Source organism: Cydia strobilella, chromosome 26 (assembly GCF_947568885.1).
Source record: "Cydia strobilella chromosome 26, ilCydStro3.1, whole genome shotgun sequence".
Lineage (NCBI taxonomy): Eukaryota > Metazoa > Arthropoda > Insecta > Lepidoptera > Tortricidae > Cydia > Cydia strobilella.
This window is the reverse complement of record NC_086066.1, coordinates 6,504,546-6,629,943: the sequence shown is the minus strand read 5'-3', so window position 1 is coordinate 6,629,943 and position 125,398 is coordinate 6,504,546. Positions and strand designations below refer to the sequence as shown.

At 37.5% G+C, this 125,398-nt stretch overlaps 4 protein-coding genes across 6 annotated transcripts in view; 2 read left to right on the top strand and 2 right to left on the bottom strand.

Annotated features, from left to right (window-relative positions):
* The first annotated feature begins 10,405 nt into the window (after positions 1 to 10,405).
* On the top strand, positions 10,406 to 30,206 carry LOC134753258 (uncharacterized). Its single transcript, XM_063689089.1, has 7 exons — positions 10,406 to 10,770; positions 12,372 to 12,510; positions 19,270 to 19,573; positions 20,004 to 20,503; positions 21,614 to 21,834; positions 23,908 to 24,089; positions 25,848 to 30,206. Exons 1-7 carry the CDS (start codon positions 10,563 to 10,565, stop codon positions 26,649 to 26,651), a joined length of 2,358 nt encoding a protein of 785 aa, XP_063545159.1. The 5' UTR covers positions 10,406 to 10,562; the 3' UTR covers positions 26,652 to 30,206.
* Positions 30,207 to 52,242: 22,036 nt separating this feature from the next.
* LOC134753219 (uncharacterized) lies at positions 52,243 to 61,957 on the top strand. Its single transcript, XM_063689020.1, has 5 exons — positions 52,243 to 53,002; positions 56,607 to 56,774; positions 57,578 to 57,705; positions 59,718 to 59,877; positions 60,200 to 61,957. The coding sequence occupies exons 1-5, from the start codon at positions 52,833 to 52,835 to the stop codon at positions 60,270 to 60,272; spliced, it is 699 nt and encodes a 232-aa protein (XP_063545090.1). The 5' UTR covers positions 52,243 to 52,832; the 3' UTR covers positions 60,273 to 61,957.
* Positions 61,958 to 69,718: 7,761 nt separating this feature from the next.
* Positions 69,719 to 112,442, bottom strand: LOC134753283 (cyclin G). 3 transcript variants are annotated; one of them, XR_010128806.1, is made up of 11 exons: positions 111,729 to 111,874; positions 83,023 to 83,129; positions 81,725 to 81,901; positions 77,570 to 77,685; positions 76,240 to 76,367; positions 75,766 to 75,929; positions 74,899 to 75,096; positions 74,617 to 74,742; positions 74,209 to 74,297; positions 70,557 to 72,950; positions 69,719 to 69,819 (listed from the first exon to the last, which is right to left on the bottom strand). XR_010128806.1 is itself a non-coding variant. In XM_063689129.1 (11 exons), exons 4-11 carry the CDS (start codon positions 81,863 to 81,865, stop codon positions 72,869 to 72,871), a joined length of 1,044 nt encoding a protein of 347 aa, XP_063545199.1. In that variant the 5' UTR covers positions 81,866 to 81,901; positions 83,023 to 83,129; positions 111,981 to 112,072; positions 112,227 to 112,442; the 3' UTR covers positions 71,020 to 72,868. The 3 variants fall into 3 exon arrangements, 1 of the variants encoding a protein (XP_063545199.1); XR_010128807.1 differs by having other exon boundaries at positions 69,719 to 69,836; positions 70,574 to 72,950; XM_063689129.1 differs by lacking the exons at positions 69,719 to 69,819; positions 111,729 to 111,874 and adding exons at positions 111,981 to 112,072; positions 112,227 to 112,442 and having other exon boundaries at positions 71,020 to 72,950.
* A 5,110-nt stretch (positions 112,443 to 117,552) lies between these two features.
* LOC134753402 (uncharacterized) overlaps positions 117,553 to 125,398 on the bottom strand; it is a 16,147-nt gene continuing 8,301 nt past the window's right edge. Inside the window, exons 7-13 of the mRNA XM_063689290.1 lie at positions 124,811 to 124,924; positions 123,790 to 123,953; positions 123,119 to 123,224; positions 122,527 to 122,582; positions 121,958 to 122,195; positions 120,050 to 120,167; positions 117,553 to 119,427 (exon numbers count right to left, since the gene is read on the bottom strand). Coding sequence (XP_063545360.1) covers positions 118,363 to 119,427; positions 120,050 to 120,167; positions 121,958 to 122,195; positions 122,527 to 122,582; positions 123,119 to 123,224; positions 123,790 to 123,953; positions 124,811 to 124,924 — 1,861 coding nt within the window. The 3' untranslated portion in view covers positions 117,553 to 118,362. The remainder of the gene's footprint in view (positions 119,428 to 120,049; positions 120,168 to 121,957; positions 122,196 to 122,526; positions 122,583 to 123,118; positions 123,225 to 123,789; positions 123,954 to 124,810; positions 124,925 to 125,398) is intronic.

Genomic DNA, 125,398 nt, shown 5'->3' with positions numbered 1-125,398 from the left:
AAAAAGCTATGTTATGAACCCCGACAGACACTGATAGTGAAGAAATTGTCTAGAGCGACATAAGATTCACAAATTAACTAATGAGGTATGACTCAAAACGGATTGAAATTTTACATACCTACAGATGTACCCTATTAAATTCTGTTGAAAATAATATGATAGTCAAAATACTTCTTGATAAATTAGAAAGTAGATATTCACATCATGCTATGCTATGCATACCTACATGTACTGATTGTTAGTGTCAAATAAATCAATTGATTTTATTTCTCTTGTCCCAGGTGTACCTAACTTTCTAAGGAGAGTCAAACTTGACTTATTACAGTGGACAGAGATAAATCAAAGTATCAGAGAAGCACACTAGATAAATTTAATTTCAATGATATATGAGATAGTAATGTCAAGTCATTAAGATACCTACATGATTGTAGTAATTGGACAGTAACATTTAAATGAAAATGCTACCTGAGAAGTGGGCCTAGATTTGTTTTTTATTGCGCTTTAGTATTGTTGTAAGCCGTTGACGGCACAAATGTGTCCGTACATAAGGATGGTTACCTACTAACTAACTAGTTGAGCTAACTACTTTATTACCGAAGTAGACAAAACATTTTAGTACTTGTTGAAATTACATGCTGACAGTAAGTAAGTCAAGATTATTCTATTCTATGTGTCACAACACGCTTGAGTATCTCATCTTCTTTCCTGATTCTTGAGTTCAAAGTAGTCCTTTGATTTCAGCTTGACTGTAGGCGGATAAACTATATAGTACATAACTTACCTTGATATACCTGCAAAACTATAAATTCAGTTAATTTATTTACTATAAATTCAGTTAAATTATAGAGTTGAGCATCAGGAGTTTCAAGAAACACTCAAGTGTTAAACATACGTATTTTGCTGACCATACATGGTCTATGGTACATAGTACCTACAGTATTAAGTAAAGAAATAAATATTCTTGATTGTCCACATAAAGCGAAGGAAAATGTACATTAAATGAAATACCTACCTATAAGTAGTCAAAGGTATACAGATTTACCGCAGTATGTAATAGATAAATGTAGCGCCTAGCTTGTTCAGTTCGTTCTAAAATATTTACATGTAGCAAGGATATTCAACCTTTATAATTTTCCTTGTGGGCCCCTAGAGTTGGTATATGTTGGTCAGAGTATAATAACTAGAATGTAATATAAAGTTGCTAAGGGGAATTGTACCTTAAGAAAGTAAGTAAGGTGACCCAGGGAATAACACTCTTGAATTCCCTATGTACTTTTCTTTGGACAGCTAAGTCGTACTTTGCTGTGATTGTAGTGAATAATAAGATAAGCATTTAAAAATTGTTACTGCATTCTAAATTCTCACAATGTTTATAGAAAGGGGTAAGACCATATTCTAATGTGACAAAGCAATATGCTGCACTGAGTAGCTAAATACAAAAAATAACAAAGCTATCAGTTGTTAGCGTGCTTGTCGATACAGTGTCTTAAGAAATTTTCACTTGTGAAGTTGAGTAAAGCCTGAATTCGACTTGGGTTATGTTGAAATAGAATGTTGACCCATATTCTTACACTTTGTTTTAAAGTATTGAGTAAAAAATGCATTATTGGACAAATTATCCATTTATATACAGTTTCAAATTTCTAGAGTCGTTGCCTACACTTAATGCTTGCAGGAAATTTTGTAAAGCATTGTGTATTCTTATCTAATAGTAATTAACAAATAATACCTACAATTATTATCAGAAGGTATACATACCTTAACCATAAATAGAATGCTATTTAAAGAATAAAGGGCTGACGGATGTTTATATACGGAATGACAATTTTATTTGACACCAGTCTGGTGTTCCAGTATATTTCTTTAATTCAGCATGATGTAAAGAATGAAAGGTGATATTCGAAGGTACAAATGAAACAAAAACATAGTCATGAAAATATAGTTTAATATTCAATATTACAGTAATGTTGTGAAAAGAAATTGTTCTGTTAACATTTTGTTTTGAGTGTCTATAGCAGAATATGCAATTAAATTTGGAAGAACAATTTTGTTGATAAAGTGATTATTTAAACTTTAAATAGTCACTTTAAATTTTAAAGTTTTGACGTTTGTCCAAGGTACAAAAGGTATCACGTACTACGTTTGCACACGGATGGTAGCCTGTTCGAGAAAGGGGCTTGTATCGCGTATTGTTTGAACAACAGATCAATCATTTGAGTGCGTTTAGATCTGAGGTCGATTTGAGAGGAGTTTCTGTTGTTCCCTAAGTAACACAGCTAATTGCACGTATGATTCATCCACTGGTTTTATATGCAGTTAAGGAAATTTAGCACAAAGGTCACTGCTAGAACATCATACACACATGTCCCATAAGTACGTAACGTACACCTTTAGTATATCATTCTTAGTTTTAAAGGGCTAAGAAAGATTGGAATCAACCGAGCCGCCGGAGGTCAATGACATCTTGACATGGACATAGACTGACAATCTTGACATTTGTCAAATTTACTTCGCGCTATTTTCGCCCGCGAATATGTCAACTTGAGGTTCGTTTGAGTAACCGTTTTTGACGCTTGAATAAAAATTGCGATTGTTGATAAAATGAAACTCTCGTTTATTTGTGGATACTACGGGGAATAATTGTTTTGTTATCGTCGTCGGCCGTTAGGGCTTTGCTTGAAAATTAAAGGTATTATTTTCTAGTCCGGTCAAAATAGTTGTTGTATAAAGGAAAGTATTATACACAAGTTGTAATAAGTCCGGTGTATAGTTGAAAATTTAAATTCTAAAAATTTATTACTTTTTATTAATTTGCTGTTGGCAAAGGACCTGAACATTAGCGATTCGAATTTTGTTTTTATTAGTTTTTAGAAGTCTCGCCCCGCGCCCGTGACATGAAATGTTACAAAAGGACTTCAATTCAAATAAGTATGGATATATGTTTTCCTAATTCCTACGATTAATTGAATAATTGGAAATTTTAGTCTCTTGAGTCGTTAGACATATGCAAGAAATTATTCGGGACACCGAATATTATGCCTTCGTATAGCGCTCAAAGGAGCATGGGCGTATAAGCTCAATAAGCTCTTATGAGCATGATGACATGAAAGATATGAAAGTAATTCCTAATTTTACAAGTCACTAAACGCAAATGCTTGTGACAAACCTTAAAATTTGTAATTGGTCAAGTTAAGTTTAATTGTGTAGAGTATGTAAGAATACTTCCGTGGGAAGAATAAGAATTAGTAATAAATTTCGTAAAATAACCGACAAGTTTAGCATTATACATGAACTTATAATGTAATGAATTTAAATTGTAACTAGTTTCTTGTTACAGTTGGTTGTTTGAAAGTGATATATTAGTATCATATTAATAACAGAAGATTAGTTCTTCACTATGTTTTCTTTATGATATAGAGAGCATATATATATATATATATATATATATACCTAATAAATTTAAATTTTACCTTATAGGTATAAATAAATACATGCCTACTTAGTAATTCTTGAGTCAGAAGTAAGGAAGTTGAAAGTGAAATGACTATAGTGTACCTAACCGTAATAATTAGGTAATTATTCATTCTTGCATAGCTCAAACTGTGAGCTGATGACAAATTAGTATAATTGTGATAAATTAGTTCATGCACAGCGTACTTTGCTATAAGTAAAGGCGAGTCAGCAGAGGTAGAAACATTCAGTATGTTTCTATTATTTGAGATCATTATCATCATCATCATCATACAACTAACAATTTTTTTTTATCCTGATATGAAATTTGTTGAATAGAGAGTTGGCCTAAAATCTAGAAGTTAGATGTTTTGCTGAGCATGTAAAAAAGACACAAATTTGGAAGTAGAAAAAATAAATAAAATAAGAATGGAAAATGTTCCTTCTGCCTAAATATTCAGATTGATTACTTCAGTAAAGTTAGCTCCCTGATGGATTTTAGCTCCTTGCCACAGGTAGCAACCTGTGGCAGGGAGATCATGTTCATCCGTTTTATTAGTTACTTGGATAATGAGAATAAGTTGATAAATTTAAGTAACTATGTATTGAGTAAAAATTTGAATTTAAAAGAGTCTTTGGAGAATTAATGAGAAATTTGACTTAGAGATGAAATGAAATGAAAAGAAAAATCATTATCTGGTTGAAACTTACTTACTAGCCAGTGATATTTAGTAATCAATCGCAATAGAATCAATGGCAACAACTTAAATGATGTTAAATATACTATACTGTTTAGACTCACTTGTTTTAGTCACTCGTGCGACATGTTTCGGAGAGCATAAGTTTCGTTTCTCAAGCACTAACAGTGCAAGCAGCGTTCACGACGGCTGTGTATCGCGTACCTACCGTAAAATTTATTTGATGTTAATATGTCTCACGACAGATTAAATTCGATTAAGTGATGTTATTCAGAACGAATGTAGTCGAAGAAATAAGCTATAGTATATACAGATTCAGAATGAATGAAGTCGAAGAATTAAGCTATAGTATATTCAGATTCAGAAAGAATGTATTCGAAGAACAAAGCTATAGTATATTGTGGTTTTAAAGTTCCAGAAGGGAAAGATGTCCTCTTGAAGATTACTAGCGATTCATAGAAAAATATGTTGAATTATTGAGCCTTTGTAAGACAGAGGGAATATATTTCTCCCATGATTGAGAACTTTGTTTCAAAGTGATAGAGTTCAATTTTGCATAATTTCTGACATCCTTATGCCTTATGAAGGATCAATATGATGATGAAAGAAACGGAAGATGTGATTCTTATTAGTTATGTTATGGTCTTAGATACCTATAGTATTTCTATTAGAATGGGTTCCGTAACAAGAGCAGTGCGAGCCGCGAAATTGAGGAATTAGCAATTCACCTAGTATTAGGTGCAATAACTTGTTGACCCATTCATATTTATTGCTTATAAACTTTCTTGAATTGCCGTTTACATCCTATGTATTTACATCTCAGATGCACGTGAACTTTCTCGTCATATAGTTTGAAAAGGAGATACCTATGTTATAATAGCTACGTTGACATACGGAAGCGTTTCACATCGATTGATTGAAACGAATAAAGAGTTAACATTTTGGCCGTTTGGGTTATAAACGCCGCGCTTTGATGATATATTTGTTATGTAACAATATAATGTGTTACAACAAGAACTTTAGCAAAATGGAGTGCAAAGTAGATGAATATTATTGAATATATAATATATATGTCATTAAAGTTCTTAACTTCAGACACGTTGGTTAACAGTAATGGATTACAATGATATAGTTTGCCTTTATGTGTAAAGAACGATAATATATTCAGTAAACAAATTAAGAGAATTTGTGCAGACATTATATGACGTAATTGAAATTGAGTATGAAATTTGCATACAACTTCGGGAGTAACGATTATAAAAATGAATTAATATTGCAGATCGTTACAAGTAAATTAAAGTTTGATGTACCTATCAAGGAAACTCTCGTAACCAAATTAGATTTTGAAATAGTAATTTAATTGAATTATTATATATATGCTTACAGGCAAATGATGTTGCCACAGAATAACATAACGGGTTTTTTAGTCTCGTGGGTAAGAGTAAGCGATGTTTATACTATGTGAAACAGTTATTTTAGACTACATGTTAAAACACTACATAGGAATCGCTATATTAAGCACTGAATTAATGGCACACTTAAGAACAACGGTAATTACGTAAATAATCGACAATTAAGATGTATGGTTCTGAGCCATTTTAAGTTTCGCTTTGGCTATTAATCTAACTTATTTGTGCTTTTACTTGAGTATGAGGACCCACGCCCTTCTCGCGCTGAAGAGGAGGCCTGTGCCCAGCAGTGGGACATTATGTGGGCTAAATATTTTAGTATTATACGAGTAATTACAACGAAGTCTTGTTATTTTCGATCAAAAGCGATCTGTGCCAGAATTTAAATAATTCTAGTTTGTCATGTACATGTGCATGTACTTATATGAAATGCCTAAAGGCAGTATTTACGTCTAATATAAAATATACTCTTGGAGATAAAACTCATAAATATGATACTTACATCTAGGTGTTCAAATAACACTTTATGAGTAGTCTTGTTAGTATACAGACTGTCAGATATTTTCGTTATTAATGTTAAACGATTACGACTTGAAAGTGCACTTACTTGCCTTCTTCCTTTTATTGGGGAGGGCTGCCAAGCAGGACAAGTCCATATAGTAACGAATGAGGTTGACAGACCAAGACAGACAGCAGGAAAGACAGAAGACAGATTCCTGCAGCTACTGCTAGATTTAGCAGCAGCTACTTTGTTGTGACATCGTGTAAGGCCCGCTGTGGCATCAATGTTTTTACTCACGCATGAGGCGGTGAAAGTAAAATCTGTACCTATCGTGTAAGGCCCGCTATGGCATCGATGGTTTTATTCACGCATGAGGCGGTGAATGCAATTTCTGTATCGTGTAAGGCTCGCTGTGGCATCGATGTTTGTATTAATGGGTGTAAGACCCGTAAGATATCCGAGTACGATTGTAATCAAGTAAGACCCACAGTGACAGTGTGGGTTCGTATCAGAGTATAAAGCCAAGGGTGGATTTAGAATATAGTCTAGATTCATAATATTAACAAATGAGATAACAGTGACGTTCTAACTTGGTTAGAAGTACAATACAGAGTTATTATTTGGATAAATAGAGATGAATACGACTTTTATGTGCATAATAAATTAATAACATATAATTATTCAATTTCAAGACTAAGAAAAGGAAACTGAGTTTGCTTAAGTTGTTAGCAACATTAAACTTAGAGGATGATATGGTGGTTATCCTGGTAATGATGAGTGTTTATAATAATCATACATATTAGAAGAGGTCGCGATTTAATTCCTTGAGCGAATATCTGAGAGATTTAAATTGACAGACGAAACGACTATTAGTTAGTTAATGAAGGACTGACTTTAAACAGAGTTGTTCGTAGTACAATGTCAGATAGTTCAGATACCAAAGTTGGGTATTTGTTCTAGGAAAGTATTAATTGAATTAGAGTACCCACATTTTTAAGTATTTTTACGGAATATGTAAGTAAGTAAATAAGCATACTTAATAAAGCTGACTGAGACTTATTATCCCAACTTTACTACACTTAGAGGAAGCTACAAGTAAATGGAAACTTGATGACGATAAAGTTAAGGTCAGTTAAAGAGGAAAGATCCTAGACCTTAAGACAATGGATAGAGAGAAAGAACGTAATCAAAATTGAATATCTATCTATAAATCGTCATTTTTCCTGTCTAGTCGGCAGTGTCGCGACAGTCGATCCGATCGAGTCAAGTCGGATCGGTTCGACAGTGTCGCGAAGATTTAAATAAGATATTGTCTATGGTTTAACATTTCGATGAGACAAAAGTTCATATTTGGGTAATAACCGGCCATTCTCTCATTAGAAGAAGAAGAAGATAGATCTAATAATGTGATCTGATATAATGTGTGCTATCAAGTGTTATTATCAAGAAGCCAAGAAAGGCGACGCGCAGAGTCGGTGACCACATGGGCTGGTTTACCTGAAAGCTAAGTGTTTACTGCTTTGTACCTATTGTCTTATACTATTGTACAATTATCTTGATTTATAACTTAATAGCCATCTTGCTGGTTGCCACGCGGTAATCCGTGGATCCAGTAAGTTTGTACCTATGAGTTCACGATGAAGGTCGTGGAAGTTCTTTGGAGCCCATCTTAGGTAAGGCGGACTAGGTAATTTATAGATTATGTAGGAGAGAGGTGGCTTCGGCTGCTGGCGTCTCCTTCGTCAGTGTGGCCGGCTCTAGGAGTTCTGTGGTTTTGGCTGCTAGGTTCTCCTTTATCTTGTGCAGGAGTGCAGAGGTGACTACGGTCGCTATGTATTCCTTTATCAGCACGAAAGGGTGGCGGCTTCGGCCGCCAGGCGCCCCCCTTATGATTGTAAATGTGCAGCTATGGCACTTGGTAGCCTTCATCCGGTCTAGTGAGATGGTACTCATACATGTTATAGTAGCTAATAGATATCATTTGACACTTATTTATGATTGATGGAAGATGCCATCATCCTTAGAAACATATAGACATAAAAGATAGAGGTTTAAACTCTCATACTTAGTGGTAGACACTTAGTGATGCGTCATTTCATATAAACCCTTTTAACCACAGATGGTGCATAAGGCAGATGAGCGAAGCAGATTATCAAGACTACAACTGGACTGTGAGGTAGGACTAACCACTCCTCAACACTCACATACAATACCATTTATTCCTATTGTCGCGGAGTTCTGGACTATTATGGTAGTCTAGTATATTTGCTTGTCTATAGTGTTCATTATGAGAGCGTCGCGACAGGGGTCTCAATTTGGTCTCAATCTACAATCAAATCTACCGCGAACACCGTAGTTCGCAAATTGCCGGCATATTTCTCTGTCACTCTAATTACGCCTTAAACGGAGCAAAAGAGAAAGATGCCCGCAATTTACAGTCATAGTAGTCTGTGCGGAAAAAGAAGAGTCCCAATACATTCCATGACTCTTCTATTCCGAACCGACTAACTTATGTACATAAATACTCGTAAGTTTTCCATGTAGATGCGAGAAAAAGCTTTTTTTTGTCGATTGCTTGCAAACTGCATATGGCCCTATGTAGAGCTCGGTCTTGGCCTTTGGTTCATGACTAAACTCGGTTCTTCTTCTTCTGGAGCTCGGTCTTTAGACTGTCCACAAGATGTTTTAAGCGTATCCATTGTTATACAGCCTACCCGTTTTACGTACTTAGTACAAAAGACACAGGCCTCGCAAAAATCTACCTTTTAGAGCCTCGCAAAGGTGAAGGCCATAATTACATCTTTCTTCATGCAAATAAATAATTTATGATTTATGATCTTTCTGAAATGTTGCTGCTAGAGCGACGAAGAATTAACATATACCTTTTTTCTGTCCCTATCAGTAGAATGTGTCTGGCGACCGAATAGATGTAAGGCCTCATCAAAGAATATAATACTCACTAGGAGGGCCTCATTCTCACGAGTTTTTTTTTTTTTGGGGATAAGTATCTACTTATCCCCCAAAAAAAACTTACATATACAAAAGGCAGTCGTAAGTCGCAAATCGTTTGATCGTTGATGAATGTTTTCACTACACTACAAAGGGGGGGACATATGAAATGATAATCAAAACACTTATAACACGTCATCATATTATTCAGGATTACGTACCAAAAGGACATAAACAATGTTGAAATATGAAAATCGGGGAAGTCTCAGTGTGTAGGTTAAGAGATGTCTTATAAACAATACAATTCATTATTTTCACACGTCGCATACATACTGTACCCTCGCAAGTGACAGCATAAATGTTTTTCTTCTTTAGTTTTCGTGCAGAACGCATCACACGCTTGTTCCCTCGTGAAGCGTGCCTCGGCGAGAGCGATCAAGGCGACCAGTAACATGGCACTCAGGAAAACCAACAAACTCTTGCTGAGCATCTTAAACGCGTATTTTCTTTACTTATTGCTTCATTAGTAACTGCACTTGTTAATTTAGTATGATTTAATATTTTTTTATTGGTTTTTCCGACTGTTTAAAAGTATATGACGCGCAAAATTGAAACGTCGAACTGACAGTCGACGAAAGAGTTGGAGCAAGGAGAATTTAATCAGTAGTTAATGATCAAAAAAGTTCCAACTTTCAACGGTGGAAATATTCGCCGCAGATGAGCAAGCCTCGGTAAATTGCTCGGTAACTCAGCTTCCAAGAGCCGTGGTAAAAAGCCGTCCTGGCAGCGCGAGGAAGATGATAAGTATTTTAAATAACACATGTACCCTGGCAAGCCAGCTTTGTCAGTAGGTACAAAGGGTGGAAAATTCGTGTCTTGGTAAAAAAACAAAACTGGAGGGAAACAAAAAACAAATTTGTACAGCTATCACTTTTTCACGAGAATTTTACAAACAATACATTCTCCCGTTTTCACAAGTCGCGTACAGCGCATGACCTTGTAGTCGGCAGCAGAACATCTTCACCATGCTAGTCCGATTGCAGAATGCATCACAAGGGCGCTGTCTAGTCCATTTGGCTTCAGTGGTGGCAGCAACTACAGCCAGTGCCACGCAAACCAATAGAATCCATATACTTTTACCAAACATTGTAAAACTTTAATTTTCTAAATCGCATTGGACATTTCTTCTCTGATCTTAGGTATTTTAAAAATTATTTTTCATGCTGAACGTTGAGCTTGACAAATTTAAAGCTCGATGTCAATTTGAAGTTCGCGCTATAAACCTATAAACTATATAAATAATGTTCATGCGAACAATCGATTTATAATCGATTCTTCACATCGAACACCGACTAGAATTTTCATTTCCGAACGTAAAGTGCGTCAAAAAAAGATATGTCAATTGTCAAATTGTGGATGTGGATGGCGTCAGGCGGGCGTCCGTCTACTTTTCGAGAATATTGCAATTGCAGTGAAGTGAAAACACATAATAATACGAGTACAACGTTCGGTATAACTTTCTGTTCTTGTAATGTGAATTATTAAGTCCTGAAAATGGGAAAAATCGGGGATTCTAACTCTAATACCTGCTCCGTACCGGAGTGTAAATCTCGAAGTACGAATGAAATAACACTATTTCATTATCCTAAAGAAGAGGCGCAGAGAAAAAAATGGGCTGATGCTATCAAAATTGAGAGTAAAATTACTCAAAACATGCAAGTTTGCAGCCGTCATTTTGTGAAGAGTGATTACATTATATCAGGTAAGTGAATGATCGAATATAATCAGTATTTCCATACACAATACGGTATAACCTTAGGTTGTAATAAGTGGCACTGCTAATTTCTGCGCAATTCGCTTGATTTGCATTTATGAACGTTCTAGCTTAGACTACAGTGTTATGCACTGAAACACATCTAGACTTGTAATGATGCACCTGTATTCTTTTTTTTTGAATAGGGAATATTACGCAAAACTGCGCAGGGGGTGCCACTACCACAATCTGAGGTTCTATCACAAAACAAGAAAATCGAAATTTCGTTATCCAACATCTCTGTCACTTGCATATTCAAGCGATAAAGAGGCAGATAGCGAAATTTCGGATTCGCGTTTCCCGCGTTTCACGTTTCTCTGAAAACTTGTCAAAAAACTGTTAAAGGCTCAGTACCTTTGTAAAAGTTACTCTATGGTTTACTAAACGGGCTACTGCTGCACTCTGGTGGCAGAACATTGCAGTAATACCCCCTATTGTGTAATCTAATGTTATTTTTTTTTATGTAATAGGAAGCAAATGATGACTAGTTCATAAATAATAGTGATCCTGCACGTGAAACTAGTCTTGGGATTGTTGAGCTCACTCACAATGTGGTTGGCGGTGTTTATCTGTCAATCCCTCGAATTGTGTCAAATTCTGGTTGGCCTAAAGCAAAGGGGGTGCCAAAAAAAGACTTAGATTTTTTTTTAGTAGGTACAATAACATGTCTGTTATGGCTCTGTTTGATTGCGATCATCGCGGTCAACCTAACACACTCCTCGCTTCGCTCGTCGTCGCACCTATCTTGTCTCTGTTACTTGAACTTACTGTTCCAAATGATTGATTTTAATTTGTCAAGTAGTGGTTTCAACTTGCGGGTCAAATATCTCGGCCATTTTCGATTTTAGAGAAAAGTTTTTCCTACAAAACATGCTTATTTTAGCGTATTCTCTACAATAACACAATAAAAAATAGGTGTCATAATAACATCACTCCGGTGTCGGCACCACCTTTGCTTTAGTCCAACCCAAATTCTTGTTTCATTATCATAGTAAGCTTCATAGAAAATTAAAACAAAATTTGCCTCAAATCAATATGATCTTAATGTTTTAGCCAACACATAGACAATTATTTTTACTTCTGTTACTATAACGATAAGACCCTCTCTCTCTCTCTCTCTCTTCTATTTAGCGATATGACCGCCTGTGGTCTGCCCCTACATTTAATCAATTGTTCTTTTCATTTGTATGTTCTTACCAAGGGCCTAACACTCTTTGATAGAGAAAAATAGTCTTATTGCGAATCCTATAAGAGGCAATAGAAAATAGTGCCAAGCTTTGACCTTATCACCGACCGGGTGGCATCATAGGTAGGCGAAGGCGATATACCGAAATTTATAAGAGTGAAAGAGAAAAAATCCTATGCTGCCCAAATTTTATATGAATATTTTTTCTCTTACCCCCGGTCGCTCGGTGGCGCGTCTATAACTACTTGTATATACTATGTCTATGGTTCTTACTGAGGTGTGCCAATAAAGAGTATCATATCTATGTAATTTGCCATGAATAAATGAATTATTCTTTTTCTTATTTTTATCTATCTATCTATAGATAATGCAGGTGCCAAAGTGAAGAGGCTAAAGAAAACAGCTGTTCCATCTCAGAACTTGCCATGGCAGTTCCCCAACAAAAGGGTCAGTCCGACCCTTGCCAAGGCTCGGATGGAGCGCCTGAAGAACCGACTACAGAAGTAAGTAGAGTTGTGCCATTCTCGAGAACATTCTCCCTTTTGTATGGAAAATGTTCACACTTGAGAATATTTCCCATAGTAAATTGAGAAGGCTCTCCAGAACAGCACAACTATAGATGTAAGTAAAGCCTGACCAGTAATATATGATCATTGTCAAGAGGGCGCTGTTGTTGCGCATGTATAGGGTGACAGTTCAGTATTATTATTATTATCTTGTTTTTCGTATTTTCTCGGCTTTCACCGGAATACTGCTATGCACGGGCCTAGGCCAAGTGCATCTCAGGTAAGTGTAAATATGTATTATCTCCTTAATTTACGGTACATCAGGATGAGCGGTTCCTGTCCGTCGTGTGAGTCTCCGAGTTTGCGGTAAGTGGTTCAGTAGTTGACGCTATGGAAAAGTTTAAGGTAGCTGATAGTGAGGTTGGTCAGGTTGAAGCAGCAAGAGTTTCGTGGTCAATTTGTAAGAATTTTCTTACAATGCGGCATGTATTGAGGATAACGGCCTTCTGAAGGAGATGGAATGTTTTGGGCGGTAATTTTAAGGTCCTTAGAGATTGATGTAGCTGTTTAGATATTACACCTGTAGTGGATAAAACAATCGGTACTTTATTATTATTATAGCCCTTTATTCCATAAGAAGTTTTATATGGTTTTTGTATTTGTAATTTAGATGTTATCTTCTATATGGATCCCTCTTTGGGTGTAGGCCTCCTCCAATTTTATCCAATCATCTCTCTGCTTCGCTTTCTCCATCCATTGTTTTCCAGCTGTATGGACTATGTCATCTGTCCACCGTTTTTTTGGTCTTCCTATGGACCGTTTGCCTGCTGGTGCTTTCCATTTAGTGGTTATGTTGGTCCACCTTTTGTCAGTCATTCGGGCTACATGTCCTGCCCAGCCCCATTTAAGTTTTAAAGCACTTGTGAGGGCATCAGCAACCTTTGTTTTTTTCTCTTATTGTTGTGTGTTTTATTTTTTGTATCTTCCTGAGTCCCATCATACTCCTTTCCATGGCTCTCTGTGTTGATCTTATTTTTTCTTTTACTTTATTTGTGTACACCCATGTTTGTGAACCATAGATCAGGCATGGCAGAAGACATGTGTCACTCACTACTTTCTTTAGGTTCAGGCTGTAGTCACCCTTAAGAATTTCTTTTAGTGACCAGTACTTATTCCAGGTAATATTCGCCCTTCTCGTAACCTCTTCTTCGTTGCTTGATTTTGAGAATGATACCTGCTTTCCTAGGTATATGTAGCTATTTACATACTCAATTGTTTTATTTTCCACAGTTATAGGTTTTTCATAGCTATTGGTCATTACTTTAGTTTTACTAGTATTCATCTCGAGTCCAACTTTACAGCTTTGTTCGGTTAGTGACCTTACCATGTTTTCTAGGCTTGTGGCGGATTCTGAGAATAGCACTATGTCGTCCGCAAATCGTAAGTGGTTTAGGTAACGACCATTTATCCTTATTCCGGTGTTTCTCCAGTCCAGATTCCTGAATACTTCTTCTAACACAGCGATGAAAAGTTTGGGTGAGAGAGGGTCACCTTGCCTCACCCCACGTTCTATTTTTATTTCTTCTCCTCTTCTATCAAGTTTCACTGTGCTAGTGCAGTTTTTGTATACATTTTTGAGTATGTTGATGTATTTAGTGTTGACCTGAGCTGATTCCAGTGCATTCCATATAGAGTTGTGGCTTATAGTGTCGAAGGCCTTGCTGTAATCTATGAAGCATATATAAATTGGTACATTAAACTCTTTGTATTTTTCCAATATTTGTTCCAACGTGTGTATGTGATCCATAGTGCTAAACCCAGAGCGGAAGCCTGCTTGTTCTACCGCTTGCATATTGTCGATTGCTTTGGTTATTCTCCTTAGAATGATCAAAGTAAATAGCTTGTATGTGCTAGTTAGAAGGCTAATTGGCCTATAATTTCCTATATTCAAGGGGTCACCTTTTTTGTATATAAGGATTATGTCTGAGTTTCCCCACTGCTTAGGTATCTCGCCTGTGTCTAATATTAGATTAAACAGTCTTGTTAGGTAGTTAAGGAGTATCGGTCCTCCTATTTTTATTGCTTCGTTAGTTATGGAGTCAGGGCCTGGACTTTTTTCATTCTTTAGGAGTTTTATGTGGTTATACACTTCTTTCTCCTGTATACAGAGATCTTCTCTGAAAGTTGTGTTGTCGTAGCTGGTTTGTTTTGATTGTCCATCACTCTCTCTTCTTTTGTAAAGGTTTTTGTAGAAATTTGTTGCGGTGTCTATTACATCTTCTCTCGATTTTGTTTCAGTTCGATCTTCTTTTAGTTTTTGTATCCATGTGTTTATATGTTTTTAGTTCTTTCCAGGCACGTTTCGTACTTCTGAACCTCTTAAGGTTTTGGGTTATTATAACTTTTCTGTGGTTACTGTAATCTTTTCTGATTGATTTGCTAACTTGCTTAAATATTGTGCTAAGCTCATGCCTTATTGCTCTGTTTTTATTTTTGGTATGAATTAACTCTGTTCTTCTTTTTATTAATTTCTTAGTATGGCTGCTGAATAATTTGTTCTCCTTGGTTGCATTAGTTTTTCCTTCTGTCTTTAAGCTTGTTTTGATGGCAGTTTCTATCATATTGTAGTAGGCTTGCGCATTATTGGGTTCCATTTGGGGGTCCAAGTTGGTTTCTAATTCTCGTAAGTAGTTATTTATTTCGTCACTGGATTTTAGAGTTTTATGCAACATATGAAAATTTCTTCTTTTTAGCGTCTGACTTGATAGTATGAGTGTCGCTCGTATAGGCCTGTGGTCACTCGGGAACTCTATCTTGCTTAATACCTCTATATTGTTTCCTAGGTGCGGTTTGTTACACAGAATGTAGTCAATTTCGTTTTTTGTTTTAGAGTCAGGAGATACCCATGTCCATCTGCGGCTATCCTTTTTTTTGAAGAGGGTGTTAGTTATGGAAAGTTGGTACTCTTGTGCATGTTCTATAAGTCGCTCTCCTCTTCTGTTCCTTTCCCCATAGCCATGATGACCCATAATAGCATTTTCTTCTTTTGTTGGTTTCCCGATCTTTGCATTAAAATCTCCCATTAATAGCGTAGTACCTGTAGCCATTGTGTGAGCCTTTCTTAGATCGTTATAGAAAATGTCTACTTCTTCTTCACTTGCGCTACTTGGATTATAAAGATATTTGTGTTATCAAATTTAAGTTGTAGTAAGGCCACTCTTTCTGATATTCCCGTAAAACTCATTATGTTTGTTTTCAAGTTCTTTTTTATCAAGAAGCCAACTCCATGCCGGCCTTTGTTTTGTCCCATGTAGCAGAAGATGTACTCCTGGTATTCTTCTATTTCACATCCTAGTCTTCGGGTTTCTGCGATTCCTAAAATATCGAACTTTATGTTTTTTAAGGCATTTGTAAGTTCGACAAGTCTTTCTTCTGATGATAAGGATCTCACATTGTAAGTGCATATTCTTAGCTGTCTTCCTTTTACTTTGTTGTTTATGTGTTTTTTGATTGGAGGGTTTTGGTCAGACGTCCCACGGGGACCAGCCGGGTTGGGACAGTTCAGTGTAGTATGAAAAAAATAGTTCCAGTGAATTCCGCAACATGGCGCGTGATCATATAGTCAATAGTCAATATATTCTTTATTCAAATAGGCCTAGCAACAAGCACTTTTAAATTGTCAAGTTTTAAATATTACCTTAATCTAAATATCAGAGCAATTTATTGATGCAGTTATTATTATTCTTAAAAACATTGAATTATTTTAGATATGTCAAACTTAATAATAAGAATTCACAAAAGGATATATATTCCTGGTCAGGCTTTAATTCTCTTTCTAAAGCAGTGCTTGTAGATTTATCATTGATTAGGACCAAAATTTGTTTTTTTCCAAAGACTCGAGTAAAATCAAGACTATCAAGTTCACCAACAAACTGTCATGCAGTTTGGCAAAACAGTATATGTACAGTCTGGCAAAAAAGAGTAGAAATTAAAAAGTGGCAACACTGTAGCGTCGTCCCTTTCAAATCAATTTAAGAAAAACGGGATGACACTACAGTGTTGCCACTTTTTAATTTCCACTCTTTTTGCCAGACTGTAATATATTGCTGTGTATTTTTTATTGAGTAAATTAAATAAATAAAAAATACTTAAGAAAGAATAAAGTCAATGGTCTTAAATTTCTTGAGGTGCCCTAAAATGAAGAATGTCTGTTAATATAGTTTTATTCAGATGTCTTCGTTTCTCGTTTTTTAGGGTTCCGTACCCAAAGGGTAAAAACGGGACCCTATTACTAAGACTCCGCTGTCCGTCTGTCTGTCTGTCTGTCACCAGGCTGTATCTCATGAACCGTGATAGATAGACAGTTGAAATTTTCACAGATAATGTATTTCTGTTGCCGCTATAACAACAAAAACTAAAAACAGAATAATATAAATATTTAAATGGGGCTCCCATACAACAAACGTGATTTTTTTTGCTGTTTTTTTTTTCCGTAATGGTACGGAACCCTTCGTGTGCGAGTCCGACTCGCACTTGGCCGGTTTTTTTATACTAAGGTCTTTTTTATAGTCCGCTATACGGACGCGAATATGTTTCTTTATCTTATTTTATTTAAAAGGCAAACTAAAATTCAACATTCAACATTGTTTCAAAGAGTACTTTGATTCTTTGAACAGCCGGGTAAGTTCTTTCTTCATGTCTTGATCTTTGTCTTTCTTATACATTAGTTCTGTGCGTTGTTTTATGAGTTGTATTGTATGGTCGCTAAAGATTTTGTTTGTTTTTGTGTGGTCAGTCTTAGTCTTCTGTGTTACGCTGTCTATTATTGACTTTTCTATCTTATTGTAGTAATCTTGAACACTTGTATCTTCTGTTTTGTTTCCTAGTTTTGTCTTACTTAAGTAGTAGTAGGTATTACATAAGAATGCCGTCCAAAGTAAGCATGCACAGCAAGAAAAAATGATAACGAGCAAAAACTATCCTAAAATTATAAAATATCCTTTCCTATATCCTTCCTTCGTTGTTTCCTGTAGATCATTGCACACAAAAAGACGCGGAAGTGACGTGCACGTGTATCGATATACAGGGTGGGCCAGTGATAAAACATTAAAAAAAAATATATATATAATTAGAATTTGGGATAAACAAATAAATTTTACGTATTAAATATATTAATAACGGGTCACTCACGTGTTTTAAGTCGAAAACGCTCGACATGTTTCACTCCGTACCGAGGAGCGTCATCAGGAGCTTGCGTCGACGGTGACGGACCGGCGCAGACTGCGGGCCGCAGCCCTCCGCGCCCGATGACTCGGCGCGGGCGCCGGTGGCGGCAGGAGGGGCGAGAAACTACCCTCGTTTACGGCATTATTGAGTTTGTGATTCAGCGAAAAGTACGGGAGGCTATCGAAATTGGTCGTCATCCGAATTTTAACCGTGATTGTGGTTGGTCAGTGCCTCCGAGCTGGAAAACTGTTTTGGGTACTACGTCGATGGACAGTGTGGACGAACCATTAGCGAATGACGTAGTGAGTGTTGTGTGCAACCCATCATTTGACAATAATGCCGTAAACGAGGGTAGTTTCTCGCCCCCCCTGCCGCCACCGGCGCCCGCGCCGAGTCATCGGGCGCGCAGGGCTGCGGCCCGCAGTCTGCGCCGGTCCGTCACCGTTGACGCAAGCTCCTGATGACGCTCCTCGGTACGGAGTGGAACATGTCGAGCGTTTTCGACTTAAAACACGTTAGTGACCCGTTATTAATATATTTAATATGTCTATGTCTCACGGAAGTTTTGTTATTAAAATAAATTTTACGTTTCAAAATTAAATCATCAAGATGTCGTCCGTAGCGGTTGCGGCACTCTTCCAGTCTTTCTTGTAAATTTTGAAAGACTTAACAAGACTTTCGTGTTAAGAGATTTCCTGGCTCCGAAACTTCACGAATCGTATGGTTACAACAACAACACATGGTTTCAGCAAGACGGGGCCACCTGCCATACAAGTAACGAGACCCTGGAAGTTTTGCGTGAAATGTTTCCTCAAAAATTGATATCGAGGCGAGGTGACATTGCTTGGCCTCCCAGGAGCCCTGACTTAACTTCGACAGACTTCTTTTTGAAGTACTTGAAGAGTACTCCAATAATCCGACAACCACAGCAAAATTAAAGGAGAATATTCGTCAAGAAATCCAATCAATATCTTCGCAACTTCTAATGTGTCTTTCAAAATTTACAAGCAAGACTGGAAGAGTGCCGCAACCGCTACGGACGACATCTTGATGATTTAATTTTTAAAACGTAAAATTTATTTCTTTATCCCAAATTCTAATTATAATTTTTATTTAAAAACATAAAGATTGATTATTTTATAATATTTTTAAAAATGCATTTTTCTTTGCCCCACCCTGTAAATGCGCGTTACAAATACAAACAATCTGCTTCATGGAACGAAAAATATGCTGTCGGCGCGTTGAATAAACGCGTTGTGCATAGGTCATCATACTTGCATCTGGCCTTACATTTGCTGTTAAAATTTACTATGTCAGCCACCCAGGGCCACCCAGCCACAAGGGCTGCCAGGGCCGGATTTCCGCCTAGGCGTACAAGGTTCGGGCCTATGGGCCCAGGCAACCAGCAACCAGTGCCTTGGGGCCCCAGTCTCGGTCTGATCTGGGCCTGAGGGCTGCATAGCAAAACTACAAGTCCTGAACAGGGATGATATATTGATTTTAACAGTAGGATTATTCCTCCCATTACAGGGTGTCTGATTCTCCAGACAAGCCTGAAACTTCAGCCACTAAACCAGAGACTCCAGCTAAAAAACCTGAAAGTGGCAAAAAATCTGAGTCTAATAAAAAACCTGAGGCAGCATCAAAATCTACTGAAGAAACTGAGGATACAGATGAAATAAAGAGTGAGGTGGTAAGTGAGGAAGATGATGTATCTACTGGAAAAACATCTGGCGGTCCTGATGTGGAGAAAATTGAAGAAATTGAAAAAAATAATGATGAAACTGTTGAAGAGGATGAAAGTGAAGCTTCAGAGGCTAAAAAAGACGATAATGTAAGTTTAATACAAATAATTATTATTCTAGTCGATGTTGTTGTAATAATATGAATTTAGTTATCATTTTATCAATTCAATTATCTTGTACTTGTTTAAAGATACCTTTTTTGAAATTACAGTCTGGCAAAAAGAGTAGAAATTAAAAGTGGCAACACTGTAGTGTCGTCCCTTTCAATTCAATCTAAGCAAAACAGGACGACACTACAGTTGACTCGAACAGAACGTAATCGAACTTTTTTAAAATTGGCTGTATGACGCCAGCCGTCGCCTTAGCGTTATCTGTGACACGAAAAAAAAAAACGTCAAACATACTGTCAAAGTGCATAACCTGCTCTGCTATTATTTCGCTTATTTTTAGAATTATTATACCAGATTTAGTGATAAATGTGCCTTAATACGTATTATTAAGTATAATGTTTTATTCAAGATACCTGCCCGTGGCCCGACTAGGCTCAGACAGCGGGAGGGAACCATAAAATGCGAGTATTGCGGTAGAAAGTGTCTTACGCCCCAAGCGTTGCAGACTCATCAACAAATTGCGCATAAGAACGCTAGAAATAACCTAATTAATCCTAAAAAGGACTCTCCAGTTAATAATAAGACTAAATCATCGCCTAAACCAACCATTGTGCCGTTAATTTCTGTGAAAAGTCCCGAAAATCTCCTGGCCAAACCGCCGGTGAAAGCGAAGCCAGCTGTGTCTCTGAACACGCGGCAGGTAGAGAAAGAGCTTCAAGACGACAGTGACTACATCGCCACATCGAGCGACTCCTCTGACGTGAGTGTGAAGGAAGAGATTGTGGAAAAAAAGGAACAGCGGAAGACTGAATTTGAGTGTCCAAAGTGTAAGAGACGGTTTGCTGTGTACTTTATGGCATACAAGCATATACAGACGCATCATTCCGGGACGCCGAACGGAAGTAAAACGTGAGTATCAATTACATCCTTTACTCCAGACAACTTACATTAAATATTACCTTATAAGCATACGTCCACTACAGCGGGCATTTTGCGGGCAAGTCATTTGGTAAGGTTCACAAATCAATTTTCGAGTTGTCAGAATAAAGTATTTGTACTTAATATTTGGTATCTAGTATTTGTAATGTGCAAATCCAAATGCCTTAGCAACTAAGGCTGTACGTTAGTTAGGTATCTATTAGTTTATATCTTATATCCCTTCAATTTGAAATAAAAATAAGACTTACCGGGAAACGCGAATCCGAAATTTCGCTATCTGCCTCTTTATTGCTCGAATATGCAAGAGTGACTGAGATAATGAAATTTCCATTTTTTTGTTTCGCGATAGACCCTCAGATTGTGGTAGTGGCGCCCCCTACGCAGAGTTTCGCGTAATATTCCCTATTACTTTTTATTATTATTATTTATCTACTTTTGTTGTTATAGCACTATACCTACATCGTTTTTTTAGCATTAGAAAAAGGCTATAGAATCTTGGCATTGTTTTTTATTGAAAAATAAGTTACAGCAAATATGTAACAATTATATAGCAAGGATGTATATTTATATTTTTAGGGTACTATACCCAAAGGGTAAAAACGGGACCCTATTACTAAGACTCCGCTGTCCATCTGTCTGCCACCAGGCAGAAAACCGGACAAGTGCGAGTCGGACTCGCCCACCGAGGGTTCCATACTTTTTAGTATTTGTTGTTTACGGCAACAGAAATACATCATCTGTGAAAATTTCAACTGTCTAGCTATCACGGTTGATGAGATACAGCCTGGTGACAGACAGACAGATGGACAGACGGACAGAGGAGTCTTAGTAATAGGGTCCCTAAAAACAGTAAAAGATAAGTTGGAAACAAATGTGATTAAAAGTATTTTTATTTAGGTTTTAGTCATATTTTAGTTTAGTTTAAAATTTTAATTGTTTATTTATAATGTAAATTCCTATGTTATCTTATAATAAACAAATAGTAAACGAGAAATGCCCATTTGTACAGACATCATAGCGTGAACTTAAACTAACTGCATCCAAAATAACCATAGCTAAACTTATTTTTATATTATCCAGGACAAACCTTATCCCGAAACCAACCCGCATAGAGATCTGCACAATCTGCAACATGCCGGTCAACAGCAACTCCCATGTGTGCGCCGGACCACTGAAGTTAGCCATGGGGCTCGTATGCGCTGGCTGCGACCAGGAGTACAAGACGCTCTCTATGTTCGACATGCACAAGGGCAGCATGCATAGCGACGGAGTTGAGAGCATGTTCTTCTCTACTCTAGATGGTAAAAGAACAATTAACTGTTAAAGGCCACTTGCACCATCCCACTAACCCGGGGTTAACGGGTTAAACCTTGAGTTACCATGTTAAGAGTCCCCGGCAAGCTCGGCCGAATTGCGCCTTCCCATACAAACGTAGTTCCGCTCTCATTTTAAAACTACATGTTGGATTGTAATGAAACTTTGCACATACAATGACATGAGGTATATCTAGGTGTGAAATTAGTTTATATAGCTCCAGTTTATAAAACAAACGAAATAGAGCAAAGCAAGTAAGTTTAAGTTAGTATGAAGAACTTAAATTCGCTGTATTTTTATAAATATGGTATCTGAAGCTACATAAACTAATTACAGACACAGATATAGCGTATCCTATTGTAAATACAAAGTTTCAGAGCAATCTAGCTAGTCGTTTTAAAATGAGAGCGAAACTACGTTTGTATGGAAAACCGAGCTAGCCGGAGACCCTTAATCAGTACAATTTGACACTGGGTTATCGGTTTAACCGGTTAACCCCGTGTTAGTAGGATGGTGCAAGTGGTGCTAAAGAGTCACACAAACCCAGCCCGTTCCCATGCAATAAAATTACACTCATTAAAACAACATTCTAAACTACTTAACATGACCTTTGACATGAACATTCAAGTAAAGCCTGACCAGTAATATATGATCACGCGCCATATTGCGGAATTTCACTGTAACTATTTTTTTCATACTATACTGAACTGTCACCCTATACATGAGAATCACAGCGCCCTCTTGACAATGATCATATATTTGGTCAGGCTTAAATATATTATTATATGTGACGTTTTCAACCAAAAGGTACCACATTGTCGGTTGTCGATAAGGTTGATTTCTAATTGAAGCTATATGGAAATAGCGCCTTACTGACAAGCGACAATAAGTACCCTTTTGGTTGAAAATGACACATATCTATGTCTGGTACTAGTATTCGTTGCTGGGAATTGTAATGCAAAGAAATTAGAGTGAAACATAACTCTATTCGCTTTGTTTACTTTGTTTAACAATTATCGAAAATAAACTATTGTGAGACATATTTTTTTTATACTACGTTGGTGCAAACAAGCATACGGCCCGCCTGATGTTAAGCAGTCTCCGTATGTGCCATTCTCAATCAAAAGGGTACTTATTGTCACTTGTCAGTAAGGCGCTATTTCCATATAGCTTCAATTAGAAATCAACCTTATCAACAAGCGACAATGTGGTACCTTTTGGTTGAAAACGTCACATATTTCAAAATATTTAGATCACTACGGTTTCACTCACTATTAAAAAGCTAAAAGCGACTAAAAATAATAGTGAGTGAAACAGTACTGATCTAAATATTGTGTAACAATTTTTAGCAACAATATTTCGTACTTAGAACACAAGCTTTATAAGCTAATAACACAGTGCCATGGAGAACTATAAATGTAACCTTCACACTTTAAAATAAGGTTTACATTAGCCCGCTTGCGCCCGTGACCTTGGCGTGTGAGCAGGGGGGTGTCACTTCGCAGTTTAGGTACATTTGGCCGGCGCGCCTCCCGGGCAGGTGTATGGCAATGGGCTGCCGCTCGACTCGCGCAAAATTGTAAATACATAATGCCTTCGAAACCTAAATCTATAGATATTGTTCTGTTTACGGATGTCTGAATAAGCGGAAGAACAAGGAAGCAGAAATAACATTTTTTTTTAAATTCCGGACTATATTGACCGATATATTTTCAAAGGAATAAGTACTTCTGTGGCATACCTACTTCCGTGAGAATCAGACATACTATATCCGGATAAAAAAAATATGTTTACAGAATTAACGTTTGTAATTCCTACATATTTATCTTTAAAAAAAAAAAATCAGTAGGTATAGGTACAAAAACTTGTGGCGTGACAACCCCGTGCCGACACTCGCAGCTCGGTCATAAAACTGCGGCGCGCAAAGAAGATTCACGGTTCGTGCGCGGTTATTTAATTTTATACCTAAATCTGACTTTTCTGAAGGAGTGAATTTTCTGTGAATTTTAGTTTAAGACGTAAAGCATTCAAAATGGTCATATTTTTCGTATTGTACACAGAATTTGAGCAATGGAAGCAGAAAATGGAAAACCAAACCAAAGCGAAGTACGCAATATTGGATCAGAACGATACGAAGAAAATCTACCGCTGCACTTACCTTACTGGGATAGCTGGCAAATACAGCCGACGGAGGATGTGTCCGTCTTCTGTCGTGGTTCAAGAGTTCACCAAGGGTTTCCAGGTATTTTTTTTTTAAATCTGGTTTTTATTGAGGCTTTGGACACTAGGTGAACATGCCTCATGGGTGCTTTCATAGTTCCCTACTCAAGGGAGAGGTCAATAAAGTGGTAAACACTGATTGCTTTGTCCGATATAGGCTCTGCCAACCAACAATTGATCTGTCCATTGAGCATGGAGCCCAGACTACCAAAAAAACTTTTTCTCAAGTCCGAATTCCGGACGCATTCCAACAACACGTGAGACAAGTCATCAGTCTTCTGACAGTTTGCACACAGTGGTGACGATTTAATACCCATGATGCATAGAAACTTGTTTGTAGGGATGTGTCTGGACCGGACTCGGAAAGCTGAGACTAACACTTTTCTAGCGAGGGCTTCCAGGTCTGAAAACATATTATACTCATTGGAGCGAAGAAGATCCGAAAGCTCAAAGTTAATAACTAGAGATGCAACGGATAGTGCTTTGGCCGGATATCTGGCCGTCGAAGCCGCCGAATATCCGGTATCCGGCCGCCGAATATCCGGCTAATTTTATGTCTGAAATGGAGGAAAGTAGATCGCGCGCGTGCGCATAGTTTGGTGCCGGTTGCAACTTGTTTCTAGTTATAGGCATTCGTTGAAAGAAAAGTAAACTTAATTAAGTAGGTACTAGATTCTCACATAGTTCGCATTGAATAGCGGCACGTTACAGTTTTCGTCGTATTAAATGTTTACGTTGCAAGTGCTTAGTTAATTAACTTTGTTTCGTTATTTATAAGATGTTTCGAGAGTTTAGTGCATATGTTATTCATAAATATCGTGCTTAATTACTATCCGGTATCGGCGGTATCCAACCGGATACTACGCAACTATCCGGTATCCGGTAATGAAAAAAATTACCCATCAGAGATCTCCAACATTATTTGACCCGAGAGTCTCGGGCCGAGACCGACATTTTTTGGAGACCGGTGATTGTGCCATGGTAAGGCAATATTGTTCAACATGTTTCTAGTATTTTTCAAAGACGAAGGGTACGGCGACAGGTGTCTTAATAAAAATATTGGGAGATTAGGCGTTTTAAGGTTATAAATTGCATGAAGATTGTATGACACCTGTCACCGTACCCTTCGTCTTGAAAAATACTCTAAGAACAAATTAAATTACTTTCTTATGAAAATATTTTAATTTGTGTTTTTTTTTTAAAGTAGTCACACTACTATTTAAACTAAATAAATAAACAAAATAAATATCATATACAACGGAAAAAAATACCAAGGCCTCCAGTGCCCGGGGCTGGAATCGAACCGCGGTTGAGGCATCTGTCGCGTAAACGGAGGACGCTGGTTCGATTCCAGCCCCGGGCATTGGAGGCCTTGGTCATGTTTTCCTTTGTATATGATATTTATTTCGTTTAATACTATAGTAGTTTTTAAGAGTATACTTTGCTGGCAATAATTAAAAATCGTACTTTCTGTAAGTATTTACTTAGTACTAATATTTTGAAACTGAGCTCAAATTGTTATGCGTAATTTATCCTTTTGGACGCCAATGACCGATATATACGCACCGTAGGTTTAACGCCAAAGACCGATTAATCGGTCATAGACCACAGAGCAATATAGACTTACATGCGTATGCATAAAGTTCAATTTCAGTTTTGACAATTCGGTGACGTGACGTCTGGATGACTGCTTTTGTGTTTGACACGGCGTCGAAAAGGTTAAATAAAGAAATATTATGAAGTTTTAAACGTAAACAGGTTTTTTGATTTCACCTTCCAGGTGCACTACTACCCCAACCACTACGGGCACGACTACCAGAAGTACAACCTCAGCAGCGCCTTCCAGCAGTACTCCATCACCTCCCTCATGAACCTCACCGCTAGGCAGCTACCTGACGACGAACCCCTCAAGACTACAGACCTCGACAGCCCAGACCTCTACTTGCAGTTCCAGAAAATTACAGAAACCATTGTGAACGAAGCGGCAAGAATTAATGTCAACGGTCTTAAAAACCTTATGAGAAAGGCTTTAGAGATGATGGAAGTTATTAACAGCTATGTCGAAGATGATGATGATGACGGGATCACTAGTTCCAACTCAATTTTAAAATTAGATTCTGATAAAGATAACTTGCAAGATGATGTTAAGTTAGCGTTGGCGAATTTTAAGAGGAAATCAAAAACGAATTCGGGTTATGAAACACCACCTAAAAGGAGCAAATCGGTGTTTCAAAGCACAGAAAATTTAAAAACGCCTAAAAACAGCAGGTCTAATTCTTCAACTAAAGAAACGGAAGTTAGAAAAGATACGCTAAAGTTAAATCAATCTCCAACATTCATAGATACTTTCCAAGACTTTGTGGGTAAAAGTGTAACGAAAACTGATGACAGACTTGTGAAAAAAACTGTCAGTGGAAAAACGCCGCCAGTTAAGAATAAAATCGGTCAATTCAAGCCTAAAACTCCTCCAAAGAAAGTCACGTTCTCTCCGACTAAGATATCATCTAAGAAAAGTATTAAAGAACCGGAATATGAAGTTAAAGAACAGGAGAATGATTGTAATATATTGATTTTGAAGATTTAGTGATTAAGAAAATGGACTGGTAAGAACATATCCTTAAGCGTAAAGAAAGGCCAACGCACGGCTGCGTGTGCGTAGATTTGCACGTGCGCGTGCGCCTAAAATGTGCGCAAACGGTGTGTCGTCTCTCATAATAATCTGTATATTACAACGCGCATGCGCACGACGTGCACACGCATCCGATGTGCGGGCCTTAGTGTTTTGAAATGAACATGTTTTTAGGACTTCAAGATTTTAAGTATGATTTCACTGACAATCAAAAGTATAGCAGGAAAATAGGCTATTTTTCAAGTCAAATCAGCTACTCTTTATCCCTTTTATCACGCCAATAGAATAGGGTAGTTGACAATTTTTTTTTAATGGTATCAGTCGATCAGGTTTGTTTTGAGGATCAAATGTCTGTATGGGACCCATTGTCTTAAAGCAATACAAAAGTCACAAATGATGGTCAAAGTCTGGCATCGCCACATTACTGAACAAACGCTCTAACACAAATGGCAATACATCGTGACGTCACTGTGTCACTTTGCTTAGAAGCCGTTTCGATGTATGGAAAACGAGGAAATTGCGATTTTGTCGGTGAAATGTTGCGTTTATGTATATTGTTGCTATACATTTTTTTTAAATGAAATGTAAGGAATCGAATGGTATCGTTTTTTTTCCTATTTGAAAGTTATTTTTTTTATTATTATTCATATTTATTTTTTAAGTTTCCAATTTATTGTGATAAATTGCTCATTTTCTATCTATTTAACTTGATTTAGTTATAAAATTCAACATGTGTCAACTATCCTATTTCAACTTTAGCATTACGATTTAAGGTTCAAATTTGATTGGATTTTCGGGAAATGTGACGTCTTCAAATGAATCATCAAATTCTTGTTGATTAGTGCGGCCAGGAAAAAGGACAATTTAGTTTATCTACATTAAACTAGCCTAATTATAGTAATTGTAATCTGGATAGTTTTGTTACTCTCCATACATCCACCATAAGTAACTAAGTTTGTTGCTCTATGTATCAAAAATGTCTAAGTAGATATGAACACTCACTCTTGGAAAATCTGAGAAATGGTGTGTATTTTCATAAAAAATATACAAAAATGTTTAAAACACCAAAAGTTGATTACCTATCTGTATAACTGTAGCCGTTATAGTACTATATGATTTTATTAAAATATCGTTAAACGCTATAAAAGTACAGCCTAGTGTAAAAATATGGGTTGTAACGCCCCTACCACCACGCGCCAACAGATGGCGCTACTAGTACCGTAAAGCCAAAGATAGATATAACTCCGTAAGTAAAAAGGCCAAAACTAGTAGCGCCCTCTGAACGAGAATCAAATTTTCTTGATTTTCGAGGCACGTTTTTTCCTTAGACTGTATCCATCTATTACGGAGTTATATCTATCTTTGGTATTGTCATGCTCATGCTATTACTTTAGGTTTGAACAGTAATATATTGTAGTAAAACTTCTTTAAGTTTTGACACTTCGAGTTAAATTAATTGACTTAAATAATATTTTTGCGTAATAAAATACCTTATTGCGGTTTGTTTACATTTTGTTAAATACTTAAAGGAATACACTCAACTACTCAAGTCCCATCGAAACGAACTAGGTCAAACTGGTCAAAGCAAAGCGAACGATTTGCAAAATTTTGGAAATCCCAAATATGTTTTGTGTAAATCCTTAAACTTACCAAAATATGACCTAAATTAGTTTGCATATGCATAGTTCAATTCTAACTTTGTAGGAACAAAACGCAGCTAGTGTATAATAACAACGAAAATAATCATGCTAGGTCCAAACAACTTTAAGCTTTAAAACTTTAAGCAATAGAACTCATTGACTCATCACATCATTGCATTGTATCCTGCGCGTTGCGCGAGCGAGAAATGAGAAATACTGTAGGTAGAACGTAGAACCCGCCCGAACTACCGCTGTAGCTCCTTCGTGTTACTTCGGTCGACCGACGGCGTCGACGCGCGGCCGAGACAATAGACATCGCTTATCTTATCTATTCACTTTAGTAAATCGTTGCCGGGGGTGCGAGTGTACGGATATATTGGGATATACTGATATATTTGGATTCGTAAAGACAAGAAGAGTGATTCATGAAAAGAGACAGATATGTATCTTTTATATCTATATCCCCTGAGTTACCCATCTCTACCTTGCTCGGCAAGCGAGTGCTAATATTGTAAAGCCTCCAAGTTGGAAATACACGCGCTTTTTTTTTTTTATAAGAACCTGACTTGGGCTCTATTGCAGGGGGGGCAATTAGAGCGGTAGGACTGTGTGGGGGGATGGTAGGCTGGGGAAAATCCAGGACCCTTCCGCATCACACGAGACGGTTTTTGCTACGCTGGAATACTCCTAAAGAGTTTTCGCTCCAGCGCAGATCAGTTGAGCGGTCTCAACCTGATCTGAGGGTGTAAAGGGAATACACGCGCTTAACGTAACGCCGCCTTTTATCTTCGCCCTCACCTCCCCGTCCTACAGGGCGCATATAACTGCCTGCCTGCTTATTAAATAATAAAATAATATAACCAAAGAGATTATAATTATATCATAGTAAATTTTGTAGCCACAGTAAATTCACTGTCATCTATCGACACACGATTAAAACTAAAAATGAAGAATTATAAAAATACCATAAAATGTACTTATATATGGATAAATGTTTTTTTAATTTGCATTAATTATTTTTATATGATTTTGACCCATGTTCTTTCACTGATATGCGTTAAAATTGTTAAATAACAAACGAAACCGTCAACGCCCTCTATACGAGAGTAGGCCAAATTCTCTTGATTTTCGAGGCACGTGTTTTCCTTAGACTATCCATCATAGACATAGTATAGTAGTTATAGACATGAAACCGAGCGACCAGGGGTAAGAGAAAGACATATTCATGTATTGACAGGTTAATGTATGGCAGCATAACACTTTTTCTCTTTGACTCTTATAAATTTCGGTATTTCGCCATCGCCTCCTACCTATGCGGCCATAACCCGACCATGAAAAAAAACCCGGTCGGTGATAAGGACAAAGCATGGCACTATTTTCTCTTTCCGCTTATAGGAATCGCAATAAGACTATCTTTCTCTATCAAAGAGTGTCAGGCCCTTGGTATCCATCTATTACGGAGTTATATCTATCTTTGATATAACTCACTCAAAAATATGTCCCATAGTTCTAATTTCCCTGGCTTATGAGCTATGGGACATATTTTTGAGTATGATGTGTGCACCCATATTTTTACACTTGACTGTACATATCCTTTCACCAAACATTGCTATTTTTGTAAACCCATAACAAAATATTTATGATATATATATATACTCAGGCAAGCTAATTTTGTCACTAGAAAAGGCGCGTATTCAAATTTTGTTTGAGAGATCGAAACTTCGCGCCTATATTTTTCAAATGAATACTGACAAAGCTGGCTTGCCAAGTAAACGTAATAGTATCTAGGAAATATGTTTTGTATGTAATTGAGATGTTGTTTTTATGTAAGCGTGTACATATGAATAAAGTAAGATTGCTTTTATATCACTGTTCGAGTTTTAATTAACCATCAATGGGGTTGGCCGGTCGAAATAATTAGCCAGCATAGCTTGTTCTGTCAATCCCTAGAATTGTGTCAAATTTTTGTTTTTTTTTAATGCCCTGGATGCCAGCCCTTTTAGCCAAATCTCATAGAAAAAGGGGCAAGCTATGATGGCGCCATCTCTGCAAACTTTTGACAGTTGCCAACCCCAATGAAAGTTATCACGTTATCAGGACGCCGTTAGCAAAATACTTAGATTAAAAAAAAACTACTTGCACAATCGACATTCGTAAGTTGACTTTAAGTAGTTTAAGTGTCATCATCTTCCTCGCGTTGTCCCGGCATTTTGCCACGGCTCATGGGAGCCTGGGGTCCGCTTGGCAACTAATCCCACAAATATGCGTAAGCATAAATTTTAGGTCTGTGACTAATCCCAAGAATTGGCGTAGGCACTAGTTTTTACGAAAGCGACTGCCATCTGACCTTCCAACCCAGAGGGGAAACTAGGCCTTGTTGGGATTAGTCCGGTTTCCTCACGATGTATTCCTTCACCGAAAAGCTACTGGTAAATATCAAATAATATTTCGTACATAAGTTCCGAAAAACTCATTGGTACGAGTCGGGGTTTGAACCCGCGGCCCCCGGATTGCAAGTCGCACGCTCTTACCACTAGGCCACCAGCGCTAAGTAGTTTAAGTGTATCCTAGAGCATTTAATAACCGGAGTCTGCTTTTAAGCTTACCTCTCAGCTGAAAATCTTGCACAAATATGCACCGAAGAGTATAATAGCAAGTTATATTGTCTTTGATAATAGTATATGTATAGATATGCACTTTTGTATCTGACGTTTATCTGACATGGCTATTAAATTTGTACGTTACGTTACGTGTTTGTATTTGTACATTTGACGTGCCCCTCCTCCGCAAAAATCGGCAGGCCGTTTTGTACAAAAAAAAATGACGGACAAGGCGTCTCCAGGTAGTAAACGCTCTAAGGTAAAAATATACATTGCATTATTTTTGTAGTTAGAGACAATAGTTACATTGTGCAACGAGGGGGCAAGTGAAATCTTGCAAACGAGGATGTTAATTCACGACAGCCGCAGGCTGAATAGAGGCTAGATTTCTTAATTTTATTAGGTTCCTTATTTGGAGTTGCCATAGGAGAAACTAACAATAATGGAAAAAATTACAAATTTTCCAGGTTCCGATCCTAAATGACAAAAAATAGATGCTATTGGGACAGTTTTGCACCTAAATGTATCTTAACATTAGCTAATCTAACAAAAGCCAAAGCCTGCTCCAGACTATGCGGCGCGAAGCCTCGAACGCGAGTGTGGAGTCGATTTCGCTGATTAGCGAACTAGACTCCACACTCGCGTTCGCGGCTTCGCGCCGTGATTCGCGCATGAGTGTGGAGGGCCAAAATCTAAATCCGTGGGAGGGCCCTCAACGAAAAAAAAAGTAGTACAGACAAGAAAAAAATGAAAAACACTTTTGGAACCAACATTGTTTATTATCTATAGCATGAAATAACACTTAGGTATGTTTTTCTTTCCCACCCAGGTAGCAGTGACGTCAGTGACGTAAAAGTGACGTCATTTATACGTCAACATTACGTAACGGACGTCATAATGACGTATAAATGCAACCTGGGCAGTGTGTGAGTATGAAACATTAATAAGTAGGTACGATTTTGAAAACTATAAAAGCCACATAAAAGCTGTTCTCTTTAATAAGAATTACAAAACGGTTTATTTGAGATAAAATATACAACTACATGATCCAATACATAAGTTTAGCATTATATAATCTTACTTAGATAATTAATTCATGAAATCTGAAGATAAACAATTAACAAATATCGAGATCATAAAACTTTATCCGATATAGGAATATGATGGTTCACTTTATTTCTAAAAATACATTCCTCGAATACTAAAATAAAACTAACAATGTGCTTATAAAATTAATTATTCATTCTCACTAACTTATTTTTGACGTGCCTTAACCTCGTAAAAACGTGCCTTAATCTCAATGTACACTGTTTCAATCTAATTTGAACCTTACACTAACTGAATTAAGTAGCATTTCTTTTGTTTCATTGTTTTCTAAAACAAACGAAAGTCACCCTAATCTTCTATACAATAAGGTACAAATTAAAAATAGGGAAACTTCGTATGGTGGGCCTTACGAGGTTAACGTAACGACTAAAATAGCAAAATAGGTCCTTGAACACGAGGCAATACTATATCTAAAAGTAAACGCTTAAATGCAAAACAGTCGATGCGAATATAAATTAAGTTTTGGCGCCACCGCCTTTCAATATATTTTTAAGTAATCATGCTCTGGATGCGAGTCCTTTAGCCACGCCATTGAATAGAATGGTTTAGCCAGTACAATTGATGAACCAAATAATTATGACTTGAAACGCGGGTTGTTTTTAAAAGTTTGTAAAGAGAGGGATTTAACATTAATAGATTTGATTGGAATACAAACTAGTATTTTGAGCGCAACAATGCGTGTATCTACTGAGTCAATATTTTTAATGAGGTATTTTTATAGCCATAAAGCATAAAATATTTCAAATTACATTAGAGCAGTTCTGCTTAAATTACCGTCATTATAGTAGTTTCTTTAGCAGCATATCTTAATTTATATTAAAGTATAGTAAAGCCTGACCAGTAATATAATCACGCGCCATGTTGCGGAATTTAATTGGAACAATTTATTTTCATACTATACTGTACTGTCACTATATCGGTAAATGACAACAGCGCCCTCTTGACAATGATCATTACATTACTGGACAGGCTTTATATAAAATCAGAAATTGCATATTTTTAAGTAACATCTTTATAACCATCATCTTTATCCTGGACGAACTTGAAAGCTTCGCATGGCTTCCCGCGGCATTGTCCCTTGGCTCTTTTAGAATAGTTTTTCAAACATTTATCAGTTTCCTTCAACGCATTTCTAAACTCAGCCGCCCCACTTGGGTTGGCTTTAAAATACTCCTCTATTTCAGGGCTATTATCGTTTACGAAGTCAATTATATGTCTGAGTCGGAAAATAACATCTGTCATGACAGCGTCACTGGCGGCGCAAGCAGGACACATAGTCTTATGAGCCTTACATTTACAGCTGCATGCCCTGGGTCCGTGGAACCAATTCTTTATTGCCTTCCAATTACCAGCACGTCTTCTTCTGTTCCCCGTTTTCTCATATTTTCTCTCGTCCGACTCTTTCAGCAAGTCAAGTTCATCGCTTGAGATGCTGGCGTCATTTCGATTATCCGTTTTGTGATTTGGCCTCTCGATTTTTGCCAATATATTATTAAAAGCTCCTTCTTCAAGACGTTTTAACAAGTAATTCCCTCTAGGCACTGTCGCGCTACAGTTTACAAGCAATATGTACATTCCACGCGGCATGGGTTTAGGATTAGGTCCACACAAAACCATAAGAGGGTCATCTTTTAGAGCGAGATATGCCAAATCTTCGTGTACATTCTGTCTCTTTCTTTTTTGTGCTCTGATTTCGCCATCTTGATCCGCGTTGGCATTGAAGCGCACCTGTTCAATAAAATTCGTATTTACAATCGTTTTCTAGATAACATCAGATTCATGCCTAAGTTTCAGGATTGTTAGAGCAATCTAGAAGGCGAGAGGTAGGAAGTTAAAGAGGTTCAGTTTTAATCATAAGATTTATAAGTCGATCGAGCGAAATTAAGAAGTACACTAAACTGTTGCATTAAGCCGAAAAAAGAGGTTAACTTCCAAGCTGAAAACTCATATACACTTTTATGCATAATAAGCTGGAAACTTGTTTTATTCAAAGAAAACCCCACTGACATTTTATTAACTGATTGAGAGTACGGCATCAAAACTGTCGGTTTCGGCCGAAAATAGAGCAAAGCCGAGCCTTCGCTTTCGATTTAGGCAAAAATCAGGTTTTGACATTAGTCATTAATGTATCTTAAACACCATGCCAACCATGCGTCTTATTTTTCAAATGTTAGTCTTAACTTCATTGACGGACCACAAGATTCATAGTAATTTTTCTTTATGTGCCAACATATTCGTTCCAATCGTCTTCTTCATAAGCTTGATCTTCGTTAAAATTATTAGTCTTTAGCAAATTCGTATCCTTGCTTATCCTCTTCGTTTCATATTTTAGAATCGATAGAAGCAAGAGTTTAAGACTGCCATCATCAACTTTACTAAGATTGGGCTTTGACGAAGTCAATTGTTTTTTAGTTTCTGATAGATCTACAGATAAAGCGTTTGCGTCTTTAAGTTTAGCATCGCCTTCATAAGAGCACTTGACTGTACTACCGCTGCTCCGGTCTTTAACATATTTATCGCCTATCTTATTTACTTGTTCCATTAAATGACGAATTATATTTAGTTTATTAATTGGTGTTGTATGAAATATTGTATTTGTATTGACAATAGATACCACCGGTTCAGAACTTATGTCCGAACTTTTGTATCTTTCTTTATCAGGAGTGCTAAAATTTGTAAAAATCGATTGAGTAGGAGTAGATTTTACATTAGTATCTTGAGTCTGAAGCCAAGGTTCTTTTTGAGTTGTCAAGCGAGCCCAATTATTATTATCATCAGTAATTACTGTATTATCTAAAACATCATCGTTTTTGCCTTTACTGGTTATAGGTTTGGATGTGTTTGATATCTTGAATTTAATGTGTTTTTCTTTGTGTTTAGACTTGATGCTGCGTGGCTCCTTTTCAATAGGATGTACGTTATTTAAATTAAGTTTTATAGCTTCTACTGATATACTACGTTCTGTAGGCGTAACAGCTATAGTCTTGAGAACGTCAGTGGTAAAACACGGTTCACCGTTGTTACTGTTAGATATATCGTTTTTAACCTGATCCATACTGGTCGTTACGTTAATTTCCTGTTCTGATCGTTTATTTATAGTATTTACATTGTATATAGTATTATTTGCTGCTGCATGTTCTCGTTTCGTTACATTAAAATTGCGCAATCCTTTTACGTCGTTTATAACTACATTCGTTTTTGTCAAAGTATTCCTATTTTCAAATTTGGGCAGGTTATTAAACTTGTGAATATAGTTGCTCCAAAAAGAACCACCGGTGTCAGCATTTAAAGGGCTATTAATACTTCCCACTTCTCTTTTCCAGGGTCCAGTCATTAGCTTGTTGCTCTCCTTTTTTATGTAGTTGCGTAGGAGAAAATCTTTCAAGCTCCATTTCCTTTTCAGTGGTTCTTGAATAGGTTTGTCAAATAACAAACTAGAAGACTGTTGAGTTAGATTATGTGGCCGCTCAGTATTACAAATTATATTAACCCTAACCTTATCAAGTAAATAAACGTTTCTATCGTTTGTTAGTTTAGGAACTTTGTTTCTCTTTCCTACATTTGACACACATTTATCTACAACATTAACTAAATTATTACACCTGTCTTGCATTTTCTCAGTGACACATACCCTTGTTTCAGTAGCGTTAATAATATCAGAAGCCAAGTTTTCTATGTCATCAATCAAATTATTTAGCTCATATGTTTTAGGAACATCGACTATTTCAGCAATATCTCTTTTAGATACTGTATTAAACAATTTATTATTACAATGACAGCACTTGCGTGCTGAGGACTTTTTAGAGTATTTATCTAGTAACTTGTTCACTTTTCTCACAGTATCTCTAAGTTTCCTTCCGCCGCTGGGATTATTCCAAAAGTATGTCTGAATTTCAGTACAATGTTCGTGCATATAATCTAATAGATTATTAATTTCTAACACAAGTCCCATCATAACTTCAGCATCGACGGGATATTGTTTGCATACTCTTTTTCTAAGTCTGTCAGTGTCAGTATCTGCACTTAGATTCTTTAAAGTTTTCCATTTTAGCATAGCCTTCTTACTTTTCGAATTGATTTCTCTTTTCTTTAATTTAGGTTTAATATCTTTCAGGAGCAACTCTGCAGGAATGGTTTCAGTTATTAAATAACTATTCAAAGTTACTTTATTTAATAGAGTGCTAGGCGTAGTTTCATACATTTTAGTTTTATTCTTGGCAAATGTCTCGTACAATTGCAGCAGATGTTCATCAACAGCAGAAACAAACTCTTTACTCAAAGTAACTTTAGTAAATCTCTCGCTGCGTGTAGTTTCTTGCACTTTATTATATAACTCGGAATTTGGTGCAGACTTCAAACGGCGTTGCAATAATTGAGATAAACTTAATATATTTGGGATCGGTTCCAGTATATAATTACCATCACTTGTCAGATTGTGGTCTCCTAGCAATAAATATACACCTGAAGATAGAGAAGGCGGCATCGTGGTTTCGAGATTATCGTAATACGAATTAATCTGATATTCTAAATCTACTGGACTGGAAAGTCTCGCTGTAAATATGTTCTTAACCCTTTTTAGAGATCTCTTCATATCCTCGTCCTTTGGCAAAGCTATATGCACTTGAATAATGTTCGCAGGCTCATGATTCTTCAGTTGAGGCTTTTCTAAAGTTTGTTGAACTTCATCGTTGTTTTTCATCATATCCATTACCACCTCTAAAGCAGCGACATTTTTAACTTTCTGCTTTGTCTCTCTCTTTTTATTATGTGCTCTTTTTTCAGCCACTTGTGGATCCGGGCCATCCGGGGTGACATTGAAGCACACCTGTTCAATAAATTATATCTTTGTATTATCCACAGTTTTCTAATGTTTAATTCATAGTGGTTTAACTGCCTATATGGAAGGTTTGTGCTGCCCATATTTACTTGGGAATATTCCATCTTTTATGTGTCTAATTCATAAAGAATAAAGACTTCATAAAAAATCGCCATTCTGTGGAAAAAATAATTTACAAGTGCTTATGATATCGGCTAGACTTTATTAGACTCAAATCTTGTACCCAAACTCACAATGTTTGTTTTTTCGAGGTGAGCTCCATAAAGAAAATATAATTAAACACAAAAATCAAACTTTGTCTTATTACTAATATGATTCAATATTGCTCTAAAGCTTAAACTCTTTGTAATAATTAGTAGGTTTTGGTAGTCATCTCACGATATGCGCCTAAAATCTAAATAGATACCCACAGAAGATACTTTGTAGGAAAAAATACGTACGTATAGAAATTGTTTCAGTTAATTTAATTTGATAAAATCGTGGCAACGAGCGTTTTAGTGCAGTAGGATTGATTATTAAGGATATCAATATACTGTAAAGTTATTAAACTTATAAACTTACCTTGGTTCCCTGGTTTTTACTTTTTTCAGAAAGTCCTGTAAATCTCTTTCGTCTACGAGATTTGTTTGCTTTTAATGTCTTGAGGTTTAATGCGCCTGAATAAATAAAAAAATAAAAAATGATTATTTATTTATTTTGTTGTTCATCTCTTATTCACCAAATCCTTCGCTTTAGGATCAAAATCTTAATTCCTAAACACAAAAATCTTCAGCGGAACTAATTCACATATAAATCATTTCGCGCGCTGTAGCCACGCCGTCGCGTTTCATCGCGATTTGCCGTCAGAAAGTTTCTATAATGGCAAAAATCCATACTAATTTTCATTTTTTTATGAGGAATTTTCTCATTTCTAAAATGGAAACTTTCTTTTTTGTTATTAATTTTCCAGGACTTGTCAAACTCTTTGGAAACTTTCCGTAATTTGCACATCGTAATCGTACTGCAATTATTTTCGTACTGAAAGTGTCGCTCCATTCATCAGTGTGTGAATCGCCTAATACGAATGTGAAATCGTTTGAGAAATTGTGATCTTCTTCATTATTTACGCGAGATTTGGCTCGATCGTTTTCTATGCGATTTATATTAAGTTTGCTGAAAATAATTATAATGACAACTCACTGCTTGACTTGCGTAAGTTCCTTTTCTTCAGATTAGACACTTCGTTTAAAATTGCATGGACATAATTCAACGCTGGAAAACAAAGGAATAAGAATTAAGGACTCTAATCATGTCGCCGTCAGAAATTCTTTTGATCCCTGCTACTAATATCACTATATCTTGCTAACACCTATAAAACAAATCTCCGCCTCTGTCTGTATGTATGTATGTTCGCGATAAACTCGAAAACTACTAAACGGTTTTCATGCGGTTTTCACTTATCAATAGAGTGATTCTTGAGGAAGGTTTCGGTGTATATGTATAACGTGTTAAGGTTTTGTGTAACCCGCGCAAAGCCGGGGCGGGGCTAGTATATTATAAATGTGAAAGTAACTCTGCCTGTTACCTACCTCTTCAAACTTTAACTGCTTTACTTTTGGTATGAATGGTATGGAGATCGTTTAAGTCCCGGAGATGGACATAGGATAGTTTTATCCCAGAAATCTCTTACAAGAGGGGTGAAATTTCAGAAATTTGCTATTGGAGTGATATATATATATGGAAATACTAATTCTACCCGTACGAAGTCGCGGGCAAAAGCTAGTTACAAATATACTTACACCGGTTGGCGAAAGGCATCTTGCCATGCGCAGCATATATTATGTCGTAAGTGTGCACAATTTCAGCGTGTTCAGGACGGCCGTTGCGCTCTGGTAGTTTAAGTTTCGAAGCTTGTTTGTCAGCAGTCTCTTTCCAAATTTCGTTTTCATCTTTGCTCAATTTATAAAATTGTCCATTGACGTTGTTTAATTTGCTAACTGGAGAAGGTTTGTTGGAGAAGTTTGGATTGTGCAGCCGCCAGCTTTCATGATTTTTTTCCTTAGAATTTGGCACTTCTTCGAACAAATATCTGTAATTATCGATCGATACAATTTTCTTAGTATAATAATGTTTATCTAATTCCGATACTCTGTTTGCAAAGTCTTTAACAGTACTGGAAGTTGTTATTTTTTTGTTTTTATTTGCTGGCATTGTGCTTGTTTGAGTAACATCATTATGCAGATAGTCTGGCAAATAAATTGACATATCTCTCACAGTCTTCCCGTTTCTGTCACTTTCAGCTTTATTTTTTACTATTTTTATAGTCGTTTTTAACCAATCCTTTACTACGCTTCCTACATCGGCTAAACTAGTTTCCTTTTTTCCTGCAACGGTTGTAGTAGTTTCCTGTTTCTTGGTTATTTTAGTTGCTGATGTACTTGATCTTACTGGTTTTCCCTTTTTATCGTTGTTAGGTTCTTTCTCTTTTCGCTGTTTTTTGTCATTAGCAGGTTTGCCATTAGCTGGCTTCTTTTTTATGTCACATTTAGGTTTATTTTGTTTATTCAATGATTTCGTAGTTTTTTCATCATAAGCGATGCGTTGTATCTCCCACCAATCCTTATTAAGGCGCCCAACAGTAGACGTTTCAAATTTGGCCTTTTCTTTACTTTTAGTTTGCTTGCCCATAGTTATGTCGAAGTAGTGTTTGTCAAACCAATCAAAAATACTTCTCGTAGTTGTGGTGCTTTTTCCTTTATCTTCAAACTCAGGAAAGTCATGATTAAATATATCTATCATATTGGATAAATCAAACTTTAATGTAGTTTCTTTTGTCCTTTTATCAGAAACTTTTTCTGGATACTGAGGTTTATCATCATCGTATTTTGATTGAATGTCGAGGCCCTCCAGATTCCACGGTGTGAACAGCCGATGGGTCGGCTTAGTTTTCGGTTTTTTCTATAAATAACACATTGGTGTTGTTTTCAGGAAAAAGGGACCGTAGTGCGGTAAGCGCTTACTTTCAAAAGGTGCCTTTTCCTGAGAACGACATATTTAATTGTATTTCGCATAACGTAGTGGCACCAAGTGGATAGTGACTGACAGGGAACCAGTAATCTGCTTATAGATACATAGTAGTAGTAGTAGTAGTAAACTCTTTATTGTACAAATATACACATTAAAAATTACATGGTACAAATAATAAGATGTACAAAGGCGAACTTATCCCTTTGAGGGATCTCTTCCAGTTAACCTTTGAGTATATGAGAGGAGAAAGTGAAAAGAGGGTGACAAATGTAGCAAAATGTACAACAAGGTACCAGAAAGATAAAGGATATAAATACATACAAAATTAATAGGATAAACATATAATATATTACACAAAAAGGAATGGGGAAAATACACTAAAAATTGGAAAGAAGTAGAAAAATATAAAGCAACATACAATACAAATATAGGTACATTAATCAATCAGAATAACCATAGCTTCTTTAACCTCTCCTTGAACGACGCGACATAACTTATATACCTTATATTACAAACTAACAAATCCTTACAAAAAAAAAAACAATAGTACGAACCTTGTAAATTTTTTGCTGCATATTTTTGTCTAATTTGCTTGCAGGGTTTTTGAGTGCAAGTTGTGGCTGGTGTTTAACTGTAAATTGCTACACGGTTACTGTAAGTATTTGCAAGGTATAGTCAAGGTATTAAATATCTTTGTCCGTATAGATATTTTCAGACGTGACTGTACATAAAAATACGATAGTGGAAACTTTTAAGTCCCCGGCAAGCTTCGCCGTATTTCATCTTCCCATACAAACGGAGTTTCGTTCTCATTTGTGGTATTTTATATAAAAAGGGACCTTATTATCGCTGGCGCTTACGCCATTATAAACGATGCTCCGATATAAATACAATACCGCGCGACGCTGTGCGGCGTAAGCGCCATCGACAATAAGGTCCCTTTTCATAGAAAATGCCCCATTTTAAAACTACGGTGTTGGATTGTAATGAACCTTTGCACATACAATGGCATGAGATATATATAGACCGGAAATTAATTTATATAGCTCCCGTTTATAAAACAAACGTAATATAGCAAATACAAGTTATGTGTGAAAAACTTAAATTCGCGGTATTTTTTTAACAATGTTATCTGAAGCTACATAAACTAATTACGGACCTAGATATACCTTATCCTATTGTAAGTACAAAGTATCAGAGCAATCTAGCTACTCGTTTTAAAATGAGAGCGGAAATACGTTTGTATGGAGAACCGAGCTTGCCGGGGACTGAAGTTAAGAACACAATCTGCTTGATATTAATACCTGGAGATATATTCACTGGATTTTTTGCATTTGCTACAGATTTTTGTCCAGTAACTGTAGCATCCATTAATCTACTATGAACTGGTAGCGATTGTTCCTCGAATACTGTTTGTGTATCCTTTGCTCCATTCGCTACTTTTGAAGTTACTCGTTGTTCGTTTTCAATCCCTTCAGTATTAGAATCAATATGTATTCCTTTGTCAAATTCTCGAAATCGCTCTGATATTGATACTCGATCTTTGTTTATCTGACTATCATCCTTGTTATTGTTATCGCTGTCATTAGCTTCATTTGTTTCTTTATTTAAAGCTATTAGCACAGTACTTGTTTGAACCATAATTACACCATTGTTGTTTTTTCCTGGCAAACCCCGTACACGAAAACCCATATCTCTGGCAGGTTTTAAATGTTTGTAAATTTCTTCATTATTCATATTTACTGGTAATTTATTCGACTGAAGCTGATTATTAGCAAATACATTTGACCAATCTTTGTCATATAATTCCATATTTGTCATTTTTACTTGTCTCGTTGTTTTTGTCTTAAGCCTATTCGTGTTATCTATCCTAGCTTTTATTTTGATAGAATCAGTAGCATCAAAATTATTCAGCATACTAGGTTTTATGCTATAATGGTTTGCTGGATTATGGTCAATTCGTACATCTGCTGGCATTTCGGTAGAAGATAGAACAGATTTATCATCAATGTCATAGTCTTGCTTATTAATACCCAGTTCTGAGTCATTTATTTGCCAAGTTATGGCATAATGGTGTATTGGACTTATCGACTTAAGCTAAAACAAAATTTAATCAATTATTTCTTGGTTTAATTTTGTCGCGACAGAGCTCGTAGGTACATACATGTGTACATACGTATGAAGACCGTTGTTATATCCAAATGGTAATTTATGGCAACGTTAACCATTATTTTGAGAACATAATGGTCTAACGGACGAGAATGTGAAATATGTCGAGCATACGAAGTTTCCTAAAAAAGTTTTCCTAAATTGTAACTAAAAAATATGCCAACATTTGTGTTTTCGACACCGATGACTTTAAAGAACCACAATTTCCGTTAAAAATCTCGCATTTGAGTAAACTTTATCTTGCATTAAAATGCATAGCGTTGTTAAATACTTATTAAAATACATGAAAATTTATGAAAAATAACCGTGTTGTTTTTATTTAATTACGACATTGAATTTTGTCCAGATTTCACTCCGCATACGTTACTAGGGACTAACTCTATCTACTAACACATAATTATTTAATGTTTGACTTACCGTGGCAGGTTTATTATATTCGTTGGTCAAGTGTTTTCCTTGTTTCTGGGATAATCCGACTGAAAATAGTAAATAGTAAAGATAATCGACATAATAGGAACAGGAAAGTCAGATAAGATTTCATTTTCAGATGAGTAAAATCCTAAGCCCAGCTGGTTCGATGTTTACTTTATTTCAAACCCTGTACAATACACAAATTTAAACTGCATTGATCGTTACGTTTCAAAATTGTCCTTAACCACACACACGGCAACACACACATCATGTCAATCAAATTAATAAGGTGTCAAGGATTTTTTACATCGCTAATAAGGTGTATTGGGGTAACTTCGAAAGCGGGTTAATTTGGCAAATAGGTATCTATCTATTACTAAATAAAATAAAATAAATAAAATAAGCCTTTATTGCTGTTTAACACAATAATAATATGTTCTAAGTGGGTACCTTTACACTATATTTCTTTAATACTACACTATATATATCTATATTTCTTAACTAAGTGAATCGGCAACCGGTTTCCGTCTCCTCCTTTTTGCAGCTTGTCCTTCGACATAGGCCTCCTCTAAATCTTTCCATTTTGTTCTGTCCTTTGCAGTTCGTCTCCATGGAGACGATCCATCTATTACTAAACTAAAAGCACTTTACTAGACTTATATTGACGAGGATATAGACCGTGATTACTTTAAATTGTATTGTTTGGGAGCTCCCGATATTTCGACGCAGTAACATGAATCTTGTTCACCCACACCCACCACAAACATTTAGTTTTATTTAGCGTAAGTGTTGCTAAAGTATGTGCCTCTGGATTTATAGATATAAGTCAGTCAAACAACTTTGTCAGTACAAAAAGGCGCGAAATTCAAATTTTCTATGGGACGATGATCCTTCGCGCCTACGTTTTTTAAATTTGCCGCTTTACTCTAGTGACGGAAATAGCTTGACAGACTATATTTGCCTTTTTCGAAATTACCCCGTTTTCAAAGTTATCTCAATGTACCTTAGCTATATATACCTACCATTCGCAACATGTAAAAATGCACTCCTCTCCCTACTAATCTCTGCTTTCCTCAGCATTCATATCATCCTCGCTTGCATCTTCATCAGGCACGCTTGTGTTTGTCCGGTGATAATGCACTACAGCTACTGCTAAAACGGGCCCTGAAAAAGAGCCTTCGCGTCACATTTGCCAAGTGACAATAGTGACATTATCAGTCTCGAAAATTCAGACCCCCATCGTAAGCAATGGAACATGCCAATCATGCCATATATACGGAGATCGTTTTTAGGTTTCCGTACCCAAAGGGTAAAAACGGGACCCTATTACTAAGACTCCGCTGTCCGTCTGCGTCTGTCTGTCTGTCACCGGGCTGTATCTAACCTGTCTGTAACCGTGATAGCTATCACGGTTACAGACAGCAGACAGCAGACAGAACTGTCTAGCTAGACAGTTGAAATTTTCACAGATAATGTATTTCTGTTGCCGCTATAACAACAAATACTAAAAACAGAATAAAATAAATATTTAAGTGGGGCTCCCATACAACAAACGTGATTTTTTTGTCGTTTTTATAGATAACGGTACGGAACCCTTCGTGCGCGAGTCTGACTCTTATTTAGGTAGGTATGTGCTTACGACGTGTCTATAAAATAATTTCTGATAAATTTAATGTGACTTTTCCAAATAGGGTAGTTTGAACGATAAAGTCCGTTTTTTAATCGGTCCCAATTTCTCACAGAAAACTATCAAATTCAAACATACCTCTAGTCTGTACTTAAGAACTCGTTACACCTAAATTTAATAACTGCCAGGCAGTGGCGTAGCGTGAACGTAGCGAGGCCCTTTTCTTTCACTGTGCCCGAAGGGGCCTCGCGCGAGGCCCCCCTTGGGGCGCGAGGCCGTGGGCGACGGCACGCTTCGCCCACGCCCAGTTACGCCACTGCTGCCAGGGGGATACTGCAATAAGTAATACGTGAGGAACGATAGGATATTCTCTCTTATCGTGTCTCGCGTATTGCTAATAGCTAGCTGCTGTCGGTACTAAATAAGGAAGGTGCTTTATAAAATATAGTCTGGTAAACAAGGGCCTGACACTCTTTGATAGAGAAAGATAGTCTTATTGCGATTCCTATAAGAGGAAAGAGAAAATAGTGCCATGCTTTGTCCTTATCACCGACCGGGTGCCATCATAGGTAGGAGGCGATGGCGAAATATCGAAATTTATAAGAGTGAAAGAGAAGAAATCCTATGCTGCCCAAATTTTATATGAATATTCTTTCTCTTACCCCCGGCCGCTCGGTGGCGCGTCTATAACTACTTGTATATACTATGTCTATGCTTGTAAACCGATTTACTTTGTAAGTAGGCGACAAAATTCGCACCGATTCGATTTGAAACCCATTTCAAATTTGAATTTCGAGCCTTTTCCTACTGATAAATTGGTTTGCCACATCATAACCTCGTAAGGCCCACCATACAAAGTTTTCCTATTTTTAATTTGAAACTTGTTGTATAGAAGATTAAGGTGACTTTCGTTTGTTTTAGAAAACATTGAAACAAAAGAAATGCTACTTAATTCAGTTAGTGTAAGGTTCAAATTAGATTGAAACAGAGTGTACATTGTAATGCACATTGGGCCTTACGAGGATAAGTGAAAAACCTAAACGGACGACTTACGCAGATCTTGAAATTCGTCGTATTCAAAATCATTTGTCGACGCGGGGTATTTGCTAGTAGTAACAGTTTTCGGCCGGCTGCTGCTCGTCTTGTGCGCTATTGCAACATAATGAATCATCTTTAATAGGTAGTTCCAATCCAAGTCCCTGTTTCACCACGATGCCGTATGATATAATGATATTGACAAGTAAACATTGATTAATGCTCTAGCTATACCGGCTCAGTGGCGTAACTAGGGGGGGGGGGGGGCAGAGGGGGCAAGTGCCCCGGGCGCCATCCAAGGGGGGGCGCCAAAGTGGGCAAAAGGCAGCAGCAGGGAAACTTTTATCTGTCGTCAGGGGGCGCAAATTTGGTGACTGCCCTGGGCGCCATATCCTCTAGCTACGCTCCTGGCAGCGGCACTCGAGTGCCGCTGTGCAACAGCAGGTATCTACTCGTACATTTCCACCGGTCCGCGAGATAGACCACCCGTTTCTCTCGCGACGCTCCCGTGCGAAGCTTACAGGTGTCAATTGTCAAGTTGGTGAAGTCAATACATAGTCACTTGTTGGACCAGCAATGTACGTTGAACAAGTCACAGTTGTGAAACAGGGGCCGGTAGTTACGGAATCGTCACCACAAAGCAGGGGACGTTACCGTGGACGACCATGATAGATAACTATAGTAATTCCCAATGCCTGCTGCGACCGGTTCATGGGTGTCTATTGTTGCGTCTGTGAACGGGTTCCAGCAGGCGTTCTACATGACATTAAAGCTCTCCAAGGGCCCTCTACGTGTTGGATTTATATCCCCACGCAAGCCTATCAAAAGACCGGGATTTATAGGCCCGTGATATCCAAGGAGATACAAATAAGCAAATAACTATACAAGTAAAAGCACCCATTGAATTACATACCTAGATTTCCAGGCTCTTTCATAGCTGTTAGCTTGTAGAAAAAACCAGACGTCGTCCGTAACGGTTTTATTTTATTATTAGCGTCGTATTCTGACTCAAAAGTCTTGGCAGCTACGGAATCGTATTCTTTTTGCAACGAGTGCAGCTTTTTCTGAAGCATTTTGTCTGTTATTTTCGGCGTAGTTAGCTCGAAGGGCACATCTGGATTTGGGTGAAAATCGGCTGGAATAGATAAGGTAACTAATATCCCACCAAAAACATTTTCATGTAAAATGTTGCCAAGACGAAACCATAAGGCTCGCACTGAGCGAAAAGTTATTAGAAATCTTGTATAGCCAAGCTTCTAACTCTACAAGCCCTAACTTCACAAACTCTACCTATATACCTTAGTCAAAATATGTGGCTTGGCTACTGTCACATGGACGTAAAGTGAAAAATGTATTCACTATTCATTATTTTTTATCATACAATAGTTCCTGTAGTAACGAAACGGCCAAGCCACATATTTTGACTAAGGTGTAGAGTTTGTGAAGTTAGGGCTTGTAGATTTAGAAGCTTGGCTCTACAAGATTTCTGATAACTTTTGCACAATGCGAGCCTTATGGTTTCGTCTTGGCAACATTTTACATGAAAATGCCTTTGGTGGGATTTCACTTCTTTTTTGTAAGTTGCTTATGACAATCTTCCATCCCCTAATTTAAAGGGTTGGGGGTGATTTACTATTAAAAATCCTGAAATACGTATCTGGGGGCATCTTTTATACAATCTGCTTTTATTTCCCATACAAACTTCAACCTCCTTTTTCCCCTAACTCCCTTCTCCACCCACTTTTCACCCTGACGGGGTGACTTTGGGGTTGGAAACTATTTTATATCCTTCCCCATAACAAAATCATCCAGGTCATACCGATAGATTTTTTCTTGGCGTGGGTCGATCGATGTGCGATTGTCATCTGTACCTACCACATTGCAAACTAATTCATATGATAACGTATTTTTAATAATGATAGTAATTATTATCCCAGCATCTCCACCATGTTCTATAAGTAACTGGGACGCATGCTGCGGTCCCGACACTTTAGCACAGACATTAATGAATGCTCAGACCAGTCCCAGGATCATATTATTAATCAGCTCAGCATCTCAGATACAGAGGTCTCTGTTTTCCCACTAACAGAGGTAATTCAGTGGTAAAGTGTCGGGACCGCAGCATGCGTCCCAGTTACTTATGGAGCTTGACGACATGACTCAATTCCACTTGGCTTATTATTCTTATTAAAACTTTCCATCTTTAATAACCAATAAATTAATCATGACTGTCGCGAATTTATTTTGTTACCTTTATTTACCGACGTTTCGACACAGGTTTCAGTGGTCGTGGTCGCGGCTAACTGACGTCCCAGCAAAATGTCAAAACAGAGATTTGTGTGACTACCCGACGAAAAGTGCATTTAAAGTAATGTGATTCAATATGTGTTCAAAACGCGAAAGTTTTAAATGTTAAATCATGACTGTGTCTACGAATGTATTGATTAAATTAAATGAGCTAGGTAATTACTAGTACTTAATAGTACGTACCAGTATACATTGAGTTCTTCGGTTCCCTGTCATAATATTCCATGTACGAAAGCAGAGTTGTTCGAGATGCCGGCTTCTTAAATTTTTCAATAATGACATCTAAATCATCAGTCATTCCCCGAGCTTTGTACATTGGATACTTTATGTTTATGGGGTCGTAAAGATTGGAAGGATATGTGAATGTCAATCCTTGCCTTGGCCGCGCAGACGTCGTGGCTTGGCCGTTCGAAAATATTTGTCGAAGTTTTTTTAAAATGCCACTTGCATCACGTTTCGCCTTGTGTTTTTTGAATTTTCCAAAAAAACCTTTGAACGGTTTCTTAGTTTTTGAAGTTTCGACTAAATTTACTTTAGCGAAAGCTACGTTTTTAGTGGAATCCTTCAATTGTGTATTACTTTTGAGTGAATGTGGGAATTCGGTAGTATAGAAACGGATAGTCTTAAGGCCCTTAAGACCCCTCCGGATTCTAGGACTTCTAGTTTTTGACTCGAAATAAGAGCTAATTGATTTTTTATGAAGCCACGATGGCTTCTGTACATCAATCAGGCGCTTCTTAAGGGAATCGAGACGACGAAGGTTTGTAGGAATAGTTGTTGTTTGTGTGCTACCGTGTTTTTCCATGCCCACATCTGAAACCAAGATAATTAAAAGTTGTGATATCTAACTCAAAAATGACCTAGTTTTTAATCAATTGTCAGTTTCAAATAAGAAGATTGGAAACAATTTCTTAAAGAAGTCGGTACGTCTTAGTCCCAGGGCCGTCCTAACCCATGGCGGGGGCAAATTTAACCAAAGATATATCAGATATATCTTAGGCCCTGGAGGTCCCCTCCAGACCACACATCTTCCATTATGGTAAAAACGGCACTGTTAAGCTCGCTTCACACGATCAGTTCATGTACGATAGTTGGTATAGTTCATTTCGCTCCTAATTGTTCCCCGAATTTCATGGCTTTTTTGTTCTGCGACAAAAGACATCGAAAACCTATCATAAAATTTCTCGGCTTCCTCACGCGATTCGTGAAGTGCGGAACGGTCTGAAAATATTATCCCCAAAATTTAACCAAATGAGAAACTTATCAACTTTCCCTAACCCAATTTACCTGAGTCTGATTCAGTGCTCACATCAAGCTTTTCCTTCTGACTCAATTTCCCTATTTTCACTGTATTGGTAGAGTCCTCTAACTCTGTCGATTGGTCAGTAGACTCATAACGCTTGTTATAACTTTCAGTGACCGGTACTTGCGGGATCTTCTCTAGTATAAACTTGCCAATATCATCAACATTGTGATGCTTGTGCGCCTCATACCGCACCCAATCCGAAAAGTTCGATCTCGCCATATTTCTCTCGAAATTTAAATAATATTTGAATCCGTCCACAAAGTCTTTATAAGACAGTTTGTTTGAAAGAATTTCGTATGTTGTGCTGTCTGCTGGAAACGGTTCTCGCCTTTTAAAGTTAAGTAACCATTTCTGATTGTATTTTTGCGTCGTTGTCACATCGTTGTTTTGATCGACTGTTCGTCTATGTCGATTTTTCTTCTGTGCTGCATTAACTTTCTTTGGTCCGTGCTTATCCGTAACCTTACTTGTGGCAATTGTTGCTGTACACCTAACTTCAGTATTCCTTTTCTCGCCTTTAAGTTCCTTTTTAGATAACTCTGGAACTTGACCCAGAAGCTTTTTTTTTGGATCTTTAGTTTTCGGGTCACATTTTTTCTTCTTGGGGTGAAGAAATTTAAATAAATCTTTAAATTTGAATTTACATTTCTTTTTTTTCTTATTCTCTTCTTTTTTAGCTTCTTTTACTGTTCGTGGCTTATTTATAGCTTCCTGTATTCTCAAATTGTCTAAATAATCCGTTTCATCAAATTCTGTCGTTGCATCAAGTGTCTTTGCGTAATTATTTTCTGCTTTTCTATTAAAAATTTTGGGTTTGGTAGTAGAAAACCCAGAATTTTTTATACCGTAACCGAATTCTGTGGCGAAAACCAAGCTATCTGCTGCGAATGGGGACGTGAGAATCTGCTGTAAATTTCTATGTTTTAGTTTCTTGAGGACTTCTTCGAGAGCAGCTGTGCCGTAATTACTAAACGGGACCGTAGTAAGCCACGGTTTCTGGCTTACTTGTGATCTTTCCGACGTTCGATAATCGGGGTCTACAACAAAGTACTATGTGAAAATATGTATTTCGGTAAGTATATAATAACAAAACTGAGACCCAAAACTGGTAAGGTTAAGTTAATTGTTCTGTTTAAACCGATATTCTAAGATGATACATATAAAGTTTCAAAGCGTTACTTCTTCACGCTCAATCCGCTAAACCAATTGAAATGAAATTTTATACCTACCTATTTAGTAACGTGATAGAAAAGAGAATTGATTGTAATAGAGGTAGTCTAAGAAAAAAACGTAAACCTTTAGTTTGACATCCATAACAGATGGCGCTGTACTGCTGTATGAATAGGGGGTATTACTGCAATGTTCTGCCACCAGAGTGCAGCACTAGCCCCTTTAGTAAACCATAGAGTAACTTATACATACTGTACCTTTAACAGGTTTTGGACAAGTTTTCAGAGATAATAAAATATTACATTTACCTTCTATAATAAAATATGACATTGATGCATCAAGGCGGTTTTTTTACAGAGGACCTACCGAGAAACGCAAATCCGAAATTTCGCTGTCTGCCTCTTTATCGCTCGAATACGCAAGTGACAGAAATATTAGATAACGAAATTTCGATTTTTTTGTTTTGCGATAGACCCTCAGATTGTGGTAGTGGAGCCCCCTACGCGGATTTTCGCGTAATATTCCCTATTGTCAAACGTCAGCTTTTGAAAATCAGAGTTACCGCAAAACCGCAAAATGTAAGGAGCTGTACAGCGCCATCTCGTTTAGGTTCATCCATTAATTACATCACACGTTCATTAATCTCGAAATTCGTGTGACGTACATAATTAACCTTTTCGACGCCATATAAACGCTGTCACTCGGACGCCACGTCACCGAAATGTCAAAACTGAAATTGAACTTTATGCACATGCACGTAGGTCTATGTTGCTCTGTGGTCTATCCGTCTTTGGCGTTGGACCTTCGGTGCCGATATATCCGTCCTGGCGTCCAAAAGATTAATGGATGAACCTTTACCTGTAAAATTCGAAGCACGAAATTGTCTTAGATTTTACGCATCAATCAATGTATCTTTGGTGATAGTTTGTGGCTCAGGGAAGGGAAGGACGTAAGATTCCACGCCGAGAAAGTCGCGGGTAGAATCTAGTATAAAATGCATAGATTTGGACCACGCTACGTTTTCTGACAAGTGCTACGTGAAGCATGAGGCTTGTAGGGATATGTGGGCATTCATACTGCCAAGTTTGTGAAAAGTTAGCGTGGCCAGTCAGTGGCGTAACTAGGGGAGGGGGGCAGGGGGAGGGGCAAGTGCCCCGGGCGCCATCCAAGGGGGGGCGCCAAAATGGGCAAAAGGCAGCAGCAGGGAAACTTTTGTCAGTCGTCAGGGGGCGCAAATTTGGTGACTGCCCCGGGCGCCATATCCTCTAGCTACGCCCCTGTGGCCAGTGTCTAGTTTACCTGAAACATCCTGTCGCGAATACAGCGCGTTAAAAGGGTAAATTACGCCATCATATGACTCTGTGTTAGTTTCACTTCTAGATATAATATCGCATCTTACAAGCACCATTAAATAAAATATACTGTAAAATAAAACAAAACAAATAAGTGGTGAGAAACTAAGGGTCTACCGCGAATATATAAATCGAAATATCGTTATTTGCCTCTCGCTCTTGCACAATCGAGCGATAGAGAGGAAAATAGATGAACGAAAGGACAACTCAACAGCCTAAGACATAGTAGGCATTATGATGATGATGACATAATTTCCATCCATTCGATATAATTGGGCAAATAAGAGCAGAAAGAGGCTATAGGCCCCGCGATGTCCAGAGCGGGTTGGAGACTTAAAACATTTTAGAAGCAGTACCTACCTATCTCCAGATCTAAACCAACATAATAGTAATAAGTTTCTGTGAGTATAATACGGCCACTTCCTAATATAACACTTACCATATAAAATTAATTAATAACATTAGAGCTCTTATATAAATTAGGTAAAATGTTTATTGAATTTTTATGTTTCATTCTTTGAAATGTCAACTAGTGTTATTTTGATTTTACGTCATTTAGAAGAAGAATTGGAATTGTTTGTGGTAAGATCTTGGTAAGATTCTTCTTGGATGATTTCTAAATGATTCCTAATCAATTAAACGAGAACGATAATCAATCTTAAGGCCGTAACACACCATCGCACCGCACCAAGGTCATTGTGCGGTGGTGTGTTATGACCCTTACACTTACACCACACACAAAACATACCTAGAATGGCAAAAAACATTAATTACTCACTTTTAAAGTAGCTTAAGAAGTTAATTTTAGTAAAATTAAAAAATTTTACTTTTCTACACATAAACTTTTGGTAAAGAGGAGTTTCTCAGCAGTTTGATATGATTCTGGTAAAAAGGGGGGAAACGATTAATATCGATTACCATCCCCCGCTCGGCTCGATTCTAATCCATGTAAAAATAAAATTGCCAGACTAAAAATCTCGAAGTACATGATTGTCTATGGGAAAAAAATGATGTTTCATTAAAAATTATGAGCAATTAACGTCAAGCAACACTAAATTTTAAACGTCAAAAAATCAAAAAAGCCGCAAAGGCGATCGTAGTTTATTTAGTTTTTAGTGTTATTTGTTAAATTATTATTAACATAAACTCCTAAAGAGTGCTCTAACCATAATTTTATCTAGTCTTAGTTATATATACGGTATTTTAGCTCGCAATTCCAAAGCAATGACCATGTTATTGTGCCATAAAACTGTTGATTGACGATCCTTTGTTTGCAACTCGCCTATTTCTGCGGCCGTGGACCAATGATTAAGTGTTTTGTGGACTAGAATACCATTATTGCTCACTGTTTTTACTTATACAGCTTCGGAAGCAGGTATTTCGAGGTTTAATCAAGCTAAAATCGTCGACCATAGATTGTGGTTCGTTGTAATATTTCGTAACACTCCGCCTTGTGTTTTCTGCGAGAAACATGGCTGTATTGCTCAATTTCGGCCGTGGATGCTTTTCAAACAGCCTGAAACAGGGATTTGGTGGTAAACACATAAGATTCCAATAAGAATTATAAGGATGTCAGCAATAGACACCAAACAAGTGTGGCCCAACATTTCGAGGGGTAACCTTGATGAGAAGTACGAGAAATGTCGAAATATCACCGAGGAAATATACAAGAGAATTAACATAACATTTCAAATTAAAAAGCTGGAAATGGGGACTCAAAGTGATGATTCGGACCAAAGGTATTTTTATCTTATTTTCCTCTTTCTGAACAATATATATACATCATTCAATTTTAATATGTGTGCTGGTCAATAATGAATGATTTAACTTACCATATTGATCTAAAACTGGTTTATTTTTGATTATTATGGGAATGATATACACAACAATCATTTTAGTACTTATCTTACCATTATATTTTCTGTCAAACTATTTCTTATAAGAATAATTGTAGTTTTTAATTGGATGGAAGGAGGCAATGTTTTTTTCAAATCATAATTGTATTTTTTTCTAATAACTATCAATTTGTATGTTCATATTCAATAATGCAAAAAATAAGATTGACCTTCAATTCTGATGTTGGCAATTGGCGCTAATCAAATAGCATTAAATATGTTGATTTCAATCAAATAGGACCAAATTATCAGTGGACAAGATTCTAATCTGACGTCAGTAAAAATGGTATTATTTTTAAGTAATGATATTACTGTTGACAGTGTAGTTGGGTTAAAATAAATTTTTACCACACCATCTTGTAAAGGTTCTCTTTATTATTTAAAAACAGGCCAAGTGCGAATCGGACTGGCGCACGAAGGGTTCCATACCAAAAAATGGCAAAAAAATCAAGTTTGTTGTATGGGAGCCCCACTTAAATATTTATTTTATTCTGTTTTTAGTATTTGTTGTTATAGCGGCAACAGAAATACATCATCTGTGACAATTTAAACTGTCTAGCTATCGCAGTTCATGAGATACAGCCTGGTGACGGACGGACAGGCAACTCATTTTCTTCTCATCTGTAAGAGTAAAATGGGACCCCATTACTAAGACTCCGCTGTCTGTCTGTCCGTTTGTCACCACTGCCACCAGTTTAAATTTTCACAGATGATGTATTTCTGTTGCCGCTATAACAACAAATATTAAAAACAGAATAAAAAATATATTTAAGGGGGGCTCCCATACAACAAGCGTGATTTTTTTTGCCGTTTTTTGCTTAATGGTACGGAACCCTTCGTGCGCGAGTCCGACTCGCACTTTGCCGGCTTTTTTTTGTAATAAAATGGAAGTTAACATGGCTACTGACAACAGAATTTCAATTTAGATTAATATTGATGAAGGTAAAATTAATCAAACAAACTATTGATGAAGGTGAAATTAATCAAACAAACCTTGAACCAGGTCAATAATAACATGTTCGCCTTGGAACTTGGTTATGGTACAATATTTCCAGTAGAAATATGGTGATTATTATGCAATAACTTTATTTAAGAATCACACGCATGCGCCACCTGCTCCTATACAATCAAACCTACACTCATTTAAAATTACATGCTTAAATTAGGAAAAACTTGGCATAGACATTACTATAACGTGAGTACAAAAGTGCAGGCCTTCGAAGAGCAGAGACGAGTGGAACTCGACGCGAAGCGTGACGAGTTAAAGGCCCGACTACCTGGTCATCAACTACAGTTTTGTCGGAGGGGTGCTAACCTGCGGTGAGTGTGGCCGTACATTCACTGCAAAAATAGGCTACGTCAGCCACCTGAGAGCTCACGACCGTCGCTCTCACTAGCCAGTACAAACCCAGTCGCCGTGGCCGAAACCGGCCAGGACAGGATGATGATGATTATATCTATGTTTGGCAATGGCGGATTTGCAGTGTTGGCCGCCCTAGGCCCCAAGACCTGTAGTAACTTTTTTTTTTTTTTTTTTCATCATACCACCACCAGTACCAGTAGGTGAGGGTCATTCCTGTAGTAACTACTAGACGCCCCTTTCTCAGCACGCATTATATATACTGCCCGCTTGCTGCCACCCTAGGCCCGGGTCTACTGGGCCTTAGAGCAAATCCGCCACTGATGACTGGTACTAGTTTTCTTTGCTAAATATTGGTATGCAAAGAAAATAGACCTAGTAGAAGTTTTTACTAAAATTTTTAGCAATGGGAACTAGTATCAGACAGATCTAGTTCAAAAGAAGTACCGTCAACCGGGGTATATAGGGATAGGGATGGCTGGGGTGAATAGGGACAAAACTTAAAATGGGGCATTTTCTATGAAAAGGGACCTTATTGTCGATGGCGCTTACGCCGCACAGCGTCGCGCGTTATTGTATTTATATCGGAGCATCGTTTAACATGGCGTAAGCGCCATCGACAATAAGGTCCCTTTTTATATATAAAATACCACAAATGTGATTATCCTGACAATTTCTTTAAAAATACCTACACAAATTGTATCATTCATTTTTGTGGGTATTTTTTAAGAAATTGTCAGGCAAATCACATTTTAAGTTTTGTCCCTATTCACCCCAGCCATCCCTATCACCCCGGTTGACGGTATTAATTAGTTGAATGTTCGTGTCACATTTCATGTTATTTCACCATTTCGTTTTAAAATGAGTGTTATTTCGATTGTATGGCCGCAGCTATGTGACAACCATATTTTGTAGACAAAAACAATGCAGAAACTTGTCTAATATAAAATCAGATATCCAAGACCAAAACAGGTTTCCGCATAAAAATAGACACATTTACATTTAAATGCATTTAGGTATCAGACAGTATAATAATAAACCTGTTTAAAGTAAAAATAGATAACTACCATTCCGTGACCTATGCTATTTTCTACGTTAACTTTTATCATAGAGTAACTTATACTAGAGCGGTACTGTCATAGTAAATTTTGTAACCCCAGTAAATTCACTGCCATCTGTCGACACACTTTAAAACTAAAAATAAATATTTATAAAAATACGATAAAATGTATTTAAATATGGATAAATGATTTTTTTTATTTGCATTAATTATTTTTATGATTTTGACCCATGTTCTTTCACTGATATGCGTTAAAATTGTTTAATAACAAACGAAACCGTCAACGCCATCTATACGACAGTAAGCCAAAGCTAGTAGCGCCCTCTGAACGAGAAATTTTCTTGATTTTCGAGGCACGTTTTTTCCTTAGACTATATACATCTATTACGGAGTTATATCTATCTTTGCTTTTATGGATCGTAGATATACATATGTATATCATAAATTCGGGACCCTTTTCCCCTGAGGTCATGATTCTGAGTAGAAAAAAAAAGTGGTGTATACAATCAGCTGCAGAGATAACTGATCCCACCTGAATAGAAACTTGTTTGCCTGGGGGGGAATTGCCGCGCGAAGCAGCTCGGTCGGCGGAGACGTGCCTCGCTCGGGTAATGCGGCCGAGGCACGTCTACTGCTGGCACGTTCTGTGTGGACTTGCCTAACGGCGGACGTTCATTTATTACGTGAGGCGTTTATGGGGAAGAACAATGTCTCACTAAAATCTCAACAGAGGGCAAAATGAGATCGTAAAAATCGCCAAATCCTGAAACGTAAACAAATATTGGACCTCTAACTAGTGCAAGTTGTTATTTCAACCAATCAATATGTTTATTTCAGGCAAAACCCCATAGATAAAAATTACAAATTAAACTTAAAAGTACATAAAATAAATAGAAATTAAATTACGTTACAATTACATTAAAAATCAAATTTAAATTTAAAATTACAATTAAAATTAAAATTACAATTACAATTAAAATTAAAATTACAATATTATTTACATTAAATTACACATTATTTATTTACAGTGACGTAATCGACAGCAACGAACTAAGCAACGAGACTGACTTGTTCGCGTGCGACAAGAGCAGCATATCCAGCAGTTCAGAGTTGGAGCCCGAGGCGCCTGCGAGGGCTGTCAACATCAACAACAACGAGGAGAAAAAGAAAACTGTCGCCCGGCGGCCGAGGAAGAGGTACATTTTCTCAAGCGCTCTTTACATTCCAATAGGCTAGATGACACATGTTGAATTTTATATCAAAATCTAGTAAAATAGATAGCAAATGAGCAATTTATCACAATAATGTAGATATTAAAATAATATATGGAAATAATACAAAAATACAGAACTTGAAAGTTTCAAAATTTAAGTAATTTTTCAACTTTCAAAAATATTTATCAGTACGGTTTTTACTCACTATTATTTTTAGTCGCTTTTGGCGACATGTTTCGGATTCTTTGCGACGTTCAACCGCCGCGGACACTCGTGCCTGAGGATGGATTCCCAAAGAATCCGAAACATGTCGCCAAAAGCGACTAAAAATAATAGTGAGTAAAAACCGTACTGATAAATATTTTGAAATATGTCTCACGATAGTTTAAGGAACTTTCAAAAAAGAAAAAAGTAAGGGTACCATTCGATTCCTTACATTTTATCCAAAAAAATATTGTACTGCAACTATATACATAAACGCAATATTTCACCGACAAAAACGCAATTCTGTTATTTTGTCCATACATTCAAAATGGGCTCTCAGTGAACTTGACGTCACGTTCACTTATCGTTTTGTTAGGAGCGTTTCGCGAGTAAAGTACAACTGTCGGACTTTGACTATCATTTCTGACTTTTGTATTGCTTTAGTGCAATGGGTCCCATATAGACATTTGATCCTAAAAATAAACCTGATCGATTGATACAATTAATGAAAATTTGTTTCATTTCATTTCATTTCATATATTATTAAAATTGTGTGTTCAAGTAAATCTCGTTGTCCTCAGATTCCGTAAGAGAGTCAAGAAGCGTCCCGTGGCTGAACCAGACTCGGACGCGTCCAGCGATTCCGCGGCGCCCCTCAGCCGCATGTTGGGGGAGCGGGTGGTACCTAACATAGTGATCATCACTAAAGGTGAGCCGGCTATGGTTTTTAACCGGAATTCAGTAAAACTAAAGATAGATATAACTCCGTAATAGATGTTTACAGTCTAAGGAAAAAACGTGCCTCGAAAATCAAGAAAATTTGATTCTCGTTCAGAGGGCGCCACTAGTTTTGGCCCACTATCGTATAGATGGCGTTGACTGTTTCGTTTGTTATGTAACAATTTTAACGCATATCAGTGAAAGAACATGGGTCAAAATCATAAAAATAATTAATGCAAATAAAAAAAATCATTTATCCATATTTAAATACATTTTATCGTATTTTTATAAATATTTATTTTTAGTTTTAAAGTGTGTCAACAGATGGCAGTGAATTTACTGGGGTTACAAAATTTACTATGACAGTACCGCTCTAGTATAAGTTACTCTATGGTAAAACCTGTTGAAAATATATATTTTTAATTATTCTATAAAAACAAAGCTATGAATATACAAATACAAATTAATTTATTTTAGTTAAATAAATATATATATAACAAAATAGGCTTAAAAATAATAATACAAACTAGGTATAAATAAGCTTAAAATAGAGGCCCTATAAATAAAACACGTCCTCCAAGTCACTGCGGATGGGCAGTGTGCCCAGAAGGTGCGTTGAGTAATGCATTGAGCAAAATACTGGCCAGCCTTCTGGTCCCTTGTGGCGTCTATAAGGCGCGCCGTCTCTTTGTAAACCCGGCGCGCGCTTGGCCCCCACGGCCCCAGCGTTTCGACCACAAACGCCTCAAAAATATAACTGCTGCCAAGGGTGGCATATTTGCGGCGTTTGAGGTCTTTTGCCATGGACGCGGCACGACCAGCATCACTGCTGGTGCCCGGAAGGATTAACTAGTTCATACAAAATAAAATTATTTTTAATTATTTATTATTGAAATACAGTTAACACATTTTTTTTTACCATTGCTGTTTTTTGCGACAATAAATGACTTTTTTTTTATTAAAAAGGGACCTCGTCAAAAACGCATACAGGATGTAACAAAAATAGTGGGGTACCGTGTAAGTGTAAGGGCATATTCGGTATCGTGTTCTGAATAGGAAAAAGTAGACGAATAATTTTTTGACGCCAAATTTGGCCTTTGTATAGAGGGTAGGCCGACTTGGACGACCTGCCCCGTAGAGAAAAAAAATTTTTTTTGCGACAAATTTTTTTTCTTTCTAATCAGAAATCGATACCGAATATGCCCTTACACTTACACGGATCCCCACTATTTTTGTGACATCTTGTATATCTATTAAAATACATTGTCCTTTAAGGACCCTTCTCTAATGGAAAGCCACATATTCAGAAACTCATATCCTTATAATCGAAATATTTTTAGGGTTCCGTACCTCAAAAGGAAAAAACGGAACCCTTATAGGATCACTCGGGCGTCTGTCTGTTTGTCTGTCTGTCCGTCTGTCACAGCCTATTTTCTCCAAAACTACTGGACGAATTAAGTTGGAATTTCGTACACATATGTAAGTTTGTGACTCAAAGATGGACATGTAACGTAAACATATTAATTTTAAACACGGGGGCCACTTTTGGGGGGTAATTGAGAAAATTAAAAAATTAAGTTTGTCAAACTATATCGTGTTACATATCAAATGAAAGAGCTCTTTATGAGAAACTCAAATATATTTTTTTTATAATTTTAAAGTAAATAGTTTAGAAGTTATTCAAGAAAATAGGCAAAAAATGACCATTCCCCCCTTTATCTCCGAAACTACTGGGTCAAAAATTTTGAAAAAAATACACAAAATAGATCTATACCTATAGATTACAGGAAAACCTATTAGAAATGTGCAGTCAAGCGTGAGTCGGTCTTAATTACTTAGTTTTTGATCCGACCCCTAAGGGTTTTTTAAAGACATTTCACATAAAAGATACATTGTTTAAATTGTGTAATGTACGGAACCCTTGAAACGCGAGTCCGACTCGCACTTGGCCGGTTTTTCATTAATCCAATTGTATCTACTCATATATATTTATAATTTTAGACGCCAAACCGCGCATCAAGACGCCAGAACGTAAGCCGTGGAACACCAAAGACAAGGGCGAGACCAGAGACAAAACAGACAATGCTATAGATAAAGAGAAGAGCGAGCTCAAAGCGTGCAGCATGTGCAGTCTGTGCTTCAGAGGCGAAAGAGGATTAAGGTACGTAACTTCAAAAAATATTTTTCACATCAAAAACTGTAATAGATGTCATATATTAAAGAAAAAGTGACGAAGCCCTCCAGTGGTGAAGGCCGGATTCGAACCGGCGTCTTTAGCTATCGCGGCTAACGCCATGGACCCCTAGGCCACCCCGCCACGGCGGTGCCCGTCCGAATTTCTCGACTATATGCCATCTTAGTAAGACTAGGCGTCTTTGACCAGCTCTAAGGGCAAGCAGTGCGCGCTTGCACCTCCTAAACGAACTCCTTACGGATTTACGTTGTAGCGAGATACTCGTACTTGACCGGTTTTTTTTTTACAGGCGCCACATGAATATGACGCACATCACTCCAGATGATCCCCGAAAGCGTGAAAGAGACAACAGTCCGGCTTAAGGTACTCGCCAACGGCCAACGAGCGCTGTCTCACTCTAACATACAGGGTGGCAAAAAAAAGTGCATTCCCGTTGCCAGGGAGGTTTTGGGATTATACTGTGCAACTTTTACTATGGGACCAACCACGAAATCGCGAAAAAAAATTAACCTTTCCATAGAAAACGGACCAGCCAAAGTGTATGAACAGTCAAATATTTTTTCGCGTTTTCGGGGTAGGTCTCGTAGTAAAAGTTGCTTAGTATAATCCCAAAAACCTCCCTGGCAACGGGAATGCACTTATTTATTTGCCACCCTGTATACGTTGTATAACTTAGTTCGTTGGCCCTGTGGCAAGCATCGATATGAAGAATTCATAAAAGACATATTTTTTTAGATAAAATGCATTTTTGTCAACTTTATTAGTGAGACACAGACATTTAAATCGACTAGAGTCAGACCGAACTAACTCTCACAGACTGCCATGACAAAGTGTGCGGGTGTCATCAGAAACGTAAGATTTATATACAATTTGACGTATATTGTGATTCCACAATTTGTCATGTCAAAGTGGGTGCAGAGTTAGCTTAGATGGACTGACGTCTCTGAAAACATAAATATCCATTTTTAATATAAGTTTATTGCCTTTTTTGTGAGACTAGTTACATATAAAAGTTGATAAAAATGATAGTAAAATTATTAAAAAAAAAATTAGAAAAGTGTGAACTTCGAAATGTAATGCCGTCTCTATCTACCATATCAGGAGACCACGTGTCGAAAGAGGACAGATATAGTTAGCGATTCCGTTTTCGGTTGGGATTTTGAAAATATAGTCTTCATTTAGGTATTTAAAAGAATATAAACTAAGTAATTGCCAATTATTTCTTACTAAAGTAAGGACTTATACTTTCGTACATCGACCCGCCATGTCCTATCTCTATCGCACGCGCGTAATTATATCACTGTCCCGTTCGTGATGCCGATGGATGACGTCAATGTGCGACCGGGACAGCGATATAATTATGCACGTGCGATAGAGATAGGAAATGGCAGGCCAATGTACACAATACTTACATTCTTTTAAATGCCCTAAAGTAGACCTCGTAGAATCGCGTATACAAACTTAAATGTGCGTTCGGCTTCAATTTAGCTAGTTCACGTTTTGTACGAACTTGCATTCATTATATATTTCGCCGACCGCACATTTAACTTTGTTTTAGTTGTAAGGACGTTTTGTTTCCTAGTATTAAGAATTTCGGTGTGATTTTTGGACGTTTTAAAAATGGTTGAAGTGATATGTGGAATTGAAGCATTTGTGGCTGGTTCGTGCTGTCTTGATTTGTCAAAACACTGCTTTTATTATAACAAGAATTGACTTTGACTGAGAGAATTGACTTCAAAAACAATATGTAGAATGGGGTTGGCAACTGACAAAGGTTTGCAGAGATGGCGCCATCATAGCTTGGCCCTTTTTCTATTAGATTTGGCTTAAAGGGCTGGCATCCAGGGCATTAAAAAAACAAAAAATTGACACAATTCTAGGGATTGACAGGGCAAGCTATGCTGGCGCCCTCTGCTAATTATTTCGACCGTCCAACCCCATTGGAAGACAAGCCTCCAAAACATTATAATTAATTCTTCAGTTGCATTATCAAAAATTTTGACAATTATATATTTTTTTCAATTAAACAAAAAATAAACAAATCCATATGCGAGAGATTGCAAAAGCAGCGATTACTTTTCGTTTCAGCAGTCAATAACAGATGGGTTCCATAAATTTAAAAGTGGAAAAAATACTGCCTTGGGTGAGACTTGAACTCACGGCCTCTGGAGAGTCGGGGTCTGGTGAGTTCAAGTCTCACCCAAGGCAGTAATTTTTCCACTTTTAAATTTATTCTAAGCTTAATAGCATCGATCGCAGACATTTCTGCTTGTTAAAAATTAATTTAGATGGGTTCCATGTCTGACGGTTGAAAATGAAACTGAATTCTCCGCAGAGCAAACTAATTTCAAGACAGCACGAAATAAACCCCGTGGCAGGGTCAAATATCTGTGATTGAAGGCATAATGTGATCGTAGTTTAGCTCGATGACCATGGGCTTGCCATAGACAAAATCTTTTTAATCGGGACTTTGAATTCTATAGTCTAAGAAAAAAAAAAGACCAATGGGGAAAGCCATATAGACAATCCTATTGATAGCTGGTCTATCCCTTAGTCAAATAATTAATAAAAAATCCCTTTGACCGCCCAAGATGTCAAGTAAGACGCGCCGCGCACGAAAGGAGTGGCGATCAAAGGGTAGAGAGTATTACTTACAGTGAAGTTTTTATTACCTGTGCGAGATAAATAATTAAAACAGCCATTTTCGCTTAGCATGTCATTGTATTAAAATGTTATTGTTCGATATGCTAAGCATTTTAACATTGAAAAAAAGTATTATTTAAGAGTCAGACTCGCGCCTTTCAAAAAGGCTATAAATGAAAAAAAAAATGTCTATGGCAAACCCGTTAATGAATAGAATTGGCCGTTTTTCAGTACAAAAATTCTATTTAAAAATTAGTGTTTTTAAAATTCGTCAAGAAAAATGTCTATCTCTTTCTAGTTAGTATAATAAGGTGAGTGAGCACTGATTTATTTAGGCTGGCAACAATATTTAAGAAATCCACTGCGGCGTAATCCAGACTTATAGTAAAAAGGTATAAAACCTTAAAAAATATGTTCTCAACGCCAGCCCAGATAAGTCGGTCCTATAGTTAGAACTTTTGGTACGACGGTGTTTTTCGGATGTTAAAAATGTTGCGATTAAAAGTGGTTTTTGTTGTCTATGCTAAGGTGTTGCTAGTAAGAAAAATGATTAGTTTCAATTAAGTTTCCCATACTTTATGTATGTTCTTTTTTAAATTATTGGTGCTAAGTAATTATTAATTTTATTGAAAAATATTGTATGATTATTTCGCTCTGCTTGTCTATACAGTGGGACAAGACTTAAAGGACGATAAAAAAAATAAGTATACATTTTTAAAATGTTAAATAATAAAACGGTACGAAAATTACAATTTGAGCATTTTGTCGCTTAGGGACACTGCAATTTTTTTTTAAAGAATTTTGAAGCAAATTCTACAATGTAATATAATGTCATATAATAAATAAACAGCGATCAATCTCAGCAAGCCCTCCAGTTGGCGCGGCCGGATTCGAACCGTCTAAGGTTTTGGGGCTAACGCCATAACCTCTAGGCCTGGGTGCCTAGCCAAGATGCCAATCGTTCACTTCGTAGCGAACGATACGCTAATGTCTCTCTGTCGCACTAATATGAAAGAGTGTTAGATAGAGATTACCGAGAGCCGCCATGACCAGAGGCGGTCATGGCGGCTCCCGTCCCAACTTCTCGAGTACCCAATATCTTTGAAACGCCTTTGCCAATAATCTAGACGAGCAGTACGTATTTGCAATTTTTATTAGAATATCATCACATTTACAGAAACATTCGATATTTAAACGAGCTAAAAATATCTCAAATATAGAGTTTTGAATGATTCACGGTTAGTTTCACTACTCTTATATTGACCGGGATATAGACCGTGATTACCTTTTGTATTATTTGAAGGTAATCACGGTCTATATCCCGGTCAATATAAGTCTATTATCTCAAATATATTTTACAAAATAATCGCATTTTATACTTAAGACATTTGATCACGTCAAATAATATTATTCATAAAATATTTGAAATGGTCCCTTTGAGTCTTGTCGCACTGTATATTTGATTTTAGCTAGTCAAAAGTTTTATTGTGAAAATGGAAAGGTAATATAGTTAAATGTAGAATAATTAAGGATCTGCTCTGCATTAATTAATGAACATTTCGCGTCTGCTGACAATTGATACAAGTTTTGGAAAATGACTTTGCTTTCATCGTAATGGTCGCTTTTATAATTTATCGTATAAGTCCACAACCACAACACGTTACGTCTAAACTAGTGTACGACCGTTGTTTCGGTTTCGGCATAAAAATCATGTTTCGGTCGAAGGATAATTCGGTTGCGCCCAAAAAAATGCCGTACCTTTCGGCTGCACCGAAACTTACATTTTACTTTCGGATCGCGTTACGCTACTTTTCTATAATGATGCGTACACATTTGTCTGGCGCAGCGTGCATCAGAGAAACGTGAACGCAACCATAAATGTATGAAACCGATATGCGTCACGACACAACACAACACGACCACGACACGTAAGACAAATGTGAACCGGGCTTAATTAGATTAGGCGTGATCCGACACGCACTTGCAATTGCCGCTAAACTTGCAATTATAAGTGTTGCTTTGTTCATTCATATTATGTCTATTAAGGAAGGACACAAGACTTTTTTTTCAATGATTATAACACGTCTAGACAGTGCCGGCCCGAGTCCCTGATCAGGGTAGAGCGAAATCGGGTTTTGGCGCCCTTCGTTGAAGATTTTTACCCAAAAGCAAAACGAACCGTATTTTGGGCCCGCGTCACTCTCGCGTCTTTTAAAACTTTTTTTTTCTAATTTGCCATTTTGGCGCCCCCCTTGCCATCCGGCTCGCTCTACCCTAGATCCGGCCCTGCGTCTAGAAGTTTCGGTTCCGGTCGAAACTGAGACTAAACCGAACCTTCGGTTTCGGCATAAAAACCGGTTTCGGTCGGACATTAGTTTTAACGTCACGATAAAGCAGGGGCCCTAAATGTTCTTCAATATCATGCGCGTTACGAACGCCTAGTTTTGACAGTGTAGATTTTAATATCTCTGATCGTTTGGCAGTAGTCAGGCACATCTACGAGATAACCAAATATCATTAAAATTACGAAACGCTTCATCAAAAAAACTTCCCTAACAAGAGAGACGCAAATGCTCTGATTTTGTCCCATGAAATAGTATACAGTCAAAGCGACCATTTTTTTAGTTTTATTGGAAACTAGGTTTTTCTAGAATTTTAAGGTATTATGGTGTTTTAATGAATAGGGGGAAAAGTTATGTTACATGAAAGACATATATGTGACGCTTGCCATAAGGACGCTCTGACAGGTTTTTCGTATAAAGATACAAGCAAATTTCGTCTTTATAGTAAGCGACAAAGTGGTACTGTTTTATTGAGAACGTCACATATGTTGTTTTTTAAAACTTGTATCAATTTCAAGTATTTTCATTGGCCTAATCTTCATCAGTAAGTGACAACGGAAGGCGGCCTGTACAAATATAGGTGTTTACTGTTTAATGATTTCACTACAACTGAATTCAAATAATCCCAAGTTATCTAAAGTAGTACAGAACATTGTAGCAAAAGTACATAGCACTGTACCTACTTTGTGTTAACTTGGGTTGTCGTTGTATTCCCATTTGTCCCCGCTGGGCGTTGCGTTCACATAAATCATTCCCATCTGGCCCCGCCTGATGGATGGCGGCGGTCACGCGTGATGTGGACAAATAGGAATACGGAATGTCAAATGTTAGCGCTATCTAGTTACAGATGTAGTGTATAATTGTTTTCCATCGTATTTTCTCGGAAACGTTCGTATTTGTCATGCTACTTCAGTCAACCTCAGTACTTTTTGTAGCAAGACTGACTGAAATAGCAAGACGCGTTCGTACGTTTCCGTGAAAATACGATGGAAAATAATTATGCACTATATCTTTAAGCAAATACAGCGCCATATCTACTTAGGCTGTCAAAATGGATGCTACAATATTTGTTTGTATATTATTAGTTATTACGGTCGGGTTCTAACCCAACTTTTTTTGGTTTACAAAAATGTCTACAATCTCATCCTACTAATAGCAATTGTGGTGTATATTGTGGTGATTTTGGGTTATATAATCTATGGTACAGGTCGCCTCTCGTTGGTTAGTCTATGGTATTATTTGCTTTTTAAAATGATCTCTGTCCATGTCATCAGATCTTTGGGTGCAATCATGGTGTTGCCATATTACTGTAAAACGCTATTTTTAATTTGCTTAAGGAAAAGAATCTATTTTTATTTGTCATATGATTATATGCTACTATTAAGTATATTATATTAGTAAATGTTCCTTTGATGTTTGATTTTATTTTTACTTTTATTTATAAAAGTAATCCCTCACACCCCACACATACTTTTAAATTTGTGTCGCTTCACTTCTAACTCGGGTAATAATAAATCCATTCGACCCTCAGCAAATATAATGAGGGCTATCGTTTTTTTGCTCACCAGTTGGCGCCTCTGTTACAATACAATACAATCTTTATGTAGAATGGCTCCATCGATACTGTCGATCATGGAGACTGTATAAAGGAGCCAAATCTCTATGTATGAAAAGTGTCCATCAAAAAACAGTAATTAGGCGGCGCCACCATGCACCGAAATACTACCAAAAACAACCTACGTAATTTGGTCGGGTTATTTGTTGCCTTATATGGTTCATGTTATACTCATGTCCCAGAGCCTAACTAGCGCCACCGGAGAGATTAGGAACTATTATTTAAAGCTTAACGCGGTCACTTTTACAACAATTCTGCCATAAGAGATTGCGATCCTTTTTATACCATCCATACTGTCGATGATTTCGCTAACGTCAAAGTGGGATACACGTGGGATCGAGTTATATTTCTTCAATCTTCATGTAAATCAGCCAGTGTACGGTAAAAGTATAAATAATACAATTATGGCCTCTAGGGCTCTATCCAGATACGGTTAGAGGTAGAAATTCCAAATGCTCTTAGAGCACGACGTTGTTCGGTAGTTGTGATATTATGAGCTCTTGTATAGCGATAGCGACTATACAAGGGCCACGTGGAGCTACTTGGCGTTGACGCCAAAACGGTGGATAAACTCGTATCTAGATTAATTCTTCATTATCCGCACACGTCTTCATTAGTTTACTGCATAATAAGCTATCAGTATTACACTTCAAACAACGTTAATGAGCAAAAACAAAAAATTAATCCCGACTCGATGTCGCCAAGATGGCGGTCGTCAACAAGATCGGCGCCTCTGTTGATGGTGGTCCAAAAGACTAAAGAACAGCTGTCAGTCATTGAAGTGACAAGTGACATTTGACATTTCGAACTATGGAAAAGACCACCATCTACACTAGCGCCCCTAGCGGCGAATTCATACGCGTTAGCCCTCATTATATAATGATACCTAATTTTAATTGTATATATTTCTAACATACCTATGGTATATCTCCGGTGTTGCAGGCGTCCATAGGCTACGGTAACTGCTTACCATCAGGCGGGCCGTATGCTTGATTGCCACCGACGTGGTATAAAAAATAATATAAATAACGCAACTATGACTATGTATGATCAATACAAATTTTAATAAAGAATATGAATATACTCTATTACCTTTTTTTAATACCAAAATCGCGTAAACTGACAGATGGATTTACCCGAGATTGATGTTAAGCGACTTCCGGTTCGAGCGCCATCTTGATAGTTAGCATCGTGATTAATTACTTTGTTTTTTGCTTATTAATATTGTTTAAAGTGTAATATCGATAGCTTATTATACAGTAAACTAATGTGGTAGTGTGCAGTGAATGGAGAATTAATTTTGAAGCGCGTTTAACCACCATCTTGGAGTCAACGGCCGGTAGTCCACGTGCTTCTTGTAAAGTCTAGCTATCGATTTACAAGAGCTAACAAATCACCGTACACTGTCTTGTACAACCGTACAATTTTTGTCGTTTGTAAACCTCTCAATACCTTGATACTGGCGAAATAGTCCCAGTTAGTGGGCTGAAGCCATAATTTTAAAAGAAGAAGAAGATGTTAAGCGACTCAATAAACAAGCCATTTCATGGGCTAATCCTAAAGCCAGGGATACACTAGGGGACATGTAGGCGAGAAGTCAAGCAAAGTCGAACAATTTCGCTTGAGATATGTACCTACTAGCAAAGATTTATATAACTACGTATAAGATGGATACAGTCTAAGGAAAAAACGTGCCTCGGAAATCAAATTTGATTCTCGCACAGATGGCGCCACCACGTTTTACCACCTTTGGCCTATTCTCGATTAGATGGCGTGTGGTGGTGGTTTTGTTTGTTATTTAACAATTTTAACGCATATCAGTGAAAGAACATGGGTCAAAATCATATAAATATAATTAATGCAAATTAAAAAAAATCATTTATCCATATATAAATACATTTTATGGTATTTTTATACATCTTCATTTTTAGTTTTAATCGTGTGTCGATAGATGGCAGTGAATTTACTGTGGCTTCAAAATTTACTATGACAGTACTCCTCTATCCTATGTATCCTCTTTGCTACTAGTAACATACTAGTAACATTACTGCTAATAGGGGGTATTACTACAATGTTCTGCCGCCAGAGTGCAGCACTAGCGCCTATAGTAAACCATAGAGTAACTTATACATACTGTGCCTTTAACAGTTTTTTGACAAGTTTTCAGAGACAAATATGACATTGATGCATCAAGGCGGTTTGTTTACAGAGGACCTACCGGGAAACGCGAATCCGAAATTTCGCTATCTGCCTCTTTATCGCTCGAATATGCAAGAGTGACAGAGATGTTGGATAACGAAATTTTGATGTTCTTGTTTCGCGGTAGACCCTCGGATTGTGGTAGTGCCGTCCACAACCAGGGGTGCGAACTCCTCGCTTCGGGCAAACTCGGCTTCGTTCGGCTCAGCATTGCTCCGAGCAATAAGGGTTAGCACAACTTGACGTCCCTTTGCGTGTACGACCACAGATAAGATAATGACCTGAATTTTGACAACCCTAAATAGCCGAAAGGGATAGTGCCATATATTAGTAAGGGACATCATGGTTCGACCCTGAACCGCTGTCAATCTTCGGTTTTGTAGGAAGTTTCCTTTCTACGGTAGTACTATTATTAATTCTGTGCCCCTACGCAGTTTCGCGTCACTAGACCGCAGCAAGCTCGGCCGAATTTCACCGTCCCATACAAACGGAGGTTCTCATTTTAAAACTACGTGTTGGATTGTAATGAAACTTTGCACATACACTGAATTGAGGTTACCTCGACTAGATATATTTAGTCCTGTCATTAGTTTATATAGCTCCAGTTTATAAAACAAACAAACTAGAGCAAAAACATATTTTTCTCAGAAAAACTTAAATTCGCTGTATTTTTTTAACTATGGTATCTGAAGCTACATAAACTAATTAAAGACCTAGATATACCTTATCCTATTGTAAGTACTAATTTTCAGAGCAAATTAGCTAGTCGTTTTAAAATGAGAGCGTAACTACGTTTGTATGGAGAACCGAGCTAGCCGGGGACTTCTTAGAAAAACAATTCCCATCGCCGAGCTAGAGATGTGCCCAAATATATGTATAGGCTAAATTTAGCTTAAACCCAATAAAAAGTAGCTTAATCTCCGCTCGGTCACCTAATCCCAATATCATATGTATGGGTCAATTTAGAAAAATCCAGCTGCAACGGTATAAAAAATAAAACACAAAAGTCAAGAGTCTCAACTTTTATTCTCTCATTGATTCGAGATTTCAGATATTTTCCGTTTCATGATTGTACCACAAAACACTCAAGCATACACAGGTCCCGACCAACTTGAAACCAACTCTACCTTCACCAACGCAAATAAAATGCAGCAAAATTGAATGCCAATATGATTTTTTTTACTGCGCGACTCCCCCAGGCACCCAAGTCCACATAGATCTAGTGAATGTTCAATGTGACCCTCTGACGGTCTTTCCACAGCGGTACAATCGGCTGACGATTTTGTTTATTAACAATAGCACCTAAACATTGTATTGTATAATTTTAATTTTGAATTTTTATCAATGTTATTTTATATTTTTGTTTTTGTAATTTTTGTAATGTGGTAAAATATGGGTTTGTAAGACCTGAAATAAATGCTTTTTTTTTTAATTTAAACTATCATCTGACAATCAAGCGGGAGGCGATGACAAAATTTTTTTTATAGACTATTTGCTGCCATTCCTCAACCCACAAACGGAGCGGCAGCTGACGTTCACGAGGGTTCATCATACATAGCTGTTAACCACTATACGAGTTTTCGCCCGGGAGGCGATTGGTCATGGAAATATGTTCCTGGCCCGCGGTCTATAGAAATAAATCTGACACCAACGCACACAAATAGCAGAAACACAGTGTTGTGTTCGAGTTACGTGTGAGCATAGGTGCCTTAATGGGAGCCCCGCTTAACAATTATATATATACATTATATAATTATATATATATATATATATATATTATATATATAGTTAGTTCACAGGGTAGGTGTAGAGTAATGTTAGTTTAAGTGGTCGAGTCTTTTACAGACTGCATCCACAGTCACACAAAATGCCAATTACACTTAAGCTAATCATATTCAGAAGAATGATAGAAGAGAATAATTTGTAAAAACAATGTTTTAAAGAAAAACGTATTGCAATGTCACGTGTTTACAAATTATTATTAGAAAGAAGACATTAGTCTGTTATTAATTCTTATTAATATTTATTTCTTGCCTTTTTGCACGAGTAAAAATGCTCAAAAAGTTAAACATTATTGATAAGAATTAATCACAGTTTTACTAGCTACTAAGATTTTTTGGACATTTTTTTTACATTTTTTAAGACACATTTTCACCTCACTCGCTACACACGATACATGACTCTGTTTAAGGCTAGGCTTACGAAAGATTTTTTTAAGCGCAAGCGGCGTGCGTCTTTAAGCTTTAAGCGGAAAAATGCAAACCATAAACACGCCGCTCACGCTTTCACATTTGTTTTTTTTTATTATTATTATCTTCTTCGCGACAGATTGCAAACATTACCTGAGATCATTTTTTTTATTTTTTCAAAGATTTGTAATTTTTTTGTCATTTATTTGTTTATAGCTAGACATAATTATGAAATAATCGAAATATTTTATAAGAATTATTATTAAGCTATAACATAACGTATATAAATGAAAATAATAATGCCAACGTTTTAGATTAAATGTTATGAAATTTAGAAACTCTTCACTTGAGAGTTAGTCAGTGGTATTTAAAGAAAAATATATTAATTATTATATAATAGTAAATAATTTACTGCTCATGTACACTTCATTTCGGTGGATATCGTTACTTCGTTCACGCTGTTCTCGCATGGGTATCCTTAACAACTACGCAATATGGAATTTTCGTTCAACATTTTCTTATAAAAAACATCACAGTAGAAAGCTATGGGCAACACGGTCGCCGCTTACTCGAAATAAAAACTATTCATTATAATAAAATTTAATAAAGCTTAAAAAGACTGATATTAGTTTACAATAACGACTCGCCCATACAAGCGCAATCAAGGAAAAAAAATAAGAAAAGAAAGTTTAACTTAGATCTAAATATTTAAGTATATTTTTGCGCTCGTATGAGTTCGTCTCTGGAATAAGCGACGCCCGGGACGCATGCAATAAACGAAATTCTATAATACTCCAAAAATGTCAAGACAAATTTCGACTTGAATTGCACTATTTTATCTTAAAACTGTAAATTTGTAGAAAAATTATCTATTCTCGTTTATAAAACGTTAAAACACGCTTGAACTGACACTCGACCATGTCTTAACCGTTAAACTAAACTATACTGCCGTCTGTTGCGATTGCGACACCTCACTGCGCTCGGCTCGAAACCTTCCTAATTAGTTCATTAAATCAGAATGCTGATACTACATTCGTTTTTAATACTATTAAAAGAAAAATAAGCCTACACAGTGAAATATCGTAAGACCACAATTTACTTTCAATACTCATAACACACATCTTTCAGGATCACGGAGTTTTGACTATTTTTCAAAATTGGGATCACATACTCTCTACCAGTTGACATTCAAGCTGCCTAATACAAGAAACATAACTACATAGAGGGACTAGGGACTGCACTGTTTTGATCGTATTATCAAAATAAATATAATTTTACACATTTAGGAAACCAACACGTCATTCACCAATCTGGTCGTATAGGTAATCGATGGAAGATCGAGAAAGCTTTAAAAGAGTGCAGCCCCCAGGTACACGACCACTTAGGACACGGCCGGCCATATTTGTGCCATTCTCAATCAAAAGGGTACTTAATGTCGGTTGTCAATAAGGCGCTATTTCTATATAGCTATTCGAAATCAACCTTATCGACAAGCGACAATGTGGTACCTTTTGGTTGAAAACGTCACATTTTAAGATTACAAGGGGCCTCGCATCAACATCAGATCATTAAAAACATGTATAATAAAAATGTAACAACATCGTCTTCACAAAATGCTCGGGGACAGGCGTGATATCGCCAAGTACCCCATTTAATCCATGCATTATGGATCGGCGGGGTCGCCATGTGACCTGTTAACTTAGTAACTTTAGCACTCTATTTGTGCCATTTTCAACCGAAAGGGTACTTATTGTCGCTTGTCAGTAAGGCGCTATTTCCATATAGCTTCAATCAGAAATCCACCTTATTAACAAGCGACAATGTGGTACCTTTTGGTTGAAAACGTCACATTTAGAGAGTACTGTTTATTGAAACCGTAGTCGGATGGCGTGTCGGTATTGTTACATGTGTGTCGGTGTGGGCGAGGCCCCGCGTGGCGGGTGCAGTGCGCCGTGTGCCGTGTGCAGTGTTCAGTGGTCGCAGTAGACGGGCAGCACGGGGCTGCGCGGCCAGTCGGAGGTCTCCTCGTTCTCGCTGCTCTCGCTGCCGGATCTGTGCGAGGAAATCATACTATTAGCTTACTTGTTTTCATAAACCATTTTGTACAGTCACCACTTATTCATAAAACTTTACGGGCCTGATTTAGTTAAATTATGTTTTATTCCTTTCTTACAAATATGTGCCATTTTCAACCAAAATGCACAACAGTGTCGCTTGTCGATACTACATATATTAAAGACAATGATTTCAAATTAATGCTATATGGCAATAGCGCCTTATTGACAACCGACAATAAGTACCCTTTTGATTGAGAATGGCACATATATTAAAGACAAACGATTCATAGCTAATTCAGGCCAGTAACGCGTTTATGAATAACGACATAAGAATTTTATTTTCGACCCATTTCGTACCTTGTCATAGTGACAATGAACATGAAAGTAGCTTGTCTTTATCTGTCATTTTGACTTGTGTTTGTAAGAAAGAGTTATAACATAATTTAATCAAATCAGGCCCGTAAACTTTTATGAATAAGGGGGTTAGACTATACGTCTCGAAATTAGGATAAGATAGATATAAATTCTAAATTTAAAACGACGCCAAGTTTCATATCACAAGATTGTTATTGAGCAAATGTAACAATTATTAAGTAATAATTATTTGTAAAACTTAACAATTTATAAGTACTTGTTGCTAGGCCTATTTAAATAAAGAATATTTTGACTCTTGACAAGATTGTTATTGTGCAAATCATAGAGTATCTTATACTAGAGCGGTACTGTCATAGTAAATTTTGTAACCACAGTAAATTCACTGCCATCTGTCGACACACTTTAAAACTAAAAATGAAGATTTATAAAAATACGATAAAATGTATTTAAATATGGATAAATGATTTTTTTTATTTGCATTAATTATTTTTATGATTTTAACCCATGTTCTTTCACTGATATGCGTTAAAATTGCTAAATAACAAACGAAACCGTCAACGCCATCTATACGACAGTAGGCCAAAGCTAGTAGCGCCCTCTGAACGAGAATCAAATTTTCTTGATTTTCGAGGCACGTTTTTTCCTTAGACTGTATCCATCTATTACGGAGTTATATCTATCTTAGGTGCAAATGTGACATCTCTTCACCGTTCAATACACCTGTCGTATGATTGTTTAATATTCAGACTTAGTAGAGACCCGACAGTAGCGTCTTTTGACGTCGGGAAACTAGTGTGGGGTGGCACTAATTCGGTGTATAAAATTGATGATTAAATCAGTCGCAACTAGTGAAGGAGCTAATGAAATGAAACATGTACCTGTTCCTGTTGGGCGTGGCTTCCACAGCGTAATGTTGTTCCTCGATGGTGGGCAGCAGCGAGCCCAGCCGGTCCGTGGGCCGCAGCACCTGCGTAACGAATAATACAGTCACAAACATTATTCTCATATCTATGACGATAACAAAACTATCTATTGAGGGGTCATCCATTAATTACATCACACGTTTTGGTATCATTCAAAAGGTACTTAAATACAAAATAAAGTACGTAGCGGACTTCCTTTTTTAAACATCTATCGTTAATTTTAAATAATCACACTTATTTAGCAGTGGCGCTAGTGAGCACGTCGATGAGCTCTTAAACATCGCCTCCCGGTCGATACTTTGTCATATGATAGTTTAGATATAATCATGAATTAAAAAAATAGTAGCCGGTTTTATTGTGTACCTTGAGCGTGCGCTCGGAGAGGCGCCACACGAGGCGCTGGCGCTGCGGCGCGGCCGCGCGCGCCTCGTAGCGCGCCAGGACGTGTTGGACGCGGCCTCGCGCGCTCACCAGCGACGCGTCGCACATCTGCAAGTTAAAAAATATTATCCTTATTTCAAGTACTCGAGAAACCTCTTTAGGTATAAACGGGCGGACTCGGATGGAACGAGCCACAAATTCACACGAAATTACGTGTCTGTCTTTTTTTTTGATGACAGTTATATTTATAGTCAAAATACATACGTTGCAGTAGTGTTGCAGCTGGGCGCCAATCTCGAACAGCTGGTAGGCGTGGTCGGGCAGCGGTGCGCTCCGGGCCATCTCCACTAGTTGCTGCTCGATGTGGTGATACAGCAGCACCAGGGCCAGCTCGCTGGTGCGCGCGTTGGCGCAGGCCGCGTCGCACACAACGATCTCCAACAGCTTCAGCAGCTCCGCTTCCTGCAAATTAAAATAAAAAACATTAATTTCTGTCTCAGCGTGAACCGAAGAGTGATTTACTGCCAGTTGCACCATCCGCACTGATCAACGTCACCCGGCGCGCCGCGGCGGTTTACTATGAAACTTTCCATACAATAAAATTTTGCAAACTTTAACGATGACAAACAATTTGGTGCCTCTATCTTAGGGGTGGTGTCGTAGCCGGTGATGCCATAGACATCATACTACTGGATGTTACGGCGCTGTGACAATTAGCTCCATGCATGAATTTATTTTTATTTTTGGATTCATAATTTATATCGTTGGAACACCGTAAATGATAAAAATACTTTTGTAAACCTTAACATTATTTTATTAAAAAATATATAAATGTTGAAAATTTTTGAGCGGTTGAAACGCTCATAATTTTTGGCGCGAATTCGACAGAGCGTGATGACGTCACACGTTGGGCGGCCCAACTGACGTTTGCTACTAATGACACTAATCTGTCGAACGCGTGACGTCACGCGTCAATTTTTGTACTTTTTATTTATAATTTTAAGTAATTAAATGGTAATTTAAAAACGGAAATGCATTTGTAACATGATATAACGGTAACAAATATCCGAATAAAACATATTTCATTCAAATATAAACTTCATGCATGAGGCTAATTGTACAGACACTCACCTCGGGCGGGGTGGGACAGTGCGGTTGCAGCAAACGAGCGAATAGTTTCAGCCAATTCCAGGCCGTGACAGCTTGCGTGCCGGGCGCGAGCGCCAGCTTGTCCACCACCACGCGCGACATGCGCGCCACGTCGCCCGCCGTGCACGCAGACTGGGAGATAGACACTGAAAAAAAAAAACACATTTTTAATATCTAGAACAGTTCAATGGTCAGAAATATCGAATTGGAAATGGTCTTTAAACAAACGACAGACTTTACTACACAATTTAAAATGCCATCATTTGCTGCCATTCCGTTAGTGGGTTGCCGGCGGAACAGCAAAGCAAATACACGAATTATTTCAGAATCTTCAGATCTTATCATCAGACTTGGTGTCGATGGGAAATTGGGAACCGACTGCGAAGTTTGCGAATCGCGTGGCGACCGGTTCTGTGAGGGCCAGCCTAATATCTCTGAAGACATGTTGTCACTTACCCAACTCCTCGACGGACACCTTGCGGGGCTCTTTAGTGTGAGCGGCGTGCTGGTCGATGGCGATGTTCATGCAGGCGACCGTGATGCACGGCACGTGGCACGGACGCACCTTCATCTTGGTTAGGAACCTGTACAACAAAACACATGTCAGATACAGATTACACCAGACGTGGCTCACTCCGCGATTTTGTCGCGGCACTACAAGTACATGCGGCCCACACCAATTTTGGTGTTTAGCCATAGTAGTTACCGGGCACCGCTACGGAACGGACGCCTGCTCGCGCTTGAGCCACATAGCGGTCATATCTGTCGTAATAGACACGTTTTGTTAGAGAGTGAATCTTCTGTACGTACCTACTACCTAGTACTATTATTTGTGACGTTTTCAACCAAAAGGTACCACATTGTCGCTTGTTGATAAGGTTGATTTCTAATTGAAGCTATATGGAAATAGCGCCTTAATGACAAGCGACAATAAGTACCCTTTTGGTTGAAAATGGCACATTTATTCTGTGACTTCACTCATTACGAAGCATATAAGATAGTTAGGTGGGCTGGAGCGACCCCTCCTGACTTTAATCATACACCATTGTGTATATAGTACAAACAGCAACACTCTTAACTAAGGACCTTATGCCTTTTGTAATAAGGTTTATAAACAATCATTTAACTGTGTGGGGCGATGGTAGTACACAATAACCTCTGGAATTTAATTTTGGTTATTTACAATTTACATTGAGTAAATACAACTGAAACAGGCGATTGCGTTGCCGTTAAATTATTACGGGAGCGAATATATGCGATGACCATTGACTTGTATGCTTTAATATTGTAATTTTAAGTTATCTGTGGTATCAGATAGTTTAACAACATTTTGAAACGTCCTGTTTTCAGTGATTTATGGTGGTTTTAATAACAAAACTTCCGTGAGACACAGACATATTAAATATAATAATAACATAATAAAATACGTGAGTGACCACGTATTTTAAGTCGAAAAACGCGAATTTTAAATTAAAATGAGGCATTTTCTATGAAAACGGACCTTATTGTCGATGACGCTTACGCCGCAGTGTCGCGCGGCATTGTATTTATATCGGTGCATCGTTTATAATGGCGTAAACGCCATCGACAATAAGGTCCCTTTTTATAGAAAATACCACAAACTCGTGAGTGTCCCGTTATTAATATATTTAATATGATTTGTGGTGGTATTTATAACAAGCCGTTGATAATAGTTTGTTCCTCTCTGCCATTTTGAGTATTTTGACACGAGATCTGTGAAGTTTTACGAATAAGGGCATTAAATCTGTGGCATTAAGATTCTCACCTGTCGAAGAGGCTGACGGCGTCTATGAGCACCTCGGTCGGCAAGTCGTACCAAACCTTGAGGCAGCGCATGACATGCGCCGCGCCGTCGCGGGCCCCAGTTGTTACTTCCCCGTTCTGTAAACAATAATCATTGTAAAAAAAATAGTTATTTTCACCTCAGCAGCTCGAACAAGCCTACTTTCGTCACTCCCTGGAGTGAGGAAAGTGCGACTTTCCTCACTCCAGGGAGTGAAACAATCTCGCTTTTTAATTTAGTGAAGGCCATTAACTTCATACTTTTATTACATTTTTTTTATGGTACGGTACGGTACAGTCCGGTCCGGTCTCGTCTCGTATCGTATCGTATCGTATCGTACATATTATAATACTTTTTTTTCTGTTTATTCTGTGTAATTCGAAATACATTTTAACCTCTAACTCTAAAGCATGGTTCACTTAGAACTGGCACGCGATTATCATAAAATAAAAAATATATCGTTCGAAAAACAAAAAAAATGACAATCACAATTCGCTGTCAATATATTAAAGAGAGAATGCTAGAAATTTGGTTGGTCTGACTTTTTGCGTTTGTAAATTATCGAGGATGGAAGTTGAACGGCGAAAATCTATTGTGAACAAATACCTGGAAAATCCCTCTTGGTCTGGGTCGATGATCGCTAAATCGTTAAAATTTCCCAAAAGAACTGTTTGTAGAGTCATAAAAACATACAAGGATTCTCTGTCCTTCGATAGGAAGCCTCAAATCAACCGACGATCTGGGACTACAGATAAAATTTTGGAGAAGAATGTTTTAAGGTCAGTGGCACAGAATCCAGGGCTCTCAGATTATGATTTATCTCGAAAATTTAAAAAAAAACCGGAGTACAGTAAGACGGATTCGCCTTCGAGCAGGCTATAAGAGCTATAGAGCCGTCAAGCAGCCAAATAGAACCATAAAACAGAATGAAGTAGCTAAAAATCGAGCTCGTCGGCTGTACGACCAAATTCTCACCAAATACAACGGCTGCCTCTTGATGGATGATGAGACATACGTAAAGCTCGACTTTAACCAACTCCCAGGTTCAAAATTTTACAAGGCCGATGCTAGAGGGAATGTTGATGAAAAATACAAATGTCACAAACTCGAGAAATTTGCAAAAAAACACATGATTTGGCAGGGTATATGTAGTTGCGGTCTTAAGACCAAAGTTTTCGTCACTAAGGCAACAATGACATCAGATGTTTATGTGAAAGAGTGTCTGAAAAAACGAATTTTGCCTTTCATTCAAAACCACAAGGGTCCTGTAAAATTCTGGCCTGATTTGGCTAGCTGCCATTACTCCAAAAAGGTTTTGGAGTGGTATGCAGCAAATCACATTGATTTCATACCACGTGAGCTGAACCCACCCAACTGTCCCCAGTTTCGGCCCATAGAGAACTACTGGGCGATTATGAAAGGAAAATTAAATAAAACTGGCAGAATAGTCCAAGACATCAACTCTTTGCGGTCCACATGGAATCTACAGGCAAAAAAGGTGGACAGTGGCCTTGTTCAGAGGATGATGAAGACTATTTCGAAAAGAGTCCGTAATTTTATACATAACAAAAGTAAATGATTAAAATTTATGTAACATGCTTAAATGAATAAATGATCTTTCATATTAATGAATTAAAAATATTGTTATCTATTTTATTTAAAAATTATATGCATTTGATCGCGTGCCATTTCTACATGAACTATGCTTTAACATGTTCTCACTACTGAGGTGATGAAAAATCATGTGTGCAACACGAGAGCAAAGTTGGTTTTTCTTGCGAGTGTTTATTTTGAGCCCCGAGAAAGCGAAAGATTCTAAGTTAGAATCTTGAGCGTAGCGAGGGACTCAAAAACACGAGATGTAAAATAACTTTGCTCTCGTACAGCACATATAATTTTTCACCTCAGTAGTGAGAACATATTAAAGGTTAAAATGTATTTCGAATTACACAGAATAATACAGATAAAAAAAAACGAATTTGTAATAGAAGTATGAAGTGGCAGTTCATGACCTTCACTAAATTAAAAAGCTACTTTGTTTCACTCCCTGGAGTGAGGAAAGTCGCACTTTCCTCACTCCAGGGAGTGACGAAAGTAGGCTTGTTCGAGCTGCTGAGGTGAAAAATATATGTTAATGAGCTTGCCTATAAAAGATTGTGATGGAAATATGTGTCGCTTAACTTCAAACTCGGGTAAATCCATTCGACCCTCTTAGGAAATATCTACCCTATTACCTTTTCTTAATACCAAAATCGCAAAATCTGACAGTTGGAGTTGGAGGTAGGGGAAGGCCAAGAAAAAGTTATATACTGAGCCAAGTAAAGGAGCATGCAGGGGCCGTGTCGTACCAGGACACTAAAGGGCTGGCTTCGGATCGACCAAGGTGGAGACAACTTCATCACGCTGCACCGACAAGAGCCCACAGCTCTTAAATTGAATGATGATGATGATGATGATTTGCCCGAGTTTGAAGTTAAGCGACTCATATTTCAAGTTCGAACCAGTTTTGCAAACAAATCAAATTATTTAATGTCAGATGTGTGATGTTGTATGTAGTGGCGAAGTGGCCTAGGGGTTCATGGCGTTAGGCGCGATAGCTAAAGACGCCGGTTCGAATCCGGCCTTCACCATTGGAGGGCTTCTTTACTTTTTCCTTAATATGACATCTATTACAGTTTATGATCACATCTCACTAAATTAGAAACTTCGTAAATCCTTTTTCTTATCCTATACATTCAAAAGGCAGTTCGATTGTCCCAATTTGTCTCACCAATATGTCACTTTAGTATAAAATAGGGTGGTAGATTGAGAAATAGAACTCATATTAGTGTGAGGTGTGCAGACACTATCAATCTAAGCCCTAAGTCATTTTAGATACTTGATACAACTCTAAACAGAGAAAATCTCCATAACACAGGAACAAATATCCACCACCACACACATCCATCCATCACATCGATAAAGGCCAGGTTTGAGCAAAGGACGTTACTCGTCAGTTGAAACGTTTTTAACAAAAACATGATATGATCAGGCCTTAGGAATTAAAAATGGTATTCATTTAGGCTTCTTAGCACCGTGCACAGTATATACCATACCATAATAGAAACTAACTTTTCGCGAACATTCCTTATCCATAGATTTTGATGCGAAATTCAAACAGGTATATTTTATTGTCGACCAGCATTCGTAAACAAAAATCTGCTGAATTTTAAAACGTCGTACAAGCCAATGTAGTTCATAGCTACGTACAGCTTTTTGAAATGTAGCTTATATCGTCTTCAAAAGACCTCGATTTAATGCAAAATGGTGAATGCTTAAGGCCGAATCAGTGGCGTTTAACATTGCCCTTCATGGTGCGCTTTAGTAGCTCGATTTGAAACCGTATAAAATAGGTAATAGAGCCGAGTTTTGATGATGATGTCCGCTGGGTATCGGTTTCATGTGTGATGTATGATCGCTCCTATGCGGTCCGGTTGGAGTCGCGGGTGTATTTGATTTGTTTGAATGTGGGCGGATATCTGTCAACTGTAATCGGGAAGTTTTGAAGTCTCTAGCTACACAAAGGCAAAGCTTGAATAGTTTGTCCTCGTTTTTCCTGATCAATTTACCTGATTTCATTTTTTATTAATTCCAAGTGTAAGTACCTAACTGTATATAATAATAAAAAAATATTTACCTGATATCCAAAAACAAGATATGCCGTCACCACCAAAATAGTTTTAAATAATTTGCATAGGTTTTTTAAATAAAATAATGTAGGTCACCAATGTGCAATATCATGTCGTTAAAGGGTCAGTCAGCTGTGGACTAGGATGGCAGAAACACCATTTTGGTATGACATATTGAGATTAAAACGTACTTTGAAATCATTATGCGACAGTCAAGACTAGAATATGTACATTGAAGATGGATTATCTCGACGACAAAAGACATAATATTAATTCAAGGGCGCCGAATATCAGGCACTAATTTGGGCCCTAAAGTCGTCAAATATCGAATGTTTATCTTTTAAAGATTTTACACTGTTTTAAAGGTACTTATTACTTATAACAGGTATCCTTCACATACCATGATGGTCACCAACTCGGCTATCCTGACTGCGAGGGCGTATAAGAGCGTAGGGTATAAGCTACGTACCTCGGACTCATTAGGCAGACACAGTCTCGGCTGGAACTTGTATTCCATCTGCAGGTACTCGTTGAGCGTAGCATAGTGCTCCTCCATGGCGCCGGAGGTGGACGGGCTAGCATCCGGGTGCCTCGCGCCCGCTCTCTGCATCGTCGGGCTTTTTGCGAGCGGAGGGTGAATCGGCACCTGCAGTTAGAAAGTTAAATTAAAACTATTGCTACGTTGGATATTTTGAAATAATATTTTACTAAGATGTAATCTGTACTTTTACCCGTGGACCGTCACTTAATATTAAAAGCTGAGCCGAAAGATATCAAATATTCAAAAAGCAGACTTGTGCGTCGGGGCACGATAGGGAAACAAACTTTGCTGCCGGGGCAAACAAAATTTTATCTTACAGTGAGGAAAATGGTAGTTACACTACACCAAGGCAAATCTAATGCAACCAAATTAATGCTTTTGAAATACGGCGGACGTGTTAACTATGATTTTTGTGATTTCACAAGATTCCTAAATTCTTGCAACTTGCAACGTTAGCACGCACGGCTTGCGACGTGATGATTTCGGATTATCGAAAACTAATTCAGAATATCGCGAAAAGAAAGTAAATTAATATTTGACTCGATGCGGGCGTATTCAGCGCTACATTATTATAGTCGATCTATTTATGAGATGCAGACACAAATAATAAATTCCATTGTCAATTATAGTAACTAACTTTATATTTAAAAGTTGGCATCTCAACAAATATCTAGGCGCCATACGCGCTATGACAGGTATTTATAACGTACCTTGAACAATAATAAACAAATTAACCTTAGCGAATAGGTTACGCATAATAATGTACAGCTTATTTATTTTATACTTTTGACATGATATCATCGAAATATTGATTTCACTCACTTAAAAATGTCGATAGATTTCACGATAATTTGATTGTGAATTTGTGACTTGTAAAGAACCGTTTCGCGGATAGCAGAATGCGGAGTGCCTATCTCAAACATAAAAAAAAATTAAATTTCGTTATTTGCCTGTGTTTTTCTTGAATATTAAACGTAGAGAGAGGCGACGAAATTTCCATTTTCAAATCGATAAAAACAGAACTCATTAGACTCATTAGATGAATTTATGAATAAAAACAATGTTACGTGATTATTATTAAAATTGATTATTGTTAATATAAAATAGACACAAGATGTAAATATGTATAATAAAATTGACATGTAACTCTTGTTATGAATAAAGAAACTGAAAGATGGGTTTGATGCTTTCAAGTACCAGGAGATAAGAAGTGTGCAACAACTCACCTAATTTAGTGCAGTGGGCAGCAGCGGCGTGTAGTCGTTGTATGTGCCTGCACCGATTCCCCCTTCGTCCGTCCCGAGTGCGCGACCGGGCGCGGCGGCCCTAGTACCTGACGAGAGAGAGCGGTCAACACAGAGCGGCCGTGGCCACTGAGCGGTAACCAGGAGGGCAGTTTGGAAGTTCTAAGAAACCCTCCCTTGTTGGGTGAGGAATGAAGGAAAATAGTTTTAGGAGTTTTGGCTAGATTTAGGATGTCTTTGGGACTAGGTTAGGATAAGTAAGGTTACCGAGTCAATGTCTTGTTGAAAGACTATTGCTCAGCCGCCTTGGCTCTCTTTTTAGTCAGTACTATACACCAGCGGTTGAACACTGATGTAGGGCCGGCACTGAACTCTAGCGAGACACAGTGCACACAGCAGGGCTGTAAGGTAAATTTAAGGCCCGGTCTCCCTTGACCCTCTAGTATACACCGGGTTATTGCTAACCCTTAATACTACTTTTAAACGAACGTGAGTTCGTATCGGGTCGCTTGACAGGGAAATGTACAATGTTTGGAACTTTGTATGAATATCTGTAAATATTTAAAACATGAATATGACGATATGATCAATGTAGAGAGTCAGTCAACCAGTGTCATCGTGAATATTATGTTACATTATTTATTATTATTCTTAAGCGCTACCTTGTTGTTAACATTGAGAACAAAACAAAGCAATGGCAATGGACTTTGACAATAGAAAAAAACTAAATGATATATTAACCCGCGTTTCACATGTTTTTACAAAAGATTTGTATCGCTATACCTACTACCTACATTCAGACTGAAAACAATATAAATATAAGCAATAATGACTAGATATTCTAGTCGAGAATATTACAAGTCGAAATGATATTTTTAGGATAACAACTTGTCTGAAATCAGGTTGCGTATAAAATAAGTTAGTTATTTTGGTCACCTGGAAGGTCCTGGAGGCTTATTCTAATTGTAATAACAGGTTATTGAGTTTGGTCTGGATTTGTTATGGATATAATATGAGGTATTTTCTATAAAAAGGGACCTTATTGTCGATGGCGCTTACGCCATCATTAACGATGCTCCGATATAAATACAATGCCGCGCGACGCTGTGCGGCGTAAACGCCATCGCCATCGACAATAAGGTCCCTTTTCATAAAAAATGCCCCATCCCATATGTCACGTGTCAAAAGTGTTATTGTAGTCATAATTCATATTTAGTCGCTTAGCCACTTCTGATGCTTCGATGCTGACTGTATATTCGATTTATGTTTCGTAACGCATGACATTGACAGTACGAAGACTACGAAGGTTATTTAGATTGTGAAATATAAAAATAATCTCACCAAAACAAGAAATCATCGTTATATTTGTTATTTTATTTTATTTACACTATCAAAGCGTCAGTTTGTCGCACAATCTGCTTTGTTATGTATAGAAGAGGGTCCAATTTAGCTTAAACATATTGGATGATAAAATATTCTTCATAATAAGATTAAAGTTGTTGACAGATGTTGAATTTTATCTAAATCTAGTTAAATAGATATAAAAATGGCACCATTCGATTCCTTACATTTTATTAAAAAAATATTGTATAGCAACAATATACATAAGCGCAATATTTCACGCCTCTATTGTTAGAGTGCGTGTTCAGATATTTTTGAGCACCTCGACTGTGCATTACTGACTACGTGATGATTTCCTCGTGTACGATTGACCTAATTATCACGGCGCATCATATCATTCATATCAGTTACAATTACAATGTACAACGGTTTAGCTACGCAATGGTTGATGTTGATTATCACGGGTTTACGCAATGAGGGCGAAGACCGGACGGCGTGATATGGGGCATTTTCTATGAAAAGGGACCTTATTGTCGATGGCGCTTACGCCGCACAGCGTCGCGCGGCATTGTATTTATATCGGAGCATCGTTTATAATGGCGTCTTTTTATAGAAAATACCACATATTAACGCTCTTCTTCTTATGGTAATTTCTAATCATAACTTGAGATTAGGGTTAAAAATTCTCGAAAAAATCAAATCGTTTTTTTTTTCAGGACGTTTTGAAATTTTCGTTTTTTTCTGTATTTTTCAGTTTTTATCGGAAAAATATAGACACTAAGTGACATTGTTTTTTTTTTCGAGTAAAACTGAAAAAAAAAACATGGCTTTTAGAAAAAATACGGGAATTCTTCCGGGTTTTACAACCCTAAGGGGTTGAAAATTCTCGAAAAAATCAAATCGTTTTTTTCAGGACGTTTTGAAATTTTCGTTTTTTCTGTATTTTTCAGTTTTTATCGGAAAAATATAGGCACAAGTGACATTGTTTTTTTCCGATTAAAACTGAAAAAAAACATGGCTTTTAGAAAAAAACGGGAATTTTTCCGGGTTTTTTCAACCCTTCTTAAGATAAGCATTTGACCACAATCTCATCTGACCGTTTAGCATGAGGTGCGTTCTCGCGCGCGAGATCGCAACAGAACTGATGCTAGCAGGGTGGTAAGTGCCGATGCATTCTAGGATGGAACTAGCTTGATAGAAAATCGAATCAAATGCCACTAATTGGCCTAGGCGTATCTCATCTTATTAGAAAAATTACAAAAAATAATGATTCAGATTCAGATTCAGATATTTATTAATAAAATTTAGTATTTTACACGTCATTTTCAGTATAATAAATAGTTATATTAAATTATCACTAATTAATTTACATTTTTAGTATACATTTTACAAATATAGGTACTTAACTTACGTATCTTTTTTTATGTGGTTGGGTTGGCTGCCCTACTGACAAAGTCGTCGATGGTATAGCACGCCAGTTCAGTTAAGAGTGCCCTGAGTTTTTTTTCGAATGTTGTATCGCTTGCATCAATTATTTCGGCAGGAAGCGAGTTGTACAATTTTGCCCCAACAACAGCGAGTGACTTTCTAGATTTAGCTAGTTTACATTGTGGGACAACTAAAAGGGGTCTCCGTCGGGTGCTTCTTTCCCTGGTAGTAGAGGAGACATAGTTGTGTAGATTTGCACTTGGAAGCGTAAGTATTTTCAATTCTTTAAATAATTCTTTTGCAGGATGGTCGTGACACTTTCCTGTTATGATCCTTACTGCGCGCTTCTGCATTTTAAAGGGTCTGTCACGATCAGCTGCCAGGCCCCACAGGTCTACACTTTGCGTTAGTATTGAATGGAAATATCCATAGTACGCCTTAAGTAAGTTAACGCGCGATAGGGTAGGCGCGAGTCTGGATAAGGCATAGCACGCTGATGCTAGCCTGTCACACATAGACTCAATGTGAGGGGACCACGTGAGGCCGGCGTCCATCGTGATGACAATGAACTTATGTCATTTTATCTGACTCGGAACTACCTACAGAAGACACCAAAAGCTTTTATTATAAAAATCTTACTGAAACATGCATTTCAAAGTTACCGGAGTTAATAATTCGGGAATTGTTTGTTTCCTAAAACCAATCCAATAACGTAATACTTTCATAGAAATTTGACATGAATGATGACATTGTCATAATTTCAAATTATCATAATAATAATTTTCATAATTTGTCGTTGCAAATGCTGTGCAGTTAGCTCGGTCAGACTCAACATTATTCTTAAATACCAAGATTTCTCTATAAAATGTTTGAAGACGATATCATAACTTCATAAGTTTGCTATTTCGTTTTCCGAAGCTTTTCTTACTAGTAATGCGTGACCTCTGAATGATGTAACAAGCGTTAAGTCCCCCACTTTTGTACCGTCGCCCACATTTAACTGACTTTAAACCTTATTACCAAAAAATAAGGTACACCGACAGTCAACGAAGATGTTGCTGCGATCTAAACTAACCATATCGGACGGTTGCCAAATGTACCGTTATTCTAAACTCAACTTCACCAAGACAAAGATAAGTTAGAACTACAAACACTCGCAATTGTTATGAGTCTCTGGGCCAAGTTATATTAGGTTCAGTAGTTTTAATATGAATGCTACGCCTGAGATCTTCGCGTAAAGAATTTAAATGATTTCCACATTTTGGCTGCGGTGTCGTCATACGTCTTACTATAAGGGTACGATTTCACAATCATGTATGATACCAAAGATAGATATAACTCCGTAATAGATGGATACAGTCTAAGGAAAAAACGTGCCTCGATAATCAAGAAAATTTGATTCTCGTTCAGAGGGCGCTACTAGTTTTGGCGTACAGTCGTATAGATAGCGTTGACGGTTTCGTTTGTTATTTAACAATTTTAACGCATATCAGTGAAAGAACATGGGTCAAAATCATCAAAATAATAAATGCAAATAAAAAAAATCATTTATCTATATTTAAATACATTTTATCGTATTTTTACAAATCTTCAATTTTAGTTTTAAAGTGTGTCGACAGATGGCAGTGAATTTACTGGGGTTACAAAATTTACTATGACAGTACCGCTCTAGTATAAGTTACTCTATGATGATACGCACATTTTAATTTACTGGATTGGTTAATCTGTTGAAATCCGTAACTTGAAATTGTTCATAGATTTGTTGTTGTAATGTAACCTTGTTATTTGTATTATATTATAATACAAATAAGAACCGCTGTTTTTACTTGTATAAGACGCACTGTTATAGTAGCAATAACACACAGTTTTTTAAGAGTTCCGTACCCAAAGGGTAAAAACGGGACTACTAAGACTCCGCTGTCCGTCTGTCTGCCACCAGGCTGTATCTTATGAACCGCGATAGCTAGACAGTATTTTCACAGATGATGTATTACTGTTGCCGCTATAACAACAAATACTAAAAAGTACGGAACCCTCAGTGGGCGAGTCCGACTCTTACTTGGCCGGTTTTTAACATCACTGGCCATTTCATAGTGCATACCTTAATTATTATTTATTCCACATGACTGAAAAATAAACTGAACTTCAACGCTTACATAATATTGACTTTACTACATGTGTACTAAGGTCCTTTTTCCACAAACGTCACATAACGATAACACGTGCACTTTCACTATTCCAGCTATGCGAGTAAACAGTAAATCATAACAGCAGTAAGCTGTCAATTAGGTGCGCGAGAGTTTAATGGCGCACAACATTTGGGTTCTCACACGAAACCCGCTACCAGTAAACATAAACAACTTGGAATTCTGTAATAATAGTAGTAAACTAACTTTGGTAAACCGAATAGTGTATATAATTAGGTTTACGATTGTCATAATGAATTGTAGAATGCTTTTTACTGGTTTTTATTCTTATGTTATAACTGTACATTACAATTTATGGCTGCGTTTTTTTGGACGCAAAAGATGAATAGATTTTTTATGTGTTCGAAAAATCACTATAATGTATGCCTATATGATTTAAAAATATCATTAAATTCTCTAAAATCTCATAATGACATCGGGCTTTAAACAAAATTGCGTGGAAGTTTTTAAAACAAACACTCGAATACATGAGAGTTCTGAAAAAAAAAAAATAACAAACTTTATGACGCATGTTATAGCCATGTATTTAATAAATTCACGAAGATAACAGCCCCCGTTTTCAAAAACAATCCAACTTTCTCTAAAGCCATATGTTTAGTCAATATCGTTTTAATTTCGCGCACTAATTTAGTATCAAACCACACAAAGAATAACAAACGATAAGAGAAATTCTGTTATGTTAGGTATTTATAAGCGTAACGTTATTATTTAATTATACCTAAGTGTCACGACTCAATAACGGTTTTAACGTATTCTTTACTGGCGAGTTATGGCACTTTTTAGGTACATAAACTACCAAGATTAATTATCTTTATTATTGACTCTTCTATCGGAGATTCATCTTGCGTAAGACAGTTTCCACAAATGTGTAGATTTCCACAGACCATACCGCAAATACTTTCCAATTCGGCATACTTTATTAATTTACATACTAGCTTGACCCACATAGTGAAGCCCAAGAAAATGATTTATTTTAAACTACGTTAAAGGAAACTGACTATCAGAGTCCGTCCGAACTGTCAAATTTTTGTTCTAACTGACAGGCCGATATCGTCCAGCGGACTGATAGTCAGTGGGCCCCTTAATATTAGATTGGTTATCTATTTTTATTGGCACTTAATCGTCCATCGATATAGTATATTCTGGTATGTAATTTGTGTGTACCGTTATAATGTCTTTACATAACTATTGTTAACTTTCTATTCAATCTTATGCGCGCATAGTAAGTAGTAACATACATGTTCATGCAACATAAACCTAATAAAATGGCGTTGGGATTTTTATATGGTAATAAATTTAATTTTTATTAGAGATTACGTCACACAAGCCCTACGCAATTATGTAAAAAGAAATTTAAAGATGAAAAAATCATATTAAGAATCAAAATATGAAGATCGTGTTACATTTACGACTGTATATTTGAAAATAGGACAGAAAATTTTCGTTTGCTCTTGAACAGCAATACCTATTTGGTGATTTTGGGACTGCTGATGAAGACTAAAATGATGGCATTTTAAACTACTTTATGAAGTAGTTTTTATGTTAAAGTTTATTTGGTATCTTTCAAAACATAATTGAACATTTTGATTGCCATTATCCCAAAATGTCACGCACAGTTGGACACAAAATGCTATCTAAAATTAGAATTTTTTTTTTCGCAACCTATTCAACGAAAGTAATAACTTGTTAAAAGTAACAAGAGTCTGTTTTTAGATAAAGATAACTTATAAACGACGGTGTCCTAACTTACGGTGCACAAACTTGGTCATTAACTGAGGCCCTAAAATCGAAACTCAAGGTTTGCCAGCGAGCTATGGAGCATAGTATATTAGGTGTTCGTAGAACTGATCGAATTAGAAACACGGAACTACGCTCCAGAACTAGAGTTGCAGATGTAGGCGTCAAGACCGCTAAGCTTAAGTGGGACTGAGCGGGACATGTCTGTCGCATGCACCCGGAAAGGTGAGCCAAAATGGTTACTGAGTGGGACCCACGGAGCACCATAGACGGTGCAGGCCGGGGTTCAGGCAGACCAAAAAGATGGCGGGATCCGCTGCTTGCTGGGCTGGTGGGGGTTTGCAAACGAGGGGAGGCCTTTGCCCAGCAGTGGGACACCAAAATAGGCTAATAAAAAATAAATAAATAAAAAACGACGTGGACGTTATTTCTTTGCAATAAGTTTAAGAATTATGGACGAGGATACCTTACTATATCTATAAAAAAGTTTTACAGTGCCGTAAAGAGAAAATTATCGTAAAAATATGCAAAACAGATACCGAACCGCAAAGTGCGACAACGCCGTTTGTCCGGAATCCACCGTTACAGCAAATTATCATACGCCACGAGAATAATGACAAAAAGACCGTTAAAGACACAAAATGGCGGACGGATCAACGTTCTAATTTCGAATCGTTCTATTTCTGGCTTAATCGGCGTGAAGTGGGCCGAGAAGGGCGGTTATAAGAAGTTTGTGAAGTTAACATCCGATTCAGTGCATGTTCAGTTTCTTGAAGAAAAATAATAAAACCGGCCAAGTGCGAGTCGGACTCGCGCACGAAGGGTTTCGTACCATTAAGCAAAAAACGGCAAAAAAAAAATCGCGTTTGTTGTATGGGAGCCCCACTTACACAGGCAACAGAAATACATCATCTGTCAAAATTTCAGCTGTCTAGCTATCACGGTTCATGAGATACAGCCTGGTGACAGACGGACAGTGAAGTCTTAGTAATAGGGTCCCGTTTTTTACCCTTTGGCTACGGAACCCTAAAAATAGCTTATTTGGTGACTAGATACAGAAGTCTAATAGAAGGAGTATATTGACATCAGGATAAAAACTAGTGTCTTTCCATCAGATAACCCTTGCTGCTTCATGTGCACAAAAATACCTTTGTGTCAGAAAGGAACATAACGACCCTTTTCTGGTGCAAAGCCACATATTGCGATATAATTAGGTATTATTTCGAAAAAATATTCATTAGGAGTGCCCCCATTAAAGTGATTTTATTAATTATCAGAGTAGCAGTAATTTCTGCAGAAATGCAGATGTTAAAAACCGGCCAAGTGCGAGTCGGACTCGCGCACCGATGGTTCCGTACTTTTTAGTATTTGTTGTTATAGCGGCAACAGAAATACATCTGTGAAAATTTCAGCTACCACGGTTCATGAGATACAGCCTGGCGACAGACAGACAGACGGACAGCGGAGTCTTAGTAATAGGGTCCCGTTTTTACCCTTTGGGTACGGAACCCTAATAAAAAGAACGTCCACTAATATTTATACTGTAAGCCATTAATTGCGTAATTGGAACTATTTAATTATTGTGGTGTCCGCTTACTATAATACTTTCCACGTGTAAGGACTAAGGCTATGTATAGGTAACAGCCATATTAGGTAATATAGGTATGTGTGTGTGTATACCTATATATGGGTGTATGAATGATCGTCACACGGCCGGGCAACACGTGATAAATGTGATTAGACAGATAAGGACTGAGAATAGATATCTAAATCAATAGTTATGTACCTACGTATTTAGTAAGTTTATGTTGGAAGGGTTTTTATAATGATAAATATTAATAAAAACGTTTAGTCTGTCTTTTGCAATATATCTTCATTGAAAAAAAAAATACTGAAACCAAAGGGGTTTCTTTTACGTCATTTGACAATTCAATCAAATTTCATTCAAATGTCATTTGTCATTACAATCAAATATATAAAAATCCACGTTACGGGATAAGGCGAGGCCAAAGAAGAATCTTATTAAAAAAATAACCGCCCAAGTGCGAAATTGCCTATTACGCAAAAAACGGCAAAAAATTACGTTTGTTGTATGGGAGCCCCCCTTAAATATTTATTTTATTCTGTTTTTAGTATTTGTTGTTATAGCGGCAACAGAAATACATCATCTGTGAAAATGTCAACTGTCTACCTATCACGGTTCATGAGATACAGCCTGGTGACAGACGGACAGACAGCGGAGTCCTAGTAATAGGGTCCCGTTTTATCCTTTGGGTACGGAACCCTAAAAATCTACGTTACGGGATGAGGCGAGGCCAAAGAAGAATCTTATTGAAAAAAAAAAACATGACAAAATACTTTGTAAATACCAGCGTTCGTTCGTTACCATGTATGGTATGATAACAGATAACGCCCACGGGCGTAACCGAGGTTACACCCATGACAACTGGCAACAGTGTCCTCGTTAAAACTGCCGAATACGAGAGATCGGCTAGTTTTAACTTCCTAAATCAAAAGAAATAGATATTTGGGGACATTCTTACACAGATCGACCTTAGCCCCAGACTAAAGGGACCACGAATTAATAAAGTCCGTGAAAGGGACTGACTATTGTTAACAGCAAAACGCACTAGCACAGAATAACTAATAGTACTACCGTACAGAAAATTCACTCCTTTACAAAAGCCAGATTTAGGTATAAAATTATACCTACACTCGCCGTCCGCAAGCAAAATTGAAACTTATAACCGCGCACGAACCGTGAATCTTCTTTGCGCGCCGCAGTTTTATGACCGAGCTGTGAGTGTCGGCACGGGGTTGTCACATGACAAGTTTTTGTACCTATACCTACTGATTTATTATTTTTAAGATAAATATGTAGGAATTACAAACGTTGATTCTGTAAACATTTTTAGCCGGAGATAGTATGTCTGATTCTCACGAAAGTAGGTAGGCCTTAGCCGTATTCCTTTGAAAATATGTCGGTCAGCTCCTAATATTGTTTCTGGGCGACCAATATTCAATATGTTTGTTTATTTTAACTAACTATTACAAGTAAAGACTTCGGTAACTTAAGATTTTCAATTTTGCGCGAACGCCACTTGACACGACTATCGTGCGAGCCGAGCGGCAGCCCACTGCCATACAACCTGCCCGGGCGGTGCGCCGGCCAAATATACCTAAACTGCATAGTGACACCCCCCTGGCACTAGGTCTTGAATAAACGATTTATTTTAACTCGATACACAACAATGCTTCACCGATGCTTCCGTGGATCCGGCGCCAAGCCATCTTGACAGCTCGCGCTCATGACAACCGGCCTGTCAGTTAGGGGCGCGTTCCGAACTCCGCTAACACTATCAGTCCGGTTAGAACAAAAATTTGACAGTTCCGAACGACTGACAGGCCGATATCGTCCGGCGGACTGGTAATCAGTGGGCCAGTTAAGGGGATCCCATCCCCCATTGACCTTCGATTTGAATCCCTTAGTTTTCTAATGTTTTTTGTAGCTTATCATATTAACAGCAACGGATTTTAGCAATATAGTATCCCATATTTACTTCAAAGTTCATTGTTTTCCAAATATTTGGCATCAAAGTTGAACAATTTTAGGCCAAAGAACTGGTTTTCTGGCCATAACTTTTGTGTTAATTAGTTTAAAATTAAAACCGTAGACAAATTTTTAGACACGTCTAAGACAAACCCAAATATGTAGATTTCGTATAAGTAAGATCTTTCACAGCAATCAAGATACGAAAAAAGTGTTTTTTTAGACAATGTTTAAAACAATCATAAATAAATAAATATTAATTTTTTTCACAATCCGGTAGACAAAAATGGAGATAAAAGATTGAAGAACCGATAGCCGCTTGTCTTATAATTCTATATGTAGTGCAAAAGTAGGAGATACGATTCAAAACTTGTCAAAAATCGATGAAAACCTCAGGTAGCCCCTTAAGCAAAACTTTACTAGGCGTTGATCGATATGTATACATACTTATATAGGTACTCGGAACATCCATAACTGAGGAACAAATTATTCGTGATGAACACACAAATAAATGGGGCATTTTCTATGAAAAGGGACCTTATTGTCGATGGCGCTTACGCCGCACAGCGTCGCGCGGCATTGTATTTATATCGGAGCATCGTTTATAACGGCCGTCTGTCTGTCTGTAACCAGACTGTATCTCATGAACCGTGATAGCTAGAGCTTCTGTTGCCGCTATAACAACAAATACTAAAAAGTACGGAACCCTCGGTGCGCGAGTCCGACTCGCACTTGTCCGGTTTTTTTAATAATGCGTTGTCTCTGTAGCCTTTACAGACTATTGTGTTAGAGAAAAGAAAAGGTGAAATTATTCTCAAACTGAGTTGATAGTATCCACGCGCGTTTCTCCTCAGTCACGCTTCGTTATTCGCCGTTTTATGCGTTAACAGTGCTACTGATTTACAAAGTAGGAATTAGCTTTTTTTGAGATCAAGAAAAAAAATTACAAGTGTATAAGTCTTAAGTGCCCTTGTGGTGCTACACCTAAATTAAAATGACAAAAGGTTTGAAAAACAGCTTTGCTATATGCTAATCAGGTACAATCATTGACATATATCTAAAGACGGGCCTTCCGGGCACTAAGAATGGTGCTAGTACTGCTAGTTCAGCGGTGTCACTCATGACTCACGAATTCGAGCCAATCGAGCAGTCTAACGCAACTAGTTGCGACCAATCGCACGCGTGATGCGAACCCATCAACCAATCGTATTGTGGCGTTAGAATGCACGATCAGGGATGTTGCGGATGCCGATCTTTTGACATCCGCGGATGCGGATTTTTAAAGGCTCACATCCGCGGATACGGATGCGGATGTCGAGATTAGGCACATAAAAAACGTCAAATATTACACTTTAGTAATTTTTATTTAAAAAAAAGAAACTTAGTATTTGAACAAGAATATAGGTGCCGCACAATCGCATTTGGGGCTGCTGTGCCCCGAAGCCTTTTTGGCACAGACATCAGCTGAGCCACCTTCCCTTTCAATTAGTTTGTAAGCATTATCGTGTACTTTTATTATGTACCTATGTTACAACTTCTTGAATAAACGTATTTTATTATTATTATTACTATAGTAAAGTCCAAATAAAACAAACTTTTCACTTCTTGTCTGTCGCTGTCCGTCATAGGCTAAGTGCTCGATCGACGAATCACAAAAACGAAACGAGATTCCTATTGGCTAATGACGAAATTACCTAGCACTCATGCCGCCGCTAAGACGTTCCTGTACCTACATGTTCCACATCCGCATCCGCGTTAAGCTCCGCATCGATTTTATGCGGATGCGGATGTTGAAAATATTGCGGAAGTTCCGCGGTTGCGGATGCCTCGAAATCGTGTGCGTGACACCACTGTACTGACCCCATTCTTATTGGCCCGTCTTTAGATATGTGTCAATGGGTACAATAACAAACTGGCTCCAAGGCCATGAAGACCACTCGTACGCGCACAGCCTCGTTTTAAATCGATAACTGCCTGTGCTGATAACGTGCGAGGTTCCTAATGGGTTAACTCACAAGTCACAGGTTTATAATGGAACTTCAAAATGTTTGCTACTGTGAACTTTGTAATTAACATAAATAAATGGGAATTAAAGTCAGCAAGAAAAGTAATTACGTGAAGTGCACAGGACTCATGGTTATACTCTGATTTGTAATTAGATTCCAAAAAACTAACCTCACTCAGATCCTTTTTCTTTCGTAATAATGGAAAATATGTAAAGAAGTAAACTCAAATTTCCCTTTTGCATACTCTAGCATTTAAAATAAATATAGATGTATCCTTTTAGCATTGTTTAGTTTCTTAAAACATACGGAAAATAGAAAAAGTGAGGTTAGTTTTTTGGAATCTAATTACAAATCAGAGTATAGATGGTTACCTCTACCGCTGAATCAGTTTAGGTAAAATTTTGTATGGAGTTAGCTTAAGAGGCCGTAGTCGATTTTGAAGCAAAAATTTAAAATTGATAGATTTAGTCGTTGAAATTATACACGTTTTGTTACGTCATATCTAAATAACAAGTATTGGTTTCTATTAGCACGTTTTCTCATCTTGCCTTTTAATAATGGGGTCGCGAGCGTGGGTCACCGGTAATATATGAAAAGAAGGGGCAGTTTTTAAAAATTCATAAAAAATGTAGGGTGGTAAATTATACAAATTGATGTATAAGAATAGTTTCAGCAAATGTTGTAGATTGTTTAAGTATAAAAATTACGCTGAAATTAAGTCGATTTTCAGAGAAATTGTCACTTGTTTTGAAGTAATTTCTGGAGAAAATTTATTTCGTCTAACTTTCATTTAAGTAGTCATCAAAGTCATAATAATAAAAATGTAGTCTGATAAACGTCAAGTACAGGATATGTGTAATACAAAATTACCATGTTTAGCCGTCCATACTTTACGAAATTTACAAATAAGAGCGACAAAGTCAGTGCTTTACGCGCGTTTACCTAAACGTCCATCAGAAAAGCAAACATTACTAATTTAATGAGTCTGTTTTCAAAAGATTGATCTGATAAAAGGTAAGATAAGAAGACGTGCTAATAAAAACCAGTACTTGTTATTTCAATTAGGTAACAAAAGGTGTACAATTTCACCGACAAAATCTATCAATTTTACATTTTTGCGACTAAAATCGACACCGGCCTCTTAAGGTTAAGGCCTGGGGAAGGAGATAGGATAGTTTTTATTAGGGTTCCGTACCCAAAGGGTAGAAAGGGACCCTATTACTAAGACTCCGCTGTCTGTCTGTCACCAGGCTGTATCGCATGAACCGTGATAGCTAGACAGTTGAAATTTTCACAGATGATGTATTTCTGTTGCCGCTATAACAACGAATACTAAAAAGTACGGAATCCTCGGTGCGCGAGTCCGACTCGCACTTGGCCGGTTTTTTTATGTGAAACTAGTATCCTTGCGGTGTTTCTTAGAAATGTTTGATAAAAATCGATGAAGCAGTTTGAACAGTATCAGCTCTTTTCAAAAATGATTTAAGGCATTATTGGTATAAAATGGATTTTGTTTGGCATAATGCGTAGCGGGTTTATAAAATGTTTAATTTAATAGTTATTTAATCATCATCATCATTCCACGCAGACGAAGTCCAAGTAATTCAAAGGTCTGTGTCTCACGGAAGTTTTGTTTTTAAAACAAGTTTTGAACAGATCATTTTGGGCACATCGTCCGCGTAGTTATTTGCAGACTGACACGTAAACCAAGGCCGGCACCGGCAGCTGTCCGTTTTACCGTCTGTGCGTCAGTTATTTTCGAACCCATCTGAACTTGGGGCCTCGTCAAGGTCTAGTGTGATGTAATTTATGATTTAATCGGTACTTGATAAAAAGTATCTATCATTTGTGATCGTTCTGGTTAGAGAATAGGTTTAAAAAAATGGCCAAGCGAAAATGATTCTTGAAGTCACGTCATTAGGTGGTTTTTATCAATAAATTAGGTATTCGGAGCGCGTATTTTAAAAACTGTTTACCTCTACATAAAAACTAGTTAGACATTGTTATAATATTCAACATGTGTCAAGTACCCAATTTCGCTAATAGCTCTTTAGTAATAAGATCCAATTTGGTCTAATCTAGTAAATAACAACTAAAGCCCGTCTAACTATTAAGCTAACTTTACACCGGTTTCAATAGAAAGTGTGGGAGTGTCATTATACCTAAACGTCATATAATCACAGTATTAACACATTCACTCCAAGCGACCCGCTAGGCGGGTCAAACCCTACAAACGGGTAAACCCGCGTGGCTACGCTCGAAGCGCGTAGCTCGCGCTGGCAGTGAACGTGTAAATAATGACATTGCCATGCTTTTTCATTTCAAATGCCATGCAGTTATTAAATTATTTTAAAACGGGTCACTCACGTATTATTAAGTAGAATAGCTCGTCAACAGAATAGTCGTTTAAAAATAATTTAATATGACTGAGTCTCACGGGAGTTTTATAGCCATGCAGAGTTATCTTGGTTCCACTCTATTTAGGGACAACAACAATCGCATAGTCATTACAGTCATTAGTGTCAAGTTTATATATGCAGAAGTGAACCGCTTTTAATAGTTTTTAATTAACCTAAATAATGTTGTCAACAAGTCTAATGACTTAAACAGGCAATTGTTCTTTAAATAGGACACATTTGTTTTGCTTTAAAAAGTGTATGGTTAGTCGGTTCGTGGTAAATACGCTCATAGGGGCAACTGCGCCTACCATACAATCGTTAAGGTTCAGAGACCCTCACGACTTTCCTTAGGTACCCACTGGGAAAATGTTAGATTTCGCACTCTCTATATCTTGATATATGTGACGTTATTCATCAAAAGGTACCACATTGTCGCTTACCATAAGGACGAAAATTGCTTGTATCTTTATACGAAAAACCTGTCAGAGCGTCCTTATGGCAAGCGACAATGTGGTACCTTTTGCTTGAAAACGACACATATACTTACAAAACTAAATAATTCAGGGCGTCCGCTAACTAACGCGGGCGCACGCACGCGGGTGCCATTGTAGGACCGCATAGATGGTAGGATCCTATAGATGTGCTACACGAGTGCGCTTACGTAAGACGCTGCGTGCAAACAACTCGCGCGGCGGGCCCACGGTTCATTCCGATTTTGGTCGCACTTTTTAGGGTTCCGTACCCAAAGGGTAAAAACGGGACCATATTACCAAAGATAGATATAACTCCGTAATAGATGGATACAGTCTAAGGAAAAAACGTGTCTCGAAAATCACGAAAATTTGACTCTCGATCAGATGGCGCCACTAGTTTTGGCCTACACTCGTATAGAGGGCGTTGACTGTTTCGTTTGTTATTTATAATTTTAACGCATACCAGTGAAAGAACATGGGTCAAAATCATATAAAAATAATTAATGTAAATAAAAAAATAATTTATCCATATTTAAATACATTTTATCGTATTTTTATAAATCTTCATTTTTAGTTTTAAAGTGTGTCGACAGATGGCAGTGAATTTACTGGGGTTACAAAATTTACTATGACAGTACCGCTCTAGTATAAGTTACTCTATGATATTACTAAGAGTAGTAAGAGGCCGGTGTCGATTATAGTGGCAAAAATGTAAAATTGATAGATTTAGTCGGTGAAATTGTACACCTTTTCTTACCTAATTGAAATAACAAGTACTGGTTTCTATTAGCACGTCTTCTTATCTTACCTTTTATCAGATCAATTATTTGAAAACAGACTCACTAAATTAGTAATGTTTGCTTTTCTGATGGACGTTTAGGTAAACGCGCGTAAAGCACTGATTTTGTCGCTCTTATTTGTAAATTTCGTAAAGTTTGGACGGCTAAACATGGTAATTTTGTATTACACATATCCTGTACTTGACGTTTATCAGACTACATTTTTATAATTATGACTTTGAAGTAGTGTAAATTAAAGTTAAACGAAATCAATTTTCTCCAGAAATTACTTCAAAACAAATGACAATTTCTCTGAAAATCGACTTAATTTCAACGTAATTTTGATACTTAAACAATCTACAACATTTGCTGAAACTATTCTTATACATCAATTTGTATAATTTACCACAATAATTTTTTGATGAATTTTTGAAAACTGCCCCTTCTTTTCATATATTACCGGTGACGCACGCTCGCGACCTCATTATTAAAAGGCAAGATGAGAAGACGTGCGCACTAAGAAACCAATACTTGTTATTTAGATATTACGTAACAAAACGTCTGTAATTTCAACGACTAAATCTATCAATTTTAAATTTTTGCTCCAAAATCGACTACGGCCTCATAAGACTCCACTGTCCGTCTGTCTGTCACCAGGCTGTGTCTCATGAACCGTGATACCTAGGCAATTAAAATTTTCACAGATTATGTATTTCTGTTGCCGCTATAACAACAAATACTAAAAAGTAGAACCCTCGGTGGGCGAGTCCGACTCGCACTTGTCCGGTTTTTTTTTACTATTTCCAGAGCCAAATATCTATTTCGAAGCGCTGGTGGCCTAGCTGTAAGAGCGTGTGGCTTTCAATCCGGAGGTCGCGGGTTCAAACCCCGGCTCGTACCAATGTGTTTTTCGGAACTTATGTACGAAATATCATTTGATATTTACCAGTCGCTTTTCGGTGAAGGAAAACATCGTGAGGAAACCGGACTAACCCCAATAAGGCCTAGTTTTCCCTCTGGGTTGGAAGGTCAGATGGCAGTCGCTTTCGTAAAAACTAGCCTACGTCATATCTTGGGATTAGTTGTCAAGCGGACCCCAGGCTCCCATGAGCCGTGGCAAAATGCCGGGATAACGCGAGGAAGAAGAGAGCCAATTAACTATTTCACAAAGAATTCTTGACACCTAGACACCTACCATCTAGCTTACATTATATTTCTAATACTGAAATAACTGTCTTCTGGCATAAACAACACAGTTAACCTCACACCCACTCTAGATTCGTTCCTCGACACCTTGAAAACATTCACAATACATCTCTCCATCTGCAACCACTTATAGCCCATCATACAAAATTATAAAAGGTTCTAATTAGATTGAAACGTAGTGTACATTGTAATGTACATTGGGCTTTATGAGGTTAAAAGATTAAACGTACCAGCAGTACAGTAAACTGACCAATGGTGAACCTAATATCTTTGCAATAAAACAGCAAAAAAATCACGTTTGTTGTATGGGAGCCCCATTTAAATATTTATATTATTCTATTTTTAGTATTTGTTGTTATAGCGGCAACAGAAATACATCACCTGTGAAAATTTCAACTGTCTAGCTATCACGGTTCATGAGATACAGCCTGGTGACAGACAGACAGACGGACAGCGGAGTCTTAGTAATAGGGTCCCGTTTTTACCCTTTGGGTACGGAACCCTAAAAACGAATTATTGAACGATTTACGAATTACAAGTCAGACATATACTATAAAAATCCCGTGAGACAAACATATTAAAATTCTTTTAAACGGGTCACTCACGTATTATTAAGTCGAATAGCTCGACATGTTACGATCCAATTTTCGAGGATCCTCTTCACGGAGCAACGACAAGCCTTTACTGGTTTATACACGGCGCGCCCTCGATTAAAAATACGTGACCCGTTTAAAATAATTTTAATATATCAGACATATACTGTTGAAGCTTTGTGAATATTCAAGTGGTGATACAAAAACAAAAATTTGGGCAAACGTCCATGACTTTGATTCTCTATTACGCACTGTTACGTTACTTACGTTATTATGTTGTAAAAACCTTGCGTATTTAAAAAGAACGTAAGTATAATAATAATGGTTATTCTTAATACTTTGTTGCAGAACTATTGCAGGTGTAACAGGTGTTGTTTAATTTGCATGTCAGTTTTCAAACATTTGCGTCAACTATTACGTATTTTCCTGCTATAAACAAGATATGTTTGCATAGCAAAGTCAGTTTACTTTAGCCTATCTACGTTGGAAAACAATGTTAACTTTATATTAAGCAAGAACATTAGTAGTTTTAAAATTTATCACTGTAAAGAAGCGATATCTTCCCGACAACCTTTGGGACCTTTGGGTTAAACGACATAACAATATGCCGAAGACAAAGAAATCTTGACTTTTTTTTGAGATCCCTTATAATTGTATTCTAAAGGCGCCTGTACGGTCAAGGTATTTGATTTCTGTCGATTCTGTACCACCAACTTCGTTCGTACAGTCAGTCAGCATTAAATAGATAGTGACGGTCAAATATATACATACATATACAAAAAAGAAAAAAATAGGCTACGTCAGCCACCTGAGAGCTTACGACCGTCGCTCTCACTAGCCAGTACAAACCCAGTAGCCGTGGCCGAAACCGGCCAGGACAGGATGATGATGACATACATATAATCACGCCTAATATTTCCCGGAGGGGTAGGAAGAGACCAAGGATTTCCCCTTGCTACGATCCTGAACCTCTTTCGCTTCCTTCACTTTCATAACATTCCTCATACACGCTCGCCAGTTTTGTTACCATAGGAATAAGGATATGTACATATATTTGGTCTTGTCACAGTGACAATATGTAATATGATAATCTCTCCTTGACTTTTAACTATATTGAAAGTTTCTAATACATCCTAACTGCGTGTGAATTTTGATATCTTACGTCACTAGTACGGTGACGGTTTGCTTGCTAATAATTTGCGTAACTCGTCAGAATTTACATGTTTTTCATATTCGAATGTTTTTGCTTCGTTAGTTTTTATTGAAATATGGCTGTTTATCGTATTATTGAGTACATGTTAAGTGATACAAGGTCAAACGGTATTTCTGGCTTTATATAGTGAGAATAATAAAAGTAGGTGACATGTTTTTATTACTGTGGCACTTCCTAAACAATGATATCGTTTATTTTTATAATTGAGCAGTAAATCTGTTAATTCAATAGTTTGTGGCTCGTATTACCTTACAATAGTTACAATCTTCAAATAAATATCTGTAGACGATTTCATACATTTCGACGAGTCACCATATGTCGATGTAAATATTATTTGGAAAACCTGATTTTTTAGTAAATTTGCATAGTACGTGCGGCTAAGGCGCTCACAAATATCTGAACACGCCTTTATTGTCAGGGCGATTGTGAACACCTCGGCCGCTCCGATATATCTGATGGCGACTGTACAACTTACATATTCTCAGGGTAAAATGGACCATATCAAAATGACCCTGAGTATACTGACTCGTGAGTCAATGCAACGCGCAGCCAGATGCGAACCTGCCGCGAGATGCGCAGCCGCAGCCTCCACACAAGGCCGCGTCGTCCACTGTTTACTAACACATCCAAACTTTATAAAGTACATTAGTACATAACGTTCAAACGATAGTTGAGTGCTGCAGTACGTGCGCGGACGCAGAGAGGCCGTGAATTAGGTCGCTTGCGAAACTGGGGTCAGGCCTCAATTGTTTTTTGGCGACGATTAAATGTAACGCTCGAAGGACCATTTTTTTATTAAATTGTAAAGACTGAGTGTGGATTGTCATAATTTCTATGATAATATGACGTTTTTAATGAATGACACTGGCACACTTTGTCAAAGTTGGTGCAGAATTAGCTGATGGACTTTAGCACTAGGAATCGACGCAAAAAGAAGACGCATCATAACATAAAAAACTGTCGTCTCTATATTTCATATGTGGTATTTTCTATAAAAAGGGACCTTATTGTCGATAGCGCTTACGCCATTATTAACGATGCTCCGATATAAATACAATGCCGCGTGACGCTGTGCGGCGTAAGCGCCATCGACAATAAGGTCCCTTTTCATAGAAAATGCCCCATTTTAAAATGGCTCTAAGATTCTTATTTATCTGTTTTCACTGACCTATTTGACAAATATTTGTGTGAAAGACGTAAACGGAATTGATATTGATAAGATAGTAAATATTCACTCAACGTTCATTCATTACGTAAACGTATTGATTACAACTGAATAAATAACATTTTCAGGAAATTTTTGCGAATTTATCGTGTAGGACGAATGACTGATAAAGAAATTACGTTTCAGAGACTAGGTATGAACTTTATGTATAGGTACTTTTTATATGCTTATGCATTCTGTTTGTCAAACCACGTAGCCTTGACATCGTAGCCTCTTTACAGCGCAAATGTGTCGTTTTCAAGCAAAAGGTACCACATTGTCGCTTGCCATAAGGACGCTCTGACAGGTTTTTCGTATAAAGATACAAGCAATTTTCGTCCTTATGTTAAGCGACAATGTGGTACCTTTTGATCGAAAACGTCACATATCATTCATAATTTCATATCTTACATGAACTAAAAGAAAACATTTTGAACGCGAGCTAGATTACATGCGATATTGAAATATAAAAGTAGACTTGTTTTTATGTGTTATCTCTCACCTTGAATGTTTTTGCGCGCAAAAAGTAGAAGTAACATGTCGAGGGCTTGAGGCCCGATAGGTTTGAGATATAAATTGAAGACGTACGTATAAGTAAAGTTGGCTTTCAATTGAACTTATGGAACTAATGTTCTATTTTATTTTAGCTACTAGTTTCTACCCGCGACTCGTTTGCGTGAAATGATGATGATGATTGATAAAATTTTGCCTATGTTCTTCAGGCCTCAATTTATTACATACCAAATTTCATCTAAATCTGTTCATCAACTGCTTAAGCGTGAAGAGGTAACAGACAGGGTTACTTTCACATTTGTAATACGATCATGGACAAATTGAGAGGAACGCAAAAACAAAGTTCATAATCCAGAAATTAAACCTTTTTTTGCGTTCCTCTAAATTTGTGCACTGTTTATCTACTACCAAAAAAACCTAATTAAATGAAAACCTAAGGGTAACCAACTTGTTTTTTATTTTTTAATTGTAGTAGGAACTTAATATTAAGGTTAAGGTTACCGCGATAGTTACTCATGAAATAAAACTATGACGGGTGATTCACTCGTTGACCACGAACGCTGTAAAGGGTTCGAAACGTCGGGATGTATTATAAATTCAATATACGCGATACAATCAGTTTTCATAAGTTTTATTTCAGCAGTAGGAACTTATTTACAAGTTTTACAGCGTTGTAGGCGCGGTACATTTTGCGTATTATCATCGGGCACGTGACGTAGTATGTACGCAGATGGTGCTGTAGGTAGGTATTGATGTTTATAAGTTCGAGTAACCTAGTAACTAACTTTACAGTAAATATGGTGCTACTTTCTCGCACTAGTGCGTAAAGTGCACTTTTTGTGCATATGTCGAAAGTTTAAAGGGCCATATGTACTGTAAAACGTTGTTGGATACACGTGCGAATAGGTAATTCGCAACTCGTGTCGATTTAAAACACTCCCTGCGGTCGTGTTTTAATTTATCGCCACTAGTTTCGAATTTCCTCTTTTCCGGACTTGTATCGAAAATAACTATTACCTCGTTTTTTAGTCTGAGACCTACTCGTAAATAGGTAAATCTAAATATTGCATACATGTATTGTGTATTTCTTTTAATTTTTAATATAGTAGAATTTAATTAAACTTTAAATTTACCAACTAACTAAAGTTCTAAACAATTTTAAACTCCAAAAAGTTCTAAACGTTTTATAATGTTCGTGTGACACTTGAACCATTTATGATATGACATCATTAAACAGCGAACGCAAAGAACAAGCAAAAAACATCGAGTTCGCAAAACATACACCGTCTGATAAAACATTAACTGCCTATTCACACGTAGATACAGATTTCTAGACTAGACAATGGTCGTGACGTGAGAACTACAGTCAGATAAGGAAACAAAGACTGTCAAGTCGCATATTTTGTCATTTTTGTAGCGCCATTGCCATATTTTTGGGACCCTGACAGAGCCATAGTGGTACGTCCAAAGAACTGAGGCCCTTATGCAAAAAAACTAAAATGAAAATGTATTTTACTGCCTAGCTATCGCTCGAATATATAAATCCCAGTCTTTATAATTTAATTGTTGCTCACTTTTATAATTTAATTGTTGCTGACGCACACTAATTATTAAATACATTTAGAAATCAATCTAAAATGAACTTTAACTTGCGTAAATAAGTCTTCTTTTGATTTGTTTCGCGCCGATTCGTTTTAGTAGGGGGAACTAAAACAGCCTTATTCTTTGTAGGTAAGGTTTGCAATCGTAAAGCAATGATTCAGTAAAAGAAATGCTTTATTTTTTAGGCGTTTAGGTGCAGATTTCATTGTGGTGCATGCCACAGCTGTGCACGGTCGAAGGGTGTTGACCTTGGTGTATCCCTAACCTCTGTGTAAGGCCGGTTATCTCCGCTCATTACCAATGTATAAAATGCAGTTGCTATGGCGATATACATGACATTGTGAGCTGTATGCGTCATGCATTTATATTTATCTAAGTGATGCGTTTTAGGAAATTTTTAAATTAGTCACACGAAACCTAGAGGAGGAGCGTCCCCCCACTGCCCACGGCAAAAACGTAGCTGAAAGTCGCGTAACTGCGTAATAAGTCCACCGGCCACCTGGATAAACACGCATTGTATCGAGTTTTCGGATGGGACCGCGTCGTTTAAACAATGCTGTTTTCAGAAGGCTGTATATGTTACCGGGTTTTGAATAGCGATTAGGTCATAACACTCCTAATTCCTAGATAATGCGGTATAAAAGGAAAGTGATTCGTGTTAATTTATAACTGTCTCCAAGATGATCTGAAAGTATTACCACTTAGTCTTTTTAAGCGTAAACTTAAGAGTTGGTTGATACACGAATGTTTTTATTCAATTGATGAATTTTTTGACTATTACAAATATGGCTAGATTCTGACAATTGTAATTAGATTAATGGCCGGTTTCACAATGTCCAAGTAAAGTCCTGAATAAGCTACTTGCCACTTATCTGACGAATAAAGTCATCGCTGGCGTTTCACAATCTCCAAATAAGCTTTATCTGCTGGATAAAGTGCTTTGTAGGAAATTTTATCTGGCAGTTAATTTATTTGTTAATTAGCTATCCAATACTTTAGTTGGACATTGTGAAACAGGCCCTAAGTATGACATTTGTTTTTAACGTTGTAATTATGAGAAGTGACATGTATAATATTTAGATTTATTAGCATTATTAATTCCATGTAGCATAGCTCGCGTTTGTGTTTTTTGCATGCCAGTTGCTAGTGAAGTATGCATGTGCTTCTTAGTTACTAAGTCCATCTTTTGTACCATATTTTAAGCAAAATAAAGATATTTGATAACTGATAGGTTGTATCAGTTGTATGTCTGCAAGACAAACTACTCACAAGAAAATTTACAAAGGTTTGCTTTAACTAAATACGAACTACAGCTATTCTATTCGTCGTAAATCGTAATAAAAGGTAATAAATGCACAGTCGCCATCAGATATGTATATTATGCTCACAAATATCTGAACATGCCTCTATTATCAAGGCGTTAGAGTGCGTGTTCAGATATTATCAACACCTTGAAGATAAAGATAGTTTATTATTCAAGTAGGCATATTATAATGCGCTTATGAACGTCAAATAAAGCTACGCCGGCTCTAATTCTACACCTCTGCCTCGAAAAGATTTAAATGGCCGCTCTGATATATCTTATGGCGACTGTTCAGTACTTATATATACTTATTATTAGTATATTGGCATGAATCACTAATGAGATCAGTTTAATTTAAACGAATCATACAGTTAATAAAATGATGTTACCCTTTAATGACAAAACTAATTAACCTATATTTCCACAAAAAACTGACCAAAACGGTTTGAGTTTTTTTTTTTGCATCAGCAAAAATATATGCAATGCTAATTTCACCCAGTTTTATAAATAAATAAGTATGAGTTCATGTTTATTTGAGACATACATTCTTTGCTATTGGTGTAATATTGTACAGTCGCCATCAGATATATCGGTTCACAATATATGAACACGCACTCTAGCGCGTTGACAATAGAGGCGTGTTCAGATATTTGTGAGCACCTTGGCCGCTCCGATATATCTGATACAGCCTTTTGTAATAAGGTTTAACGATGGATAGTTGGTCAGTGGTGTTGGTGTGTGGGCGATGGTACAGTCAGCATTAGAAACATTAAGGCAACCTACGTGACCATAAACAGAACCCATCCCAGAACAACCACGTCACAGTGACACCGGAGGTAGGTCAACTGAAGAGAAACCTAACCAGCGTTTTTTAGGGTTCCGTACCCAAAGGGTAAAAACGGGATCCTATTACTAAGACTCCGCTGTCCGTCTGTCACCAGGCTGTATCTCATGAACGGTGATAGCTAGACAGTTGAAATTTTCACAGATGATGTATTCCTGTTGCCGCTATAACAACAAATACTAAAAAGTACGGAACCCTCGGTGCGCGAGTCCGACTCGCACTTGGCCGGTTTTTTTTACGTGGTCGTGGAGTGATTTTAGGCATTCCACCCAGCCGAACATGACCCCAAACATGAGCGATGCTGAAAAAGGGGAAAATTCTTAATAAATTTTTTTTCGGTAATAACTCGAAAACCGTGCAACTTTTACTGGGGTCATGTTAGGCTGTTCAGGTTCCTCTTGAGTTGACATAGAGGTGTCACTGTGGCGTGGTACTTCTTTGCAGGGACCGGACAACCCTTTCCGCGATAAAACCCTTTCAATGGGCAACACTTAAACACGGCTAACACATTGAAAGACTTTCCCTTTTGAACTGCAAGCCCATTCATACCCTTACCTTTGACTAACCCTTACCGAAAAGCTAACCAAAAATAAGGCTAGCTCTTAATAAGGGTTACCCTTATCTTTAAGCGCTTTTTATAAAGGTTTCCCTTTGCGTGAAAGAGACAGGATTAGTATATATCTACGGTAGTGTATGAAAAGGAAAGAAAATACGTGCCTAGTCAAAGAACGCCGCCGTCTCCGCCGACGATCGCTCGGATTCGAAGTAATGTGTGCTTTATGAACAAGGTAGACGACTTAAATTAGCACGCTTATATGCTAAAAGGGAAGCCCTTTATAAGGCTAACCCTTATAAGCAATATGCAAGGTGTTGGTGAGCGGATGATAAGGGTTTTGTAAGGGTATTTGGGCTACCGATTACTCAAATGTGGTAGCTTTATATAAGGGTTTTTAAAACCAAAACAAAGGGTTTCGTCTGGCAAAGGGTATGGTGAGTTAAGCCTTATGCAATACCCTTATAAAACCCCGATAAGGGATAGCGGGCCGGTCCCTGCTTCTTTGACAGCCCTGTATAGGTATTATCGTAACACATCAATACCATCTTATGTATGGTAGCGAAAGTTGGGTATGGCAGAAGAGGCATCAAAGCCAAGTCAATGCAGTGGAAATGAGAGCGTTGAGAAGTGTATGTGGGGTGAGATTACAAGATAGAATTAGGAACAGTGTGATAAGGGAAAAGTGTGGACTGAGCGAAGATGTAGTGACAAAAATTGAGAAAGGTATGTTGAGATGGTTTGGACACTTGGAAAGAATGAGTGAAAGGAGGCTAACAAAGAGAGTATATAAGGGAGAGGTAGAAACGGGAGTTGGAAGGGGCAGACCTCGGCGGACTTTCTCTGATCAGATCGGGGAAATCCTGAAGAAAGGCCAGGTCAAGAGCACCCTAAACCGGCGAGCGTGTATGAGGAATGTTATGAAAGTGAAGGAAGCGAAAGAGGTATGTCAGGATCGTAGCAAGTGGAAATCCGTGGTCTCTGCCTACCCCTCCGGGAAATAGGCGTGATTATATGTATGTATGTATGTATCAATACCCTGCGATTTTTTTTTTATCTGGTTTTTATGGAGGCTTTGGACACTAGGTGAAAAAAAGTGTTCCAATATATTTGTCCATTTTGACCAACTGTCTTCTAAAAACTGGGTCAGATAAAGTAAAAACATTTGCCACGTGTTCGGTCATAAAATGTTTTGAAACACGGTTATCATACAGGTACTGCCTTTTGGTTCTGAGCGGTGTTATCACCGTCCCAAATGCTTATCAGCATTCTAGTTGGATTGTCGATGGCTGTTCAAATATGAAATAGAAGCCCCAAATTTGCTGTTACCTACTTGAATTTATTGATTTTTGTTATAAAATAATAAAAATAAAAAGCCTTTTATTTCTTGAACTTTTTTACATTTTTACATATTTGTTTAAGCGTTTTATAGATATAAAATTATTCAAGAACCCCGTTTTCACATGGGAAGGCCTCCAAAGCCTTCCATGTATCTCGATCCTTGGCCACTTGTATCCAATCTGGCCCGGCAATTTTGGTGATTTTATCTTGCCATCTCATAGTAGGTCTTCCTATCCCTTTTTTTTTTGAGTTTTGTTAGCCATATTAAATGAGGCATTGACTAATAGCTAAGCTAATAATTATGTTCTAATGATATCTACACCGACAACAGCGAGAGTCAGTACAAGCATAGAGTAAATTATACTAGAGCGGTACTGTCATAGTAAATTTTGTAACCCCAGTAAATTCACTGCCATCTGTCGACACACTTTAAAACTAAAAATTAAGATTTATAAAAATACGATAAAACTTATTTAAATATAGATAAATGATTTTTTTTAAATGCATTAATTATTTTTATGATTTTGACCCATGTTCTTTCACTGATATGCGTTAAAATTGTTAAATAACAAACGAAACAGTCAACGCCATCTATACGAAAGTGGGCCAAAACTAGTGGCGCCCTCTGAACGAGAATCAAATTTTCTTGATTTTCGAGGCACGTTTTTTCCTTAGACTGTAAACATCTATTACGGAGTTATATCTATCTTTGGTACAAGATTCACGCAAAATAGGCGCCAGTCGCAGAGTAGTTGCGGAAAATCGCACGAGCTTACAATACAACACAACTTGTATTGTATTGTAATTGTATAATACAATGTATTGTAATTGTACAATACAATGTATTGTAATTGTACAATACAAGTACAAGTTTTACATACGAAACTTCTACTAGCTCTATGTTCATGCCAAGTTTCATGTACTTTAAACATGTTGTTTTAAAACAGGTGTAACTTCAATTGTATGGGAGCGGCTTTTTGGCGGTGGGTTCGTGTCTCTTAAAGCTGACCTAAAATGGCTATAATATACTCAATAAAAAAGAGCAAATAGGCCTGGGCTGGCCTTATATGTCGAACAACGGATAACCGGTGGACTAAACGTGTCACAGAATGGACACCAATAGGAATAGTGAGAAAACAAAAAAGACTAAATAAAAGATGGAGAGATGAATTAGTGAACTTCGACAGATACTGGTAGAGAACAGCGCAGGATAGGAAGGAATGGGAAAAACTGGGGGAAGCCTTTTCCGCACACGCGACATGCAAATAATAAACCAATAATAATTGTAATTTTGTAATTGTAAAAAAAAGAAGCATGAAATAAAGGCTATTACTATTACTTGTATCTCTTAAAGCTGACCTATATTTGCACATGTTGAAAGAATTAAGTTGTAGCTAGAGATAACAAACGTTGATCTTTGTACATTGGGCCACATGCTCATTAATAAATTAAGTACCTAGCGGCCTATCGTAGAAAAACCGGACAAGTGCGAGTCTGACTCGCCCACCAAGGGTTCTGTACTTTTTTGTAGCGGCAACAGGAATACATCGTCTGTGAAAATTTCTAGCTATCACGATTCATGAGATACAGCCTGGTGACAGACAGACTGGAGTCTTAGTAATGGGCTGCCGTTTTCACCCTTTTGTGTATGGAACCCTATAAACTAGCACACCAGTTACACAAAACCTTAACAAATTAAATTATACACCAAAACGTTTCTCAACAATCACTCTATTTATATTGGAAACCGTATAAATATCCGATCAGTAGTTTTTGAGTTTATTGTGAACCAAAATACCATTACCATGCGCATTATACCAAAATTTATAATTATTGAAAGTGAAAATGTTAAATATTATTATTTATAATTTGTTGAAAAAACCACACTCCAAAGTTGGAGTATTCATACATATTACACCTATGACTAATAGACTAATAGGTACCTACAGATGATAAAACATTGAGCAAATACCTAAGAGCCCTAAGACAAGTTTGAACAAGTTCTATAAAAAAACTAGATATTTTTAGAAATCTGTTCAAAATATACCAACGTTTAATAAGAAAATTCATATCTATTAATACAGCCTCATAGAAAACTCTCGAAATCATCAGAATTGTGAACAACTTGTTACTAGGCGCGACTTTCTACCTACATCGAAGGCGATGGTAAAGTCAAACAGATTTCACCTACGTAAAAGGGGCTCCGAGTGACGATTATGCAAATTCACCCAAGTAAACACTGAATTACTGACGAAGACGACACTGGTTGACCCAAAAAACGAGTCCTTACGGTTGTAAGACCCCATTTAGGTTAGGTTCCGAACAAAGACAATTTTCAAACAAAACACAATGAAAATGATATAAATAATTATGAGAAATGACAATTTAAGACTTACCCGGATGCCTCCGTGATAATTTTTCGCGTTTAAAACACCCTATGAGCGGATATTTTTTCTGTTTCCACCTCGAATGAATAAGACTGAACGCTTGACAGATGACTGGCCGTCCAAAAAAAGATGGAGGATGGTTAGACAAATTACGTCACTCGGCGGGAAATACAAAAACGGTCATTTCACATACTTTTAATAAAAATATAGTAAATTATAATTAATAAATATATTTAAAATAGGCCTAAATTATGAACTCACCTCATGAACTGAAGATTTATGTGGATAAGTCACAATTTCGTGAGCTTTGCTAATACATCTCTAGATGGCTGGTATCAATCCGATTCCGTGCGCTGTTGCCAAATGGTTATTGCATCAGAAATTTGAGAACGTTCAGATTTACACATTTCAAGACACTTGATCATAACTTATAGTTAATTCCACAGAAATAATGTTATAGTATCTAGTCAACAAGAAAAAACATCAAAATATCAACGCAAGTATTACTTTTCGTTGTCCCAAAACTAGTATGGCGGAACGGCAACGTCGCTCAGCTTGAAGCACTGAATTTATTTGAACAAAGAAAATCTGACTTTTATGTTTAAATAATCACTATAAGTTCATAAATAACTCAAGTTTACTAATTTAAAACTACAAACGCACAAAATTATGTCAAAAAATAACTAGTTATATTTTATAAGATAGTTATCGCTAGAAAATGTAAAAATAATAACTGATTTAACTGAAATCGTAGCGAGCTTGTTTTCGTTTGGGTAGGAGTAAACAAACATACAGACACTGTGTTGCCATACTCCATTCAAAGAAATCTACTAAAACTACTACAATTAATTGCATGGTAAAAAACCGGCCAAGTGCGAGTCGGACTCGCTTCCAAGGGTTCCGTACATTACGCAATTAAAACAATGTATTTGTGCCATTTTCAACCAAAAGGGTACTCGCTTGTCAGTAAGGCGCTATTTCTATATAGCTTCAATTAGAAATCAATCTTATCGACAAGCGACAATGTGATACCTTTTGATTGAAAACGTCACAAATTCAGTTTAGTTTATTATAATACTACACTACCTAGCCAATCTTTTAAAAGTTACCCAGTAAAACTACTAATAATCTAAATTTAACTTTTACCCCTCAATTCAAAATATTATAAAACTTCACTTTCAGGCGTTTTTGTTTTACACACGTTGCGTTTTACATATATACAAGTATAGTTAAATAATGCATAGGCATAGACATACATACATATATCTGTATATATAATAATCATATAAATACATACAATATACATACATACAAATACATAAGATATCAGATGAAACTTTCAAAACAGAAACACTAAGAATTCATCGTTCTGCCAGCAAAGTACTCACGTAAGGATTTTTTAAATGCAAATCTATTCGGACACTGTCTAATTTTAACAGGGAGACTATTCCAAAGGCGAGCTGCCTGAATAGAGAAAGAATAGGACATGAAACCTGTTCGGTGAGATGGTATGGACATAGAAAGGTTGCCAGTAGAGCGAAGTTGACGGACACGAGAAATACCATAGTAGTTGAAGAAAGATTTGAGATATTCGGGAGATTTGGGATTATTAATAACAGAAAAGAGGGTGCAAAGCATGCGAATATTTCGACGAACACGTATAGGAAACCAGCCGAGTTTAGAGCGGAAAGAGGAGACATGGTCGTATTTACGAAGACAGAAAATGAAACGAATGCAGTTATTTAGTAAACGATCTAACTTGTTCAAGAGCTCTTCATTTAAGTCTGGATAACACACATCACCGTAGTCAATTATGGGTAGGATTAATGTCTGTGCTAATAAATTTTTTCTTTTAACGGGTAAAAAGTGTTTAAGTCTGTTAAGGGCATGTAGAGATCCAGTGACTTTTCGGCAAATTTCAGCTACCTGTATCTTCCAACTCAGGGTGCTGACGCCTAGGTCTTTTACACTCTGGCTGTAAGGAATCGGAGTGCCATTAAAATATACGGGGGGTGTAGAATCGATTTTCGCGAGCTGGCGTTCGCTACCTATGACAATGGCCTGACACTTAGACGGATTAACAAAAAGACCGAACTTCTCAGACCATCGCTGGATATGTAAGAGGTCTAGATTTAATTTGTCAATAGTAGCTTTAGTCTTGATTATGTATTCTTTGTAACTGTGTATTCTCCTATGATGTGCTTTGTCCTATATTTATTTAATCGTATGGCCGATAATAACCGGGTCGCATATATATTAATTAGTAATTGCTTATTACTAAGTAGGTACTATAATTTAACATCTAGCTTCTTCACCCATCAAGCTGCGTTCACATCAGGTATATAATGTCCTATATAATGACCATATAGTGTGAACTTGTAACTATTCCGTCTGGCCACTTGTTTCTGATCTGATAAAGGCCCTCCATGGTAAAGATAATGATTGTCCCTATAATCTAGCTGTTCAGGTATCTCCCCCCAGAGGTTAGGTGGAGATGAGACAAGTGTAATGATAGCCCGTGCGGCTTTAACCCAAAGGGGTCCAGTGTATTGACGGCCCGTGCGGCTTTAACCCGAGGGGGTCAAATCATTTCATTTCCATGATCAACGATATTGTGAAATAGAAATGTTTATTTGCCAGAACACGTTACAATTAGGTCTTAATGCAGTTTTAGAGTCAGTATTGTGTCTAGCCAGAAAGATAGAAAACTACAACAATAAGATTTTTTAAGAGCGTTACCTACTATTACTGCGCGTATTACTGGTTTAGGTAAGTAAAAGGAATAAAAAATGTTCATAAAATGTATTAGACAGAATTATAAAATAACATAAATAGTAGTTTTTTCTTATTTGTAGCAACACTGAGTACTAGATACCTAGTCTGTCAAGCCATTTCCGTCAGTAAAAAAAGCGGCAAATTTAAAAAATGTAGGCGCGATCTATCGTCCGAAAGAAAATTAGAATTTCGCGTCTTTTTTTACTGACAAGATTTGCTCACACCTAATTTCAGTCGCTCTAACCATAGATTAGTATATTGTTACTGTACTCTAACTACTTCGTAACACAATCTATGGGGAGTAGAGAATTAACAAAATCTTGTTATTCTTTGAAAACGTTTTATTCTATCCTTTCTTCTCTATTTTCTACCGTACCGTCGTGATATTATAAAAATATGTGGCATACGAGATTTCATTCAAAACATTATATACTATGACTTATGACAAATCAAAAACGCCTGAAAGTGAAGTTTTATAATATTTTCAATTGAGGGGTAAAAGTTAAATTTAGATTATTAGTAGTTTTACTGGGTAACTTCTAAAAAATTGGCTAGGTAGTGTAGTATTATAATAAACTAAACTGAATTTGTGACGTTTTTAACCAAAAGGTACCACATTGTCGCTTGTTGATAAGGTTGATTTCTAATTGAAGCTATATGGAAATAGCGCCTTACTGACAAGCGACAATAAGTACCCCTTTGGTTGAAAATGGCACATTTGATGCCTAACAATAACATTAGCACAATGTTAAAATTATCATGCACTAGCGACTCGCCCCAGCTTCACACGGGTAATTCAACAAATTTACACAATACCTTTAGAAATTATACATAGATCTTCCTCTTGAATCACTATCTATTAAAAAAAACGGCATCAAAATCAGTTTCGTAATTTTAATGATCTAAGCATACATAGGGACAGACAGCGGAAAGCGACTTTGTTTTGAACTATGTTGTGATAATAACTTAAGGCCGTTCCATCGGTTTGCCGCTGTCTTTGTCACATTTCGCAAGAAAGAACGGGAAAGATCATGCGCGCCAAGTGTCAATTTTGATCGAATTTTGTCGATTTTTATTTATTTTATAAACGCTACCCTACAATATCGAAATTTGAAAGCTATGAAAAATATTATTTAAGTTAAGATTGTTTTTTCTTTTTTTTTGTTTATAGTATCACATAATAAATAACCGAGTAAAGTTGGATTAAAAGTCCGAGTTACAGGTTACTTTGGGAATTAATTGTATCGAGTGAAGTGTCATAATTCGTGTATCGGAAGCTATGATATTAAAGATAATATAGTCAAGAACTACATTTATTTTTTCCACGTCTACGAATATCAACGCCTCTTAGAAAAACAGGATCATATAAGGAGATTTTTCGCCTTCTGGCTCAGGGAACCGCCTTAAGGCACCATCAAAAGTTATCACCAACAGTTAATATGAAAAAACATAAATTAAATTAAATTAAATAATTATTTATTTCAGAAATTGAATTTCCATAATATATTAGTAACTTATTCTATTAACTCTTAACCTATGTTAGTGACAATATCTATGTATGTAATCTATGTATACTTTAATTATAAACATGTAGACTACTCCAGTATTTCCAGAAAGCGCCATCTGTTCTGTCTGCGACTGTGGCTAGGATGCAGTTAGTGCTGCCGCGCACGCGCCGCACCAGCGACGCCACCCGCTTGCGCATGATGGCGTGGAAGCCGTCTGTGCGCGTGCGCGCCTCCGCGAACATACCACTAGCGCTGCAATAGCGCGGCAGCCCCAACAGCATCCTAAAAGCATTATTATATTGGACGCGTAGGGCGCTGTAAGTTTTTTTGAGTAAAGTTGATCCATAGGCTGCAAGTGTAAAATGACTGACAGTACACCTTAAAAAGGGTGATTTTAACGTTGCTAGTACACCTTGCGAACCTACGAATCAACATATTACTTCTTACTGCCAGCGCCCTACGCTCCCTTTCCACATCTACGCACATAAGCTTGGCACTTAATATTCTACATAAAAGGGTAATTACGCAAGTGTGGAGTCTAGTTCGCTAATCAGCGAAATCGACTCCACACTCACGTTCGCGGCTTCGCGCCGCGTAGTCTGGAGCGCCCTTTAGATCAGAGGGCTTACCGCGAATCACGAACGAAGTTTTGTTTCTCTATCCGCACTTGTGGATATTTGTGAATTCATACGTAAGTGTGACAGCGAGGCAAAACTTCTTGGGATCGTTGTGTCCTAGTTCAACATAATTTAATAATTAAATTATAACAAATCTATATCCATATAGAAAAAAAAAACATAAATGTGGAACACATAAACAACTATATAAATATCTTACAATTAGGCATACAATATAAAATTAAATATTAAGAAACTGTAATACTACTTATTTTTCTAAACTAACTTAGCTTAACATTAACATAGTTTTGGACATTTTTAAAGTCATTAAGAAATGGGCTAGCCGAAAATCATGATCCAAATTAGATATCATGCAAGAACAAGTTTATTCAAATGTCGATAAGAAAACTACACATTAATGTATTGTATACTTAAAATCGTATAACTGTATAATATATAAAGGCACATAGGTGTTTTTAAGAATAAGAATAAGTTTTAGGGTTTTCTTTTCCATAGTTTTGTTGTCTGTCAGTCTGTCAAGCTCCCAATATAGTTTTCATTTTCTCAAATGACTTTTTCGTCTAAGACGGTAATCTGTTAAACAAAAGCCATTGTCTCTTTTGAGCGAGCGGTCGGCCATTGCGTGCCATTGTGTGTGAGCGCCGCACGCGCCGTAGCACGCGCCAACACCTAATGGCACACAAAGGCAGACAGCTCGCACAAAAGAGACAATGGCTTTTGTTTAACCGTCTTAGACGAAAGTCATTTGAGAAGATAAAGACCCTACTATTCATTATCTCGACACTCTCAAGAAAATCAACATTTATAGGATACTCTCCGTTGACCTAGAATTATGACATTTGGCAAATAATATCGTCAACGTAAGTACAGGGAAAGATCTGAATACTATAAGTTTCTAAAAAAACCGGCCAAGTGCGAGACGGATTCGCGCACGAAGGGTTCCGTACCATTACGCAAAAAACGGCAAAAAAATCACGTATGTTATATGGGAGCCCCACTTAAATATTTATTTTATTCTGTTTTTAGTATTTGTTTTGAATGTTTTGATAGCGGCAACAGAAATACACCATCTGTGAAAATTTCAACTGCTTAGCTTCATATACAGCATACAGCCTGGTGACAGACGGACGGACGGACGGACGGACGGACAGACAGACAGACAGCGGAGTCTTATTAATAGGGTCCCGTTTTTACCCTTTGGGCACGGAACCCTAAAAACTATAAGTTTGTAAAAAAAGTTCAATTTGTACGAAACCCTCGATGGGCGAGTTTGACTCGCACTTGTTTCTTTACATGCAAGGCAATATTTGTATACAATTTTAAAAGAGTTCAAGTAAACAGGTTTTAATGACTTCTAAAAAAGGTTTCAGTCTTATTTCACCCACCCGCAGAACAGGCCTGTAGTACAATAACTTTATTTTAAAAACCCCCATCCAGATTATCAGCGCCTATGGTTTTAAAGTCATATCCAGAGTCTGACTAGGTACACTAAGTTTATGCGGAGAGTATATTCTGAGAGTAGAGGCTATCTGGAACCAAAGGAATTCAAAGTTCTACCATTGAGCTCCATAATCCGACACATGAAGATGGTCAAGAAAGCTTTCGAGTAGACAAAAAGGAGCTCTCGAGGGGGCGAATACACAAAAGATCCCGATGGGTGGAAGTGTGTGCAAGGGCCCCGTAATAATTGTTACTGCCAAGTCAATGCAAACTTAGCTTAGTTTATTTCACTTTAAAGAAACTCTGTATAGAAGTCTGAACTAGCTTGTCCGACGGAGACTTCTCTATCTTCGTATGTTTCCTCTTCATTGGAGTGACATCTGTCTCCGGCTTGGCAATATTACTGCTCAGTAAAGGCGAATATTTTAACACATACTGCTTATAACTCTTTACCTTCTGTATTTTCTTGGATTTCTTAATTTTACACTTATTTCCATCCTTTAGTTTTATTTTAATGCTTACATGCTTATCTCTTATTTTCTTGTGAAGTTCTTTCATTTTCTTTATCTTTTTGGTTCTCATCTGTCCCGCTTTTTCCGGATCCATTGCTTTTATTTTCAGTTTAATTTTCTTATGTTTCATACCATCCCTCTGTTTACCGTCTTTCTTTCGTTTCTTACGAACTTCTTCTTTCATTTCTAATTTTCTTTTCTTACATTTTTTGTCAATCGAATCCACTTTCTTTCTCTCTTCATTTTTCGAATCCTTAACACATTTGTCCCTATCTACCTCATTCAGGTACTGGTCTTTAAAACTCTCAACGTCCATATCTACATCAGTTTTCAAAGGCTCTTTGTCCAACGGACTGAATTTAAACGAAAACATCTTATTCTTAACAGGACTCTTCAAATCTAAGCTTTTCACGAACTCCTTTTCTTTGCCGCTTCCTATTTGCACTACGTCTATGTTAACTATCTCATCTTTCTTCGATATTTCAATGGAGTCTTGTTTAATGTTCACCATTTTGAGCTTTTTCGGTGTGTCGATGATTGGCAAGCTGTCATCACTGTCAGCTATAAATTCTGGAGCCAATCGGAAGGTGCTAGAGGACGATTCCTCGTCGCTTTTAACATCATTGTCATTTTTATCATTTCCATTGATATGATTTATATTGTTTTCTTTGTCACTTGAGTTTTCATCAAGTATATCAGATTTTTCTTCTAAGTTTTCTCTATCATTTTCATGTTGATTTTCACCGTCTTCATCTACTTTCGTGGACTTAACATCTGTTGTTTCTTGAACCTCTTCATTCGTGTTAAGAGTTGGCTCCATAAATCCCTTCACTGCCTGTTGAAAAAAAAATAATTGTGCATCAATACTAAAATTATAAATGCGAAACTTACTATAATGTCCTGCACATTGGACCGGTGAAATACCACCCCAACCCACTTTGTCAGTAGAAAAAAAAACCGGATAAGTGCGAGTCGGACTCGCCCACCGTAATTTTTAGTATTTGTTGTTATAGCGGCAAATTGTTTGTAATTTTCTGTACAAAAAAGTCTGCCGATTTTTGCGGGGGAGGGGAACGTCAAATGTATACGTAACGTAAAAATAGCCATGTCAGATAAACGTCAGTCCATACATTGTGTATGGCCATTGGCCGACTATTTTCGACAGAGCGAACGCCTGTTAATGGTTACTCCGTTTGGTTATATCCTCTAAGGCGGCAACAGAAATCTGTGAAAATTTCAACTCTATAGCTATCACGGTTTATGAGATACAGCCTGGTGACAGACAGACGGACAGAGAAGTCTTAGTAATAGGGTCCCGTTTTTACCCTTTGGGTACGGAACCCTAACAAAGAGCGAAAATCAAATTTTGTATGGAATACCGACAGAATTTTTTTCTAATTTGTCGCCTATTTCCACTGACGGAAATGGCTTGCCAAACTATAGTTATCAACACTTACTTCGTTTAAGTCGGAAGTGATGTCACATGATTTCTTGGGTGAATTCCACTCCCTGAGCGGATCTTTGCTCTTAGGATTCTCCTTGAACACATTCTTGAACAGGTCGTCTAAGATCTCACTAGAAAAAAAGATATATATAATAAAATCAATTAGAGTTATGTACAGTTACAGCAAAGAGGATATAATAGGATAGAGCGGTACTGTCATAGTAAATTTTGTGGCCACAGTAAATTCACTCGACTCATCTATCGACACATGATTAAAACTAAAAATATCAAAAAATGTATTTATAAATGTTTTTTTTATTATTTGCATTAATTATTTTTATATGATTTTGACCCATGTTCTTTCACTGATATGCGTTAAAATTGTTAAATAATAAACGAAACCGTCAACGCCATCTATTCGAAAGTAGGCCAAAGGTGGTTTACTAATGTATTGCCAAAAATCGTTTCCCAAAGTATTACTTCCCAAACTATTTTACGCAAATTATCATTTGGCAAAATTTCATTTCGCAAATTTTCATAATCCAACCTAACCTAACCCAACCTTGTACGTGATTTTCATTTCCCAACTATGGGGTTGCGAAATGAAATGGTTGCGAAATAAAAACTTGCTAAAATTTCATTTGGGAAATGAAACTGATGCCATAAGTTTGTTGGGAAGTGAAATTTGGCGAAAAATATTTTGGCTAAACGGCGGTATCCCGCCAAAGGTAGTGGCGACATCTGGTCGAGAATTAAATTTTCTTGATTTTCGTGGCACGTTTTTTCCTTAGACTATATCCATCTCTTACGGAGTTATATCTAACTTTGGTTACAGTATCCGAATGGCCAATATTGCCGTTGACAGATTATCTGCAAGTCTAATTTGGAAATGAATGAATAATTTATAAAAATAAAAATAAAAAAATAAAATACAGTTTATGTACAGTCGCCATTAGATATATCGGAGCGGCCAAGGCGCTCACAAATATCTGAATACGCCTCTATTCTCAAGGCGTTAGAGTGCGTGTTCAGATATTTTTGAGCACCTCCGCCGCTCCGATATCCGGTACCTATATGTGTATATATGTAAAGCCAGACCAGTAATATATGATCATTGTCAAGAGGGCGCTGTTATTTTCAGTTCAGTATAGTATGAAAAAATTCGTTTCATTGAAATTTCGCAACATGGGGCGTGATCAAATTATGTACCTTGTCACAGTGACAATAGTATGAGGTCTCTAGCGATTTTTATATTCATTGTCACTGTGACAAGGTACGAAATAGGTCGGAATTTAATTTTTGACCGTACAAACAGCAACACTACCTAGGGAATGCAATACCGGGATACCAGGATCCCGAAATACCGGGATCCCGCTCGTAAATTAGGCGGGATCCCGCGGGAGTTGCGACGTGGTTTTTATCTACAAGTAACACGTGCGCGGACGCGCGCCCTCTGGAGAAAGTTCTTTACGGAGCCTAGATGCAAGGGGGTAAGGACACGGAAGAAAAAACCGGCAAAGTGCGAGTCGGACTCGCGCACGAAGGGTTCCGTACCATTACGCAAAAAAACGGCAAAAAAATCACGTTTGTTGTATGGGAGCCCCACTTAAATATTTATTTTATTCTGTTTTTAGTATTTGTTGTTATAGTGGCAACAGAAATACATCATCTGTGAAAATTTCAACTGTCTAGCTATCACGGTTCATGAGATACAGCCTGGTGACAGAGAGGCGGACAGCGGAGTATTAGTAATAGGGTCCAGTTTTTACCCTTTGGGTACAGAACCCTAAAAACCTCGCGTGATTTGTGCACAAGCGCTTAGCTAGCTTCTAAAACTGGCCAAGTGGTTCAATCCTGACAAAGGACCAAAAATTCCGACATGTCTGGGGTCTCCTGACTTATTGACCCTAACGGTACTTACTTGACAATCTTCTTTTTCGCACTAAGCGGCCTCGGCTTGCTGAACCGCAACCGAATCTTGTCCAGAACATCCCCGGGCACCACCACGTCCCTCCGACCCCCCTTCTCCAGGTACGACTGCTCCAGGAGTTTGATGGGGGAGAGGAGCTTTGACTCCAACTCTTTGAGGGTGGGAGGGGTGAGGAGTTTGGGACGGCGGGGGGTCTTGAGGTTCAGCTCGAGACGGTCGGCGGGTTGTGCTGGAAAAAGAAATTGGTATTATTGGATTGCAATCTATGGTGATAATATTATAAAACTCACTCCAGTCAAATAGTACAATTATTTTTTTACTTTCCCGCACTAGTGCGATAATTAGCACATCTCAAAAATTTAATGGGCCATACTGGAAATCGTTGTACGATACATGTGCGAGTTTCCTATTTTTTGCACTTGTATCGTAATGTACTATAAAAAAATTGTCAAATGACAGCTCAAATATCAAGGTTAGGGTTACAGGGAACTTACGTAATTTAAAAAAATAAATAAAAACAATAAAATAATTATAAAAAAAAAAATATAAAAGCAACTTACATTCAGTTTTGATTTGAGTTCCGTGAGTCGGCAAAATTTGTGATGAACTTGAAGCACTGAAAAATGTAATAAATATTCATGAGTTAAAAATTAAAAAAAAAAACTGATCTAACTCCATAAACAAGAGACGCTTTCCACATAGATTTTCGGACATGGACCCGCCTGTTGCTATCTCTGTGACATTGACCACCGGCCGCATGTACGAAAATCTATGTGAGAAGCATCTCTTGTTTAGTGAAATTTATTTACTTTTCAAAAAAAGATGAGCTAGTTTTGTTTGTTAGCGAGGGCCACTTGCACCAATCACTAACCCGGGGTTAACCGGTTAAACCTGGAGTTACCATGTTTACCAGTACAATTTGACACTGTGTTAACCGGTTAACTCCGGGTTAGGGGGATGGTGCAAGGGGCGCTAAGATAAATGCCTCCCTAGTTTGTTTTGCTCAACGTGTGTTCGGTATGGAGATAGTTTGAGGGCCGGGGAAGGGAATAGGATAGCTATTAGGACCATCATCATTGGAGGTTGGGGGCTTAGCCAGTTACCTGTATGTGTGTGTGTGTGTGTGTGTGTGTGTGTGTGTGTGTGTGGTACCTGTGCGCCTGCAGCCGGCCCTTGGTGCGGCGCAGGGACATGCGGCTCGGCATGACGGGTGCGCTGCGCGCGCGCTGCTGCGCCGCCGCCTGCTCCGCCATTATTACTGACAACCAGATAACAGATCAATAAATCCTCAGTACTATTACCACCGAAGCTCACTTAGAAGCAAATAATAATTACGGTTACACCCCGCCATAGACATAGTATAGTAGCATAGAGTAACTTATACTAGAGCGGTACTGTCATAGTAAATTTTGTAACCCCAGTCAATTCACTGCCATCTGTCGACACACTTTAAAACTAAAAATGATGATTTATAAAAATACGATAAAATGTATTTAAATATAGATAAATGAGTTTTTTTATTTGCATTAATTATTTTTATGATTTTGACCCATGTTCTTTCACTGATATGCGTTAAAATTGTTAAATAACAAACGAAACCGTCAACGCCATCTATACGACTGTAGGCCAAAACTAGTAGCGCCCTCTGAACGAGAATCAAATTTTCTTGCTTTTCGAGGCACGTTTTTTCCTTAGACTGTATCCATCTATTACGGAGTTATATCTATCTTTGGTTATATCCTCCTAGAGTCAACAAAGAATTTTTGAAATTTGCCACCTTTTCTGCTGACGGATTGGCTTGGCAAAGTATAAATAAGAGTTACCTTCGGTGAGCCTGGTCTCTAGCTGGTCGAGGTCGGTAGCGGCGGGTGCGCAGGCGCCGCACACGGCGCGCTCGGCTGGCCCGGGCCCGGGCCCGGGCGCGGGGGAGCAGCCCGAGTGCAGCCCCCAGCTCCCGCACAGCAGGCACAGCTTTATGTCCCAAGTGCTGGAAACATCTATATTTGGTTACTCCCTCCGACCCACCTCCATGCAGACTTAGAAGGTAGCTAAATGTCAATTCACTATAAAAGTATGACTCGAGTTTACTTTTTCTTTAAATATCCTCAATTTCCTCCCCGGCGAGCGAGTCGAATAATAAATACAAACTTGATCCGGTCATCTTCCCCAAACCGAAATATACATATTTCAAAAAAATATAGTAGGCTACGTACCAAATGATTATTAATAATACCAATCCCGTCTATTAAGTTAAGTCCGATTGCATTACAGAAATACAAAAGTCTGAAAGGTCATTCAAATTCTAACAATCATACTCGACATACGAAACGCTCCTCCTAAATGGTACTGAGAATTGACGTCACACCTGAACGAAACTTCTCGAAAAATTGCTATATACCATTATTAGGGTTCCGTACCCAAAGGGTAAAAACGGGATCCTATTATTAAGACTCCGTTGTCTGTCTGTCTGTCCGTCTGTCACCAGGCTGTATCTCAGGAACCGTGATAGCTAGACAGTTGAAACTTTCACAGATGATGTATTTCTATTGTAGCTATAACAACAAATACTAAAAACAGAATAAAATAAATATATAAGTGGGGCTCCTATACAACAAACGTGATTTTTTTGCCGTTTATTGCGTAATGGAACGGAACCTTTTGTGCGCGAGTCCGACTCGCACTTGCCCGGTTTGTAACTAGATTCTATTATGTATAACGTGTATCGCCATCCCTATTTCGAACCGGTTCCTTTTTTAAAACAATAATCATTTTGCAAAGTTTATTAACCTACTTCAATAATTTTTAACCGACTTCAATAAAGGAGGTATTGTTTAATTTCCTTACCCGAGCTCGTCGTGGCTCCGCCCGAAGGGGCACCTGCACTCGGCGGCGGCGCACCGAGCCTCCCGGTTGTATATCTCGGCGAACGCATTCTGCTCCAACTCCCAAGCTGCATCTCTGCAATCAAAAATATTGTTTTTGTCAACTATACAATACAATACAAATACAGTGTAAACTCCATATAACGTCACTCGATATAACGATTCACTCCCTATAACGTCGACATGCGTTGCCTATCCATACTAATATTATTAATGCGAAAGTCTGTCTGTCTGTCTGTGTGTTCCCTCTTCACCTTCTTCTTCTTAAACCTGAATCGATTTAGATGAAATTTGGCATACCTAGAGATAGGTTGAGTCCCTGAAAAGGACATAGGATAGTTTTTATCCCGATAATCATCCCTTAAGAAAGTAAAAAGCGGGGTGGAATTGAGATAATTAATGAAGTGTCTGCTAATTTGTGTGCATAATATGGTCAAATTGAATGATTGCTATGATATTTTTTCCAGGCGCTATACTTACTTTAGCTGCTGCTACTAAGTCCACGCAGACGAAGTCGCGGGCTAAAACTTGTAGTCTATAGTTGCTTTAC

Bases quoted from the DNA above. Each gene is read 5' to 3' on its own strand.
- LOC134753258 (XM_063689089.1), top strand. From the start codon at position 10,563: ATGGGAAAAATCGGGGATTCTAACTCTAATACCTGCTCCGTACCGGAG. The intron at 12,511-19,269 runs GTAAGTAGAGTT...CTCCCATTACAG, and splicing joins CTGAAGAACCGACTACAGAA to GGTGTCTGATTCTCCAGACA. The intron at 21,835-23,907 runs GTAAAAGAACAA...TATTGTACACAG, and splicing joins GTTCTTCTCTACTCTAGATG to AATTTGAGCAATGGAAGCAG.
- LOC134753219 (XM_063689020.1), top strand. From the start codon at position 52,833: ATGTCAGCAATAGACACCAAACAAGTGTGGCCCAACATTTCGAGGGGT. The intron at 57,706-59,717 runs GTGAGCCGGCTA...TTATAATTTTAG, and splicing joins CATAGTGATCATCACTAAAG to ACGCCAAACCGCGCATCAAG. The intron at 59,878-60,199 runs GTACGTAACTTC...TTTTTTTTACAG, and splicing joins AGAGGCGAAAGAGGATTAAG to GCGCCACATGAATATGACGC.
- LOC134753283 (XM_063689129.1), bottom strand. From the start codon at position 81,865: ATGCAGAGAGCGGGCGCGAGGCACCCGGATGCTAGCCCGTCCACCTCC. The intron at 75,930-76,239 runs GTAAGTGACAAC...TTTTTTTTTCAG, and splicing joins GGTGTCCGTCGAGGAGTTGG to TGTCTATCTCCCAGTCTGCG. The intron at 74,743-74,898 runs GTATGTATTTTG...TTTAACTTGCAG, and splicing joins AGCTGCAACACTACTGCAAC to ATGTGCGACGCGTCGCTGGT.